This window comes from Neoarius graeffei, chromosome 18 (genome assembly GCF_027579695.1).
Source record: "Neoarius graeffei isolate fNeoGra1 chromosome 18, fNeoGra1.pri, whole genome shotgun sequence".
NCBI lineage: Eukaryota > Metazoa > Chordata > Actinopteri > Siluriformes > Ariidae > Neoarius > Neoarius graeffei.
In genome coordinates, this window is record NC_083586.1 from 18,540,995 (window position 1) to 18,643,478 (window position 102,484).

The window sequence follows — 102,484 nt, forward strand, 5'->3', positions numbered from 1 at the left end:
CACGGGGAGAACATGCAAACTCCGCACAGAAAGGCCCTCGCCGGCCACGGGGCTTGAACCCAGGACCTTCTTGCTGTGAGGCGACAGCGCTAACCACTACATCACCGTGCCGCCCTATTGTATTTATATTACTACTTTTGTCTATTTTTAAATTAAGTAAAAATCCTTGTACTGGCAACAAACTGGATTCTGATTCCGATTCTGATTCTGATCACAGGTTATGTTTCAGACAGTTTTTATATGATTTGTTTATTTCCACATTTTTTTCACGTTTCATGTGTTTTTCATTGATATTCACATGATTTTTTTTCATGATTCATTTATTTCACAAGATACTTTTTTTCCACAATTCATCTATTTTCACTTGTGATTTTCAAATTCGTATTTTTTTTCCATATGATTCCATTTTTTCACATAATTTGTTTCCTACATGGGGCGGCACGGTGGTGTAGTGGTTAGCGCTGTCGCCTCACAGCAAGAAGGTCCGGGTTCGAGCCCCGTGGCCGGCGAGGGCCTTTCTGTGCGGAGTTTGCATGTTCTCCCCGTGTCCGCGTGGGTTTCCTCCGGGTGCTCCGGTTTCCCCCACAGTCCAAAGACATGCAGGTTAGGTTAACTGGTGACTCTAAATTGACCGTAGGTGTGAATGTGAGTGTGAATGGTTGTCTGTGTCTATGTGTCAGCCCTGTGATGACCTGGCGACTTGTCCAGGGTGTACCCCGCCTTTCGCCCGTAGTCAGCTGGGATAGGCTCCAGCTCGCCCATTTCTCTACATGATTCATTTATTTTCTCATGATTCAATTTTTTCACTTGATTAATTTTTTCAACGTGATTCATATTTTTTCAAAAGATTCATTCTTTTTTCAAATAATTTTTGCAATAATTCATTTTTCCCCACAACGTTCATTTATTTTCACGTGATTACTTCCAGATGATTCATTTATATTTAAATGTGATTCCTTCCACATGATTCGTTTTTACATGCTTCATTTTTCCCGCATGATTCATTTCTGTTCAAACGTGATTCTTTCCATATGATTCTTTTTCATTTGATTCATTTATGAATCCATTTGCACATATGGCTTTATTTATGAAATATGACTGATGGATACTAGTTGCTTGAGGTTATGTGTGCAATTTCAGGGAATAATAAGGTTTTCGTATGCGAAATCTGTGCGCTTGGTTTCAGGTTTCAATTCCAGATTTCCATGCTCAAAAGTTTGCATTCCCCTTGACCTGCTGATTTATTTATTTCAGAGAATCGGAAAGGGATAAATAGACATCAAGGTGTTTTTGAAGTTAGGGTGTGTAAACTTTTGCACTGCACGTGCCAATTATGATTCAGTGAATGGAGATTCAAAAGTTCTGAACACTTCTCTCTGCTTGAAGCAACACTCTCTCTCTCTCTCTCTCTCTCTCAGGGCTACTATGGGATCACATCAGATATGAGCACGGAACTGATGCTGAACATCGCAGCAGAGAATCTTCAGGCGCTGGAACTACACCATCAGGATGAAGAGCGTCGAAAGAAACTCCACCAATCTTTCCACATCTGGATCAGCAGGTGAGAATTAGCTGATGACTGAGAGGTGATGGTGCTTGATGGCTATGTTCTCGTTTCCGTAGTAACAGCATACACAATGATTTGTACAGCAGACGCTTCACATCATCTATCAGTGATGAATAATGAACCTTTAAAGGCGTCGTGCGGTAATTTCAGCAATCAGGCTATATCATGTGTCAAAATGTCGGGTTTGGTGGGTTATTCAAGCCCCTCGGTTTCCCGCCATCTCAGTGTCACGATGCGCCCGCTACAAGCATTTAAAGTTGACGCGCACAGCCAAATTTAGGCAGCCAGCCGTTAACTAGGTCAACTTATGTGTGACGTCATACCAGTAACCTCCCTTGGGTGATGCTGGCCTGTCGCCATGTTTTCTCTATAGCGTGCGTTTACCAGAGTTGTTTACATTTTGTGGATTTATTCAGTTTGTGGATAGTTTTGAACACTCAAAACACTCTGAAATGATGCATTAATATTCTGTGATACAAAATGCCTAATCGGTGTGTTGTGTTTGGCTGTAACAACGAACACTGAACACTATTTGTGACTGTTGTTATCAATGGATCTGATTTCAAGGTCATGGCTAGGTATTGATAGAAAAAAAATATTTTTTTAAAAACACATGTTTTAAGTGTTTCTATGTATCAATCATTAATTGTACAAAATGATTTTCATACATTTATGTATTTGTCATATCTTTCTTTGTCACATGAAGTGTTGTCTTGATAACATATGTGGCACATAATTTTAGCAAATGGATGACAGAAGATTAATTGAAAGATTTATGCCACAGAGCTGCCTTTAACTAATAATTATCACTTATTACTGACGATTGTACGTTTACTAAACAATACAATACAAAGCTCAATACTCCCAGCCTATAACATACTGAATATCAAGTTAAAATCAACCGCAATAAAAGGAAAATGATGAAAACTGGAATATCAAGGGGTCTACTGTATCAGAAGGCCCACTGCATTTCGCGAGATCGCAAGCTGTCAAGTTGCTAGAATTCAATCTTTTCTAGCTATACTTTCAGCCCCTACAGCTATCAGTATTACACATAATCATAGATTAATCACACAGCATTCTAATTCAAGTGAAAATGGTCTTTAAAAATACACACAAGTAGTGATTTAGTCAGAGAAACCAACCAAAACAAGTCTTCAAGTCGCCGGTCTTCTTCATTCTCGTCTTCGTTTCTGTCATCGTCAGAACTGTCCTCATTTTCTTCTGAAGATGAGCGCTCAGGTTCAGATCTGTAAGGCTGGATACCACCAGGACATTCAGCTGTCAAAATCTCTACTTGTGGGCCATTTTCTTCTTCTGTTTCGGTAAAATCAAAGCTAATTTCCTCAGCATCGCTCCTATTTTCTGGTGTGTCCGTCATTGCAACTGCACCGAGTGGTTACTGGTATGACGTCACGCAGCTGTTCCATTGACCGAGAGGGGGCGCTGCGAACGCGGGAAATTTCAAGTGATGGGCATGACCAAATAAGGACCGATTACAACCGCGGGAAGCTTTTGAAAAATCGACGGTCAATTTATTTCGAATCTCGAAAGCATTCTGGTGCAGAATAATGCGACTTTTATCGCCACTGCGTGACGCCTTTAAAAAGTGCTTGATGTCATTGATATTGTGGAAGGAGTTTCAAATGTTAGTGCTTCGTAACAGCGAGAGTTTTCGAGCATGTGAAAGTCTTTGGGATTTTTTTTTCCTTTGTAACTTTGAGAGATGCTGATGAGGGAATGACTGTTTATAGCTGCTATAACGTAAGCGAGAACAGGAACTTGTTTCATGGACGTTCCACAGCATTAAATGGAAATATAAATGGATACAGTATTCTTTAAGACATAAAATTTGTAAAATCACTGTGGAACCAAACACTTCAGGACATGCTATTGTAGGAAAATGGTTCTTCAGTCATTTTGATCACATAATTTTGACCTTATTCCTCCCAAAATGAGCTGAAGATCACCCTAAACAGATTGATTAGATTTCCTGATTCATATTACTAAGACTGTGTGTCTGTGCAGCGCTCTAAACCCAGTCTGCTACCAGCTCGTCCCATTGCTCTGTACGTCTGACGTATTCGCCAGCGTCCCCGCCATCAGCCTCCACCTTTTGGACGTAGACGCCAGCGAAGTCTCTCTGTTGGGTCTTAAAATGGAGGTCGAGGACATGGCTCTGCCGCAGCTCCACGAAGTCACCGTCCACTCCGACCTGACTCAGGCGTTCCAGTCAGCTGATTTGATCGTTCTCCTGGACGATCAGAGACAGAATGAGGACAAGGAGCAGCAACTGAGCCAAGTGGTGGAAAGATTCACTCACTATGGATGTCTGATCGAGGACAACGCGCATAAGGATCTACGAGTGCTGGTGGCAGGAGACATCTGCGTCAATTTGAAGAGCGCTCTCCTGATTGAGAACACGCCCTCGGTGGATCCACGTCGCTTTGTGGTGATCGCAACACAGCTGGAAGGAGAAGTGAGGACTCAGCTTGCAATGCAGCTGTCAGTGAAAAGCCAAGGTGAGAACAATTCCAGCTCCATTCATTAAAAAAATGGACTTTATGTTTCATGGTGCTTTAGGTAAGACTAGTGCTCTAACGTTCTTATGGCCCTTGAGCCCGCCCACCATTCCCAGCCATTTTCATGAAGCTCCACCTCCAAACATAGATACTGGCTGACAAAGTGATACAGTGTCTTGCAAAAGTATTCATCCCCCTTGGTGTTTGTCCTGTTTTGTCGCATTACAAGCTGGAATTAAAATGGACTTTTGGAGGGTTTGCACCATTTGAGTTACACAAGGCAAGGGGCAAGGTCCCTGGAGGAGTAGTACCTTTCTGGTTGCCGATCGTCATCCTGGCATCCCAGACTGGTCTCCCCATACCAGCGGCATGTGATGCGGAATATAGGACCAACTAGTCATCAGCAAGTGGTCCCTCTATCTAGCCTCTCACATGCCGAAGACCGTCCGTGTGGCTCTCAGCGCCGCCCCTAGTGTTGCAGAACGCGGCGGACCTATGGGAGTAAACCCAGACAGAAAATCCCGGGAGTATTTGCGTCACCCCGGTTTTTCACAGCAATTTGAAAACTTGATGATGATATCCAATTAAGTCACCGGCCCGCCAGATGACAGATGATGATGATTTACACAACATGCCTACCACTTTAAAGGTGCACATTGTTGTTTTATTGTGACAAACAATAATTAAGATGAAAAAACAGAAATATGGAGTGTGCACAGGTATTCACCCCCTTTTCATATTTCACTACATAAGTCACATAATTAGTTGATTAAGATCCACCTGTGTGCAATCAAAGTGTCTCATGATCTGTCATAAAATTGATCTTTTTGGCCATCATGGGAAACGCCATGACACCCTGAGAACACCATTGAACACAGTGAAGCATGGTGGTGGCGGCATCATGCTGTGGGGATATTTTTCATCTGCAGGGACAGGAAAGCTGGTCAGGACTGAAGGAAAGATGGATGGCACTAAATACAGGGCAATTCTGGAGGAAAACCTGTTTGAATCAGCCAGAGGTTTGAGACTGAGATGAAGGTTCACGGTCCAGCAGGACAATGACCCTAAACATACTGCTAAAGCTACACTGGAGTGGTTTAAAGGGAAACATTTAAATGTCTTGGAATGGCCTAGTCAAAGCCCAGACCTCAATCCAATTGAGAATCTGTGGCATAACTTGAAGATTGCTGTACACCAGCACAACCCATCTACAACCCCGATTCCAAAAAAGTTGGGACAAAGTACAAATTGTAAATAAAATTGGAATGCAATAATTTACAAATCTCAAAAACTGATATTGTATTCACAATAGAACATAGACAACATATCAAATGTCGAAAGTGTGACATTTTGAAATTTTATGCCAAATATTGGCTCATTTGAAATTTCATGACAGCAACACATCTCAAAGTTGGGACAGGGGCAATAAGAGGCTGGAAAAGTTAAAGGTACAAAAAAGGAACAGCTGGAGGACCAAATTGCAACTCATTAGGTCAATTGGCAATAGGTCATTAACATGACTGGGTATAAAAAGAGCATCTTGGAGTGGCAGCGGCTTTCGGAAGTAAAGATGGGAAGAGGATCACCAATCCCCCTAATTCTGCGCCGACAAATAGTGGAGCAATATCAGAAAGGAGTTCGACAGTGTAAAATTGCAAAGAGTTTGAACATATCATCATCTACAGTGCATATCATCAAAAGATTCAGAGAATCTGGAAGAATCTCTGTGCGTAAGGGTCAAGGCCGGAAAACCATACTGGGTGCCCGTGATCTTCGGGCCCTTAGACGGCACTGCATCACATACAGGCATGCTTCTGTATTGGAAATCACAAAATGGGCTCAGGAATATTTCCAGAGAACATTATGTGTGAACACAATTCACCGTGCCATCCGCCGTTGCCAGCTAAAACTCTATAGCTCAAAGAAGAAGCCGTATCTAAACATGATCCAGAAGCGCAGACGTCTTCTCTGGGCCAAGGCTCATTTAAAATGGACTGTGGCAAAGTGGAAAACTGTTCTGTGGTCAGACGAATCAAAATGTGAAGTTCTTTATGGAAATCAGGGACGCCGTGTCATTCGGACTAAAGAGGAGAAGGACGACTCAAGTTGTTATCAGCGCTCAGTTCAGAAGCCTGCATCTCTGATGGTATGGGGTTGCATTAGTGCGTGTGGCATGGGCAGCTTACACATCTGGAAAGACACCATCAATGCTGAAAGGTATATCCAGGTTCTAGAGCAACATATGCTCCCATCCAGACGACGTCTCTTTCAGGGAAGACCTTGCATTTTCCAACATGACAATGCCAAACCACATACTGCATCAATTACAGCATCATGGCTGCGTAGAAGAAGGGTCCGGGTACTGAACTGGCCAGCCTGCAGTCCAGATCTTTCACCCATAGAAAACATTTGGCGCATCATAAAACGGAAGATACGACAAAAAAGACCTAAGACGGTTGAGCAACTAGAATCCTACATTAGACAAGAATGGGTTAACATTCCTATCCCTAAACTTGAGCAACTTGTCTCCTCAGTCCCCAGACGTTTACAGACTGTTGTAAAGAGAAAAGGGGATGTCTCACAGTGGGAAACATGGCCTTGTCCCAACTTTTTTGAGATGTGTTGTTGTCATGAAATTTAAAATCACCTCATTTTTCTCTTTAAATGATACATTTTCTCAGTTTAAACATTTGATATGTCATCTATGTTCTATTCTGAATAAAATATGGAATTTTGAAACTTCCACATCATTGCATTCCGTTTTTATTTACAATTTGTACTTTGTCCCAACTTTTTTGGGATCGGGGTTGTAACTTGAAAGAGTTGGAGCAGTTTTGCTTTGAGGAATGGGCAAAAATCCCAGTGGCTAGATGTGCTAAGCTAATAGAGACATACCCCAAGAGACTTTCAGCGGTAATTGCAGCAAAAGGTGGCTCTACAAAAGTATTGACTTTGGAGGGGTGAATACCTATGCACACTCCAGATTTCTGTTTTTTTTTCATCTTAATTATTGTTTGCGTCACAATGTGCACCTTTAAAGTGGTCGGCTCGGCATGTTGTGTAAATCAAATGGTGCGAACCCTCCAAAAGTCCATTTTAATTCCAGCTTGTAATGCGATCAAACAGGACAAACACCAAGGGGGATGAATCCTTTTGCAAGACACTGTATATTTGGTCCTGTATACAGAAAAAAATATTCTGAGAAAAATGCAATGTGGTTGAATGTGTTATATATTGGATGTGTATGATGTAATTATGCAGTGGATGAAGCTTACAGCCTTCTGCCAAAAAAAGATGGTATGAAAACAGTGAACTAAACACATATTCCTGTTAAATTGTTTTTTTTTTTGTGAGAAAACATATAGAATTTATTCTGAAATTATACCTGTAATGCCCTGCTTTAACTTCTCTCTTCTTGACCAAAAAACATCTTTCCTCTTTCCCATCTCAGATATCACCAATGTCATCATTTGGGGAAACATCAGTGGCCATTTCCACATCGATCTACAACGAGCTCAAGTTTACGGATATAAAGGCGCCATCTGGGGACCTGCAGGATTCTCTCAGAATGTCTTGGAGATGGTTTATGATATGTAAGGAATAAAACAACAGACACACCTTTAAAAAAAAAAGGATACAAAGACGTAAAATATGTAACTATGGCTAAGTTTACATGACCAGGCCGAGGGGAAACAAATCAGATTTTTCAGAACTGTGTAGACACAAAATCTGAACCATTTCTATATACAGTGCCTTGTAAAAGTATTCATCCCCCTTGGTGTTTGTCCTGTTTTGTCGCATTACAAGCTGGAATTAAAATGGATTTTTGGGGGGTTAGCACCATTTGATTTACACAACATGCCGACCACTTTAAAGGTGCACATTGTTGCTTTATTGTGACACAAACAATAATTAAGATGAAAAAACAGAAATCTGGAGTGTGCATAGGTATTCACCCCCCCCCTCCCAAAAGTCAATACTTTGTAGAGCCACCTTTTGCTGCAATTACAGCTACAAGTCTCTTGGGATATGTCTCTATTAGCTTAGCACATCTAGCCACTGGGATTTTTGCCCATTCCTCAAAGCAAAATTGCTCCAACTCCTTCAAGTTAGATGGGTTGCATGGGTATACAGCAATCTTCAAGTTATGCTACAGATTCTCAGTTGGATTGAGGTCTGGGCTTTGATTAGGCCATTCCAAGACATTTAAATGTTTCCCTTTAAATCACTCCAGTGTAGCTTTAGCAGTATGTTTTGGGTCATTGTCCTGCTGGACCATGAACCTTCATCCCAGTCTCAAACCTCTGGCTAATTCAAACAGGTTTTCCTCCAGAATTGCCCTGTATTTAGTGCCATCCATCTTTCCTTCAGTCCTGACCAACTTTCTTGTCCCTGCAGATGAAAAACATCCCCACAGCATGATGCTGCCACCACCATGCTTCACTGTAAGAATGGTGTTCTCAGGGTGTTGGGTTTGCACCACACATGGCATTTCCCATGATGCCCAAAAAGCTCAATTTTTGTCTCATCTGACCAGAGAATCTTCTTCCATGTGTTTGGGGAGTCTGCCACATGCTGCTGGGCAAACTACAAACATGATTTCTTAAGCAATGGCTTTTTTCTGGCCACTCTTCCATAAAGCCCTGCTCTGTGGAGTGTACGGCTTAAAGCGGTCCTATGGACAGATCCTCCCATCTCCGCTGTAGATCTTTGCAGCTCCTTCAGTGTTATCTTTGGTGTCTTTGTTGCATCTCTGATTAATGCCCTGCTTGCCCGGTCTGTGAGTTTTGGTGGGCGGCCTTCTCTTGTCAGGTTTGTAGTGGTGTCATATTCTTTCCATTTATCCATGCTATAATGGATTTAATGGTGCTCTGTGGGATATTCAAAGTTTGGGATATTTTTTATAACCCAACCCTGATCTATATTTCTCCACAACTTTGTCTCTGACCTGTTTGGAGGCTTCTTGGTTCTCATGTTGCTTGCTTAGTAGTGTAGCAGAGTCAGGGTCCTTCCAGAACAGGGTGATTTATACAGACATCATGTGACACTGAGATCCACCTGTGTGCAATCAAAATCAACTAATTATGTGACTTATGAAGTGAATTGGTTGGACCAGCTCTGATTTAGGGGTTTCATACGAAAGGGGTGAATACCTCTGCACATTCCAGATTTCTGTTTTTTCATCTTAATTATTGTTTGTGTCACAATAAAAAAAAAAGTGCACCTTTAAAGCGGTCGGCATGTTGTGTAAATCAAATGGTGCGAACCCTCCAAAAATCCATTTTAATTCCAGCTTGTAATGCGACAAAACAGGACAAACACCAAGGGGGATGAATACTTTTGCAAGGTACTGTAATTGTCATCAAAACAATAACAGTGACTATATTCAGTGGAGGGATGCAGGGGCGTGGCCAAAATTTTACAGTGGGCCGGCAACGTTTGACCCAATGGTTGTATTGGGGTGGCAAGTCACACTAGACATAAATGACACACCTTAGCAAGACTTGTTTGTCGTCTAGCATGATAGCTAACTCAACTTTAGGCTACATCTTATGAAGTACGGTCGTGCTATAAATTCAATATCATTAGCTAACAATATCTAAAAAAAAAAAATCCAATGGTACAGTAGGTCACTGAATAATAAATATAAAAAATTTGACCAAAGTTTGTACACCTCTGTGTTTCTATGTTGTGGTCAGTGGGACCGGTAAACAGTTCGCTTCTATGTTAGCGAGTTAAACTTGCTTCTCCTGTACAATATTACACACACTGACAATTCATAACTTTCAAATTTCCCATAGATGTTGGCGTGAATGTGCTGTTATTATTCAAACTAGCCTACAAAGTTTCAGTGTTGAGTTTCACGTCATATGTCTGACCACCTTTTAGCTCTGGAAAGATGTGGAACCTGGCTGATTTACTTGATATCTGGGGGCTTGGCTCAAATCAAACTTGAAGGGACGTTAGTCAGACATGAAAGACGGATCCGAACTGAATCAGGAAAAAAAACACTGCAATTGTGCAAAGAAGCTTGGAATGTGAATGTAGCCTTAGGTCACCTGTAAGAACAGTGAACCTCACAGTGCGCACATTTTATTCCTTCCACTAGTTGGTCTCTGCAAAGGATGGTCTAATGAAACAAAAAAATTGCTTATTATTATCAAACTGCAGGAGCTGGGAGGCATAGGAGCAAAATTGGCTGTCATCTCTGGCTAGGAGACAAGGGAAAAGGTATACTCTCTTTCCCTTGTCAATCGCAACGACGCTAGCCAGTCATGAGCGTATGCACGGGCATGTATGCGAAAGAGGGTAGATAGCGCTCTCCTCTGACAGATCAATAATTCTGTTTCTCTCGACAGAAAATGGTTGAAGAACAAATTCCCGAGCTTGGTTAGCTCGCGTCGACATGACATTTCTCTCAAGACTAAAAAGCCTGCGGCGATTTCAGCAGCCAGAGGAATCATGACGGCTCTGAACGCCTGGATCAACGATTCGTCTCCTCAGGAGATCTTCTCAGTGGGTGTAGTCAGTACAGGTAAGTCCATCCAGCCAGGTCAAACATGCGCACAAACACATTTCTTGTACTTCTTTTCATTCTTTTAAATTTTGTACTCAACTCAGTCTTCAACTACACCACCTTCAGAGGACACTAAGGACTTGGTGTGCAATATAAAGTGGGATGTTTATGTACTCCTGAGCGAGAGAGAGAGAGAAAATAGAAGATGAAAAGCTGAATGTTTTTAATTCAGAAAAGAGGTTAAAAAAATGGAAGGAGTCTCCAGTGTCAGCACTTTGTAACACTCAGGGGTGGGTTTCCCAAAAGTCTCTTAAAGGAATACGCCACCCCCAAGTGAAATTGAGTCAGTCCCTGCAGTCCCGAGAGTTGGATGAGTGAGCCAAAGCGTTTTGTAGCCGACCCAGCCATTGGCCTGATCTGGAAACGTCCCGGTTAGCTTTAGCTTAGCGTAGTCGCTGTAATCCGGCGTGTCCAGCTAGCATTGTCGTTGCAAAAGTGAATCAAATAACTCAAGATTTTTTATAATTATACGGTGGTGTAGTGGTTAGCGCTGTCGCCTCACAGCAAGAAGGTCCTGGGTTCGAGCCCCAGGGCCGGCGAGGGCCTTTCTGTGTGGAGTTTGCATGTTCTCCCCGTGTCCGCGTGGGTTTCCTCCGGGTGCTCCGGTTTCCCCCACAGTCCAAAGACATGCAGGTTAGGTTAACTGGTGACTCTGAATTGACCGTAGGTGTGAATGTGAGTGTGAATGGTTGTCTGTGTCTATGTGTCAGCCCTGTGATGACCTGGCGACTTGTCCAGGGTGTACCCCGCCTTTCGCCCGTAGTCAGCTGGGATAGGCTCCAGCTTGCCTGCGACCCTGTAGAAGGATAAAGCGGCTAGAGATAATGTGATATTTCTCATGACCTGTACATTCACATCAAGTACACATATCAATGCAAATTAACACGAAGGGATTTACTAGACCAATTTATATCTGGAACTATTTTCGGCCACAGCACAGGCAAAGCACCGCTGCAGGCGCAAAGACACCACGCAGCACCTGAAAACCCTGGTTTCCCTGGTAACACTGGTGTATTGACGGAAGTTGTGGTGCTGCGTGGTGTCTTTGCGCCTGCAGCGGTGCTTTGCCTGTGCTGTGGCCGAAAATAGTTCCAGATATAAATTGGTCTAGTAAATCCCTTCGTGTTAATTTGCATTGATATGTGTACTCGATGTGAATGTACAGGTCATGAGAAATAATTATAAAAAATCTTGAGTTATTTGATTCACTTTTGCAACGACAATGCTAGCTGGACACGCCGGATTACAGCGACTACGCTAAGCTAAAGCTAACCGGGACGTTTCCAGATCAGGACAATGGCTGGGTCGGCTACAAAACGCTTTGGCTCACTCATCCAACTCTAGGGACTGCAGGGACTGACTCAATTTCACTTGGGGGTGGCGTATTCCTTTAACACTAAGAGCATCTTAACTAGGAGAGAGAGTGTTCATTGTGCTGCTCGCTGGACCATTTAACGAAGATCTTTGCGCCATGATGCTTTTGGGAAACTTGGCACAGATGTAAAGCTGTAACTTTTGTTCCAACTTCAGGACAGACGAGGTTACGCTTTTACAGTTTCTCGGCAACACGACAAGCTGCTGTTTTCTGTTTTATTAACTTCAGGAGAGAGGAAAACGAGAGACGAGTGAAGGAATGACAGTTTGTAGCTGCTATAATGTTAGCTTCGTTAAAAACATTACATTTCGCCATTTGACTACAAATGGATAAAAAGAATGAGGTGTCAGAAGTGTAATTGTTTCATCACGCCACCCCGTCGTTGATTATTTTCCGATAACAGTGCAACATGGACTGTCTGTCAAGATTCTCAGTCATCCAGGTCATAGTAAACTGTGGGTGGTAGAAAAGGGCAACTGGACTTGCTTGAAGATTCTTGAAGACGTTTCACCTCTCATCCGAAAGGCTTCTTCAGTTCTGTCTGACTAAGGCTACATCCACACGACAACGGCAGTGAGATTTTATTTAAAAAAATATCGCGTCCACATGGGCAACGGATCAGTAAAATATCAGGTACATATGGCAACGCAACGCTTCCTGAAAACGATGCAATACACATGCCACACCTCTAGGGGCGCTGTAAGACGGTTCCGTCGGAGACACCAGAACAATAGAAGAAGTAAGGACGCATGCGCATAAACCCCTTCTTCTACCCGGCGTGAAGCACTCTCAGGAACAAACACACAACAACAAGAAGAAGATGGCTGCGACTACGCGAGGAAATTGTGCCTTCTGTGTGTACAAATTAGTTTTATTAGTGTGCATAGTTTTATATAACTTAATTTTCTTATTGCGTGTGAACATTTTGAAAAGCATTTTTATATAATTTAGATAACTTTTTATATTGTGTGTGAACATTTTGAAAAGCAGTCTTATCCAATAAAAAAAAAAGAAATTCAAGAAATGGTTGAGTTACTTGTTTATTTAAAAGAAAAGCTGAATACAAAAGTGAATGCAGTGCAGTGGTTCATACAAAACAGCGAGAGTGCTGCTTGTTCTAGTCATGTGGTTGTGACGTCAGTGTAAACAAATCCGTTCTACTCATCCAGACGACTTCGCAACGGCGCCGTTGCCAGATTTTTCCACTCTGGAACCCGTTCTCGTTTTGGGGCACCCAAAACGCCAGTGCCGTGTGGACGCCAGGCTGAAACGATAAATAATTTTATCAGATTCACCTGAATCCGTTGCCGTGTGGACAGCCTCTAATAACCCTCTCATGGATCAGAATCAGAATTCTGATGACAAGTTCATCTAAGGTGTCATTGAGGCATCATGTTGGTGTGGGTCACTGGAGGCTGGGTGTGAACGGCGAGTCATTAGGGTGATCAATGGATTGCCCATTCGGGTGATCAATGGAAAGCTGACTCTCTCTGTCCTCCTGTGAGTCACCAAAAACAGCTGGGTCTTGGCGTGCACCCAGCCGTCTGGGAAGTGTGCCCAAGACCGCATTGTAGATGGTTGATAAATAATGTCTTAGACCCCCACCTCCGTTCAGTGATGGCCGTTCCAGGTTGACAAAAATGGCTTCTTTAACTCCTCGCTCATACCAACGATCCTGTCTGACTAAAATGCGTACGTTGCAATCCTGAAATGAGTGTCCTTTGTTGTTAAGATGAATGTAGACAGCAGAGTCCTGGCCTGAGGAACTGGCTCTCCTGTGTTGAGCCATGCGCCTGTGAAGCGGTTGTTTTGTTTGCCCAATATACGAGACCGTGCATTCCTCACTGCACTGAATGGCATACACTACGTTGTCCTGTTTGTGTCTGGCTATTCTGTCCTTAGGGTGGACCAGTTTCTGCTTCAGGGTGTTACTGGGTCTGAAATGTACCGGAATGTTGTGTTTGCAGAAGATCCTCCTGAGTTTCTCAGATAGACCAGAAATGTAGGGAATGACAATGTTCTTGCGTTTGTTCCTGTTGTCATCCTTGTCCGTTTTGTTCCTTTTTCTGCTCTTTAGGAAAGACCAGTTGGGATACCCGCAGTTCTGAAGTCCTTTCTTGATGTGATTCTGCTCCTTCTCTTTTCCCTCTATCATTGTAGGAATGTTCTGAGCCCTGTGTTGCAAGGTCCTAGTGACCCCCAATTTATGTTCTAGTGGGTGGTGAGAGTCAAAAAGTAGATACTGGTCTGTGTGTGTGGGTTTCCGGTAGACCTCAATACTAAGGCTTCTGTCTTGTCTAATATGTATATCACAATCCAAGAAGGCTAGATTATTCCCACTGACGTCCTCCCGAGTGAAGTTGATGTTGCTATCCACTACATTGATGCGCTTTACAGGCGCGTGGCTCAACATAGGAGAGCCAGCTCCTCGGGCCAGGACTCTGCTGTCTACATTCATCTTAACAACAAAGGACACTCATTTCAGGATTGCAACGTACGCATTTTAGCCAGAGAGGATCGTTGGTATGAGCGAGGAGTTAAAGAAGCCATTTTTGTCAACCTGGAACGGCCATCACTGAACGGAGGTGGGGGTCTAAGACATCATTTATCAACCATCTATGGCTACATCCACACGACAATGGCAACGAGATGTTATTTAAAAAAATATCACGTCCACATGGGCAACGATCAGTAAAATATCAGGTCCATATGGCAACGCAACGCTTGCTGAAAACGATGCAATACACATGCCACACCTCTAGGGGTGCTGTAAGACGGTCCCTTCGGAGACACCAGAACAATAGAAGTAGTAACAACGCATGCGCATAAACTATTATGCGCGAGACTTCATATTAGCCACAAAGTCAGGAAAATCTGTTCGTAAAATGACGTTATAATGACCAAATACAATGAAAAGTATTTTTCCAGTCTCACCTGTGAAAGGTAATCCCATGTGATCTCGTTTGGACAGTAAACCTGTTGGTACAGTTAAACGCAGCACATGAATGAGGCATCTTTATTCTCCGCTTTGACCCATCCAATATGGTGGCGAGGATGACGTATGATTCTACGCGGAAGGCGGCGTCTTTAATGGTCCGGAATAAATTGAATGCTACACGTTGATGGATTAATTTGTTCTTCTACGCCTTTTTTGAGGAATGTATTGTAGGACTTAAACCAACATCTGAAGAGGTGAGATCGCTCCTTTTTTTCCCTATTTTTGCTGGCGGGATTGACTTTGCCTAAGGGCTATTCTCTCTCTCTCTCTCTCTCTCTCTCTCACTTTGCACCATTACACAATAAATATTCACAGTGAAAATATTTTGTAAGCACGTTTCATGAACCAAGTTATAGGATTTGTTGACAACTTGCATCGAGTTCGTTACACTTCTACCCGGCGTGAAGCACATGTGGTTGTGACGTCATCGTAAACAAATCCGTTCTACTCATCCAGACGACTTCGCAACGACAACGTTGCCAGATCTTTCCACTCTGGAACCCGTTCTCAAAAGATTGCGTTTTGGGGCACCCAAAACGCCGGTGCCGTGTGGACGCCAGGCCTAAACGATAAACAATTGTATCGGATTCACCTGAATCCGTTGCCGTGTGGACAGGGCCTACAATGCGGTCTTGGGCACACTTCCCAGACGGCTGGGTGCACGCCAAGACTCAGCTGTTTTCACAGCTTTCCATTGATCACCCTAATGACTCGCCGTTCACACCCAGCCTCCAGTGACCCACACCAACATGATGCCTCAACGACACCTGAGATAAACTTGTCATCAGAATTCTGATTCTGATCCTGATCCATGAGAGGATAAATATCTGATACTCCTTATTAGTCAGACAGAACTGAAGAAGCCTTTCGGATGAGGTGAAACGTTTTCAAGAATCTTCAAGCAAGTTCAGTTGCTCTTTTCTACCACCCACAGTTTAACATGGACTGTTTTATTCCTTATAAAGCAGGACTGGATAATAGTTACAGTAGGGAAAGCATTTTTTTTTCAAACCTTGACTGACAATTGACGTCAAAGCAAATTAGAAACCCGGATGTCGGCCATGTTGGTGGAGATACAAATGCGGGGTTAAGCGACATTCCATACAAAGCACAGTCACGCGTGCGCGACTCTCTTTGTTTTTCCACTGCTTTAGGCGTTCTTTTAGCTCTGCCATATCTTTGTGCTGTATATGGTTGCGGTCACAACAGTACTGGTGACCGGGGCACGTTCCGATTTTTTAGAATTCTGTCCGTGATTCGGAAAGAGGGCGAGGAAACTCTGAGGTTTAGTACGGAGAGGAGATGAAGGGATCAGGACACTTCGTCCAATGCCTTTTTCATACACACTATCAATTATTTTATATTTCAGGTGCTCATGAACAAAAGCCCCGTGAGAGCGCTGATCCACACCTAAAGATTTAACATGATCCAGCTGGCTTTAAAAATTAATAACTTAGCCAACGAAGCTCACAACAAAGCCAAATTTTACAGGCACCTCCCACTAAGCCTCCCACTTTGAAAGAGCATGGTCTCGGGTTGGTAGGACCGCGCCTCGGCCCGAGATTCGCGAACGAAGCCCCCCAAGAGCACTGCTCCGCGCCTGATGATCCAGCTGGAAACATAGACATGCAAGCGAGTAGCCTGCAATGACAAAGGAGTTAACTCATCCCAGGGTCAGCAAGTGGCACTGGCTGACGTAGTTACCCCCTTTAATACGCTCTTTAGTGTCGAAGCGCACGTACTATGGCGCTCATTTGCTTTACAAAAATGTTTTGCTTCGGTCATATCCCATTGAGAATTCCTCCTTTTTTTCGAACAAATACCTGAAATGTAAAATAATTGATAGTGCGTCTGAAAAAGACTTTGGACGAAATGGTCCTTGGATGAAACGACCTGTATTCATATTCGATGGTCGGTAGAAGCGTCTTATCTTCAGAAAAGTCCGACTTTTTTAAATAATACGGGTATCACGTATCTATCTTCTCTTTGTATCGAATCTTCGCTCGATCGTTCAAATCGTGATAACACTGAGAAAATTCAGCATTGCTTACAGACACGCTTTCAGCGGCTGCCGTCCGAGTTGCTTTGTATCTCCACCATCATGGCGGACGCTCAGGACGTAGCTGTTAGGGGTCGTGGAGCAGGCCTGGCGCCAGGAACAGTTTACTAAGGGGGCAATTAGAAATCGCAAGGGGGCAAATATTTTTCATATAGTGTGTAGTAGTGATGGCGGTCTGACAACGTGTTTCAAACAACTAACTGTGCCAGCCACAAAACCACGGCCCCGAAGGTTGCTTTAGTACGGGAAAATCATGTGGCATATTACCAGGGCAGTTGCGCTTTATCAACTCCCGTGCCCACCTGTTACCCCTCCCCTCCGATTTTCTCACAGACACATGTTACAACCGGAAAGATGCCAAACATAAAACAACACACACAAACCTACAGGCAAGTCCTTTACATTTAAAATACATACAAATAGCTCCGCGGCATGAAAACAAAACGTCAATGCGAATCTAAGGTACTTGGCTCGGCGGCCAAAATCATAATTTAAAAAAATCAACAGACCCCGCGGCTGCACCAGTAATAGCCTTCCTGACTCGCACCGAGTCAACGCTAACCACTTAATCCGCGATCCCAGTTTAGGCGTGTAGGGGACAAAACACTCTGAAGTGATGAATTTTCACCCCCGCTGCATGGGGGGTGACGTCAATGACACATATTCTTACGCTATTTGCGCACAAAGCGGACCATATATGAACACATACACCAACATAAACGGAGATAAACTTAGCCTACAAAGAAAGAAAATGGATTCACAATATTGTGATTGAATTTGTTTAATTCGGAAGGGGAAAGACTACTCCCGTAAACTTGACTGCATATTACAGGATATTGCAGAGACAGTGCACTTGTAGTCTAATACGTCTATAATACATTATATTTTCATAAGAAAACAATTAAGTGATCTGTAGCCACGAGGGGGCGACGCCCCCTTTCGCCCCCCCACGATGCCCACGGGTGATTGCTCTAAGACAACGAGGGAGGCTCAGCCTCCTCTAAAAATGACGAACATCGTGTAGGATGAATTGCGCTAGGCTTATGTTATAGCCGACCTTATAACATTGCTATTTCAGATCCAGAATCATATTAATATATGTGCTCAACCCACTACAGTGCGAAATCATTCCGTTATAACTTTCCCCAGTTCGCCTAATGTGTGCGTGAGTTTTTCCCCCTCGTGACAGCGTGATGCAGCGCAGCCTCAGTGGATTGGGAAATATGTGCTTGTCAATCTCAAAATGCAAGACGAGTATTGGACAAATACTGCGAAAATGCCCGCCCATGGAGTCTCACGGACTCCCAGCCTCAATGGACTTCAACGGCATTTGGGAGCTCTGCGCTTTTCAATCTCAAAATGCAAGACGGTTATTGGACAAATACTGCGAAAACGCCCGCCCACTGGACTCCGAGCCTCACATGGGAGGGACATGGCAGTTTCCGTGAGGAGACTGGTGATTGGTGAAAGCGGCTGGATATTTTCTTTGATTGACAGCTCGTTTCAACTATAGACAGGCAGCGGACAGTGTTGCCAGATTGGGCTATTTACCGCCCAATTGGGCGGGTTTAAGTGCATTTTGGCGGGTTTTGAACATATTTTGGGCTGGATAACGTCAGCAGTATCTGGCAACATCAGTTCAGTCCCATGCGGATTCGCAAGTGCTGTGGTGTATTGTAAGAGATCAGCTTACATTTCGATTTCATTCATTACATACGGTTTCTACCAGCTTTTTTAGTTTGTATATATTTTCATTGTAAATAAAGTGTAAATATAGTGTTGTCAAGTTTGCTATCTTAGTTCCAGAAATTTCGTTTATTTGAGTGACTGAACTTGAACTTGAGGGGGCTAGTCAGCTAGCAAGAAAGCTGCGCACGGATGCCAAGCATTGCTGATTTAATTTTGGCGAAGCCATTTGCCAGTCTTCCTTTCGAGGAAAAAAATAAAATTAAAGAGCAGGGTAGACCAACGCCTCAAATTGACTTGGTGAAAAAGGGAGGGAATAATACTCGTTCCTTTCAGCTCTCCTGGTACGAGAAAGTGAATTGGCTAACAGCAAGTGACCCACATCAACAACAGTAAATAGGCTACTTTAGTAATATGTCATGGATGGACCAAAAATATAGGATCTATTTAAAATGTTTATGCTGAGTATATTATATTGGAATATATATTTTTCTGGATATGAATTAAACACAGCTACAATTTGGAAAACATTTTTAAACAAAAACACAGCCGAGGTCAATTTTTAAACAACATGCCACAATTTTAAAATATAAAATGTTAAAATATACCCCCCCCCCCCCCCAACACCACCATCATGTATATTGGACAGTAGGCTAATGGGCCAAAAGAACCTGTTATTTCACAGTTTGTGACGCTGCCAACAATCAGCCAGATCAGAGGCAAGAGTATGGGCAAAATTGATGTGTTTTTTCTTTTAAAATCTGGAAATATCGTAACCGACCAGCCTCCCCTGTTTGAAAGACTACCAGCCGCCACTGACGACGCCGGGTCCGTCGTGGAGGAGTGGTGGGATAAGGATCCACAAGCAGAACACAGACAGTAATTAAATAAATAATGAGATTTAATCCAGGGAAAAGGGCGTGGCATAAGGGTAAACAAACGGGACAAAAACAAATGGCAAAAATAATCCAGAGAACAAGACAAAAACATGAAACAGGCAAGGACAAAAAATGCTCGGACAAAAAAACAAAAACAAGAAAAAACCCCCGAGTGCAAAAAACCATGAGCTTGAGCAAACAACCATGAAACATAACAGCGGCACAGAAACGGCTAGAAGCAAAGCGAGACGTTCTGGCAAAGTTCCTGTCTGAGAACGGCGTTTTTATAACAGCAGAGAAAACCAGGAAGTGAATGCAGGCACGAAGGAATTCCCGTTCCGGATTCGGATCGGCACTGACGTGAGAGATTCGTAATCTCCGGAGTGGATGTCCGGAGCACATTTTGATCATGTGGTTGCAAGTCATCTATACGTATTTTTTCACACATGTACCCTTTCTGATAATCCAGGCCACTTCGGTATTCCTGCCGGTCTCGTTTTTTGCGTTCCCGTGACCTTCCAGAAGGGCGAGTGGTTGGTGTGTTCAGACATCATCATCACCGAAGAGCTGGGGAGGACACTGGAGGCTGCTGTTAATGAGATTACAGAGGTGAGCACATAACCAGTGAGAAGGAAGGAATAAATGATTAAATGAAACAAAATAAAGTTCAGTGAATCAGGAATTACTATGATTTCGCACTTACTTGTGTGTATTCTGTGTTACTTGTAGGAGAAAGCCATTGCAGATGGAATAAGGATGAAAAGTTCTGTTGCCTGAAATCCAGACATCCCAAGTCTCCCAGAGAGAGAGAGAGAGCGCAAAAACAAAAATACAAAACCTACTACATGAAAATGTTCCCTTGTCTCATAGGGGTATGACATAATGATGGTGTTGCACATTGTACTATTTGTAACAGTGACTTTAGCATCGCCCCGACGGGTTAAACGATTGTAAAAGACATGCTGAGGTGAGTTTAACAGTGTCATTTGTTCAGGTGCAGATTATTTACACTCACTGGCAAGGCCAAACTCCTCGAAGACTTGCTTAAAGGTGCAATAGAATATCTCATCTCATTATCTCTAGCTGCTTTATCCTGTTCTACAGGGTCGCAGGCAAGCTGGAGCCTATCCCAGCTGACTACAGGCGAAAGGCGGGGTACACCCTGGACAAGTCGCCAGGTCATCACAGGGCTGACACATAGACACAGACAACCATTCACACTCACATTCACACCTACGCTCAATTTAGAGTCACCAGTTAACCTAACCTGCATGTCTTTGGACTGTGGGGGAAACCGGAGCACCCGGAGGAAACCCACGGCGAGAACATGCAAACTCCACACAGAAAGGCCCTCGCCGGCCACGGGGCTCGAACCCAGACCTTCTTGCTGTGAGGCGACAGCGCTAACCACGACACCACCGTGCCGCCCCGCAATAGAATATAAAGTATGAAAATAATAGTAATAAGCGGTTTATATGAATAGTATAAGTAGTCTACGTACTTTATTGTCACATTTTCTACATCCGATCTAAATTAGTGCTGCCCAGTTCTAACTGTGATGTAGAAAGGGCAGTGGCGCGTCACATCAAGACAGAATTCAGGAGTCCGCTGTCTCACCAAACACTTGTGAATCTGATGTTTTACAAAACGAACAAGTTTCTGGTAAATTGCTCAAATCTGCAGAGCAAGCCGCATCACAATACAAGGAAAGTTTGCGAAAGAAATCGGAATGTTAGGACTTGTGTTCAGATGTGGACAAAGTACCCAACTTCATTACTTAAGTCAAAGTACAGGTACCACTGATCAAATGTGACTCCGATGCAAGTGAAAGTTGTCCAGTCAAATTTTTACTTAAGTTAAAGTACTGAAGTACTTGCTTTTAAATATACATTTTCTGTCAACACATTGTTGGATGGGGCGGGACGGTGGTGTAGTGGTTAGCGCTGTCGCCTCACAGCAAGAAGGTCCGGGTTCGAGCCCCGTGGCCGGCGAGGGCCTTTCTGTGCGGAGTTTGCATGTTGTCCGCGTGGGTTTCCTCCGGGTGCTCCGGTTTCCCCCACAGTCCAAAGACATGCAGGTTAGGTTAACTGGTGACTCTATGGTGGTGTTTACATTAGACCGTATCAGCGGATCATCAGATTAACATTTTTAAAACGATTCGCGTGCACACAGCAACGCCAGTACACGGATACGCTAATCACATGACTAATTAGACGGCACGTAAGTTGAAATGTGTCAGTGCGGCTCAGCGCTTCCTCCTCAGCGGCTGCGCTCCAAATCACTCCGCCCGAACAGCGAGTGCCCTCTGGAGGGTGGGCACTCCGGCCCTGCGCAGCTCACAGAGCGCGCGAGTGAAGCGCACGAGCAGTGATTCGGGACTGAGCCGCTGTGTGTGTGATCCCAGTGCATATCGGGCAGCATGTGCAAGTCACTCACCACTTGCAAGTGGAAGGATGGCGAGCCTAAAGACAATCATAATTTGCATCTTACCATGAACAACATTAAGAATGACAAAGCAAAGCATTATATTCATACTTTTATACTCTTTAATGAAAAACAAAAAGGTGATACAAGGCGGAAACAATAGCAGGAAGTGAAAGTCCGCGCCGTTTTTCAGCAGTCGCATCACATGACCAACGTGGCATGACCAACGCCAGCGAATCAGGAAGGTGGATGTCACAGTGACGTTGTCCAATGATGACGTCAGCTAGAGCTCAGCACTGCGTTTCCTCGTATCTCAATGTTTACACAGCACCGGATCAGATACGAACTGGGTTGAATACGTGGGCCCTGGCGGATTCAAGTTGTTCCGCCTGTGGAGTCGTTTCCCGGCGTTTTAGGCCCACTTTACATGGGGACGGTCTGAAACAAAAATGCAAAAGTCCGTTTTCGTTCTCACTTTTTTCCGCGTCTATACGACCGTTTTCAAGGAGGAAATCTGCGTCTATACGGTGACGCATAAATGTGTAGAATTCAATTGGATGTTGTAATAGAGTGTGCCGAGCGGATGGAGTAGTCAGTCAGAATGATGAGCAAAATAAGGAAAATTCTTGTACAAAAATAGTTTTCTTTTTATTCTTAAGCCGGCAGTTAACACAAACAGGACAAACAAAAAAAAACACTGATGACAAAACCAAACAAAAAAAAAAAATCTGGGACAAAACGCCCACGCAAGCTAGGCTACTCTGGCATTACTCACACAGAGCTCAAGTCATGCGTCCTCTCCCTGCCGAGGCCATCCCCCCAATGAACAGTGCAGCGCATATTTAAAAGACTACGGCACAGTCTTAACACAATTAAAATCAATCAACACATCTAGACAGATTTTAACAGTTCTAAACATTTTCACTGCCTGCATTACACTCCTACAACAATGTGCAGACCTTAAATATTACAACAAACACTTACGTAAGATTTTTAGACCATTTCTCTCCGCTCTAATGAGCTGCTTTCCCGCGCATCGCGGAAGAAACCTGGAAAAGCGCTTTCAGACCTGCACTCCGCTTTGGTCCCGCACCCGGAAGACTACAGCAGGTAAATGGCTACAAACATTTCTGGCTGATGTTAGATAAACTCTAGCAGAAAAGGATTCAGATGTTAAGCGTGCGCACTTAATGAATCTTTACACGCTATTGTTTATAATGAAAACTAATAAATGCTTGCGCTGTTTAAACCTGTGTCGCGTCTTTTACTATGAACACATGTACCAAACATTTCAGGTTTACATATCTAAAAGTTGTAACAAATGTACCTGTAACAAAACATACTTGTAAAGCCCCCATTACCAAACCCACAACAGACATACAACCCAGATTGTATTTGGAATGTCTTTGCAACTGTGGTTTAGTCCATTGCACTTGACCATTGAAACATGACCAGCAGGAGGAACCGCTGTTTAGTGACGGACGCATTGCGCTCTGTCACAGATGTGCATGCCAGGCGGTGCTGTGAAAGACCTCCGCTATGTCTGCACGCATGCGCAACATCTTCCGTCTTGTCTGATCTGCACATCTGCGCCGCGAAAACTTTGACTACTCTGGCTATGGTAAGTAAGAAAGTAAGTAAAAAAGTAAGAGCATGCTATACCCGCCTCTGTTCATTAACGGTATATGTGCAGATTCGGTATAGATGCTCGAAGGACTCCTGGACGTTTATTAAAGCTGCCAGAGCAGCTTGAAGGTCCGTTGGATCGATGTAATCAGACATGCTCTTACTTTTTTACTTACTTTCTTACTTCCTGGGCTGGCATGTACAGTATATGACATATGTATGACGTAAACGCGTACCTGACGTGAGCAGATCCGAGCAGAGTTTGGCGTATTGGGTAGTTTAGACGGATATGCAACGGGAGCTGTTTTTAACTTATCCACTCTGGAAGGCGTTTTCAATTTTTTCCGTTTTTCAGCCTCGGAAACGCCGTCCCCGTGTAGACGAAAGGCACTTCCGATAAAATATTTAGTTGTTTTTACCCGACAGCGTCCTCGTGTAAACGGGCCCTTAATGTGAACGGACAGTGCATCCGCGACGAAAACGAGACGGATACGGTGTAATGTAAACACCACCTTAATTGAGCGTAGGTGTGAATGTGAGTGTGAATGGTTGTCTGTGTCTATGTGTCAGCCCTGTGATGACCTGGCGACTTGTCCAGGGTGTACCCCGCCTTTCACCCGTAGTCAGCTGGGATAGGCTCCAGCTTGCCTGTGACCCTGTAGAACAGGATAAAGCGGCTAGAGATAATGAGATGAGATGAGACATTGTTGGATTATTGACTCAACGCTTATAATACTTCATGCCTCTGAAGCAACCTACTGGATTATTTTGTGAATTCACAAAATGAATACATGCTGTGTCGTCATGGTAGTTTAATGTTAAGCTAGCTAGTCAGTGAAGCTCCACCTGACGCTAGCAAACTCTTTTCAAACTCGAAATCATATTGGGTAGCTAACGCTACTAGAAAAGAAAGATTTCTACATTGTTTATTTGGCAAGATTATGCTAAAACATATTTCTGAAAGGACTTCAGATAAGTTACCGTTATTCATGTTAGCGTAACTCTGTGTTTACATGCTAACTAACAGTGTCCAAGTTAACGAGCTACAGTTAGGTCCATATATATTTGGACACTGACACAAATTTTGTTTTTTTACCTGTTTACTGAAACATATTCAAGTTATAGTTATATAATGGACATGGACATAAAGTCCCGACTTTCAACTTTCATTTGAGGGTGTCCACATTAAAATTGGATGAAGGGTTTAGGAGTTTCAGCTCCTTAACATGTGCCACCCTGTTTTTAAAGGGACCAAAAGTAATTGGACAATTGACTCAAAGGCTATTTCATGGGCAGGTGTGGGCAATTCCTTCATTATGTCATTCTCAATTAAGCAGATAAAAGGCCTGGAGTTGATTTGAGGTGTGGTGCTTGCATTTGGAAGATTTTGCTGTGAAGAAAACATGCGGTCAAAGGAGCTCTCCATGCAGGTAAAACAAGCCATCCTTAAGCTGCGAAAACAGAAAAAACCCATCCGAGAAATTGCTACAATATTAGGAGTGGCAAAATCTACAGTTTGGTACATCCTGAGAAAGAAAGAAAGCACTGGTGAACTCATCAATGCAAAAAGACCTGGACGCCCACAGAAGACAACAGTGGTGGATGATCGCAGAATAATTTCCATGGGGAAGAGAAACCCCTTCACAACAGTGAACAACACTCTCCAGGAGGTAGGCGTATCAATATCCAAATCTACCATAAAGAGAAGACTGCGTGAAAGTAAATACAGAGGGTTCACTGCACGGTGCAAGCCACTCATAAGCCTCAAGAATAAAAAGGCTAGATTGGACTTTGCTAAAAAAACATCTAAAAAAGCCAGCACAGTTCTGGAAGAACATTCTTTGGACAGGTGAAACCAAGATCAACCTCTACCAGAACAATGGAAAGAAAAAAGTATGGCGAAGGCGTGGTACAGCTCATGATCCAAAGCATACCACATCATCTGTAAAACACGGCGGAGGCAGTGTGATGGCTTGGGCATGCATGGCTGCCAGTGGCACTGGGTCACTAGTGTTTGATGTGACACAGGACAGAAGCAGCCGGATGAATTCTGAGGTATTCAGAGACATACTGTGTGCTCAAATCCAGCCAAACTGATTGGTCGGCGTTTCATAATACAGATGGACAACGACCCAAAACATAAAGCCAAAGCAACCCAGGAGTTTATTAAAGCAAAGAAGTGGAATATTCTTGAATGGCCAAGTCAGTCACCTGATCTCAACCCAATTGAGCAGCATTTCACTTGTTAAAGACTAAACTTCAGACAGAAAGGCCCACAAACAGACAGCAACTGAAAACCGCTGCAGTAAAGGCCTGGCAGAGCATTAAAAAGGAGGAAACACAGCGTCTGGTGATGTCCATGAGTTCAAGACTTCAGGCAGTCATTGCCAACAAAGGGTTTTCAACCAAGTATTAGAAATGAACATTTTATTTACAATTATTTAATTTGTCCAATTACTTTTGAGCCCCTGAAATGAAGGGATTGTGTTTAAAAAATGCTTTAGTTCCTCACATTTGTATGCAATCATTTTGTTCAACCCACTGAATTAAAGCTGAAAGTCTGAACTTCAACTGCATCTGAATTGTTTTGTTCAAAATCCATTGTGGTAATGTACAGAACCAAAATTAGAAAAATGTTGCCTCTGTCCAAATATTTATGGACCTAACTGTATGTGTTAACATTAGCTGTGGACAAGGCTACGGCAGCTTGGCGGGAAAATCCATAGAAAGTCATTTGACTAACCAGACTGCAGAGCTACGTTTGCAACGTTATCGCTAGCTCTAAAAGCACAGACAACTTCACTGCAAGCTTTCTCTTGGAATAAAACGTTTATATAACTCAGTATGCTTTTTCAGGTTGGACGGCGAGTTTTTGTAGGCCGTGATGTGGTTCGTTTTAGGCAAACCAACCAACCTTTAATCCTTTCAGAAAACTGAAACATGGGTTCTAGGTAAAGCCACAGGTGTGTGTTCGTTCCCCAGAAGAACCGCCTCCTTCCATTCAGCCGTCAACTGATCGAGTTCAAATAACGCTGCAGAGAAATCGCTGAACTTGATTTTACAGTCTATGGACGTGACGTGACCCTAGTGATCACTGATAGACTGTCTCAGTGTCACCTGGGGAAAAAAACAATCATGTTTTAGAAAAGAAAAGAAAAAAACATCCACTTTCAAACCTGCTTCAGAGTAACGAGGACCTGGATAGAAATGTAGTGGAGTGAAAAGTACAATATTTGTTTTTCAAACGTCGTGAAGTTAAAGTCATAAGTTTCCAAAAAAAAAAATACTCAAGTAAAGTACAGATACTCAAAAAGTGTACTTAAGTACAGTACTCAAGTAAATGTACTTCGTTACTCTCCACCTCTGCTTGTGTTTATGTAATACTGGTTTCAGAAAAGCTCTCTCTCTCATTATCTCTAGCCGCTTTATCCTGTTCTACAGGGTCGCAGGCAAGCTGGAGCCTATCCCAGCTGACTACGGGCGAAAGGCGGGGTACACCCTGGACAAGTCGCCAGGTCATCACAGGGCTGACACACAGACACAGACAACCATTCACACTCGCATTCACAACTACGGTCAATTTAGAGCCACCAGTTAACCTAACCTGCATGTCTTTGGACTGTGGGGGAAACCGGAGCACCCGGAGGAAACCCACGCGGACACGGGGAGAACATGCAAACTCCGCACAGAAAGGCCCTCGCCGGCCACGGGGCTCGAACCCGGACCTTCTTGCTGTGAGGCGACAGTGCTAACCACTACACCACCGTGCCGCCCTTCAGAAAAGCTGTTTGACGTATTTCTGTTCATGAAAATAGTCTCTGAAAAAAACTGTTTGTTCAAATCATGTTTTTTTCAGTATCTAATTAAAGTCACTTCCTGAAATGACTTTTAGTAGGTTAGTATGTCTGGAATAAGGACGAAAAGTTCTGTTGCCTGAAATCATTTCTAATTTCTTCAGAGTAAAATGGCTGTTTACTTTTGATCGAAAATAAATGTCTGCTCCCTTATGAAACATCTCTTTATTTATCTAAAAGCCATTTATTGCTTATTTGTTTTTAGATTGTAGTATATTTAGTGTAATTTTATTCAGAATGAGTCTTTTCTTCGTAATTTATCAAAACATCGGAGTTAAAATCACCATGTTTACATCTTTGATGTAATATTGACGTCTCCCGATATGGCCGAACCCATCCGTTCAGTTAGCGCTCAACGCTAAAGTGTACTTAGTGTAATATTAGTCGAATGTTGCCGTTTCCTAAAAATTTACCAACATGTCTGAGGTAAATGTTGATCATCTGTGTTTTTGTCCTATTTCAACAGTCACTGTCCTCTTGCATTGTCCAAATAGAGATTTATAAGAATTAAAATCAGTGTATTTGAGGGTTTTTTTTTGTTCGTTTGTTGAAATACTTACAGTAGCTTGAAAACGTTCTGCTTCTTCTACTTGTTATGTCATGATGACAAGGGAAAAAAAACTAATAACTTTTTCAAGAAAATTTGTGACGCTGATGAGCAGGGACACTATGTTGAAATTTCCTAATATACAGTGGTGCTTGAAAGTTTGTGAACCCTTTAGAATTTCCTATATTCCTGCATAAATATGACCAAAAATAACATCAGATTTTCACACAAGTCCTGAAAGTAGATAAAGAGAACCCAGTTAAACAAATGAGACAAGAATATTATACTTGGTCATTTATTTATTGAGGAAAATGATCCGATATTACAGATCTGTAAGTGGCAAAAGTATGTGAACCTCTAGGATTAGCAGTTAATTTGAAGGTGAAATTCGAGTCAGGTGTTTTCAATCAATGGGATGACAATCAGGTGTGAGTGGGCACCCTGTTTTATTTAAAGAACAGGGATCTATCAAAGTCTGATCTTCACAACACGTTTGTGAAAGTGTATCATGGCACCAGCAAAGGAGATTTCTGAGGACCTCAGTAAAAGCGTTGTTGATGCTCATCAGGCTGGAAAAGGTTACAGAACCATCTCTAAAGAGTTTGGACTCCACCAATCCACAGTCAGACAGATTGTGTACAAATGGAGGAAATTCAAGACCATTGTTCCCCTCCCCAGGAGTGGTCGACCAACAAAGATCACTCCGAGAGCAAGGCGTGTAATAGTCGGCGAGGTCACAAAGGACCCCAGGGTAACTTCTAAGCAACTGAAGGCCTCTCTCACATTGGCTAATGTTAATGTTCATGAGTCCACCATCAGGAGAACACTGAACAACAATGGTGTGCATGGCAGGGTTGCAAGGAGAAAGCCACTGCTCTCCAAAAAGAACATTGCTGCTTGTCTGCAGTTTGCTAAAGATCACGTGGACAAGCCAGAAGGCTATTGGAAAAATGTTTTGTGGATGGATGAGACCAAAATAGAACTTTTTGGTTTAAATGAGAAGCGTTATGTTTGGAGAAAGGAAAACACTGCATTCCGGCATAAGAACCTTATCCCATCTGTGAAACATGGTGGTGGTAGTATCATGGTTTGGGCCTGTTTTGCCGCATCTGGGCCAGGACGGCTTGCCATCATTGATGGAACAATGAATTCTGAATTATACCAGCGAATTCAAAAGGAAAATGTCAGGACATCTGTCCATGAACTGAATCTCAAGAGAAGGTGGGTCATGCAGCAAGACAACGACCCTAAGCACACAAGTCGTTCTACTAAAGAATGGTTAAAGAAGAATAAAGTTAATGTTTTGGAATGGCCAAGTCAAAGTCCTGACCTTAATCCAATCAAAATGTTGTGGAAGGACCTGAAGCGAGCAGTTCATGTGAGGAAACCCACCAACATCCCAGAGTTGAAGCTGTTCTGTACGGCGGAATGGGCTAAAATTCCTCCAAGCCGGTGTGCAGGACTGATCAACAGTTACCGCCAGGGGTGCCGCCAGAAATTTTGGGCCCCCCAACTTTGCCCACCCTCGTCACAATTGCACTATTGTCATTATTTGACTTTTGATAGCCCATGGACCTTGAGTTTGTGACTTTGTTATTACATTTTATGTATTAACCTACCAGGGACTAGATGAAAACTGGTCAGTGACTAATTCTGGTGCATTTACAATCACAAATGAAAATTCAAGATTTTGCCACATGCCTTCTTGTGCTAGGACAATTGGTAGTGAAATGTGTGATGTGACTGCTCTATCCCTCTTTGATGTGTGCTGCACTTTCTCCAGCTCCTCAATTTGAAACCAATGGTTTAGAACGTGTGAACATTCCACACACGTAACCATGTCAAACACTTGACTGGTGTCCATTATTAGCAACACTTTAATCTAGCAAACTGTATATGGCGCTCGCTCATTAAAAACTTCAATCCGAAAGCATTTATGGGTTGTATTGCTGCTTACCTCCTTCTCCAAAGGGGGGTTCAGTGGTTTGGTAGGGCAGAGGTCCCCCTGAGGCTGAATCTGTGCATATTTAGGGCACCCCATTAGTTATGAAACTGGTTATTAGCACTAGTTATTAGCACCAGCATAATGTAATATTTCATCTTGTTTATCACACAAGTCAGTTCAGTTATTAAAATGGAAAAAATGTCACTGTACAAACTGTTCTCTTGATAGGCTAATCCAACCACGTTCATACTGTTCATTTACCATTCGCTAATATTTTGAACACACATGTGAGCGATAGCTAGCTTTCTTTGGGAAAAACTGAGTGACCAGTTGCCTGCCTCTCTGGTCCCTCTCAGCTTTCAGCTGCCTTTCTTTACGTTTTTGACAGCCACTCTTCATATTTAGCGATCATAGACTGTACGCACTCCACTGCTGGCTGGCTGGCTGCTGCACCACAACACAGCAGCAAGTAGCGTTGCACTGATCAGCACGCAGATTTAACGCATCGCGCTTCTACCAGAACTGGACCGTACCATTTCGCAAAAGGGGGAGGGTTAAATGACAATATGTTGAAGAACTCAAGAAATAGACAACCTTGTTCAATTAGCTCATTTTACCAGATGGAATATTGCGTTGTTATTTCAAAAGTCTTATTAAAATCATTAAAAGCATATTATCAGCCCCTTAAAGGGCCCCATGGCAGTGCTGGGCCCCTAGAATTGTTCTAACCTTTCCCCCCCTGGTGGCGCCCATGGTTACCGCAAACGTTTAGTTGCAGTTATTGCTGCACAAGGGGGTCACACCAGATACTGAAAGCAAAGGTTCACATACTTTTGCCACTCAAAGATATGTAATATTGGCTCATTTTCCTCAATAAATAAATGACCAAGTATAATATTTTTGTCTCATTTGTTTCAGCACCACTGTAGCTGAACCCAGTTAGCGCCCAGTGCTAACTGTACTTCATGTGTGATTTCATTCAGAATGAGTTTTACATAATAATAATGATGTTTTACAATATGGCTGAACCCATTTGTTCAGTTAGCGCACAATGCTAAAGTGTATTTAGTGTAATATTCGTCGATTGGTGCATTTTGCTAAAAATTTACCACTGAGGTAAATGTTGACATTCTCTGAAGTTTTCCCTCACTTTACTTTTTACATTGTGCATTCATAGACATGTAATATTTCGGGTCTACACACTAACAGTAGATATAAAAAAGTTTATACGCCTGTTAAAATTGCAGGTTTTTGTGATGGCAAAAGATCACAATACTCCTCTTTTTCTCCCCAGTGATGATTGTTGTTCGTTGCTTTAACGATGTCTAATCATTAAGCTTCAAAATAGCATCACTTTGCACTGCGTTTTCTAAAATCTATTTGCTCATGAACAAAGTTAGTTAACAAATGACAGTGTCAAAATTTTATTTATTTATAGTTACATTTAACGTTGTGAAACGCCGAGGAACAAGTTAGCTCCTGACTTACGTTATAGTAGCTATAAACAGTCATTCCCTGATCAGGTAACTGAGGAACCAAGGGGGCGGGGCTTGGAGTTACAACCCTGATTCCAAAAAAGTTGGGACAAAGTACAAATTGTAAATAAAAACGGAATGCAATGATGTGGAAGTTTCAAAATTCCATATTTTATTCAGAATAGAACATAGATGACATAAATGTTTAAACTGAGAAAATGTATCATTTAAAGAGAAAAATTAGGTGATTTTAAATTTCATGACAACACCACATCTCAAAAAAGTTGGGACAAGGCCATGTTTCCCACTGTGAGACATCCCCTTTTCTCTTTACAACAGTCTGTAAACGTCTGGGGACTGAGGAGACAAGCTGCTCAAGTTTAGGGATAGGAATGTTAACCCATTCTTGTCTAATGTAGGATTCTAGTTGCTCAACTGTCTTAGGTCTTTTTTGTCGTATCTTCCGTTTTATGATGCACCAAATGTTTTCTATGGGTGAAAGATCTGGACTGCAGGCTGGCCAGTTCAGTACCCGGACCCTTCTTCTACGCAGCCATGATGCTGTAATTGATGCAGTATGTGGTTTGGCATTGTCATGTTGGAAAATGCAAGGTCTTCCCTGAAAGAGACGTCGTCTGGATGGGAGCATATGTTGCTCTAGAACCTGGATATACCTTTCAGCATTGATGGTGTCTTTCCAGATGTGTAAGCTGCCCATGCCACACGCACTAATGCAACCCCATACCATCAGAGATGCAGGCTTCTGAACTGAGCACTGATAACAACTTGGGTCGTCCTTCTCCTCTTTAGTCCGAATGACACGGCGTCCCTGATTTCCATAAAGAACTTCAAATTTTGATTCATCTGACCACAGAACAGTTTTCCACTTTGCCACAGTCCATTTTAAATGAGCCTTGGCCCAGAGAAGACGTCTGCGCTTCTGGATCATGTTTAGATACGGCTTCTTCTTTGAACTATAGAGTTTTAGCTGGCAACGGCGGATGGCACGGTGAATTGTGTTCACAGATAATGTTCTCTGGAAATATTCCTGAGCCCATTTTGTGATTTCCAATACAGAAGCATGCCTGTATGTGATGCAGTGCCGTCTAAGGGCCCGAAGATCACGGGCACCCAGTATGGTTTTCCGGCCTTGACCCTTACGCACAGAGATTCTTCCAGATTCTCTGAATCTTTTGATGATATTATGCACTGTAGATGATGATATGTTCAAACTCTTTGCAATTTTACACTGTCGAACTCCTTTCTGATATTGCTCCACTATTTGTCGGTGCAGAATTAGGGGGATTGGTGATCCTCTTCCCATCTTTACTTCTGAGAGCCGCTGCCACTCCAAGATGCTCTTTTTATACCCAGTCATGTTACTGACCTATTGCCAATTGACCTAATGAGTTGCAATTTGGTCCTCCAGCTGTTCCTTTTTTGTACCTTTAACTTTTCCAGCTTCTTATTGCCCCTGTCCCAACTTTGAGATGTGTTGCTGGCATGAAATTTCAAAATGTCTCACTTTCGACCTTTGACATGTTGTCTGTGTTCTATTGTGAATACAATATCAGTTTTTGAGATTTGTAAATTATTGCATTCCGTTTTTATCCCAACTTTTTTGGGAATCGGTGTTGTACTTCATCTGTCCTGAAGATATTCGGAAACTTCAAATTCGCTGACCTTGGAGACTCCTTCCATAAAATGTTACAGAAATCAACAGCGCTAATTTTTTTTTTTAAAAACATACTTTTTTCCCCACATCACCTGTTGAAATGAATCCTTTGATTCCTCGGTTATGAAATTTTTTTTTTTTTAATTGTAAATTAAACTGAATTTAAATTTACTTGCTCTCCTTTACGTATTTATTTCTTCAATCATTTATAAGAAAACGCCATATTCATCTCCTGAGTTATTAGAATATTAAAATACAATATAAACCAAAATAACATGATACATGACACTGGAAAATAATTTGGCTACTTAAAATCTGGACACGCTCACAAAAACCTGGAGCGCTGTTTGTTTGTTTTTTTTCTTTCAGTGGCAGTGCCAAGTAAAAGACGACTACGAACAATGTGTCATGGTAAAAGATGCGACTTTTATAGTTGAAGCAGTGAAAGCATGAGCCCAAAAAAAACAAAAAACAAAAACAGTGACTAGTGATGAACATTTCTCTGTAAATATAGTTTTTACACACACACACACAAAAAAAAAAAAAACCTTTTCCTTGTGTGTTAATCTTACAAGGGTGTGTTAAAAAGGTTGGAACCAAAATGGTGGCTTTTAAATAATGCACGTCCATTTTTAAAAAAGGCGTACGCATGCCACATGCAGGAAATATTACAATCATCAAACGATTAAAATGCCAAATGAATCAAAAGTTGTGTCTCTCACACACACACACCTGAAATTTCGTCATATGTTGCCCACATATCCGGCTCCATGTCTTCAGTCAGACACAGAAAACCCCACCCCACCACAGTGTCAGCTTTAAAGACTAAACAAAATATCTGAAAAGTCCAAAGTGCGTCCTGGTGAAATCGTTTCCACCCACGTTTAAAGCAAACACACTCCAGCCTTTTTTAAAACCACGAGCTCAATGGACTCAGGAAGCAGAAATGATAACTGTGCAAGATGCCAAACTAGTTTTAATAGAACACGACCACCTGTGGAACTTAAAGAAAGCAAACTGAACAAGGCATACATCAAGTTGTACAGTATTACGTCATGACAGAGAGATGTGGATAAATAAAAAGTCCCCGACCCCAAGCAGACGACAAAGACGTATACACAACATATACATATTAATATCAACAGAACTCTAAACGATAAAACATGTCATTAAAGTTACACTAGTATAATCTGAGTGTTTAGGTCTCTCAGTTACTGATCAGTGAATCTATACGCTCGTAAAACATCGTCACACTGGGGTTACTCCCTTCTTCGTGAATATTTTTAGTTGTGGTTGACTGACGGTATGTTGGTATGCAAAGCCTCTCAAAACAGGATTAACTGAAGAACAGAACAATCTACGGGTTCAGCTGAGAAATCCTGCTTAGTGAAATTATTTCCGCGTCGATTTCGTCATCGCTATTTGGGAGTGGCGTGCAAAAAAAAAAAATTTCACTGAAGTTTAATGCAAGTCTGCAAAAGAAAAAACCCCTCAAATTTAGAAAAAAAAAAGTTCATTTCAGTGAGCAGGATATCATATTGGACTTTGAATTTCATCTTAAAGGAAAACTCCACCCTGAAACGTGTGTATACTGAAATATTTGCCGTGTGTTTAGTTGATATTATCGCAACTTGTGAATCCAGTGACTTCGCATAAGGTTTCGTTTTTAGCCAAACTTCGTTTCACTTTTCCCAGTGAAATTTCAGTAGCGGAGGCACTGAAGTGAACGTAAAGATTCAAATCCCCTGAATGCAAAACAGATAAACGACGGCAGGGACTCGGCTCTGCTGGCTCGCGGTCGACGGCGTGACGTTGAATCTTTGGAAGCCGGTCTGTTTGGACAGAGTTTCGAGATTAGAGAGCGGGACCGTGGCTAAAAGGTTAAAGCGCCGCTGCATCAGACTAAAATTCCCAATTCAGAATTTACAGCCGCCAACTAGGAATCGTCGGGTCAATTATACGGAATTCCTACTCGTATACTCGAGACGTCTCCTCAAGCCTGAGGAGAATCAAAATGGCTGTTCGCTATCAGCGACGGCATCGTGGGAAATTAGATCGGCGTGTCCAAGACTTAAAAAAAAATCTGAATTAAAAAAAAAAAAAGTTCTCCAGGGTTGATTTTTCCTTCAAGCTCTCAAGTGATATTTGTCAAGATTTTTTATTTTTTTTCTCTTCAGCAGAGCTCCGAGCCTCACACGCAATGCCATCAGTCCATATATTTACACGGACTGGACACGAAGGTGCCAAAACTTCCTGTCGCTCAGCTCGGCGTTCATCCTTTCTCACTTGAGAAATTCCAAAAGGCTGAAATCCATCACAGTGCGATCTCAGCGCGATAAAACACAAACGGTGAGTGATTACAGAGAGCCTTCAGTGTGTGGGACGTATCTACACTATAAATAAACGGGGCAGTTCGGTACGTGGATATGCAACGGAACGGAACAAGCTAGGACTCCTGTTGTTGCTGGTCGCTAGACGGCGCGTCGGTTGGAGTCACCTGTCCGTCAAACCCTAACCCAAAGCCGTCGTCCACGTGCTCCAGTTCGCTTTGGTCCAGAAGCTCGAAGTCCTCGTCCTCTGGCGGAACGAGTGTCGCGTCCTCGCCGGTTCTGTCCGCTTCCTCGAGAGGAGACTCTGTAGGACACGGGGGCGTTTCGGAAGGAAGGAACTCCGCGACGTCGGGCGCCTCGGCCGCCTCAGAGGAGCTCAGCAGGGCCGAGAGGGTGTTCTGCACCACGGTGGAGATGGCCGTGCTCACGATCTCCTCGCTGAGGGCCTCTAGGGTGCGAGGGGACGCCTCCGGCTCGCTCGGTGCACCGCGACTTTGTCCTTGTCCGTTGAAATGCGTGTTGACGAAGTGCAGTGGAGAGGCCAGGTGCTGGATGAACAAACTGGCCGGGCTTTGAGACTCCTCTTGGGCGCTCAGGGGAAAGTGAAAAATTCCAGGCTCAATGGATGGAAACTCCTCCACCGAGGGGAATTCCGGGAGATCCTTGGAGAAGCTTTCCTCAGGTTCACTGTGCACGCTCTGCTGGTCCAAATCTATTATACACACACACACACAGAATTAGACTCAACTAAATACACACCTCCACGACAGTATACACAGTACGCGTGTAAAGTAAAAAGTAAGGATGGCGAAAACTGAAAACAATCTTGACCGACCACCGAGCCTCATTAGCCAGTTAAAGTCGGTTAACCTACGAGTTTAAAATTCTAGAATTGGAATTATTAGAATCTATTCTAAATCTAACCGCGAGCATCCGCACATCCAGTCCCAGTCGCTGCCCTCCACTCGCATTACCTTTTCTACAGCGCCAAACATTTAGTCAAATGCTGCACTGATGTCGAGGGGTTTGTATCGGAGCGGAGGACAAATGGCTCCAGCTTAGAGACAGTTTCAGTCGGCCATGATGGCGTTGAAAATAAAGTCAAGTGCTAGAAGTAGTACATAACATTCAGTGATGGAAATAACGGCGTTAAAATAAAGGCTGTTATAACGCCGGGTAATCTAATTAAAGGGGAACAGAGGGCAATATATAGAGTAAATATAACAATAAAACACACATTGACGAACCTTATTCAAGACTTACAAAAGTTTTTTGTTCCAAGGTTGGAAAGTTATAGTGTTTTGAAAGTAGCTCGAGCAAACTATTTCCACAGTTTGAACAGCCCGCCATGATATTAATTTTATCCAATCAGAATGCACCTTCATTTTCTCTGCGTAACACTCATGACGTATGTACAGTGGTGCTTGCAAGTTTGTGAACCCTTTAGAATTTTCTATATTTCTGCATAAATATGACCTAAAACATCATCAGATTTTCACACAAGTCCTAAAAGTAGATAAAGAGAACCCAGTTAAACAAATGACACAAAAATATTATACTTGGTCATTTATTTATTGAGGAAAATGATCCAATGTTACATATCTGTGAGTGGCAAAAGTATGTGAACCTTTGCTTTCAGTATCTGGTGTGACCCCCTTGTGCAGCAATAACTGCAACTAAACGTTTGCGGTAACTGTTGATCAGTCCTGCACACCGGCTTGGAGGAATTTTAGCCCGTTCCTCCGTACAGAACAGCTTCAACTCTGGGATGTTGGTGGGTTTCCTCACATGAACTGCTCGCTTCAGGTCCTTCCACAACATTTCCATTGGATTAAGGTCAGGACTTTGACTTGGCCATTCCAAAACATTAACTTTATTCTTCTTTAACCATTCTTTGGTAGAACGACTTGTGTGCTGAGGGTCGTTGTCTTGCTGCATGACCCACCTTCTCTTGAGATTCAGTTCATGGACAGATGTCCTGACATTTTCCTTTAGAATTCGCTGGTATAATTCAGAATTCATTGTTCCATCAATGATGGCAAGCCATCCTGGCCCAGATGCAGCAAAACGGGCCCAAACCATGATACTACCACCACCATGTTTCACAGATGGGATAAGGTGGTTCTGCTGGAATGCAGTGTTTTCCTTTCTCCAAACATAACGCTTCTCATTTAAACCAAAAAGTTCTATTTTGGATTCATCCGTCCACAAAACATTTTTCCAACAGCCTTCTGGCTTGTCCATGTGATCTTTAGCAAACTGCAGACGAGCAGCAATGTTCTTTTTGGAGAGCAGTGGCTTTCTCCTTGCAACCCTGCCATGCACACCATTGTTGTTCAGTGTTCTCCTGATGGTGGACTCATGAACATTAGCCAATGTGAGAGAGGCCTTCGGTTGCTTAGAAGTTACCCTGGGGTCCTTTGTGACCTTGCCAACTATTACACGCCTTGCTCTTGGAGTGATCTTTGTTGGTCGACCACTCCTGGGGAGGGGAACAATGGTCTTGGATTTCCTCCATTTGTACACAACCTGTCTGGCTGTGGATTGGTGGAGTCCAAACTCTTTAGAGATGATTTTGTAACCTTTTCCAGCCTGAGGAGCATCAACAACGCTTTTTCTGAGGTTCTCAGAAATCTCCTTTGCTCGTGCCGTGATACACTTCCACAAACGTGTTGTGAAGATCAGACTCTGATAGATCCCTGTTCTTTAAATAAAACAGGGTGCCCACTCACACCTGATTGTCATCTCACTGATTGAAAACACCCGACTCTAATTTCACCTTCAAATTAACTGCTAATCCTAGAGGTTCACATATTTTTGCCACTCACAGATATGTAACATTGGATCATTTTCCTCAATCAATAAATGACCAAGTATAATATTTTTGTCTCATTTGTTTAACTGGGTTCTCTTTATTTACTTTTAGGACTTATATGAAAATCTGATGATGTTTTAGGTCATATTTATGCAGAAACATAGAAAATTCTAAGCGGTTCACAAACTTTCAAGCACCACTGTATGTGCCCAGTTGTGTTGGCTCATTGAGGTTGGGAATAGCACGTGTGAAATACCTGTTTCTGCCTCTTGCGATGATTTCGCAAGTCCACGGGTGGCGCCTATCTCATTGCAGCAAATAAATTCTGCTGGACTCGTGAGCAACTCCACGTTACATTTTCCGCACGAGCACCACGCCGTGTCACCTGCACGCAGACGCTCTGCCCCACGCTCGCCACGCCCATGGTCAGCATCAGTCTCATCCTCGCCGTCATCCGAGCTTTCTTCTCTTATTTCATCACCGGAGTCGAGAGTACCTCTCCTAGGTTCAAACTGGTACCCTTCTAAGCCATAGCCTGCTTGCAGTGTGTCTTGCGGGATCTCTTCGTATGATTCGACAGAGCTGTCGCTTTCACTTGATGCGCCCGACGCCATGATTACACGCTTATCTCCTCTATTTCGGAGAGTTCCGCTAGTGCACTGGGTAGCGCTGACGTCACGGTCTTTTAAAAATGGCGACTCTTGTGCGGTTTAGCGTATAAAAGTATTATATTTACAATTACCAAGATATTTCGTTGTTTTCTAGTATATAAATTTGATAGAATACTTAAGAATACGTTACTTTGTCACATCAGCAACCGTATATATCATATCATATTTTGTACCCCTTTAATTAGCTACAATCGTTAACGCCGTTACCAATATCAACACGCCATTACTGCATGGTATTGAAGTTGCTCTGACGCCGTCACCGACTTGGCTCACAGACATAAAAGCTGCGTTTGTCACTCCCCCTCCAGACACCGCTGTCATTTCATTCTCTCCCCTGCCCTCCAAAAGTCGGCATCTGCACCTTTAGTTTGTGTGGAGAGATATGATCTGCAGTAACATGCATTGCTGGCTACAGACCGAAACATACTTTCAGAATGCACTGGCCAAGGCAGGACTAAACTCCATGTGCCTTCTAATAATAATTAAAAAAAAAAAAAAAACAGAATAGTAATTTGTAAGCTAAAAGTCTAGCCTGATACTTTATTTTTCACAAACACAGTCAACTTCTGGTCAAGGGTCTCATCTCATTATCTCTAGCCGCTTTATCCTTCTACAGGGTCGCAGGCAAGCTGGAGCCTATCCCAGCTGACTACGGGCGAAAGGCTTGCCTGGTCAAGGGTCACACAAAAAACAGTTGTTCTTGGAAATACACAGGCTAACAAGTTAACAGGTTTAAACAAGCTGAAATAGAAAACACTGTGGTCTACAAAATACCCCACTTCGAAAAATCACTAATTTTTATTCATAAACACAAGTAAAATGTAATCCAACACTGAGACTTTTCTTTCGCCGAGTGGCAGCTGTCTTCAACTGGGGCGGGAGGGCGGGACGTGACCGAATGGGTGTTTCTGATTTGTCAGCTGTCGTCCTTACACCGCATGGCACGCCCCAAGCGTTTACAACACAGAATTCCAGGTTCTCCGCTCCAAAATTGGCAGCTTCAAAACGATTGATTTTTTTTTTAACCGACAACCAAAAAAAATTAACCGGTTGACGTTGATTCGGTCAACCATCGGTCAAACGGTCATCGGTTAACATCCCTAGTAAAAAGTAAAGCAGGGTTTTTTCTAGAAAAATGTAGTATGAGGGCGCTCACCATGGCGAGGGAGCGAAGCGGGGGGGGGGATGGTGCCGGTTGTCCCCCCCCCGCCGTGCAAAGCCTTTGAAAAATGCTCCAATGGGACATTCTGAGGCTATCTGAGAGGGAAATTGTAACAAATTGTCAACATTGAAAAAGAAAGAAGTAAGGCCAAAAAAAAAAAAAAAAAATAGTGTGTTTCCGGTAACATGAAATACTAAAATAAGGTCAGTAGGTAGGAAAGTTTTTTTCTTAATTTTTTTTTATTTTGTTCGAAAAAATTAACACAAGTAAACATCTTACAAAATAGTATTTTGGCACAGAATCCTTTATACCACACATCATAATAAAATAAGTGTTTTAAATCTTTAAACGAATAAAAAAAAAAAATATCGCGAGAGTTCGAGTTATGATCTACGGAAGCGATATTTCATGATATTTTTATGTAATAACGTGAAAACACCTTATCAAGAAATAACGTGAAAATAACGTCCTAGGCTAGGCTACTTCCAGTAAAAGCAGACGGCCTCGCCTAGCCTACTGTAGAACTTGGGTCGAGCAAAAACACCGAGCACAAACATGGCTGAATCCTGAATGACTCCTATTTGTATAAATAGGGGACTACATAGGCGGCTGAAAAGGAAGCAATTTGCATTACAGCCTTGAATGAGGATTCAAAATGGCGGCTCGGCTCAGTTTATGGAGGAGGGCTGATAGAAGTGGCGAAACATTTTACTTTTTATCGTTTCTTTCACAACTTGAATGCGTTGAAACAAAAAATTATGACAAACTAACACCGCTTACACTAAAATATCGAGGGAAATTTGTAATAAAAACTTTATGGTCGGCAATTTCGACGCGGAAATTCTCGATCGGTCGGGTTACCGGAAACACACTTTTTTTATTTGGCCTAATCTTCTTCTGCCCCAGACAGTCTTTGGCTTTCTTCCGTTTCGTGCCACGGGATGACATCTTTAAATGCCCAAGTGTCAACAAAAACAACTCGCGAACTACTTCTGTCAAAAGCTCCCGCGCCGGTGGGTGAAAGGTCATTCAGTCTCGAGAAATCTCGCTCTACAAGTCAGCTGACCTTGTATGTAACCCATGTCAAATCTCGCGAGAGCAGCCGCGACAAGTAAACAACTAAACAACATGGCGCCTCAGTCTGGAAAACGCCAATTCGGATTGTTTTTGCACCGTCTGGCGGTGTATCTACTATGATTGGAATTTTTTGGAGCAATTATAACGTATTTGATGATCAGACACATTGTCACGTAGTGTTGCTGGGATGTTTTCACGGAGTCGGTAAGGGGGCGCACGCCGAGAGTAAGAGGGCGCAGCGCCCCTGTTCCCCCGTTTAGACGAAAGCCTGGTAAAGTAACCATCCCTGTGTCTGAAACTCACCCCCTGCTCACTATAGACCCTTCCCACTGACGTCACCAGAAACCGGAAGTAAACAGACCCTGCGCCATATTGGAAGACCAACAAACTCGTGATTAGGGGGAAATAACGGCAGCGCGCGGAATTTAAACCCACGAGGCACTTGATTCATCAAAAACCTACAATGGTAAACTTTTGTGCTGTGTTAGGGTGTTCCCACAAAGCTGATGGGAAAGGTGAAAAGAAGTCTTTCTACAGAATACCAGCTGTGATTGAGACACAAGGGGAGCAAACTAAGGAGCTTTCTGCCAGGAGACAGAGAATAAGTGCATTACTGAGTGTCTCTGAGCAAAGGAGAGCCTGAACGTTGCAACCTCCCTATTGGCTGTTTATAAAAATGTATCAATTGTTGCCCTTCATCGCGGACTCGAGAGACGAGACCTGATGAGTTAGTTTGTTGGTAGCAGAACAAAATGTCTGGACACAAATCGGGTTTTCAGAAAAGGAAAGAAAATAAACGGAGGGTCGAAAATACAAAAAAGGAGGCAGAAAAAGCAAAACGAGTTAAGGTAGGACAAATGGTTACTTTTCTGAGGCAGCCCGCCGTGGCTGCAGGCTTTCAGTTGTGTCATTGAATGGTTACTTTTCTGATGCAGCCCGCCGTGGCTGCCTGCAGGCTTACAGTATTTATTATAGCCCATTTAGTTAAAATAGTTGATCTAAAATGTTTATAGTTATGTGATGGTTGTCCTCAGTGTTCGAACTATGCCGATATTTTCGGGGGGTCCCTTTTTTTTCCCTGGGGGGGGGGCGCTTGCGCTTGTCTCGGAGCGCGGATCTCCAAACACATGAGAAGCCTATCTTACGCACATATCACGCGGACTCCACACCTCCACACACACATCGCGTCTGAAGTCATAACTTATCAGGGGAAATCGTGTCCGCATTGGCATGTTCAAAAAACAACCTCGTGTCAACAATGATACCACACGCAAGAACAAAAAACAGTCAGGCTACTCAACAACCAACCTGGCAGCAGCAGTCGTTGTCATATCGGTTTATTTTATCTTTGATGTAAACACAACACTTCGGATATGCAAATGCTTCCCGTTACACACGATTGCTATGTCAATAAACATCATTCTGTCAATATTTTAGAGACCCCCCAACATTTCCCAAATCATGTTTTCAAGGGATCTCATGTCTGTTTCAGGGGATCTCGGATCCCCCGAGTACCCCCGGAGTTCGAACACTGGTTGTCCTGATTTAGACTGGTGTGTGTTGTTTTTTTTTTGGGGGGGGGTTGCGCGATGTTGCACCCGGGTCCAGATTAGGGCAGAACCGGCCCTGGCTACATTTCAGGTGTAGTTTGTTTTATGTATGTATGTACTTGCATAGATGTGTACTTGGTCTTCCAATATGGCGACTACAGAAATCTCGCGGCGCGATGACGTCATGCGGGAAGGGTCTATATAGTCGGGACGCCGTTTTGTAGCGCTGTCCGAAACCTTAACGAGGATTCTTTGCGCCCTATATAGCGCACTCAAAGTATCCCGCAATACGTCACGAAAAGTAGCGTACAACGATGGTCACTAACCAAAGCAATATATCCCATCATGCATTGCGGTCGCGCTGAAAGAAATCAAATTAAAAATCTCGAATTTTATTTAATAAAAGGCAGCGGCGAAGAAAAAGAAAGAAAGAAAAAGAAAGTACTCAGCCTTGATTTAAAAAGAACTGAAAGATGCAGGTACTTTGTATTGATTAATGTGGGAAATAAACTCCGTATAATATGGATTTATTATTTTGAAAACCCACCAGCCGACAGTAATGACGTAAATACCAGCGCGACTGAGTAGCATCCGAAAGCGTTTTATCCCCCCCTTCATTTTGCCAATGAGCTCACTATATAGTCCTCTATATAGTAATTCCCTTTATAGGGAGGAGCGAATGAGTGAGCGATTTCAGACACCGGGTATTCCTGGACTTGTATCCAAAAGTGGGTGTGGTCTAAACTAGAAACATGACATTTTCCATGAACGCAATATATGAAAAGAACGAATTATCGCACCATTAAGGCTGGGCGATATGACAAAAATCTCCCATCACGATATGTGACAATCCTCGCTGCTTGGCTCCCGAAAAAGTGAAAGCTCCCTTAGTAATACTTTTTAAGAAGTTTAACAAATATAAAAAGCATGTGAAATGAAAAGGAAGGAATAGAATTTTTTTAAATAAAAAAATAAACTGATAACGTTACATTGTGAACAATTATAATTTAATTTTTAGTAAAATATTGTGTATACAGGCTTTCGTCTAAACCGGGGAACAGGGGTGCTGCGCCCTCTTACCGAAATGCCGATTGAACCCCAAGTCACACTTAGGCCATGCACTTATATGCTACTGCACAACATGCAATCTTTCTCAAAACGATCTTTTCTCCATGAAAACATCCCAGCAACACCACGCGACAATGTGTCTGATCATCAAATACGTTATAATTACTCCAGAAATATTCCAAATCATAGTAGATACACCGCCAGACGGTGCAAAAACAATCCGAATTGGCGTTTTCCAGACTGAGGCGCCATGTTGTTTAGTTGTCGCGGCTGCTCTCGCGAGATTTGACATGGGTTACATACAAGCTCAGCTGACTTGTAGAGCGAGATTTCTCGAGACTGAATGACCTTTCACCCACCGGCGCGGGAGCTTTTGACAGAAGTAGTTCGCGAGTTGTTTTTGTTGACACTTGGGCATTTAAAGATGTCATCCCGTGGCACGAAGCGGAAGAAAGCCAAAGACTGTCCGAGGCAGAAGATTACTTCTTTCTTTTTCAATGTTGACAGACAATTTGTTACAATTTCCCTCTCATGCCTCTTTTCCACCAAATCAGTTCCAGGGCTGGTTCGGTGCTGGTGCTGGTTCACAACTCGTTCAACTCGCGAGCCAGCTGAGAACCAGTTTGCTTTTCCATAGCTGGTACCATCCCCCCCCCGTCGCTTCGCTCCCTCGCCATGGTGAGCGTCCTCATACTAAATTTTTCTAGAAAAAACCCTGGTATAGAAATCTAATCGGTTTGCAATATTCCCCCCCCCCACTTTCCAAAAAAGTTCGCAAGAGAAAGACTTCACATATACCCAAAGACATCTCAGGAAAGTGTCCTGTGCCATAAATGATCATTTTCAGGTCGAATTTTCATTTTCGGAAATGATGAAATGGGGGGGGGGGAAAAAACAACAACACGAACCCCTACACATCTCCACTACGTTTCAACAACTTGAGGTTGAGTCTTTTGGCACGGCGTCTTTATGTATTTTTTCCCCCTGATCAAGAAAAATCGAGGACTTGGCCCTGCTTTTGCACCTTTGGAACAATTTCTAGGAATTTAATTCCTCTTATACCGCACGCTTTTTATCCATCCAGAGTCACATTTAATGCTGTGAAAAGTCCACAAAAACACAACTTGGCTCCTGATCTCCTTTGTCTTCTGACTGTTAAGGCCAATTTATGCTGACAACCCAGTCCTCGCAGATGGCGTCTGCGAAGCCCCCCCCTTCGCAGACGCTCTGCGCGCACCTCCCAAAAATTGTGACCACCGCAGAAGCCTCGCAGACAGCGTCGCAGACAAGAAGGCTCCGATTGGTCCACTCTACATCCGCTGTACACGCACTTCCGCTTCCCTACTTTCCCGGTTTGTTTTGTTTTCACGACCGCCATTTTTAAAAACACGAGCGAAGATGGCGCAGCATGAAGAGCGGTTGATCGAGGAAGTGAGGAAGTACGTACGTCTATACGACTCCAGTTCTAGTCATTATAAGTAACCGGAGGATAAACACTCCACTAACCACACCCACCAACTACTCCTAGCGATTTCGTGCCCCCTTGCGTTGTGGCGGCGAATAACCTCGTGCACGCCTATTACTCCCCGCTCAACAATAAATTATAACTGTCTGCGAAAAGCTATCTGCGAAAGCCTTGTCGCAAGAGCATGCAGAGGCCTTTACAAAGCACCAACACTGGAGACTCCTTCCATAAACGTGAAACAAACCTCTCCTTCCAGAAAACAGAAAATCGCTTTATATTATCACCGGTTCAGGGCTCGACATTAACAGTAGCCCGATTGCCCGGGGCAACCATTCAATAGATTCGGACAACCAGACTCTCACAAATGCTTGCCCGATTGGGCAACGACCCAAATATGTCAACTTGCATGAAAAACGATGTTTATTCATTCATATTATGACAAAATTCCATCACGATTTGCGATTGTTTGACTCGGAAAGACCGCGTCCATGTTATCGTTACGGGATGTTCAACAACTAGCGGGATTCACATTTACGCATCGCGGGCTCGCAATGCAGTTTCCCATTGCTAATAATTATCGCGTAGTGCATATTCAGTGTTCTATTCAGACTAGGGATGTTAACCGATGACCGTTTGACCGGTGGTTGACCGAATCAACGTCAACCGGTTAATTTTTTTTGGTTGTCGGTTAAAAAACAAACAAACCAAAAAAAAAAAATCAATCGTTTTGAAGCTGCCGATTTTGGAGCAGAGGACTTGGAATTCTGTGTTGTAAACGCTTGGGGCGTGCCATGCGGTGTAAGGACGACAGCTGACAAATCAGAAACACCCATTCAGTCATGTCCCGCCCTCCCGCCCCAGTTAAAGACAGCTAACAAATCAGAAACACCCATTCAGTCATGTCCCGCCCCAGTTGAACACAGCTGCCACTCGGCGGAAGAAAAAAGTGTAGACACAGGCTTTTTAGCTTACAAATTACTATTCTGTGTTTTTTTTTTTTTTAATTATTATTAGAAGGCACATGGAGTTTAGTCCTGCCTTGGCCAGTGCATTCTGAAAGTATGTTTCGGTCTGTAGCCAACAATGCATGTTACTGCAGATCAGATCTCTCCACACAAACTAAAGGCGCAGATGCCGACTTTTTCACGGCTGAATCGTGCAGAGCCGATTGCTTTCCTTTGAGCATACAGAATTTACTCTGATGAAATTATTCAGACACTCCAACACCCCCCCTAAAAAAAAAAAATCGGATCTTTGCACGATTCAGCCGTGAAAAAGGCGGCATCCGCTAAAAGGCGCGTCATTCGCATCCCTGTTTAAACTCATAGGTTAACCGACTTTAACCGGCTAATGAGGCTTGGTGGTCGGTCAAGATTTTTTTTTTTTTTAGTTTTCGCCATCCCTAATTCAGACCCTCTAGGATTTCGCGATGTTGCGATTCGTGACTTCAACGCAAATTCAACCAATCCCCGCAAATTCAGGGCGGTGTTGCAATTCTATCCAATCACCGCAACTTTCCCGCAAATTTGACCAATCGTTGGCGTCGTCTTGAGGTGACGTCGACAAACTACCTTCCGCCTTACTTCCGTGTATACGTTCAAGAGAAGCAGCATGTGCGAGTCAGTGTTTATTTAGGCTTAAATTCTGTTACTGAAAGTGTGTTATGTTTACAGTGAAGGACTGTGTGCACTTTATTTTTTACTTAATACAAGAAATTAATGGATGCCAACATTTTTTGCCAAAATGGTATTTTATTTTCCATTGTTTCGGCAGCTTCAGCATCATACTGTGAGATTCTGTTCAAATTGTTTTTTTCTTCTATGAAGCCTGAGCCATTTATTTTATTAGTTTATAATTATTGTTTAATTGAGTCTTCAGGAGAGACTGCCTGCACACAGTACTAGTATTAATAGTGTTTTTTCTTCCATGAAAGCTGAGGCATTTATATTATATTTGAAGGTAACTTCATGTTGTGCTGTGAGGTTCTCTGCACTTTAACTTTTGAACCAACAGGTGCATTTGGATAAGTAAAGCCTATTTTTCTGCATTTTTGTAGTCCTGGTAATCTTTTATATTGGTAAAGTTGTTTATAGGACCATTTCTCAGTGTCTGTTTTTTTTAATCAATAGTTTTTCAGTAATAACTTACAGTGAAAGTAAAAAGTATTTGATCCCTTGCTGATTTTGTTGGTTTGCCCACTAATAAAGACATGATCATTCTATACTTGTAATGGTAGATGTATTCTAAAATGGAGAGACAGAATATCAAAACGAAAATCCAGAAAATAACTTTAAAGAATATATTTTAATTGATTTGTATTTCATTGAGAGAAATAAGTATTTGATCCCTCTAGCCAAAAGCACTTAATACTTGGTGACAAAGCCTTTGTTTGCAAGCACAGCGGACAGACGTTTGTTGTAGTTAACCACAAGGTTAGCACACATATCAGGGGGAATTTTGGCCCACTCTTCTTTGCAGATCCTCTCTAAATCATTAAGGTTGGTGGGCTGTCGCTTGGCAACTCGGACCTTCAGCTCCCTCCATAGATTTTCGATTGGCTTGAGGTCCGGAGACTGGCTGGGCCACTCCATGACCTTAATGTGGTTCTTCTTGAGCCACTCCTTTGTTGCCTTTGCTGTATGCTTCGGGTCGTTGTCATGTTGGAAGACCCGACCACGGCCCATTTTCAACTTCCTGGCAGAGGGGAGGAGGTTGTCCCTCAGGACTGCACGGGACATGGCTCCATCCATCTTCCCACTGATGCGGTGAAGTAGCCCTGTGCCCTTGGCAGAGAAACACCCCCAAAACATAATGCTTCCACCTCCATGCTTGACGGTGGGCACAGTGTTCCTGGGGTCATAGGCAGCATTTTTCTTCCTCCACACATGAGTAGAGTTTAGGCCAAATAGTTCAATTTTGGTCTCGTCTGACCACAGAACCTTCTCCCAATCACTTTGTACATCTTTGAGGTGATCATTGGCATACTTTAGGCGGGCCTCCACATGTGCCTTCTTAAGCAGGGGTACCTTTCGGGCACTGCAGGATTTTAATCCATTGCGGCGCAAAGTGCTGCCAATTGTTTTCCTGGTGACTGTGGTCCCAGCTGCCTTGAGGTCATTCACTAACTCCCGCTGTGTGGTTGCAGGCCGATTTCTCACAGTTCTCATGATCATTGCCACCCCACGAGGTGAAATCTTCTGTGGAGCACCAGACCGAGGTCTATTGATGGTCATGTTATACTTCTTAAATTCTCACAATTGCACCAATGGTTGTTACTTTAATACCCAGCATCTTGCTAATGTTTTTGTAGCCCATTCCAGATTTGTGCAGGTCAACAATCCTGTCTCTGAGGTCCTGAGAGAGTTCTTTGGTCTTCCCCATGTTGGAGAGTTTGGAATCTGTCTGATTCTGTGAACAGGTGTCTTTCATACAGGTGATTAGTTGGAACAGGTGTCTTCAATTCAGCTAACAAGTTGATTGGGAGTGTCTAACTGGTCTGTGAAAGCCAGAACTCCTAATGCATACTAGGGGATCAAATACTTATTTCCCTCAATGAAATACAAATCAATTAATATATATTCTTAATTTATTTTCTGGATTTTCGTTTTGATATTCTGTCTCTCCATGTTAGAATACATCTACCATTAAAAGTATAGAATGATCATGTCTTTATTAGTGGGCAAACCAACAAAATCAGCAAGGGATCAAATACTTTTTACTCTCACTGTATTAAATTATTACTGAAAAACTACTGATTAAAAAACAGACACTGAGAAATGGTCCTATAAACAACTTTACCAATATAAAAGATTAGCAGGACTACAAAAATGCAGAAAAATAGGCTTTACTTATCCAAATGCACCTGTTGGTTCAAAAGTTAAAGTGCAGAGAACCTCACAGCACAACATGAAGTTACCTTCAAATATAATATAAATGCCTCAGCTTTCATGTAAGAAAAAAAAAAAAACTATTAATACTAGTACTGTGTGCAGGCAGTCTCTCCTGAAGACTAAATTAAACAATAATTATAAACTAATAAAATAAATGGCTCAGGCTTCATAGAAGAAAAAAAACAAAACAATTTGAACAGAATCTCACAGTATGATGCTGAAGCTGCCGAAACAATGGAAAATAAAATACCATTTTGGCAAAAATGTTGGCATCTATTAATTTCTTGTATTAAGTAAAAAAAAAAAAATAATAATAATGTAAAAGTGCACACAGTCCTTCACTGTAAACATAACACTTTCAGTAAACAGAATTTAAGCCTATATAAACACCGACTCGCACATGCTGCTTCTTTTGAACGTATACACGGAAGTAAGGCCTTAAGTAAGGTAGTTTGTTGACGTCACCTCAAGACGACGCCAACAATTGATTAAATTTGCGGGAAAGTTGCGGTGATTGGATATAATTGCAACACCGCCCTGAATTCGCGGGGATTGGTTGAATTTGCAAATCGCAACATCGCGAAATCCCGGAGGGTCTGACCAGTGATGCCAGCGGTCACCAAGTTTTGTATTTTGGTATGTTTCAAACTAAAATGTTTTCTATTTTTCATACCTGTATTTCGCATTTTTAGTTTTGCACATATTAAAGAAATGGTACTGTACGCAGTGTTTGACTTAATAAGTTAAATTTATATAGCGCCTTTCAAGAAACCCAAGGACGCTTTACAATTATAAACAAGGAAATTTTTTTTAAATAAATAAATAAATAAATAATAATAATAATAATAAAAAAAAGTAAAAAGTCCACCAAGTAGGGGTCAGGATGTAATTCCCGTGGTGTAGCAGCCACAGTCCCACCAAAAGGCGCACGAAAACGAGTCCCACATCTCACTGTATTTAACATATCACTCAATTTTAATCACAAAAAGAGAAAATCGCAACAATTTCTTGCAACTTTCACTTCCTCCCACAACAAAAACCTAAAAATCACCACAACTTTCATCGCAATTTTTTGGAAACATCCCCCCACACACACACACAACATCAGACATTTTAGCCCGCAACAATCACAAAAAAGGCCTATGGAATCCTGGGGGGACTGAATATTGGCATGTCCTTCACTACATGACTAATTACCGCATTACTCGCACGGGGCGCTAGTGTCAATGCTTGTTGATACAGACAGCGTCTGAGAAGGTTGAATAATAAATAAAAAAAAATATGTAATATTTGGGCAGCCATGTCGCAAAGTTAACGTAGAGCCCTGCGGTTGTCTCGTTCTGCTGTTGGAACACCGCGATTTCCCACCTGAGATGAAGAACATGTTCTCTTAATTCAATCGAGGCTTTGGCACCATCATGCAACGGTAACTATGTCGCCATGACAGGAGGCACGCTTCGTTAGTTGTTATAGATCAGTATGTGTTTCGTTCAAAATGATTTGCAAAGACATCAGTTTTTTTTTTTAATTTATCAAAAGTATTACTGATCAAGATAATCCATGGATCACTAACTCATTAAAGCATTTGACCGATGTATTAACACAGTTCAATTTAAAAAAGACATTCGAAATCTTGAAATGGTTTGCTTATGACCCACAATTTTTACCAAGTCAACACGACCATAGACTCCAGGAATGGACCTCCTTAGGGCTTACAACATACTATTCACTAATAAATAAAGGTACGGTTAGAAGTTTCCAAGATCTCAAGGATAACTTTGGTCTACAGAACCAGGACCTCTTCAGATATCTACAAATAAGAGACTATATCAGGAAAAACATTATAAAAAAATTATGAATCTGAAAACAATATTCTACAGGTACAACCCCAATTCCAAAAAAGTTGGGACAAAGTACAAATTGTAAATAAAAACGGAATGCAATGATGTGGAAGTTTCAAAATTCCATATTTTATTCAGAATAAAACATAGATGACATATCAAATGTTTAAACTGAGAAAATGTATCATTTAAAGAGAAAAATTAGGTGATTTTAAATTTCATGACAACAACACATCTCAAAAAAGTTGGGACAAGGCCATGTTTACCACTGTGAGACATCCCCTTTTCTCTTTACAACAGTCTGTAAACGTCTGGGGACTGAGGAGACAAGTTGCTCAAGTTTAGGGATAGGAATGTTAACCCATTCTTGTCTAATGTAGGATTCTAGTTGCTCAACTGTCTTAGGTCTTTTTTGTCGTATCTTCCGTTTTATGATGCGCCAAATGTTTTCTATGGGTGAAAGATCTGGACTGCAGGCTGGCCAGTTCAGTACCCGGACCCTTCTTCTACGCAGCCATGATGCTGTAATTGATGCAGTATGTGGTTTGGCATTGTCATGTTGGAAAATGCAAGGTCTTCCCTGAAAGAGACGTCGTCTGGATGGGAGCATATGCTGCTCTAGAACCTGGATATACCTTTCAGCATTGATGGTGTCTTTCCAGATGTGTAAGCTGCCCATGCCACACGCACTAATGCAACCCCATACCATCAGAGATGCAGGCTTCTGAACTGAGCGCTGATAACAACTTGGGTCGTCCTTCTCCTCTTTAGTCCGAATGACACGGCGTCCCTGATTTCCATAAAGAACTTCAAATTTTGATTCGTCTGACCACAGAACAGTTTTCCACTTTGCCACAGTCCATTTTAAATGAGCCTTGGCCCAGAGAAGACGTCTGCGCTTCTGGATCATGTTTAGATGCGGCTTCTTCTTTGAACTATAGAGTTTTAGCTGGCAACGGCGGATGGCACGGTGAATTGTGTTCACAGATAATGTTCTCTGGAAATATTCCTGAGCCCATTTTGTGATTTCCAATACAGAAGCATGCCTGTATGTGATGCAGTGCCGTCTAAGGGCCCGAAGATCACGGGCACCCAGTATGGTTTTCCGGCCTTGACCCTTACACACAGAGATTCTTCCAGATTCTCTGAATCTTTTGATGATATTATGCACTGTAGATGATGATATGTTCAAACTCTTTGCAATTTTACACTGTCGAACTCCTTTCTGATATTGCTCCACTATTTGTTGGTGCAGAATTAGGGGGATTGGTGATCCTCTTCCCATCTTTACTTCCGAGAGCCGCTGCCACTCCAAGATGCTCTTTTTATACCCAGTCATGTTAATGACCTATTGCCAATTGACCTAATGAGTTGCAATTTGGTCCTCCAGCTGTTCCTTTTTTGTACCTTTAACTTTTCCAGCCTCTTATTGCCCCTGTCCCAACTTTTTTGAGATGTGTTGCTGTCATGAAATTTCAAATGAGCCAATATTTGGCATGAAATTTCAAAATGTCTCACTTTCGACATTTGATATGTTGTCTATGTTCTATTGTGAATACAGTATCAGTTTTTGAGATTTGTAAATTATTGCATTCCATTTTTATTTATAATTTGTTCTTTGTCCCAACTTTTTTGGAATCGGGGTTGTATTTGTAAAAGCTTATAAAGATGAACCTTTTAAGAAGATAATTTCAAAATTATACACAAGTCTTCAATCTCTTAAAGAAAATATATCTAATGTAAAATCAAGATGGGAAACTGAAGGCAACATCACAATCTCACAGGAGAACTGGAAGGAAATTTTCAAACACTGGAAAACAACAAATTCTCCACTTTGGAGAGAATATTCATGGAAAAAAAAAAAAAATCTCATTCGCTATTTCTGCACTCCATACCAAAAGAGATCATATTCCAATCAGACAATGTTGGAGATGTTGTGGAAGCAAAGAGGCGAATCACAATCATATATTCTGGTGTTGCCCTATTGTGACCCCATTTTGGTTGCACGTACATCAAATTGTAGAGACTGTGTTTTCAACAAAAACAACTTTTTGTTTCAAAGTGTTATACTTGGTGGATCTAGAGGAACTGGAGTGGAGGAACAAACACTACGTTCAGACTGCAACCTGAAACGACCCATATCCGATTTGTTGTGAAATCCGATTTTTTTGTTAGGCCGTTCACATTACCAATTATATGAGACTTGTATGCGATCTCCAATATGAACGGAAAACGACCCAAAAGTGTCCCGCATGCGCAAATTGACACGTAATAAGCACATCTACATAATACGTAAAAAAAAAAAAAAAAAAAAAAGTGCACTCTTCAAGTTTGCAAGTAAAGCATGGAGATGAGGCGAGACCTGGCGATGTGGTTTTTGTGGCGGCGGCAGAACTCACACAATAATCTGATTAATGTGGGCGGCAGACTAATGAGACCGAAGGTGTCAAATTACTGGAAATTTCCAGAACAATCTTATAATCTTGTAATACAGGATGGTTTAAGTTATAAATCAGTTATAGAAACTGTTTTATTTAATCAGGCTAACAGATCAACATCCAGGTCCCTACCAAATCCACCATTAGCTTGGTCAATTCTATAAAAGTCTATTTAAATTCTGAAAACTGTACAAATGTTGTTTTCCACCAAAGAGGCGGGATTAGCCAACGCAGAATAGTGACGTTTGTCTCTTGTTGATGACATGTAGGTCGCATGAATGCGACCTGTCCGGTCAGACTGCAGTCGCATGTGAAAATAACGGATATGCATCGGAATTAGGACCACATATCCAAGCGGCCTGGGTCGCATGTGAAAAAAATCGGATCTGTGTCGTTCAGATTGTCAATAACAAATCGGATACAGGTCGCATATGGGCAAAAAAAAAAAAAAATCGGATATGGGTCGTTTCAGGGTGCAGTCTGAACGTAGTCCAAGATAAATATCTACTGAGAATATTACTGGTGGCCTGTAAGAAATCAATAACGAAGAAATGGCTGAAGAGGGAGGCACCTAGTGTAGATGAATGGATTGATATTGTGTCCAGCATCTTTGTAAAACGATGAATTAAAAAGAATTACTTTCAATCTAAGAAGACAAAAAGAGGTATTTATTGAAAATTGGCAAAAATGGATTACATATATCTCTACCATAAGACCAGACTTCAGGTAATCTCAGATTGGACTATTAGAATACTTTCAAGTTTTTTCATTTCTTTGTCCTTTTTTCTTTCCACCTTCATGAACGGAGGTGTTTTCCAATCCCCTTTTGTACGCTTTTACTTTTCACTGGATATTTTCTGTATTTGTCTATAGGTCTTCATGTTGATTGATTGATTGTTCATTTACATACAAAATCAAAAACCAATAAAAAGTAAATGACAAAAAAAAAAAGTAAATCATCGGGGGGGGGGGGGGGGGGGGGGGGGGGAGATGACTCGCAACCATACAAAGTGCAGCGAGGTGCTCATTCTTAAACAGAGATGAACAGGAGCCTGAGCACCTCGTCTCGCACGCTCATGTTCACGTCACCGTCCAAGGACGAGCACCTCGACGCACTTCTGAAATTAATTCTTTCTGGAAATGAAGTGAGCGCCGTCGGGTTTTTGATCTCTCTGTTCAACACGGAGTCCCGCTGAATTACTTTTGGTAAATTTAAAAAAAATCTGTTTCGTTCAGAATGATTTGTACATCCAAAACCGTCGCAAAACCTTCCCATATTGATCAATAACAGCTAATTTCGGTTGAATGAAGCGCTACAAGCGTGCCCCCGTGTCATGCAGGGATCCCAGCAGTAATTGAAAAAAATAGAGGAATGTAAGAAACTATCAGCAGGGGTCAAGCGGGCTGCAGCCCCCTGAAGCTGTTGAGATTTTAACATTTAAAGATGCTATAGAACACAATTTTTACATAGATCTAACATAGAAAAGCAACAGAATATAACAATAATGTGTAACTATTTGATGCCATATTTTGTAATCAATGACATAAGTGGCAAAAAAAAAAATTTATTTATAAAAATTAGATGAAAATGTAGCTTTGAAGAATATACTTCTTCGAACCCGGACACTGTTCCGCTATCTCTTTTATGGACGAGATCTTTTTTTCCACAACGTATTGAATTAAGTTCAACGCATTAGAAACAAAAGCACGAACGGAGTTAAAACACATTTTCTCGCAGATGGGCGCAGCCATATTGTTTTCTCGTTCTATCGCGTACAGTCTCGCGGTATTTACATCAATTTAACTTCCGAGTGTTCCCGAACGTCAATGAGAACAAACGAAGCTGACAAAAACATCGCTAAACAAGCAAACCAAATCAGAATGTATCCTGCTGGTCATTTTACTTAAACATATTTTTCACGGATATACAAGAGATTTAAAAAAAAAAAAAAAAAAAACCACCACCACTTTGGCTAGAAAAATAGCGGAATTCCGCTAAATAGCGGACGTCTGGGATCCCTGGTCATGGTGGCGTAGTTACCGTTGCTATGGGGGTCATCAAAGCGTCGGTTTAAAGCACGCCTCATTAAAACAACTACAATGGTGGGCAAAAGTTTACATACCCCAACAGAATGTTTCGTTTCTTGGCTATTTCTAAGAGAAATTGAATGATACACAAAAACCTTTATTTCACTTGTGGTTAATGGTTGGCTGAAGCCATTTATTGTCAAGAAAATGTTAACTCTTTTTAAACCATTATGACAACAAAAAAACGACACAAATGACCCTGATCAAAAGTTTACATACCCCAATTCTTAATACTGTGTATTTCCCCCTTTAACATCAATAACAGCTTGAAGTCTTTTGTGATAGTTGTCAATGAGTCTCTTTATCTTTTCAGATGGTAAAGCTGCCCATTCTTCTTGGCAAAAAGCCTCCAGTTCCTGTAAAGTCTGGGGCTGTCTTGCATGGACTGCACGTTTGAGGTCTCCCCAGAGTGGCTCAATAATGTTGAGGTCAGGAGACTGAGATGGCCACTCTAAGACCTTCACTTTATGCTGTTGTAGCCACTGACAAGTTGATTTGGCCTTGTGTTTTGGATCATTGTCGTGCTGGAATGTCCAAGTTCGTCCTATGTGCAGCTTCCGGGCTGAGGCGTGTAGATTTTCCTCCAGTAGTTTTTGATAAGTGACTGCATTCATCCTGCCATCAACTCTTACCAAATTTCCAGTGCCTTTGTAGTTCACACATCCCCAAAACATCAGAGATCCACCACCATGTTTCACTGTGGGAATGGTGTACTTTTCATCATAGGCCTTGTTGATTCCTCGCCAGATGTAGCGTTTAGTGTTGTGCCCAAAAAGTTCAATTTTGGTCTCATCACTCCACACAACTTTTTGCCGGAAGGTTTGGGGCGTGTCTCTGTGCAGTCTGGCATATCGTAGACGGGCTTCTTTGTGGCATTTGCGTAGAAGGGGCTTTCTTCTGGCAACTCTCCCATGCGGCCCATTTCTTCTCAAGAGTCTCCTAATTGTACTCTTTGAAACATCCACATCAACTTGTTTCAGAGAATCTCGAAGCTCACCAGATGTTATTTGGGGCTTCTTCTTTACATCACGCACAATTCTTCTAGCAGTGGTGGATGAAATTTTTCTTGGTCTACCTGAACGGGCTTTGGTGTCTACAGAGCCCCTGACTTTCCACTTCTTGATTATTGTTTGAACAGTGCTGACTGACATTTTTAATTGCTTTGATATTTTCTTATCTCCCTTCCCTGATTTATAAAGTTCAACTACCTTTCCACGCAGGTCCTTTGACAATTCCTTTGATTTTCCCATGGCTCAATCTCAAAGATGACGCGCAGCACTGGATGAGGGATAAAAGGTTCTCTCAAAAGTCCAGCAATTTACTGACTTTTTTATTTTCACCCACTAATTAGAAGAAAACAGATCACAGGTGAAGGTAGTCGCCTTTAATCGCCATTCAGTCCTGTTTATGTCAAATTGTGTACAGGTTTTCAGGCCAATTCACAGGGGTATGTAAACTTTTGATCAGGGTCATTTAGGTAGTTTTTGTTGTTTTCATGGTTTTCAAAGAGTAAACGCAGTAATGAATGCAATAAATAGCTTCAGCCAACCATTAACCACAAGTGAAATAAAGGTTTTTGTGTATTATCATTCAATTTCTCTTAGAAATAGCCAAGAAACGAAACATTCTGTTGGGGTATGTAAACTTTTGCCCACCACTGTAGATGCACCCTTTCCTTACTGCTTTTACTTGATGATACGCATGCATTTCAGAGACCGGTTTTATTTTTAGAGTCCATTTTCTATTTGCTTGTTCGATCGGCTGAACAGTTCAGCTTCTTGTCGCGTTTCCTTCAGCTCTGCTTCTCCACGCCTATGTAAAAGAAGGAGCCTTTCATGGAAATGATATGCAGAGGCCGTCAGGGACGTGTGGGTCATACGCAGATGACATGGAAATGACACCAGCGTACGCGTGCTAGCTTCCGGCTCGCCTCGGTCACTCGGTTAGAGCTCGTTTCATGAATCTCTTTCTCTCTCACGACCTTAAACCGACTCCAAAGTACCTTCTGAAACGTCTGTGAGTTGTGGCGTGGTGGCTCTGGACACCGAGAATCCTCCGCTCTCGAGGATGGACGCTTCCTCGTCAGAGAGCTCAGAGTCCGTGATGGCCATCGCCAACGCCGTGGTCTTCACATCCACCTGAGTGAGGACAGAAAATCAGAGGATGACGTTTAAGCCTTGGTTTGCCATTTAAGGACAAAACACGTTCTCCAGTCTCTGTGAAATTTCCACACTGCTGTTCCTGAGTTCGAAAATATCACCGGATCAAATCAAGATAACGTATACGAGTAATTACAGTGGGGGCAAAGCAGGACAGCTCCTCCTCGCTCTCACTCTCCGTCTCTGCCCTCGGCTCATCTCCTTCCTCCTGCTCCTTCTTCACCTCTACACACACACACATGGAATACAAATGATTCAAACAGCCAGGATGCGAAAATCTGCAAGACAGAACAAATGTGTATGACATGAAAGTCGTCATCAAATATTAACAGTCACTGAAAGTAAAGGGCCGAGGTCAGTATTCAAGGCCGAGGTCACGGTATTTCACCATACGGACCGACCTTAAGCTGGTAAATAATATATTTATTTTTTCTTTACCAAATTCTAACAGAAAACGAGAGCGCCCGAAAAGGGAAAACCGAGCCGAGCCGCCATTTTGAATCCTCATTCACGGCTGTAATGCGAATGGCTTCCTCCTCGGTATACAAGTGCACTTCCATGGCAGGAAAAAAACTGCATTTTGCCGCCTATGTAGTCCCCCATTTATACAAATACGAGTCATTCAGGATTCAGTCATGTTTTTGCTCGGCGTTAGCAACAGTTAGAGGTTTTTAGCTTTCTCCTGAAATGTTTTCGTTTATTTCTTCTTCCTCAGGGGAGTAAAACTCGCTTTCGCTGTGAACACTGTCGTTATCGCTATCCATGCTGTAAAATTAATGCTATTCTCCTGAGGAATGCGAAAATAAACGTTGGCAAAAATTGCTACTATGTTTGTTGTTGTCAACGAGCGAGTTGCCCCCGCTCGCCAGCCAATCAGAGCGCAGGATTTGATGGAAACCGCACCGCGAAAAAAATAATTAACAGTTATTTGACAAAATCGAGTCGTACGTGAGCTGATAGCCGATGAGGCGTGTAGCAACGAGTTGGCTATAATCCATGTATGACAAGATTGAGTGGAATAACAGTAGCCACATTCACTGGAACGGAGCATTTTTTGTTTTATTTTCTGCAAATTCGATAAATAAAAACCTCGTATAAAACGTCCGACAAAATCATTTCCGCTTCGAATGTAAACAAACCGGTGAAATAACAGTAGCCATTTGTGAAAAATGCTATAATAATTTTTAAGAAAAAAAAAAAAAAATTGGTTCTTGCCATCAAACACTTTCATTCCATATTTTGTTGCTTTTTTTTTTTTTTGCATCCTTGACTGGCAAGTGACGTCAAAGCGAAATCGAAACCCGGATGTCGGCCATGTTGGTGGAGATACAAACGCGGGGTCAAGCGACATTCCATACAAAACGGTCACGTGTGCGCGACTCTTTGTTTTCCCGCTGCTTTAAGCGTTCTTTCAGCTCTGCCATATCTTTGTGCTGGTCACAGCAGTACTCGAGACCGTGGCACATTCCGATTTTTTCGAATTGCGTCTGTGATTCGAAAAGAGTGCGAGGAAACTGAGGCTGAGTACGGAGAGGAGAGGAGCACGGCTGAACAACATCGTTAGGGCTGATCTAACGGACGCTAAAACCTAAACAGCTCGTGTTTGCAGTCATCATTTTATCTCAGATGAGATTCAAAAGCTCTCTCGATAAGATCATGGAAGAATTTTGCTAGAATTTTACGAAAAAATATGTCATAGAAAATGGGCTGCGTTTCGTCCAAGGTCGGACTCGATTCTTCGGCAGCCAAACCAGGTAGAGCGCGATATCTGGGGACTCGATGGTCGGTAGAAGCGTCTTATCTTCAGAAAAGTCAGACTTTTCAAAATAATACAGGTCAAAACCACACATATCTATCTTCTTTGTATCGAATCTTCGCTCGATCATTCAAATCGTCGGATACTGAGAAAATTCAGCATTGCTTACAGACACGCAATCTCCACCATCATGGCGGACGCTCAGGACGTAGCACGTTTTGGTCACGTTTGCAAGTCATCTATTTATTTTTTTTTTTTTTGAGTTTTCTTCTTTAGGATTTTTTTTTTTTTGGCGGTTGGCGAACCAACTCAAAGGCGCATTACCGCCACCTACTGGGCCGGAGTGTGGAACAGAAGATATTGGGGGGCGCCAAAAAAAAAAAAGTAGCACCGTATAACCTCTAATGAACGCCCCCATATTATTTCGGAAAAAAAATAATTCAAAATTTAAAAAAAACTAACAGTCTGAACAGTTTTACATACCACAGGTTTTCTATCCAAGTCCAGTATCCAAATGGAATACGAATTCGACGTCCTGGGCTATCACAATCCGAAAACTTTTAGCTTAAAACTCGCAGTGTCGGATTTGTGTTTTTCAGCATCTTTACGAGTAGAAACCGAATGATCAGATCAAATTATCTGGGAGGCGCGTGACTTCTGCAAAAAGGGAGCTTTATGCAAAGTGAGTGACGCAACAGTGGTCGCCGAATGAACACCTGCATTACCGTATACACTCCAGTAAGCGCCCCAAATAATAAAAAAGTCAATTTTTAAAAACAATTCGACGACTTTTCACCTCGAAAACGTATGAAAGTTCGGGAAAATTAGTAGGGCAGTTATGTTAGGGTTTGAAAAATTCGATCAACTGATTTTTTTTACCCCTAATAAAACGCCCCCCTTTTGAAAAATGTAACGCCCCCAGAGGCGTTCATTAGAGGTTATACGGTACGTTCTCTTAGCCATTTCTGTTTCTTTGAAATACTTGATCATTTTTGGCATTTTGTTTTTTAATAATTTTTATTTCGTCCTCGGTTGGTTCAACAACAAGCGCCGCCGTTTTGTTTTTCTCTACTCACGGTATACGAGCTGAGAACTTCGTAGTAGAGTAGCCAATCAGAGTGCACGATTATTGTTCATACCTAGTGAATGTGGATAGAAAAGATCCATCCTGAACAATATGAATGTTCTCTCTTTTTTTTTTAAAATATCTAACGATGGGCAGCACGGTGGTGTAGTGGTTAGCGCTGTCGCCTCACAGCAAGAAGGTCCGGGTTCGAGCCCCGTGGCCGGCGAGGGCCTTTCTGTGCGGAGTTTGCATGTTCTCCCCGTGTCCGCGTGGGTTTCCTCCGGGTGCTCCGGTTTCCCCCACAGTCCAAAGACATGCAGGTTAGGTTAACTGGTGACTCTAAATTGAGCGTAGGTGTGAATGTGAGTGTGAATGGTTGTCTGTGTCTATGTGTCAGCCCTGTGATGACCTGGCGACTTGTCCAGGGTGTACCCCGCCTCTCGCCCATAGTCAACTGGGATAGGCTCCAGCTTGCCTGCGACCCTGTAGAACAGGATAAAGCGGCTACAGATAACAAGATGAAATATCTAACGATCTAAAAAGGTATGATGGCATATTAGGACCATTGGAGGGGGGGAAAAAAAACAAAAACAAACACGAGTTGAGGGATGGGGTAGTATTCCAAGAAAGAAACTCAGAATTTCAAAGAGTAAAATTTGATCAACGTCATCATGCTAAAGACGCCACGGCTGAGCTGTGAGTTATAGGAAACGCAGTCCTTCCTCACTGGTTACTAGGGCTGTAGCAATATGCGTATCGAAATCAAAATCGCGATACGCAGAGCCACGATCCGTATCGCGATACAAGAAGGCAGAATCGCGGTACACCCTTTCAAACTTCTCCTCAGCCCAAAAACAGAGGTGCTTCCAAACTTCAATTTATGAATACTTTACTTTTTATTTAAATTACATTTTAAACTTACTTAAATTACTTTTATATCTATTAGTAAGTCGTTTTTTCGCCGACCTGCGACAATCTTCTGCGAGTCACGCAACGTCCACACTCGCCACTGGCAGAGCATTCATTTCTTTTAAGCGGTCGCCATTCTGGTTGCGACGCGGGGAGCGAATCTGTAAACAAGCAGCTCATTGGCTGGCTAGGTGTGCCACAAGCCAATCACAATCACTTGACCGGAAAGGCATGCAGTGTTGCCAGATTGGGCAGGTTTAGGTGCTTTTTGGCTGGTTTTGAACATATTTTGGGGTGGAAAACGTTAGCAATATCTGGCAACACTGAAGGCATGTCTGCTTGGGCGGAAGCCTTCTGTGGCAGTTACATTTTGACACGCGAGCAATGTTTCACTATAAAAATTCCGTAATTTCCATCTGTTTTCCGCGATCACAGAAAATCATTGGCCCTATGAGAGTGAGACAGTGAGAGAGCCACCCCCCCCCCAAAAAAAAATCTTAACAGATTTACACGATTTGGAAAAATGACTTTTTCAGAACCGAAAAAACCAGAGCTTCCGGCTCAACAGTATTATTTTGAGAAATAAAACAATCTTTGGATATACATTTGTTCATTTTTGCATACATATTACTCATTCTCTGCAGTGGTCTGAATTATGTTATTAAATAGTTAATGTAAGTAAGTAAATGTTAATAAGTCAAATTTACTACTTTAAAAACACATTTAAAAAAAATCGTGGGTGTATCGAATCGTGGGTCAAAAATCGCGATACGAATCGAATCGTGAGTTGGGTGTATCGTTACAGCCCTACTGATTACACGCTAAGATTTTTCAACTACAGAATGCAGGACGCATGTCAGCATCATCTCGCAGAATATCAGAGTTTTATATTTTCATAATTTTTTAATCTCAGTGAATATTCAAAGTTTTTCTTGTAATCTGACTTTCATCTTGGAAATCCTGACGTCCCCCTCCGAATATTACCTCCACCTTCAGCTCGGTATTCCCCCCCTTAAACCTAGAATGGCCCGAATACGCCGTTGTGCAAACGGCTTCCAAAATTTATTTTCGAATGAAGTTCCAATTTAAACTTTTCAGGTCTGTTTTCGCTGGTTGACGGTTTCCTAGGTGACCCACAATGCAGCCCTTGCTTGACCTCTAGCTAGACAGAGAGAGAGAGAGATGCAGCAGGGCTTTAGTCATTTAGTTTGTCCGGCGCTCTCACGCCCTATTCAAGAAGATCGGCTTCCAAAACATCGACTCAAATTTCACTCGTCGACAATGCCGTGTTTTTCATCTCATAAAATTGCCAAACACATGACCGGCATTTCAACGTAAGCATTTAAAGTGCTGATGACACGTTTTTGACATCTTTGGCGATGTTTTATAACATAAAAAGTAATTCCCGATGATCCATATATTAATTCACGAAGGCGCCTATTTTACAAGTTATGATAAAAAACGCGGCTATTTGGGCAAATTTGACGGGGCTGCAGCACCCAGGAGACGGAGGAGGAGGAGGAGCTATATGACGTCAGAGAAAGAACCTTCCTCCTAACTTACCAGTTTGTTGTTGATGCGACAGGTGTTCAGTTTATCATTATATATATTATTATGCCTTCGTGTTGTGTTGCCGGCTTTTGCTCCAAAACCCACAAGGATGGGGTAAGTTTATTCAAGTTTCCCAGAGATCCCGAGCTGCATGCAAAGTGGGTGAAGCAAGTCAGGCGCACTCGTGACAAGTGGGAGCCCTCACCAACATCCGTCCTGTGCTCTGAACACTTCGATTTGGATTGTTTTGACACCCTTCCCAGCTTAAAGGAATCTCTTGGGTGTTCAGTTCAGCACAAACGTGTGTTACTACCATCAGCAGTGCCTACTGTTGCCAGATACTGCTGACGTTTTCCAGCCCAAAATATGTTCAAAACCCACCAAAATGCACTTGAAACCGCCCAACTGGGCGGGAAACCTCCCAATCTGGCAACACTGCCAGTATTCCGGAGGGGGTCTACTAGTAGCTATGCCGGATCCAAAGACAGTCCTCCTGTCAGAACATGTGTTGTGAAACGACATAAGATAAAGGTGCGTAGAGCTATAGATTCTACATGATAATCATAAAGTCGGCGTGATATCAGTCATGTATTTGCTTGTGAAAGCTTGCGGCTTTCATGTAACTGCCGCCTAGCAACGAGAGGCAAAGGGTAAAGAGGGTAGACTATCATAGATTCTATTCGGAAGAGATCAACACAATTCTAGACTCCCAGAAGAGGAAGAGCTAGCACTAGAGAGAGTTCACCGGCGTTTTCATGCGCCATTTCCATTGAGTAGAACCAGAGTAGAACAGCCAGTGAACCGCAGCGTGTTCTCCCGCTGACGTCACAGCATGGCCGCGAGCCACGGACCCAGTTTTCTTGCGCTGTGCAATTAAAAGTTGGATATTCGCGTAACAACAGCTTCTTTTCACGTAATTATAACAGAAATCTAGCATGTTTGCCATGTTGTATAGTTTATTTAAGAAATTGCATAGAGTCATGTTCGTGTCATCAGCACTTTAAATAATCGTGCAAATTTAACGACCAATTCATTTCCACAACGTACATGACACACGAGCAGCTGGACTGTAACGTTTAGCAATTTCGTGCGCAGCGACGTTAAACGGTCCGACGAGCTCCGTTTGTCTTTAATAACCTCCTGCTGTCGTCATGAGCTGGATCGGAAATCAAAATCCCTCGCTGGATATTCAAAATATTTACTAGTTGAGAAAATCCAACAGACTAGAAACCAAAGCAGGTATAAGAGGTTTTTAAAATTTTTAATTAAAAGTATAAAAGGAAAACCGTTAGGCTAAATACTTAGAGTCGTAGATAAGTATATGATTTGAGACTTGTTCATTCAGTTGCAGGCACAGAGTCACAAGGTGCTGCGCTGCCTCTGGGATTTACGTCGGTATTGCACGACATGGATCTGTTGCATTCGTTTCTGAGGACGAGCACATCACGATGCGCGCGGCAGCCATCTTGGGCGTAATTAGCGGCAGATATAAATCAGAATGAATGCGTTTCGGGTGGACGTTCCCCGAGCTGAAGGGAGAAAGTGAGACTGTGCCGAGTTTGGAAAATTCATCTCGACAGCAGCAGAGCCTAATCTAGGAATTTGAAAATAGGGGACGGATCCCTCACTAGTTGTAGAAACAGGGGACAGAAAATATTAACATGGGTAAAAATATCCCTCATTTGTTCCAGTTAGTGGGGACAGAAAAATAAGTAATACATTGGTAGATCTTTTCAAGAGTACATCTATAAACAGAACAGTTTTATTAATCTTTACTTTTAGAATATCATTAACATAATACTAAATTGAACTTTCAACAAGAAAAATTAAACAAATTACTCAAAAAAAAAATAAACCTAGCAATCATGTAGAATGTGTAAGATTACCAGGACTACAAAAATGCAGAAAAATAGGCTTTACTTATCCAAATGCACCTGTTGGTTCAAAAGTTAAAGTGCAGAGAACCTCACAGCACAACATGAAGTTACCTTAAAATATAATATAAATGCCTCAGCTTTCATGTAAGAAAAAAACTATTAATACTAGTACTGTGTGCAGGCAGTCTCTCCTGAAGACTAAAATAAACAATAATTATAAACTAATAAAATAAATGCCTCAGGCTTCATAGAAGAAAAAAAAAACAATTTGAACAGAATCTCACAGTATGATGCTGAAGCTGCCTAAACAATGGAAAATAAAATACCATTTTGGCAAAAATGTTGGCATCCATTAATTTCTTGTATTAAGTAAAAAAAAAAAAAAAGTGCACACAGTCCTTCACTGTAAACATAACACACTTTCAGTAACAGAATTTAAGCCTATATAAACACTGACTCGCACATCATGCAATGTTGCCAGATACTGCTGACGTTTTCCAGCCTAAATCTGTTCAAAAGCCGCCAAAATGCACTTAAAACCGCCCAATCTGGCAACACTGCGCACATGCTGCTTCTCTTGAACGTATACACGGAAGTAAGGCAGAAGGTAGTTTGTCGACGTCACCGCAAGACAACGCCAATGATTGGTCAAATTTGCGGGAAAGTTGCGGTGATTGGATAGAATTGCAACACCGCCCTGAATTCGCGGGGATTAGTTGAATTTGCGTTGATGTTGCAAATCGCGAAATCCTGGAGGCTCTGAATGTTATGTTTGGATGAGACAGAACGATATGCCATGTGCTTTTGGGTATTTTTAAAACACTTCACACGATTGGTTGAGATACACTGTCTTCCGGTTCAGTGACCAATGATATAATAGTTCACAAAACCGTTTTACCCGCTAAATAAACCATTCGGAATACTTCGGTCCTTTCCGATATTTTCCGATTGGTGTGTAAACAACGCTGTATTTACCGCAGTGCTTGCTAGCAGGTGCTGACAAATTGATACGCACAAGATTCAGTAAAACGCGACTACACGCTCTCTACTTATAAATTCCGACAAAATGAATAGATACGCGATATCACTCTCGCGCCCAAAAAGTGGATGTGCGACAGACAGATAAAAAACGCGCATTATCGAGTGTTACGCGCCCTAGATTAGGCTCTGCAGCAGTGTGTGACGGCATGTTCAGAATGAACTCGTGCAGCGGTGAGCGCGCTCACTTCTCTTGTCGTGTTTGCGGTGCTGCGTGTCCCCCTTCATGCTGTAGTCCAGCTTCATCAGGATGGGCTCCAGTCCCGTGTACATCTTCTGGATCAGTTCATGGTACACAACCAGAGGCCAGAGCAAGACGCTCAACACTACACACACACACAGACACAAGTGCAGACTGTAACACCAACACTGATTACATCACCCAAACCCTGTTTAACTAAAACTACCGTATTTTTGGGACTATAAGGCGCACTTAAAATCCTTAAATTTTCTCAAAAATTGACAGTGCGCCTTATAATCCAGCGTGCCTTATGTATGATTACTTGTTGTGCTTACTGACCGATTTTATGTGGTACAATGCGCTCAAAAATTTGTCGAAATGTGCGAGTACGACTTTGGTAAGCAACAGAGCCGCTCTGCTCAATGGATATTCGGAGCATTACGGTACGCTGTGTCACTACCTGATCGGCCCCGTAACAGGACCCCTGAGCAGTCTACAAGACTGCCTGACTGTAATGTCTAAACTAGAAGTGCATTCATGTAAGGCAGCCCGGGCCCGGAGTACACGCTAACAACAATAAACCAATCAGAGAACAGTATTTAGTACGCTTACCCCCGCCACTTTTTATAGGTAATGCGTACTGTGCTTCAACATTATATTACGGCAGATTCTACCGTAACTGGATCCATTAACCACTTGCCCACAAAATAAGAAATTTTTCTTGTCCTTTTTTAAGTGAGGTAATATTTTCAAGATTGAAAATATGGTATTTGGTCTTCTAAACCAGCACGTCATTTAAAAATACACCGAGTATATCAATAAAAGATTTTTAAAGAATAAAGTTCTATTTCTTTGACATATCTGACAGACATACAGTGGGGAAAACAAGTATTTGATCCCTTGCTGATTTTGTTGGTTTACCCACTAAGAAAGACTTGATCAGTCTGTAATTTTAATGGTAGGTGTATTCTAACGTGGAGACAGAATATCACAAAGAAAATCCAGAAAATAACTTTTAAATATCCATATTAATTTATTTGTATTTTATTGAGAAAAAGAAGTATTTGATCCCCTAGTAACCATCAAGAGTTCTTGTTAATACAGACAACTTATGCTACGTTCACACTGCAAGGCTTAATGCTCAATTCCGATTTTTTTGTGAAATCCGATTTTTTTGTGAGGTCGTTCACATTAACAAATATATGCGACTTGTATGTGATCCTCAGTATGAACGAAAAGCGACCTAAAAGTGTTCCGCATGCGCATTGCAGGATACGACGACGTCACACGCAGTGAGCATGGCCAGTGTTTACGGAAGTAAAACCGCCCGGTTGCGGTATGACCCATCCAATCTAGCTTGAATAGCTGCATCCCCCCAAATGGAAATCAGCTCCCTAACCTCTGCGTCCTTCCATTGAGAAGATTCAGAACCTTCACAGCCCGAAGCGTCCCTCGCATTGATGTCATGCGCCATGTTGTTGTAACTTTTTTTGAGAGACCCGCCGCCTACTTCAGCGCAGAATAGTGACGTTTGTGGCTTGTTGATGACGTGTAAGTCGGATGAATGCGACCTGGCGGTTCAGACTGAAGTCGCATATGAAAAGATCGGATAGGAATCGGAATTTCACCACATATCCAAACGGCCTGGGTCGGATTTGAAAAAAATCGGATCTGTGTCGTTCATATTGTCAATAAAAGATCGGATACAGGTCACATATGGGCGAAAAGATCGGATTTGAGTCACTTCAGCCTGCAGTGTGAACGTAGCCTTAGACTCTCCAAATGACCTTGTCACCTAAATTGAAGACACCTGATATCACTAATGACTTGTATAAAAGCCACCTGGCCACAGAATCAATCAGTTTGTCAGACTCCAAACTCTCCAACATGGGAAAGACTAAAGAGCTTTCTGTGGATTTAAGGGAGAAGATTGTAGACCTGCACAAGACCGGTATGGGCTACAAAACCATTAGCAAGAAGCTGGGCGTTAAGGTGACAACTGTTGGTGCAATTGTGCGCAAGTACAAGACTCACAACATGATCATCAATCGACCTAGGTCTGGGGCTCCAAACAAGATCTCACCTCGTGGGGTTTCCAGGATCATGAGAACGGTGAGAAATAGACCTAATACAACACGGGCAGAGTTAATGGATGATCTTAAAGCAGCTGGGATCACAGTCACCAAGCAAACAGTTGGTAACACTTTACACCGCAATGGTCTAACATCTTGCAGTGCTCGCAAAGTACCCCTGCTTAAGAAAGCACATGTGCAGGCCCGCCTGAACTTTGCCAGTGAACATCTGAATGACTTGGAGAGTGACTGGGAGAAGGTCTTATGGTCAATGAGACCAAAATTGAGCTCTTTGGCATCAATTCAACCCGTCGTGTCTGGAGGGAGAGACATGCTGCTTATGACCCCAAGAACACCATCCCCACTGTCAAGCATGGAGGTGGTAACATTATGCTTTGGGGGTGTTTTTCTGCACAGGGCTACTTCACCGTATCAATGGGAGGATGGACAGAGCCATGTACCGTAAAAATCCTAAGTGAAAACCTCCTTCCCTCTGCCAGGAAGCTTAAAATGGGTCGTGGATGGGTCTTCCAGCAGGATAATGACCCAAAGCATACAGCCAAGGCAACCAAGGAATGGCTGAAGAAGAAACATACTGTATCAAGGTCATGGAGTGGCCCAGCCAGTCTCCGGACCTGAATCCTATAGAAAATCTATGGAGAGAGCTGAAGCTCAGAGTTGCCAAGTGACAGCCACGGAATCTTGATGATTTAGAGGTCATTTGCAAAGAAGAGTGGACCAACATTCCTCCTAATGTGCAGAAACCTGGTCATCAACTACAAAAAACGTCTGACCTCTGTGCTTGCTAATAAGGGGTTTGCCACAAAGTACTAAGTCCTTTTGGCAAGAGGGTTCAAATACTTATTTTCCTCAATAAAATGCAAATAAATTAATACAAATTCTTTAAAGTCGATTTCTTCATGATCTTCTGTCTCAGCATGTTAGACTACACCTACCATTAATATTACAGACTGATCGAGTCTTTATTAGTAGCCAAACCAACAAAATCAGCAAGGGATCAAATACTTCGTTTTCCCCACTGTAACTCCCATTTTAAAAATCCCTTTCGCTATCGTCAGTGAATTTCAGTCAGATGACCTGACGATAGACTCGGCCATTATCAGAGATGCCTACCCCAAATTTTGAATTTCAGTATTCTTGAAAACATTTTTCAGTATTTTGGAATGACTTTCAGTAACATTAATTTATGCGCATTTCCATTATAAAGAGGTGTATATACCAATATGTTTAACATTTAAATTATTAAAAAGAACTTTTGTGTGAATTGAATAAACAAAACACGAGCAGCCATCTCAACTGAATTTCCACTCAACAAATTTCTAGAGCATACAATATATCACATTTTTATAAATACAACAGTGTTCCCTGTTTGCAGACATTACGGTTGACTACCAATCATTGGTATTGAATGTAACTCCTCAAAATAATTATATTATATTGCCTGGCAAAATGTTCTACCTGTTAACGGATTCTAATAACATTTAAAAAATGTTCTTATTTCATGCCAAAGAGAGTCCGACATTGTTATCTTAATGTCCCAATATATAAATACTTCAGCATAATGCTTCAGAAGAGACACTGAATAAAATGACATTTATAATTGTATTTAAAACGGTGGAATGATCAATGTTTTGCCACAATCCCAACAACACTAATCATAAAATTCTGGTTTTGATCAGACTACATGTACATTTGCACTTGCAACACTGAAAAGACTTTGAATTAAAGAAGTCCAGCCAGTGTTTGATATTTCAGTGAATAAAAATCAGACATGTAAAAAGAAACTGAACAAGTTTAACTCACATTTCATGGCACTAATTGGCAAGTTCAACTCCAAGCACAGGTCAACCATCACCGCTTCAGCGCGCGTCACGTTCCGTGTCTTTTCATCCACAGATTTCGTAAAAAACTGCTGGATACCCCCAGATTTACTTTCCGCCTGACTCGCCATTTCAGCATACTCCATATGTTTTTTTTTTTTGTAGTTGACATGCCGCGTGCAGTCATCGCGACCACCATGAGTGATGTTAATGTCAGTTCTACACAGTTTGCAGTGCGCGTATCCATTACCCTTTTGACTGGGTGTAATGCACATCCGTTCTACCGTATCGAAAATAGCGCGAACAAATGTGCGGAATCTGCGCATGTCACGCACAGCCTGTGCGGTTGTCGTAAAAATAAATAGCCTAGCCGTGAATCACGCATGGATTGAAAAAGTCGCTTGGACATTTAAAAACAACTCACTGGAATTTTTTAAGACTTTATAATAATTCCGTACAGAATAACACTGCTTGCCGTAACATCGTATTTACGTAACTTTTCCGTACAAAATACGGCCAATCCGTACTAGTAGGCATCTCTGCATTATGGATCTTTGGTAGTTATCGTGTGGAAGCAGGCTTTATCATTTTTGGGTGTCAACAGATAGAGTTGAAATAGATTAACAGCGAAAAAACTATTTCGTTCACGAGAGAAGCCCACAGTTATTTTTTAAAAATGCTATCGTCAGTCTGTCAGTCTAATGCACCTGACGATAGCAAAATCCAAGCCCTCGCCACGCACATGTTGACTGACGCAAAGAGGAAATTCTACTGCGCGTGATTTCTGTGACAGCAGACATTTACTTCCGGGCAAGACTCGGAGTTCTGACAGCTAGATTTCATCAAATAAATCAAGGTCAGATTTTCAGTCAGCTATCCTGACAATAGAAATTTTTGACGATAGAAACATTGAGAATATATTTGTGCGTTCATATTTAAATTTTTCTGGAGGAAAACTATCGTAAGTTGAGATAAATCAGAGCCGCTTGCGACCCTTTCAGCCGACAGGCCATTTCAATGTGTTATTTCCCCGCGAAAGAGACACAGTCGCGTCTATCGTCACTGTTCTGACAATTATTGTTGATATTTCAATTTTGAAAATAAATTCTCTTTATTTCAATATTTTATTTTATTTGGTTCTAGTGATGAGGTATTTAATATTATGACTAAATTCGTCAGATTAATAATGTAAGAAACCGTTTTGTTGCTATGAGTGTCTGTCAGAATATGATGGTAGACGTTAGTTTGTCGGTCAGGTTTTGATGATAGAAACCGATGTGTTTCTATTGTCGTTGAGCATGTCTGTCATGTCAGGCTTTTATTAATTAGTTACCAGGACTACTGTCCTCAAACTTACTGTGAATGTCCAAGACCCCAAATGCTACTAGAAAAACTTAATAGAATGATCAAAATAATCAATTCAGCAGTTTAAGGAGACGGGACTTAACTGGCCTCTGTTATGGTAGAATCTGCCTTACAGTACGTGTGTGTACGTAAAAGGACCCCCAAAATGGCACCTGTTAAGAGGCATGCTTACGAAGCGGGTTTCAAGCAGGTTGGAAGAGGAATGAATTAATAAGTGAGTGTATTTTTCTGCACCGGTATTTGTTGTTACAACTGAGTGGAATAAAGTTTGATTTACCGGACTGTGTTGTTTTGCTTAATGCGCCTTATGTGTGAACATAGACACGTTAATTCACAGTGCGCCATATAATCCGGTGCGCCTTATTGCCCAAAAAATACGGTATTATTGAATTTCTGACTAATCACACGTCAAATCAAGCATCGTTATTTATAAGCTATAAAAATAAACCTTCAGACATCAGGAATGATAAAGCACTCTTGAAATCTTCCTTATACTTTGTTGTTCTGAAACTCGGTGATAAATATGACAAACATTGCATCATCAAACAAACAAAAAAAACATTTGTACTATTTAAGAAAAAAAAAGCTATCGCAATCTCACAGAAAAGTGTATTGCGACTTAATTTATCACAATATTGATATTATCGCTCAGCTCTACTGCCAAACAGAAAATAAAATAAAAAAAACCACACCAAACCTAGCATACACTGGTGAACGAGACGGCTAATTCCTTTTCCAGATGTGCACTCAGCAACACCAAGGAAACCGCAAGGTGAAAGTCTTGTGACGCTAATTACTAAGAAGTGGCTCCTCCATTTTGTTTTACAGGCCACAGATCCCGTTTTCTTTTGGCTCACAAAACAGGTGTGGGAAAACTTCACTTCGATAAACCTCTTCACATCCCACGTCTCTCCCTCCCTTCGGTGAACTGGCTTTAGCTTCGAAAGCGCAAACTTAGTTTAGCGCCGGGTCAAAAAGGTTAACGCTACAGCTACGCTAAGCGCTGGCATTTACAAGCAGAAAAACTAACAAGGAAATTAAAAAATTTGTTTCAGCTGATAGGGGTTTCACTTGAAATAAAACACTTTTTTTTTTTTTTTTAAAAAAAACAAATACGAGCATGCACAATTTGTACAATTTACACGCTGCAAAAATAACTTTTCTTTCAATCACAAAATATTTGAGCAGGGCTCGACATTAAGGACTGCCCGATTGCCTGGGACAAGTGAAACATGCACTTGGGCGAGTGGGATATGTCCCCGACACGCCTGACTGGGCAAGTTGGAATGAGCATATATTACCAACTAGCACCACAAAAATTAGGCTTGTTAATCTTTTATTTCAGTTCCTAAAAGCTTCCCTCACTCCGTATCCGCCATTATGTCTTGGCTGTTTTCTTAAGGCCAATTTATGCTGACAACACAGTCAGCATAAATTGCGGATAGCGTCTGCGTAGCCCCCCACCTTCGCAGACGCTCTGCGCGCACCTCCCAAAAATTGTGACCACCGCAGAAGCCTCGCAGACAAGAGGGCTCCGATTGGTCCACTCTACATCCGCTGTACACGCACTTCCGCTTCCCTACTTTCCCGGTTTGGTTTGTTTTCACGACCGCCGTTTTTAAAAACACGAGCGAAGATGGAGCAGCACGAAGAGCGGTTGATCGCGGAAGTGAGGAAGTACGTACATCTATACGACTCCAGTTCTAGTCATTATAAGTAACCGGAGGATAAACACTCCACTAACCACACCCACCAACTACTCCTAGCGATTTCGCGACTTCGCGCCCCCTTGCGTTGTGGCGGTGAATAACATCGCGCACGCCTATTACTCCCCGCTCAACAATAAATTACAACTGTCTGCGAAAAGCTATCTGCGAAAGCCTTGTTGCAAGAGCATGCAGAGGCCTTACGTCTCAGTTTCATTTACTGCTTTATATATGTGCATGACATCACGTGATAATTACAGCTGGGGTCAGACAGACACCGTCTTTCATGTAAGCAAGGCTTCATCTGTCTTCAGCATGGTTAATTTTTGCGCCGTTTTTGCTTGTTCACACAGAGAAATCGATAAAAGGCGTTACCGTCTCCCCGCTATCAAAAAAACGTTAACAAAAATAGAAGCGAATGCTTCAAGAACAACGAGGAAATGAGCGGTTAAAGAATACGAGGAGAGGAGCTCGGCCTGAAAACTCCAGAGAAATTCACGATTGTATTTAAAATGTATTTTACAAAAACAAAGTTGGAAGTGAGGACGGAAGAGTTTGCTTGAGAACCTCGTTTTATTTTTTTTCTGCTCGCATTCGAGGCAGCGCCTTCATGAAAGCGTTTGATTTTCTTGCAGGTGAAGCCGCTTCCTTACTCGACACAGAAAACCCAAACTGGTTTCAAACAACTCGGGCATAAAAAACTCAACAAGGAGCCACATGCGCGATAAATCCTGAAAGAACAGAACAGATTAAGAGCAGAGAGAGCTGGAGCTTTGTTTCTGTTATCAGAGGAACACAGTCCTGTGCAAAATATTTATATCTCTTTTTTTATCATCCACCTCTAGGTTTATTAAAAAAAATTAAATTAAAAAAAAAATAATAATAATCCCCATGCTGCGTCATGATAGACTGGCTGCACTGATTCAGTTACAGGTTGCCAGGTCTGTATGAAACACCCACAGCCTACACACTAAACAATTTTAAACTCAAACATTATCCTGTCTGTCATGACGCAGCAGCCTTTTTTTTTTTTTTTTTTTTTATAAAAACCTAGAAGTGGATATATATTCTCAAACACAGTACTGTTCAAAAGTCTTGGCACCCTATTGTTTTCTTCATACAAACTTTGTTATTGAGGTATTTCACTCACGTGACCAAGTCATGTGATGCTGCCATTTTGGACGGCACGGCTCGAATCAGTTTGAATGCGAGGAAGGCGACAAACGAAAAACAAAAGAAAAAGGAGCGAGATGCAGAAAACACCTTCACTATCCAGCGACGTAGGGCATTTACAGTGCGAGCAGAGGGAGAGGGATTTGCAAAAATTGAGGTTAGCAGGCTTAGAGAACGACGTTTACCTGCTTCCACCAGGATTGTTCACTGACGTACGGAAGTACACGAAGCCCTCGTCTTTACCTGACCTCGGCCCACATGATCTGTATACCTATGTCGTTAAAAACCCATCGCCATGCACAGGTATTGATCTGAAAGCGTATAAGAGTTTGGATGCCTACAAATATTTTGTGTCAGGCTGGGTAACATGCCTACATCAGCGGGTCGTCCCTGGAGCCGGTGGTCGCCATCTTATTACAGCTAAGGTTTGTTCACATTTTCATTTACTTTCGGTCCTCAGGATAAACAAAATGTTATTAAATGTCATTGAAATAACTTCTTAGTCTGTTGAGACATGGCCCGTTATAAATTTGCTGTTACCAGGCAATGACCAAGAACTGTATTATTAGGGTCGGTGTAGTTGTAGCAGTGCACTAGCAGCTAGCTGTTAGCACTAGCTAATGTCAACAACATCGTAGCTAGTATGTTACTGTAGCAATATTTACGTTCAGTCATTTGGATGACTGTTAAAACCTTTCAGTCTCAAGTTTTTCCTTTACTGGATTTACTAGTTTACTGAGCCAGCGCGCGCTCGCCGGCCAAGCCGGGAGCCAGCGCGCGCTCGCCGGCCAAGCCGGGAGCCAGCGCGCGCTCGCCGGCCAAGCCGGGAGCCAGCGCGCGCTCGCCGGCCAAGCCGGGAGCCAGCGCGCGCTCGCCGGCCAAGCCGGGAGCCAGCGCGCGCTCGCCGGCCAAGCCGGGAGCCAGCGCGCGCTCGCCGGCCAAGCCGGGAGCCAGCGCGCGCTCGCCGGCCAAGCCGGGAGCCAGCGCGCGCTCGCCGGCCAAGCCGGGAGCCAGCGCGCGCTCGCCGGCCAAGCCGGGAGCCAGCGCGCGCTCGCCGGCCAAGCCGGGAGCCAGCGCGCGCTCGCCGGCCAAGCCGGGAGCCAGCGCGCGCTCGCCGGCCAAGCCGGGAGCCAGCGCGCGCTCGCCGGCCAAGCCGGGAGCCAGCGCGCGCTCGCCGGCCAAGCCGGGAGCCAGCGCGCGCTCGCCGGCCAAGCCGGGAGCCAGCGCGCGCTCGCCGGCCAAGCCGGGAGCCAGCGCGCGCTCGCCGGCCAAGCCGGGAGCCAGCGCGCGCTCGCCGGCCAAGCCGGGAGCCAGCGCGCGCTCGCCGGCCAAGCCGGGAGCCAGCGTGCGCTAGCTCAGTAAACTAGTAAATCCAGTAAAGGAAAAACTTGAGACTGAAAGGTTTTAACAGTCATCCAAATGACTGAACGTAAATATTGCTACAGTAACATACCAGCTACTGTTGTTGACATTAGCTAGCTTGCCGTCCAAAATGGTGGACACCGGGGTGTCACGTGACGTCAGGTGAAATACCTCAATAGATTTCTATTTTAGGATTTCTACATTATCGAGTAATGAACCGACAGTCAGAGAGTTCTACACAAACGCACTGAACTTGACAACAGCTGCATGCGTGTGAAATGGAAATAAATCGACGAAGGCAGGAAAAACTATTTTGGATTAAACTGTCATTGTCCGTTACAAGTAAAAAGGAACCAATAACCAAACTTCAACTCAATGTCTGACCTTCATTTTATGTTGCAATTCACAACTATTCTACGGTTTTCTGAAAAAATAAAATAAAATAAAGCAGCGCTCGCAAAACAAGAAGTGATAATATTGGGAGGGAAGTGGAAATTAACCCCCACTTTCCCCATCAGGGCAAGTGGGTTTAAAAGTTAATGTCGAGCCCTGTTGAGTTGTCCAGACATGGGTAATTCATTTAAGACTTTATAAAAATACTAATATAATAAATATCAAATTCAAAAATGAATATTTTGAGGTCATTTGGAGGGAGGAGGGGGGAAACCCTCACCCCTGAAATAAACAACATTAGACAACTAAAACAGTACTGTAATACAGATGGAGATTTTTCTTCAGTTATGCAAATATAATGTAAATGTATTCGACATTTCATTTTTACTTTCTGCATCACTGACGCAAGCATAAATAGATAAATAAATTCATGAGTCAAAATACCTCATTTCTTATTAAGCCCATTGTTGATATTGCTACGTATTTTAGGAATTTTCAAAATACTTCCAGAGTGGGGGGAAAAAAAAAAAGTTTTAATTTTAGCTTTATTTCTACAAGGAAGCAAAATCTGACAAGACTATTTTCTAAATTTCACGGCTTCATGGTCGTGTTATAAAATGCGAGCAACGAAAAACATCTTTTTCCTTTATTCTGTATATCTTCAGTTTAAGATGCAGTGAATGATTTAAAAAAAAAAAAAAAACAGTATCACTACAATCACTCAAATTAAACAGAAATAAAAATTAAAATAAATAAAAAATAAAGCAGGTCCACTTACAAATAATGTAGGAGATCATGACCCCGGGTACGTAGTGTCCAACCACGGCCAGCAGCAAGCATCCTGAGCACGTCATCACACAAAACTGAGGGGACGAAAGACACGGAAGTCACTCTCTCACACACACACACACACAACTAGGACGGAGTTTTATATGCAGCAGATGAAACATTTCCATCTTTGAAAGAACAGAGCACATTACTCCAATTCTAAGGTCCCTTCACTGGCTTCCAGTAAGCTACAGAATTGACTTTAAAGCATTGCTGCTGGTGTACAAATCTCTAAATGGTACAGGGCCCAATTACCTCTCTGATATGTTGCAGCGGCCTAACCCAATCAGATCTACCAGATCGCAGCAGCAAAATTTACTGGTAAAACCTGTTGTTAAAGCAAAGTGTGGTGAAGCAGCTTTTAGCTACTATGCAGTACAGCTATGGAACCAACTGCCAGAGGACATCAAAAATGCTCCTGCTGTTGGCAGCTTCAAATCTAGGTTAAAGACCAAGCTGTTTTCAGATGCTTTCTGTTAAATAATTTTGTCTTCTTTACATTTTTTATAATCTTCACTTTCTTTGCATGTTTTAAATTTACTTTAATTTTAACTTTATTCTATTTTATTCTTTATTCTATTCTGCTGGTTTCTTTTTTTCCTCCTCCTATTTGAACTTCTACTTCATTTTATTTCTACTATTGTTTAATTCTTATTATTTTCTTTTAATTCTTTTAATTAATTGTTTTAGAATAAAAATAAAATTATTTTATGTAATTTTATTTCTCTATTGTTTACTGTTTTTGTTTTTACTTCTGTAAAGCACACTGAACTGCCATTGTGTATGAAATGTGCTATATAAATAAACTTGCCTTGCAGGTTAAGAAAGAGAAAAAGAAAAAAGCAATAAATAGTTGATAATGAAGTAACTTGGTGTTATTGTTAGTCTTCTTTAAAGTGGCATGGCTGTGCAAGTCATACAAGTGTGTGCAAGTTTTAGCTCCCTCTCGCTCTCAGGTGGTTCGTCTCTCCAGAGCTTTTATTTGCATTTATTGATTTATTTTGGCACACATTCCCTATCCATCTATGGAAGTCTTGCCCTTGGTTCTAGTTTAAATGCCCATATATGGGCAGAAAAGGCTGCCAAAATAAATGGACCCCCCCCCCAAAAGAGTGCCTGGAGAGCACAATATCCACCGCTGGCAACCGTATCTGCGCTATACACCCTCATGAAATTGTCAAAGTTTGGCCAGAGTAAAATGTGATTGAACTGAAGGGAATTACAATAAACGTATTACCGACATAGAACAAAGAATCCTGTCAAGTTTGGTGAAATTCCTCCAAAAACCGTGAGAGGAGTTGATTTCAAAATGCTAGCACCCTTCCCGGGACGGACAGACGGAACACTGCCATGACATAATCCCCTTTCGGGCCTTTCACCAACACAGACATTCACTTGAAAGTCAAGCTCACGGTTTTATGCCATTTTCGTCACCTTGCCGTGATTCTGGCGTTTGTACTGAAGCATCTCCTGGATGTACAGGCTGCAGGTCAAGTAGCTCTCGGCGAGGTGGTGGCTCAGCTCGGCCACGCTCAGCAGCCTCGGGCGGACGCTCATGCTCTCTCTGTGGAGGACAGAGGGGGAATCACTACAACACAGAAACACACTCTCACCAGACACTTGTTGGTTCATCCTTAGTAACAGCCTGGTCAGGGGTTTAAACCGTTTCCATTTATACAGCATTAGAACCATTCTGGTTTAGGCAACGCCCATTTAGGGTCTAAACCAGAATCCAGTCGTGGATACAAACATTTGGAGCATTAAAAAAAAAAAATTAGTTACATATCGAGATGTATAATTTGCTGTCAAATCAAAAAAATCATTACAGTTTTAATTGTTGAGAGCTCACAAAGCAGAACCCTGACGCTGCGACACACAAAAACAGCAGCCAATCGGACCTCGTGTATGCGGAAGAGGGCAGATAGCTGCCACGAGATGGAGCCTAAGCATCGGCTCCTAATCTCTAAAAACGAACATTCTACAGCATTTCAGTTACAATTAAGCACAAGTTCAAGCACTGAAATCAAATATTTCAAAAAGTTTTAAGTTTCTGTATGAACTTAACCAGAAAAACTCGCTTGTTTAAAGGGCATATTCTGGAACAATTTCGTGTTTGTTTTTTTTACATGAAAGTATTGGGGCTTTTCCACTACCAACGCGGCTGAGTCGGGCTGAGCCGTGGCGTGCTGAGTCGAGCTGAGTGGGGCTGTTGGAGTTGCATTTCGACTACAACCGCGCTGAACCGCGCTGGCTAGAAGTGGGTGGACACGTTGGGTGGAGTTAGCGAAAGTGGGTGGACGTCACGTGATGTCGTTAGGCGGCGCAAACAGTGACATCAGTGATCTTTTAAGCGGTAGTCTCACGACCCAGATAGTAAACAATAAACATGGAGTCGTTAGTGTTGCTGGTCTTGGTGCTGTGGCTTGTTGTCACCGACAACGCCAACAGATACTGGCAAGAGCGTATAGATGAGGCGAGGCGCATAAGGCTTCATAATTCTTCTTCTTCCGGGTTTACAGATCCCAGCATGCTCACGGGGCGTGTGTGGGCATGTGAGGACACTCCTCCTCACCAATCAGTGCGCAGGGGAGTGTCTCCTCACGCCCCTAGCCCCACTCGGCTCGGTTGGGCTCACTTCAGCCTCACTGCAAAACGGTGCGAGTTTTGGGTGCTGAGTAGGGCTGAAGTGAGCCGAGTCATGCTGCTCTGAGGTAGTCGAAACGCGAGCCGTGTTGGGCTGAAGTGAGCTGAAAAAGGGTAGTGGAAAAGGGCCATATGTCCCTTTACACACTCATCCAGAAGGCCAATTTTGCACAAGGCCATCTGTCTACAGCAGAAAAAAAAAAAAAAAATACCAAAACGCGTCTGGAAAAACCCCAAGCGAGTCTGGAGCCAGATTCGTGACGTCCCCTGCGGAAGCGCCAGCAGGCTGCGCGAGCTTTGCACGGTTTCAGTGCACAGCCTGTGTAGACCAAGCGCTCCCATTTCTCTCTCATTGTCCGGTCTTTTGGGAAACGATGAGTACTAATCCCATCAAGATTGGTGTTGCTACACCCTCCTACGATACATCTGTTAACCATTTTAACAATTACGCCATAACGTTGAAGAAATTTGCAGAAAACCACCAGGTCGTTTTCTCATAAACAAACCAGCGCTGATGTAGGATTCAGAAGGAGGCGTCCCGCACGCGACGTTACGGAAATCAACGTTTGCCGGGAAATCCAAATGCCAAGATTTTTCAGAGGCGGACCAATTCACCTCAAATGGCTCAATTTCAACTGAATTTTCTGGTATTGCGCAAGGGAAAAAAAAAAAAAAAACGCGACAGATATTTGACCAAAGTTTAATATAAAATAGGAGAATTACACTGATCTTGCTCCTGAATTTACTCGTAGGAGAACTGAAGTCATTTTTAAACTTGCTTTATTTCTTAATTAACGTGTTATTCAATTACGTTTTCGGTTTTAGTAACTTTATATCGTGGCTTGTATTGGCAACTAAATATGATACTTATCGGCCTATTCGGTTTTTAGCCGTGTTGAATTTAGTTCGTTTGGTCCACGGCAGGCGTCACTTATCCGCACGATCTTCACCAGACTTGTGCGAGACTTTGAAACGTGACGTGTCAGCGCCGCCATTTTGAAAACTGTTTTCCAAACGAAGTATTGCACAAAAACGAGTTTAAATGACGAGTACTGCCTACTTTTTCCAAACTTTCCTGATTGCTATCAAAAACAACTTCCGGCTTGATCACATCAGCATTCGAAAGAGGGCGCGCGCGTCTTTTGACGTCGGTCGCTTTGATTTCCGCTGTACGTTTTACTTCCGTCCTACGATGTCTCGCACGGGCCTCGACGAATCTCGTTTACGGCCACTGCTTTGACATATGGACTGATCTATTCCATAGCGTATTTCAAACACTCAGAACTCGCTATAGCAGCGACAAAACAGCGATCAGAAATGCATTCCGATATTTAATAAAATGAGAGAAATAGAATTTTGATGATAAAAAAAAAAAAATTTGCCTTCAGTTCCCCTTTAAATGTCACTCAATCCAAGTTGACGTCTCCTAAACTCTGTCGAAAGTTCGGGACGTTATAATTCAAAACTCTTTACCACGTTAAACTTCAATTTAATCGATCACGTACCACGTCAAATTTTGAAATCATTTAATCATGTACATGAAAAATGTTTGTCGTGTTTAATTCAAATATTCTCACGTCTAAGAAGGGTTATGACATTCAATCTCGTATCGTTTACCGAGTTAAAATCAACTCTGTGTTACCAAAAAAAAAAAGTAATAAAATAAATAAATAAATACTTCGAGGGAGTTATAAACATACAGTTATAATTATAAATGTTTACCTTGTTAAGTTTCAAATTATTTACCACGTTTTCATTTTTAAAACGTTTGCCACACTGCAGTCCTGAAAATCGATCCAACTTTCAATACCTTTTTAAAATGCTACAACGTGACGGCACGGGCGCAGATAGAGGGTGGGACGGGTGGGATTCGTCCCACCCAGATTTAAATTCACCTCGCTCGGTCCCCCCCACTTATAGGGAGGAAAAAACGTCTATGCTGTCTTTCTTTGCATAAGGCAAACCTCACGGAAAAATCAAAAGACTAATTACCATTCGGTTTATTGAGGTGCACAGCAGTGTATACATAGTTGCAACAACTCACACAAAACAAAACAAAGACTGATATTCGGTTGGTTGAGCTGCGCAGACTGCACAGGTTGCGAGCTCGAGCTTGGTTGCTATGGTTACCCACAACAAGTTTGGCAGGCATATCGGGGACAGCTCCTAGTTCAGGACCCCAACACGGCATGATGAAGGATGTCAAGCCGAAAAGGCAGAAAACGACTGCGTCGTTTTTTCAAAAAACAACAACTAAGTAAACTGTGCCTTACTTTATCATATCACCTTGCAATTTTTTGATAGTCTGTTCAAAGTAATGTCGTAGTGAAAGTAAAATCGTACGAAGTAGAGAAGCCTTTCTGGTAGCCTCCTTCTTTCGGTGGTAGCCTGTAGATACAGTGCTCAGAAGGCAGTTTTAATGTTTAATCAGGCGTTCCCTGCCATAATTTCATTATTTATTAGTAGGCCTAAGCTAACGGTTGCAGGGATGAAGGAATGATGGTTTTTTTGTCTTAGCTGAGTAATGTCGCCGCCCTGAGGGCATCAGAGTGTATTCCTCGCACAACACATGTTGGGGGTGGGGGGTTGGTTTGCTGGCAGCTTTGTCCCCCCCAGTTCAAAAAACGTATCTGCGCCCCTGCGTGACGGACGCGCTCGGGAACGCGCTTGATACCGTTTCAGGAGGTCAGCGAGATACGGCACGACTAAACCGTTCGGCGCTTTATACATCATCAGCAGAGCTTTGTAGTTAATGTGTAGCTCAAAAGGCAAACACTGTAACCGGAGTCAGAAAGGAGAAATGTACTCTGACGTGCCTTTTCTTCTGATAAGGAAAGGAGTTGTTATATTCTGAAGTCAAAACTTCCTTGAAGAGGCAACACCGCGTTATCAGAGTCCAGTCTACAAATATCCAGCATCGACAGTCACTCCGAGGCTCTGATCTGTGGCTTGGAGTTTTACACAATAACCCAGGATGAAAACAGCAACCTTACTGTCAGAAATTAACAAGGAGGACGCGTCGACCGAGTTAAAATTTCTAAATATTTATTTTTAACACGATGCTGAATCGGACCGAGCTGAGAAATATCGAAAAATCTGGTGTCGTCACAACAGCAGCGGACCTAAAACAAAGACTTGCGGGACTGTACTGTAATTTGTGGGCGGGGCTTCCAGAAGGGGAGCGTTCAAAACGGCAACACAGCTGTCAATCATTTCAGAATCATAGCTTGATTGGCTTGAATTAAGAAGGGAATTTTTTTTTTCCAAATCAATCATGACGCAATTTTAACGTAATCTGGAATTATGATTTTAACGTTAAACTAACATCTTTTCCTTCCTGAGCACACAGTCATCAGGGTGTCATACAAACAAACAAAAACAAAGCTCCACAAAACAACAGATGTAAATGATACAGATTGTTTTAGGGCGTGATGTACTGACTTGTGATCTCGACATCATTTTTATGATTAATAATAAACCGTTCATACCGTTCTATCCCCGGGGCCTCTGCGTGGAGCGCTGTGTGAAGAACAAACAAACAAACAAAGAAGATGTAAAAGATTATTTCCCCAGGAGCGCTGTTGAAAACAAAAGTGCATCGGTAATTAAAAATAAACTCACCAGCGATCTGCGGCAGCTTGTCCTTCCATCTGTCCAACAGGGTGAAGGCGAGCAGGGACGCGCTGATGAGAAACAGAGGACGCAAAGAAGTAGACGACAGCAGCCTGGAACACATACGGGTCGGATGGGATTAGTTGCAACGTCGCCGTGCAAGTTTCACTTGATTACGGGACTTAACGCTCGTGTTCAGAACTCAATAACTTCTGTAGAGCCACCAAGCGCGTTTCCTTCTTTGACTTGGTTCCATGTTGGTTCGGATACGTTTCCGTCGGACTGTCTCACCTGGGAAACCATGCTTAGGATTTCAGATTTCCAAAATATTATCCTCAGACACATGAAATTTGGTGGAAACAGACAAATTTGGTTTGGAAGTCCAGTCTTTATTTTATTTATATTTATTATGGGATCCTCAAAAAGGGAACAAGTGCAAAATGTTCATCCATGAGTGACGTTAGGGGGCATACACGGCCCACTTTAATAGACACACAAGTGCTAAAAGTCACAGTTTGTGCTTAAAGGAAATACGCAGAACCATGGCCTCACTTTCTGAGACCTCAAGAATGGCACAGGAATAGTTTTAAGCGTTAACAATAAATCTAATATAGTAACTTTTACGATTAAAGTGATTTACATCGGTAGCGAACCAAGTGAATGACCTTGACATCTGTGATGTCACAGCAGGAAGTCTATCGGTCTCATCACCATTTCCGCTAGACTAAAACACAGAGCTGGCTGCAACTTCAATCCTCCATTCTGAGCTGATTTATCGCCATGCCACGTAGATGTGTTGCTGGCGGGTGCAGCAGCATGACAGAAGGTGGATTTACGTTGCATTCATGACCCAAGAATGTTCAAACTGCAAAGATTTGGATGCGTTTTGCGAGAAGTTCACGGGCACATTGGGCACCTACGAAGTGGTCTCTCCTCTGCTCTGCACATTTTACTGAAGACGTAAGGCCTCTGCATGCTCTTGCGACAAGGCTTTCGCAGATAGCTTTTCGCAGACAGTTGTAATTTATCGTTGAGCGGGGAGTAATAGGCGTGCGCGATGTTATTCACCGCCACAACGCAAGGGGGCACGAAGTCGCTAGGAGTAGTTGGTGGGTGTGGTTAGTGGAGTGTTTATCCTCCGGTTACTTATAATGACTAGAACTGGAGTCGTATAGATGTACGTACTTCCTCGATCAACCGCTCTTCGTGCTGCTCCACAGGGCTCGAAATTAACTTTTTTTCTTTGTGTCCCCCAGTGGTCCCGAATTCTGTGTTGTATTGTCCCGAATGGAAGCAATAGTGTCCCCATTTTTTTCCTCTCTGCAATAACCAGTGGTTAATATTATCATATGAAGTTACTATTATATTTGTAACTATGCGATTTTGAACCCTTTATATCATTTTTACAATAAGTCACAAGACACAAGCGACACATGTCCTATACATCGTCTACTTCAAAATTACAGTTATTGCATTTTCAGTTTATTAAACTTTGGCGATCTCACTGTATGAATAGATACCCGTTTATTTAAAGGGGCCAACTAGCTCATTCAGAAAATGTTTCAACTCCCTACATCTGCAGTACACTTTAGTTGAAAATAAGACCCCTTTTATGTTCATTTCATCTACTTATACCTTGAATATCTGTTGGCACTTATAAGGCCAACTTATCATTTTCACCATTACCGTTATCCATTTTTATGAACTTTCCGTTATCCATTACCGTTATCCATTTTTATGAACTTTCCGTTATCCATTACCGTTATCCATTTTTATGAACTTTCCGTTATCCATTACCGTTATCCATTTTTATGAACTTTCCGTTATCCATTTTATGAACTTTCGCTGCCGGGTGCAAATGTTAGCAACATCAGCATAGTGGCAGGTCCGAGCCTAGTTGTGCTGCTGACTGACTAAACTTTCTGAACTAGAAAGACACCAAGAAAACTCACTTATTCTGTTGAACGGTATCTTCTGTCAATATCATCCACATCATTCCTGTTGTATTTTATAACGTGTCTAACAGTGTTCATTCAGTTCATTCAGTTGCTAGCGTTGCCTGCAGACCAGGCGAGGACACTTTGGATCCTGAAGGTCCCGGAGACGTTATGTCTGGGCTTTCAGTTTCTTCCCCGCGGTCGGTCCGCTTCAACCACTTCAGCATTTTTGTTCTGGCAAGAGTCGGCGCAGCGTGTGCGGTAGCAATTCCATTCCAAGTCCGTATAATGCGGACTCTGGCCGAAGATTCTAGAACAGAATGCGCTGCTCTGTAGCCTACGGATGCAGGCGCATCGAAAGTGTAGCTACTATGTATTTTTCGCTGTTAACGTTTTAAAATTAAAATTGACAAATTAGGTGAATGTCTATGTATGTGTTACGGCTTTGTAAATAATATTAATGTAGAACTTTTTTTCTAGATCTATTTTTTTCCATTGTCCCGGGATTGTCCCAGATATGATAATTTTGTGTCCCGATGACATTTTTTATGGTCCCCGGGACGTCGGGACACCGTTAGTTTCGAGCGCTGCTGCTCCATCTTCGCTCGTGTTTTTAAAAATGGCGGTCGTGAAAACAAACCAAACCGGGAAAGCAGGGAAGCGGAAGTGCGTGTACAGCAGATGTAGAGTGGACCAATCAGAGCCCTCTTGTCTGCGAGGCTTCTGCGGTGGTCACAATTTTTGGGAGGTGCGCGCAGAGCGTCTGCCAAGGTGGGGGGGCTACGCAGACGCTATCTGCGAGGACTGGGTTGTCAGCATAAATTGGCCTTCATACGAGACCTCTGATCTGTTGAGGAATGTTGGCTATAAGCCCGTATTGAAAGAGGGTGCAGCACCAACAATTAAAGGAAACTACAAGAAAAGGAAAGTGAGTTCAGTTGCACCAGTTCTCCCAGAGTGTGAGCCGAGGGTTGTTGGTAAAACCCAGGACGGAACGGGACGCATTATTACTCGATTACACCGGTTGTTGCTAAAACCCGTGACGTATCGTCCCGTCCCGGGTTTTAGTAATTGCCTGAGCCGAGCAGTAATGGCGGAGTACTCAGTATGGAGAAAATGGAGAATGAGCGAAGCAGCCGTCTGATTTCTCCACTGGATATTGCTGCCATCTCGCCCTTACATGGAAGAAGCGAATGAACGGAAAACTGAACGAACAACTGAAAGTCAGATTGTTTCAAAACAATCGGCCACAAGAAGCGAGAACGCAGACGGGTAAGCTCCGACTCTCATTTGGGTTAAAAAACAACTCGTCGTTTCCCTGCGTTTAGATTAATTCATGTAACTTGTATTGTGTGTTTAAGTTAGCGGTGTAAGATTATTTAATTTGCTTCAGAATGTGATTGTCTCAGTTCATCTGATTATTTAATTAGCCTTTTACGTTTTATCAGTGAAAATGCATGCATGTACATGTCTGTTGCATAAGTTATAACACCCATCCTGTTTTAATTACCCCTTTTCCACCAAATCAGTTCCAGGGCTGGTTCGGGGCCAGTGCTGCTGCTGGTTCACAACTCGTTCAACTTGCGAGCCAGCTGAGAACCAGTTTGCTTTTCCATCGCTCGCGGTGCTAAGCGGAGCCACGTCATTACGTCGCTGTATACGTCAGTTACGTCGCTACGTTTGCTTAAACCTTGGCGCGAATATCAAAGCAAAAACAACACGGAAGAAGCAGCAGCAGCAACAACAATAATAATAATAATAATAATGGATGACTTTGCGTTTGTACAGCTGCGGCTTCTCGTCGCTTAAAAGTGGCGATCTTTCGCGGTCTTGTTATTGTTGTTGGTCTTAACAACTCCGCCCCCCCCGCTGACGTAAGCGGTTCTTTCCTCTGGCCCAGCAGAGAGTTGGTGCTAGCCTGGAACCGGTTTTTCTGGCCCCAGAGCCAGTTCTTTGTCAGTGGAAACAGAAAACCCGGTTCCAAACTAAGCACTGGCCCCGAACCAGCCCTGGAACTGCTTTGGTGGAAAAGGGGCAAATGAGAGTCAACCCACAATCAATGAAGTCAAATCAGTCTTAGTTGAGCGAGTCGGTGACGGTATTTCTTACTTTCACCGTAAATGTTTATTTATATGACTTTGGTCTCTAGCTGTAAAAGGCCTCGGCCTTAAAACCGGTTCCCGCTGTGACGTCACGCACTCAGGGCTGGCTGGCTCAGCGGGGCAGCTCCAATACGCCAACTTTGCGGTCGATTTTAACTCTCAAATATATTTTTATTCCCATTTATGCAGCGTACAAGAGTCAAGGATGGAGATACTATCCACTCAGAAATTTATTGTCTGATCAATGTGAGAAATTTAAGCTAATTTTATTTATGTGAAATCAGCAAAAATGTACCGCCCTGTATTCCTATTACAGGACAACTGAAGTCATTTTTAAACTTGCTTTATTTCCGAGTTATTCAATTACCTTTTCAGTTTTATTAACCTTATATCGCGACTCGTATTGGCATATTACGGTTTTTAGCCGTGTCGAATGTAGTTCGTATGGTCCACGGCAGGCGTCGCTAATCCGCGCGAGCTTCACCAGACTTGTGCGAGACTTCAAACGTGAAGTGTCAGCGCCGCCATTTTGAAAACTGTTTACACAGCGGCCAGATCGCCACATCGTTCCAATTTAGATTCATTTCGAGTTCTGCTAGCTTCATCAGCGATGGACATTATTCCATACGACTTCAAACCATTAGTTAAAAGGGGGGGGGGGGGGGGGAACCAAAACGCTTTCAGACACTACTCAGTCGTGCTGGCGTTTACATCATTACTGTCGCGCAATTACAACGTGCCAGATCAGTCGGCTGGTGGGTTTTCAAAATAATGATTAAAAAAAAAAAAAAAGACGCATGTATTTTTGTGATAAATCCAGATTATACTGAGCGCATAATTTCCCAGATTAATCCATACAAAGTACCCACATCTTTCAGTTCTTTTAAATCAAGGCTCAAGAGTTTCTTCTTCGCCGCTGCCTTTTATTAAATCAAGTTTGAGACTTAATTTGATTTCTTTCAGCGCGGCCGCAACGCATGATGGTTTATACTGCTTCGGTTAGTGACCATCGGTTGGACACTACTTTTCGTGGGATACTTCGAAGAAGAAGAAACCTTTGGCCATTATTAAAAAAATGTTCTGTTTCCGGTCCACCGGCTGGGTGAGTGCCGTTTGTGCGGTTGAAATTTTTTTTTAACGCCGGTTTTTCGACATTTTTTTCGGGTTCGTAAAATTAAAATCGAACTTGACATTTGCGCATTCCCAGAGCTTTCCACTAAAGGCCTCTGCATGCTCTTGCGACAAGGCTTTCGCAGATAGCTTTTCGCAGACAGTTGTAATTTATCGCTGAGCGGGGAGTAATAGGCGTGCGCGATGTTATTCACCGCCACAACGCAAGGGGGCGCGAAGTCGCTAGGAGTAGTTGGTGGGTGTGGTTAGTGGAGTGTTTATCCTCCGGTTACTTATAATGACTAGAACTGGAGTCGTATAGCTGTACGTACTTCCTCACTTCCTCGATCAACCGCTCTTCGTGCTGCTCCATCTTCGCTCGTGTTTTTAAAAATGGCGGTCGTGAAAACAAACCAAACCGGGAAAGTAGGGAAGCGGAAGTGCGTGTACAGCAGATGTAGAGTGGACCAATCAGAGCCCTCTTGTCTGCGACGCTGTCTGTGAGGCTTCTGCGGTGGTCACAATTTTTGGGAGGTGCGTGCAGAGCGTCTGCGAAGGGGGGGGGGGGGGGGGGGGGGGCTACGCAGACGACATACGCGACGCCATCTGCGAGGACTGCGTTGTCAGCATAAATTGGCCTTAAGGCTCATACTAGCCAGCCATGACAAATAAGTAGCCAGCCGGGAGGAGTAAACACAAAATAAACTCCTGTGCATGCAGTTCCCAGGATTAAATGTATTTTCCACAGACCATTTATTTATTCACTTTACTCAAATACAAAGTAAAATGGCAGTAAAGCTTCTCTCTTTTCTTGCGTATTGCATCATGAGGCGTTCCTGGCTTGTAAATCTCTTATTTTCGGTGCATGACACATTCACGCAGCTGAGCATGCTATGAATTAACAACGACAACGGTCTGCAGTGGCGGCTACACAATTAAACACTCAGCCAACATTTCTCCATTTGTGTATGAAAATACACTCCAACCACTCAGTTTGGCTTCATTTACAACCAGCGGTGTCTTTTGATGCCAGCACGGAATTGAACGAGAGAAGACTTAGCGTTAGCTCCCTGCAAGCTAAATCCCAAATTTTTTTCCCTTTATTTATTTATTTTTTTTTAATCTAGTGCACTTGTTTCTGCCATTTTGTGTCCTACATAGTGCGCCTATGTAGGGAGTCAGGGTGCGTTTGGGACAGAGTATTTACACACTGTTTTGGTGCAGAAATGCGACAGTAGTGTTTGTATACAAATTAAGGAACTAGAAATTTAAACATTAGTTGTTGAATTAGTGTAAAAAAAAAAAAAAAAGTGGTTTTTCTTTTTAATTTAAAGGCTTTTTTTTTGCCAGATAAGAGTGTTCTAGGGCTGTCCCAAACGATTAATCTAGTGATTATTTTTCCGATTACTCAACTAATATCTCATCTCATTATCTCTAGCCGCTTTATCCTGTTCTACAGGGTCACAGGCAAGCTGGAGCCTATCCCAGCTGACTACGGGCGAAAGGCGGGGTACACCCTGGACAAGTCGCCAGGTCATCACAGGGCTGACACATAGACACAGACAACCATTCACACTCACATTCACACCTACGCTCAATTTAGAGTCACCAGTTAACCTAACCTGCATGTCTTTGGACTGTGGGGGAAACCGGAGCACCCGGAGGAAACCCACGCGGACACGGGGAGAACATGCAAACTCCGCACAGAAAGGCCCTCGCCGGCCACGGGGCTCGAACCCAGGATCTTCTTGCTGTGAGGCAACAGTACTAACCACTACACCACCGTGCCGCCCTCGACTAATATTATGATTAACCTAACAATTTTATTGCAATTATTTTCCAGTTAGTTATGTAATAGGGCGGGACGGTGGTGTTGGATTGGACAGGGCAAATTGTTGCATTATGCTGCTTTTCCACTACAAACGGGGCTGAGTCGGGCTGAGCCGTGCCGTGCTGAGTCGGGCTGAGTGGGGCTGTTGGAGTTGCATTTCGACTACAACCGCGCTGAACCGTGCTGGCTGGAAGTGGGTGGACACATTGGGTGGAGTTAGCGAAAGTGGGTGGACGTCACGTGATGTCGTTAGGCGGCGCAAACAGTGACATCAGTGAGCTTTTAAGCGGTAGTCTCACGACCCGAATAGTAAACAATAAACATGGAGGACATGGAGTCGTTAGTGTTGCTGGTCTTGGTGCTGTGGCTTGTCGTCACCGACAACGCGGACAGATACTGGCAAGAGCGTATAGATGAGGCGAGGCGCATAAGGCTTCAGAAATTCTCGTAATTCGTAATTATTCTTCTTCCGGGTTTGCGGTGTTTACAGATCCTAGCGTGCTCGCGGGGCGTGTGTGGGCATGTGAGGACACGCCTCCTCACCAATCAGTGCACAGGGGAGTGTCTGCTCACGCCCCCAGCCTCACTCGGCACGGTTTGGCTCGCTTCAGCCCCACTCCAAAACCGTGCGAGTTTTAGGGGCTAAGCAGGGCTGAAGCGAGCTGAGTCGTGCTGGTTTTTGGTAGTCGAAACGCGAGCCGTGTCGGGCTGAAGTGAGCTGAAGTGAGCCGAAAAAGGGTAGTGGAAAAGGGCCATTAGAAAGAAAGAAACCGGTCATGCGCACTTCAAGCACAGTGAAATTCATCCTCTGCATTTAACCCATCTGAAGCAGCGCACACACACCCAGGGGTTCGGCACCTTGCTCAAGGGCACCTCATGCCAACCTGTAGACTGCAGCACCCGGACGAAACCCATGCAGACTCCACACAGAAAGGGCCTCGAACCCGGAACCTTCTCGCTGTCAGATGACCATCACACCACCGTCCCGCCCTGTTCAATAACTCACTGAGAAATAATTGCAATAAGATTATTAGGTTAATCAGAATATTAGTCGAGGGCGGCATGGTGGTGTAGTGGTTAGCGCTGTCGCCTCACAGCAAGAAGGTCCGGGATCGAGCCCCGTGGCTGGCGAGGGCCTTTCTGTGCGGAGTTTGCATGTTCTCCCCGTGGGTTTCCTCCGGGTGCTCCGGTTTCCCCCACAGTCCAAAGACATGCAGGTTAGGTTAACTGGTGACTCTAAATTGAGCGTAGGTGTGAATGTGAGTGTGAATGGTTGTCTGTGTCTATGTGTCAGCCCTGTGATGACCTGGCGACTTGTCCAGGGTGTACCCCGCCTTTCGCCCGTAGTCAGCTGGGATAGGCTCCAGCTTGCCTGCGACCCTGTAGAACAGGATAAAGCGGCTAGAGATAATGAGATGAGATGAGAAAATGAGTCGATTAATCGTTTGGGACAGCCCTAGAATTGACACCAAAACACTCTGTGTCCCAAACGCGCCCTGACTCCCTACATAGGCGCACTATGTAGGACACAAAATGGCGGAAACAAGTGCACTAGATCCCAAAAAACAGGAAAGAAAGAGAATTATTTGGGATTTAGCCTGCAGGGAGCTAAGCTAACGCTAAGCGCGTGACTCATTAGCATGTCGGCTAACTGATTCGTGGCGGCCGTGTTGTGTGAGCGATTGATTTGGAACAAACATGTTGCTAAGCGACGCGGAACTTACCAGAAGGCGGTGTTGAGCGCGAGCGCGGCGGCGGCGCTGTGCACGGGCCTCTCCCACACCAGCAGCCTCTGCGCGCACAGCAGCGCGCGCTCGTAGGGCGCGAGACAGCGCTGCAGCGCGCGCCGCATCCGGAGGAGCTCGGGGCTTCCGCTCCGCTCTGAGCACGCGCCCGGGAACAGCGCCTCGAGCCCCACCGCGCTGCACGAGGAGGAGGAGGAGGACGGGACAGGCGCGCGCGCGGCCTCCTCCCCGCTCGCCATTTTCATTCCTTGTTGTTCCGGCTGTCCGGCTCCGCTTTGTGTTGTGAAGCGCTGCGGCGCAGCAGAACAGGACCGGTCCCGAAGCAGCGCGTCCTCACTCCGCACTCTGACCTGCGGCCGGTGCGCAATACCGCAGCGCTGCCTCCTACCGAGTGCACTAGGTATCTGATTGAGACGGGACACGGCGTGTTGTTGAGGACTGCGGTGTCATTAGCGCCCTCTGCTGGACACCATACAGAACCTCAGTGTGTTCAGACGCGCAGCTTGTGAACAGGCAACTGCTTCCCCCCCCCCCCCAGATTTTGTTTTTTATTGTTCTTTACCATTGTATTTTCACATTTGGAATTTAAAAAAATTTTGCTTTCATACATTTTTCGTCGACTGACCGGTCGTACACGACCGTTCAAAAGTTTGGGGTCACTTTAAAATGTCCTTATTTTTGAAAGAAAAGCGCTGTTCTTTTCAGTGATCACTTTAAACTGATCAGAAATCCACTAATGCGGTAAATGTCTGGTTTTTGGTGCAATATCTACATAGCAGTGGTGGCTGGTAGTCTTTCAAACAGGGGAGGCTGGTCGGTTACGATATTTCCAGATTTTAAAAGAAAAAAGAAAAAACATCAATTTTGCCCAGACTCTTGCCTCTGATCTGGCTGATTGTTGGCAGGGTCACAAACTGTGAAATAACAGGTTCTTTTGGCCCATTAGCCTACTGTCCAATATACATGATGGTGGTGTTGGGGGGGGATATTTTAACATTTTATATTTTAAAATTGTGGCATGTTGTTTAAAAATTGATCATTATTGAAAGCAGCTCTTTGTCAGGAACCTCAGCAGTAACAGCAGAGTGTTCTGGAATAGGCACAAGCACTGACCTTGGGGAGCCAAACATAGAGCTGGGTGCCACACATTTCATTCAATGACACTTTCCCTATATTTTACTTATTTTGACTGAGAAATGTTTTACTGACAATTTTGATAACCCTTCACTTTTAATCCAGGTCTGTAGTGTGAAATGTTCTCAGCTGTGTTTTTGTTTAAAAATGTTTTCCAAATTGTAGCTGTGTTTAATTCATATCCAGAGAAATATATATATTCCAATATAATATACTCAGCATAAACATTTTAAATAGATTCTATATTTTTGGTCCATCCATGACATATTACTAAAGTAGCCTATTTACTGTTGTTGATGTGGGTCACTTGCTGTTAGCCAATTCACTTTCTCGTACCAGGAGAGCTGAAAGGAACGAGTATTATTCCCGACCTTTTTCACCAAGTCGATTTGAGGCGTTGGTCTACCCTGCTCTTTAATTTTAATTTTTTCCTCGAAAGGAAGACTGGCAAAAGGCTTCACCAAAATTAAATCAGCAATGCTTGGCATCCGTGCGCAGCTTTCTTGCTAGCTGACTAGCCCCCTCAAGTTCAAGTTCAGTCACTCAAATAAACGAAATTTCTGGAACTAAGATAGCAAACTTGACAACACTATATTTACACTTTATTTACAATGAAAATATATACAAACTAAAAAAGCTGGTAGAAACCGTATGTAATGAATGAAATCGAAATGTAAGCTGATCTCTTACAATACACCACAGCACTTGCGAATCCGCATGGGACTGAACTGAAATTCACCTCTGCCTGTCTATATTTGAAACGAGCTGTCAATCAAAGAAAATATCCAGCCACTTTCACCAATCACCAGTCTCCTCGCGGAAACTGCCATGTCCCTCCCACTGTGAGGCTCGGAGTCCGGTGGGCGGGCGTTTTCGCAGTATTTGTCCAATAACCGTCTTGCATTTTGAGATTGAAAAGCGCATCGTTCCCAAATGCCATTGAAGTCCACTGAGGCTGGGAGTCCGGTGGGCAGGCGTTTTCGCAGTATTTGTCCAATAACCGTCTTGCATTTTGAGATTGAAAAGCGCATACTGTAGCTCCCAAATGCCATTGAAGTGCACTGAGGCTGGGCTGCATCGCGCTGTCACAAGGGGGAAAAACTCGCGCACACATTAGGCGAACTGGGGAAAGTTATAACGGAATGATTTCGCACTGTAGTTGGGTTGAGCACATATATTTCTATGATTCTGGATCTGAAATAGCAATGTTATAACTTATAACATTGCTATTTCAGATCCAGAATTTTTAGAGGAGGCTGAGCCTCCCTCGTTGTCTTATGGCCCTTTTCCACTACCCTTTTTCAGCTCGCTTCAGCTCACTTCAGCCCGACACGGCTCGCGTTTCGACTACCAAAAACCGGCACGACTCAGCTCGTTTCAGCCCTGCTTAGCCCCTAAAACTCGCACCGTTTTGGAGTGGGGCTGAAGCGAGCCAAGCCGTGCCGACTGAGGCTGGGGGCGTGAGCAGACACTCCCCTGTGCACTGATTGGTGAGGAGGAGTGTCCTCACATGCCCACACACGCCCCGCGAGCGCGCTGGGATCTGTAAACACCGCAAACCCGGAAGGAGAATAATTACGAATTACGAGAATTTCTGAAGCCTTATACGCCTCGCCTCATCTATACGCTCTTGCCAGTATCTGTCCGCGTTGTCGGTGACAACAAGCCACAGCACCGAGACCAGCAACACTAACGACTCCATGTCCTCCATGTTTATTGTTTACTATCCGGGTCGTGAGACTACCGCTTAAAAGATCACTGAATCAGTGACATACAGAGCATCGTGGACGAGTTCGCGGAGCGCAAGGCTCGTCGTATGCCCTTCAAATAATGCGCGCAGTAGGCTATTGATGTTTTATTATGAGCCATGTACAGTATGTCGCCGAATGTTTTTTTGTTTCTGAGTTACATGTTCGTTTGAAGGACTTAATGTACAAACTAACATATAGTTGCACCCCGTAGTGTTGAAATTGGTAAACACAGTGCATTCAGTGAGGTTTGCACCGCCCTCCTTTTATTTCTGACTCTTCCTGTCAGCGTTGCAACCTCTGAGCGCTCATTCGTATGCCCTTCAAATAATGTGCGCAGTATAGGCTATTGATGTTTTATTATGAGCCATGTACAGTATCCTAATGTTTTTTGTTTCTGAGTTACATGTTCGTTTGAAGGACTTGATGTACTAAATAACATATAGTTGCACCCGGTAGTGTTGAAATTGGTAAACACCGCAGTTGCGGACATTTTGTAGCCTAAAATGATGTTATGATAAGCTTTAATAAAGGGCCCGGTCATTTGCCCCGACCCGGCTCTGACTTGTTCCGCCACTGTCACTGATGTCACTGTTTGCGCTGCTTAACGGCATCACATGACGTCCACCCACTTTCGCTAACTCCACCCAATGTGTCCACCCACTTCCAGCCAGCACGGTTCAGCGCGGTTGTAGTCGAAATGCAACTCCAACAGCCCCGCTCAGCTCGACTCAGCTCGACTCGGCACGGCACGGCTCAGCCGCGTTTGTAGTGGAAAAGCGGCATTAGAGCAATCGCCCGTGCTACATAGGTGTATAGAGGCCCATTTCCAGCAACTCTCACTCCAGTGTTCTAATGGTACAATGTGTTTGCTCATTGCCTCAGAAGGCTAATGGATGATTAGAAAACCCTTGTACAATCATGTTAGCACAGCTGAAAACAGTTGAGCTCTTTAGAGAAGCTATAAAACTGACCTTCCTTTGAGCAGATTGAGTTTCTGGAGCATCACATTTGTGGGGTCGATTAAATGCTCAAAATGGCCAGAAAAATGTCTTGACTATATTTTCTATTCATTTTACAACTTATGGTGGGAAATAAAAGTGTGACTTTTCATGGAAAACACAAAATTGGCTGGGTGACCCCAAACTTTTGAACGGTAGTGTAAGTCGGCCTGTGTTAAATGAACGTAAGTATATTGTGATGTGTAATGATATTGTAATCATCTTAAAGTCTTATTTTATCAACATTTTCTTATTTCATTACCTTGGCTCATTATTCGGTTTAAGTCAGAGCTTTTTCTATTTTCATTTTATTTATTTTTTTCTGTGTGTTTGTAGTTTTTTTGTTTGTTTTGTCCGCCGGTTGTGGTGTAGCTCCAGACCCAGTTTTGGGCGTCGGTTCCCTCCAGGCCTTGGTTCACCGTGGGTGATGCCTGCGCTCCCAGCTATGGACTGCAGTGAGCTCGTTGCTCATTTTACATCGTGGTTGTCCAGCGCTCTGTGCTTTAACGCTTGGCGTGATGTTCTGAGCGATGTTGCTCGGTGGTGTCGCGGCTGTGCAGGCGCTTTGGGACGTACCAGCGCTCTGCGTGGCGGAGCTTCTCTGCTCGCTTTGTGGATCCATGGCGTGGTGTTCGAGCGATGTTGCTGACGGCATCATGGCGGCGGTGCTGGAGATGTGGGACTCGTTTTCGTGCGCCTTTTGGTGGGACTGTGGCTGCTACACCACTGGAATTACATCCTGACCCCTACTTGGTGGACTTTTTTACTTTTTTTATTTTTTATTTATTATTATTATTTTTATTTATTTTTAATTTATTTATTTATTTTTCCTTGTTTATAATTGGGTTTCTTGAAAGGCGCTATATAAATTTAACTTATTATTTATTATTAAGTCAAACACTGCGTACAGTACAATTTGTTTAATATGTGCAAAACTAAAAATGCGAAATACAGGTGTGAAAAATAGAAAACATTTTAGTTTGAAACATACCAAAATACAAATGTAAAACATAGCAAAATACAAAACTTGGTGACCGCTGGCATCACTGGTCAGACGCTCCAGGATTTCGCGATGTTGCGATTTGCAACTTCAACCAATCCCCGCGAATTCAGGGCGGTGCTGCAATTATATCCAATCACCGCAACTTTCCCGCAAATTTAACCAATCGTTGGCGTCGTCTTGAGGTGACGTCGACAAACTACCTTCCGCCTTACTTCCGTGTATGAGCAATTCCAGCGTTATGGACGTGACACTTGAACTCAAAATGGCAACAAATGACCCAGTGCATGTTTTATCGTCTCCCAGTATTTAAACAGGTGTTGCATATTTTAAGGCTGTACCATACTGGAGAAGTGATAGAACAAGAACAATTCCCATAGTACATCTAGGGCATGCCAGAAAACGCCAATAAAAGATGCGTTACGGATGTGACAGAAAAAGTATCACTTTTCTTGGGTGACTGTACATTTTTATCAAACTCTGTGAAATTGTAAACCTAATGTCGAAATGGAGATATCCGTTTGATAGAGGGGTCCAAGGGGAATATTAAAAAAATCTTTGTTTAAAATATTTTGTATTTCTTGCAGAGTTTCGGAAGGAAAAGTCAGCGTTATGGATGTGACGAAATTCCGTTACGGATGTGACGCGTCTGAAATAGACATGGCATATGTTTAGAAAATCAGCAATTTAACCACCATAACCCTTTGAAAAACTCTCTAAATATCAGCTAAAACTATCAAAGTTCTTAAATAATATTTAGGATGGCTATTGTTTTGCTGTTTTGTGGATTTTAGCATACATTTCTGTGGCTTGTGGCAATAATATAGAATTGTACATGATCAAAGTTGATTTTAGCTTGGGGTTTACATTATAAGAAAGAAAGACTGACAGTGACATATTAGGTTGGTTACAAATTGGTTCAACTTATTCACATCTGTAAAATACAGGCCTAGGTGAGATCTCTGGGAGTGGTTTTGATGTATTACATGTTGCTTTATTTTTGCATGGTGAGGTTGACATTTACATGGAATTGCCCAGATACATTCAAGAGAAGCAGCATGTGCGAGTCAGTGTTTATTTAGGCTTAACTTCTGTTACTGAAAGTGTGTTATGTTTACAGTGAAGGACTGTGTGCACTTTATTTTTTTTACTTAATACAAGAAATTAATGGATGCCAACATTTTTGCCAAAATGGTATTTTATTTTCCATTGTTTAGGCAGCTTCAGCATCATACTGTGAGATTCTGTTCAAATTGGGTTTTTTTTCTTCTATGAAGCCTGAGCCATTTATTTTATTAGTTTATAATTATTGTTTAATTGAGTCTTCAGGAGAGACTGCCTGCACACAGTACTAGTATTAATAGTTTGTTTTCTTACATGAAAGCTGAGGCATTTATATTATATTTTAAGGTAACTTCATGTTGTGCTGTGAGGTTCTCTGCACTTTAACTTTTGAATCAACAGGTGCATTTGGATAAGTAAAGCCTATTTTTCTGCATTTTTGTAGTCCTGGTAATCTTTTATATTGGTAAAGTTGTTTATAGGACCATTTCTCAGTGTCTGTTTTTTTAATCAATAGTTTTTCAGTAATAACTTAATATTTAACATATCACTCAATTTTAATCACAAAAAGAGAAAATCGCAACTTTCACTTCCTCCCGCAATGTAATCGCAACAAAAACCTAAAAAACACTGCAACTTTCATCGCAATTTTTTGGAAAACCCCGCGCAACATCAGACATTTTAGCCCGCAACAATCACAAAAAAGGCCCACGAAATCCTGGGGGGGACTGACTGGTGCTTGGCTGTGGGTCGTCTACGTCATCATCAACTGTTGCAGCGCTCGGGCTGGCGGGAGCATTTGCTCGTTTCATAAACCAGGAGCTGGGGCGGAAACTGTATGACGGAGTGCGCGAGGGAGCGCAAAAGAGACTGCACATGTGCCTGGAGCTGGGGCGGAAACTGTTGTATGCGGCGAGAGGCGCTGCCGGGAGCTGGGGCGGAAACTGTCGTACGCTCAGCTAGCTCAGCTGGGAAACACTTGCCAGTCATAACCAGACGGTCATAACGTCAATCGGTCGCAAGTCGCATAGGTCGTAAGTCGACGACTACCTGTATTTATAACATATTGGTGATGAACACTGGTCAGAAGGGCCCCCTGGAAATTTTTGCTTGGGGCCACAACAGACTCTAGAATCACCTCTGGATCTGTTTTTGCTTTTGTGGTGATAAAAATGGACTGGATTGTTTTATTGCAGGAAAATGGGGGCTGCTATAGTGAGGCGAGAAAGAGAGTGCAGGCAGGGTGGAGAAGAAGAAAAACCTTTATTCGTCACATGCACACTTCAAGCACAGTGAAATTCATCCTCTGCATTTAAAGGACATGGGACATGGATTTTTTTTCTGGGCATAATTATGTATAAAGGACATAAGAAATGCCATCTAAATCACTGCAGGGCGTCAAAAATGTGAAAATCATCACATTATTCAAGTTTTTTTATACATCAGCGTAAAACAAGGATTCGTTAATGAGCTAGGTGGTCACGTGACCCGTGACGCAACAAAAACTTTCCAAGGAGCCAGCGCTTGGGTATCTAATGTAAACAGGTTACCGAAATGGACACCATCGACAGTGACATTCCCGATGTTTCACAGAGATGTGAAGTTAGACCTTATCAATTCGAACCGATAGCTGGAAATTCACATGAACATGGATCTTGTCTTTACTCTGACGGGTCAGATGATTCTGAGAGTGAGAGTTCATTCAATCCCCATGAAACTGAAAGCAGTCGGCTCCATAACACTTCCTGGGAAGTTAAAAACAATTCTGCTCAAAGGCTAATGATCTGTTGAAAGAAGTATTATTTTTGTATCATACATTGAAAGTTCATCATAGATCTAGCTAAAGTCCGTTGCAAGCTAGTTTTTTTTTGCTGATATTTTTCGAGATTGATTGAGATACAATGCTTCCAGAGTCCGAGATGAAAACATTCAAAATGGCGAAACGAGTCAGAATTATGATAATCAATAATTGATACACCCAAAATTATAATACTAATCCTTACCTCGGCTTTCAGTCGCTTAGCGAATGCACCTCGTGGTGGCCGTAGCACTTCGGGTTTCACTCCGCCGTCTTGTTCCTGAATTGGGATGTTGGGAACGGCTCCATCTTTAAGTAGCCTCTTAAATTTGGCTTGGCAATTAATATCGCTCAGTACCTGAGTATTAAAGTTGAAAGAATCCTCAGTGAAATGGTCCGAACACAGTTTGTGGGAAACAGTAGGTGCAAAGTTTTTTCAACAGGTGTTCTGTAAAGTTATCCTACCTCTTGGATTTGTCCTACCAAGCCTACTGCGCATTAGTGATGGGAATTTCGGCTCTTTTTCGGGAGCCGGCTCTTTCGGCTCCCAAACGGCTCCTGAGATTTTATTTTTGATTTAATTGCTGCAATTAACTAGTTAATTAATTACATTATTATTTATATTTTATCAATAGGATGTTTTCCATTTTATTTTTTAGTTTTTGTAGCCATTGTAAAGCTTTGTAAAGTATAGCAGTGTAACAATGTTCTAGCTATAGAAATAAAACTTACTTACCAATTAATAAATTATTTTCTCACAAACATAATGCGAAACTGTGTTATATTACCAATATAAAATACACAGAAGACATCAACTGTTTATCCTTTATGGCTTTATTTCACACTCGACCTTGAACAAAATGCCACAAAATAAATTATGAAGTATAAATCAGGCCTAAGAAACTATGAAGCAAAGTTGGAAATTTATTTTAACAAACACAGAACAATGTGCAACAAAATATTTTATTAAATAAAATATTAAATAAAATATTAGACTCCTCGGGCGGCACGGTGGTGTAGTGGTTAGCGCTGTCGCCTCACAGCAAGAAGGTCCTGGGTTCGAGCCCCGGGGCCGGCGAGGGCCTTTCTGTGTGGAGTTTGCATGTTCTCCCCGTGTCCGCGTGGGTTTCCTCCGGGTGCTCCGGTTTCCCCCACAGTCCAAAGACATGCAGGTTAGGTTAACTGGTGACTCTAAATTGAGCGTAGGTGTGAATGTGAGTGTGAATGGTTGTCTGTGTCTATGTGTCGGCCCTGTGATGACCTGGCGACTTGTCCAGGGTGTACCCCGCCTTTCGCCCATAGTCAGCTGGGATAGGCTCCAGCTTGCCTGCGACCCTGTAGAAGGATAAAGCGGCTAGAGATAATGAGATGAGATGAGATTAGACTCCTCTCCCCTGCGCTCCACAGCTTTAAGCATTACACCAATTTTCGTATTTTCGCAGCTGTGAATGACATCAACCCCCCAACCAAAAAAAGCAGGCGTATACCATGCTACTTTTTTTCCTTTGAATGGTAATAGACAACACAAAGACGCAATCAGGCAGCAACTTTTTTTGTGAAAGTCTCTCTCTCTCTCTGAGGCACCTAAGGACAAAAAACTAATTCAGCTCCCCAACTCGGCTCCCACCGAAGAGCCGGCTCTTTGAACCGGATCGTTCGCGACCGACACATCACTACTGCGCATGCGCAGGTGAGCCCACACTTTCCTCAGCTTCGGGTCCTTGGGGAATGCAAAAAAACTTACTCCAGGGCATTTCCCATTGGAATTATTGCAACCATAAGCAGCACAATACACCATGATGTTCAATGTACTTTAAAGACTATAAAAACAATTTTCTTGTCATCCACTTCTCCATTCATCTACCCGCTTGTGCTGTGCCCGAAAGTTTTTGTGACGTATGATCACGTGACAGCGGCTCTTCCGGTTGTAGAAAATGCATATCGGAAGTCGAGCAGAAATGCCATATAATCATCACGAATATAACGATTTTGCTGAATTTAATAGATGATTTTGTATTTGTTGATGCAATTAATTCATATTTTTAATGGAAAGAAACTGATATAGCGTGCATTTATGTTTCATGTCCCATATCCTTTAACCCATCTGAAGCAGTGAACACGCGCACACACAGAGCAGTGGGCAGCCACACCAGAGCGCCCGGGGAGCAGGTACCTTGGTCAAGGGCACCTCAGCCCAAGGCCACCCCACGTCAACCTAACTTTGGATTGTGGGGGAAACCGGAGCGCCCGGAGGAAACCCACACAGACATGGGGAGAACATGCAAATTCAACACAGAAAGGCCCTCGCTGACCGCTGGGTCCGAACCCGAAACCTTCTTGCTGTGAGGTGACCGTGCTAACGACTACACCACCGTGCCGCCCCTTAAGCACAACTTTAAAAAAAAGAAAGCACAACTTTATGATTGGAGGTTTATGAACTCCCGATTAGGGGTCACCACAGCGGATCTTCCATCTCCATTGCTCCCTGTCTTCCGCATCCTTCTCTACCACACCTGCCACTTTCATGTCCTCGCTCACCGCATCCATGTATCTCCTTGTTTTCGTGTGCCTGGCAGCTCCATCCTCAACATTCTCCTTCCAACATGCTCTGCATCTCTTCTCAGGATGTGCCCATACCATCTCAGTCTCATCTCTCTTAGCTTAATTCCCAAGCTCTCCACATGTGCTGTCCCTCTGATGTGATCGTTCCTTATCCTGTCCAACCTCCCATCGCAAACCTTAACATCCTCAACTCCACCACCTCCAACTTTGCCTCCTGTCTCTTCGTTAAGGGTACGGTCTCCAATCCATACATCACAGCTGGTCTCACTACTCTCTTATACATCTTACCTTTCACTTTTGCTGGGACACAAATGACTCC

At 42.8% G+C, this 102,484-nt stretch overlaps 2 protein-coding genes across 2 annotated transcripts in view; one reads left to right on the plus strand and one right to left on the minus strand.

Annotated features, from left to right (window-relative positions):
• Window positions 1-20,459, plus strand: part of mdh1b (malate dehydrogenase 1B, NAD (soluble)) — a 21,495-nt gene extending 1,036 nt beyond the window's left edge. The window contains exons 4-9 of the mRNA XM_060899416.1: window positions 1,419-1,561; window positions 3,596-4,089; window positions 7,541-7,682; window positions 10,449-10,624; window positions 20,132-20,271; window positions 20,392-20,459. Coding sequence (XP_060755399.1) covers window positions 1,419-1,561; window positions 3,596-4,089; window positions 7,541-7,682; window positions 10,449-10,624; window positions 20,132-20,271; window positions 20,392-20,439 — 1,143 coding nt within the window. The 3' untranslated portion in view covers window positions 20,440-20,459. The remainder of the gene's footprint in view (window positions 1-1,418; window positions 1,562-3,595; window positions 4,090-7,540; window positions 7,683-10,448; window positions 10,625-20,131; window positions 20,272-20,391) is intronic.
• Window positions 20,460-34,166: 13,707 nt separating this feature from the next.
• On the minus strand, window positions 34,167-92,227 carry retreg2 (reticulophagy regulator family member 2). The gene is made up of 9 exons (XM_060898485.1): window positions 91,840-92,227; window positions 83,145-83,248; window positions 83,012-83,042; window positions 78,315-78,444; window positions 76,831-76,915; window positions 66,148-66,285; window positions 57,899-57,987; window positions 57,606-57,741; window positions 34,167-36,250 (listed from the first exon to the last, which is right to left on the minus strand). The coding sequence occupies exons 1-9, from the start codon at window positions 92,103-92,105 to the stop codon at window positions 35,655-35,657; spliced, it is 1,575 nt and encodes a 524-aa protein (XP_060754468.1). The 5' UTR covers window positions 92,106-92,227; the 3' UTR covers window positions 34,167-35,654.
• Between the last annotated feature and the right edge of the window lie 10,257 nt (window positions 92,228-102,484).

Excerpts from the sequence above, each read along its gene's own strand:
- retreg2 (XM_060898485.1), bottom strand. The coding sequence starts at position 92,105 with ATGAAAATGGCGAGCGGGGAGGAGGCCGCGCGCGCGCCTGTCCCGTCC. Across the intron at positions 57,988-66,147 it reads CCGCAAACACGACAAGAGAA|AGGTGAAGAAGGAGCAGGAG; the intron begins GTGAGCGCGCTC and ends GTGTGTGTGTAG. Across the intron at positions 36,251-57,605 it reads ACTCACAGACGTTTCAGAAG|ATTTGGACCAGCAGAGCGTG; the intron begins GTACTTTGGAGT and ends TGTGTATAATAG.